General features: G+C 46.2%; 16 protein-coding genes and 1 long non-coding RNA gene across 26 annotated transcripts in view; 7 read left to right on the plus strand and 10 right to left on the minus strand.

Annotated features, from left to right (window-relative positions):
* Positions 1-481: 481 nt before the first annotated feature.
* On the minus strand, positions 482-8,205 carry palm1a (paralemmin 1a). Its single transcript, XM_018662600.2, is given in 11 exon segments — positions 482-1,203; positions 1,205-1,533; positions 2,206-2,337; positions 2,922-2,996; positions 3,207-3,275; positions 3,346-3,367; positions 3,599-3,662; positions 3,764-3,885; positions 4,680-4,760; positions 5,764-5,809; positions 8,091-8,205. Coding segments are annotated over 11 exon segments (1,218 nt in total). The 5' UTR covers positions 8,096-8,205; the 3' UTR covers positions 482-930.
* A 1,133-nt stretch (positions 8,206-9,338) lies between these two features.
* LOC108874140 (microtubule-associated protein 1B-like) lies at positions 9,339-23,146 on the minus strand. The gene is given in 8 exon segments (XM_018662549.2): positions 9,339-12,469; positions 12,557-12,780; positions 12,889-15,916; positions 15,918-16,142; positions 16,224-16,364; positions 16,729-16,811; positions 19,568-19,669; positions 22,606-23,146. Coding segments are annotated over 8 exon segments (4,104 nt in total). The 5' UTR covers positions 22,751-23,146; the 3' UTR covers positions 9,339-12,313.
* trmt13 (tRNA methyltransferase 13 homolog) lies at positions 20,894-26,581 on the plus strand. The gene is made up of 12 exons (XM_051069525.1): positions 20,894-21,834; positions 23,605-23,770; positions 24,178-24,230; positions 24,313-24,379; positions 24,462-24,518; positions 24,606-24,675; positions 24,794-24,900; positions 25,028-25,213; positions 25,301-25,373; positions 25,488-25,562; positions 25,642-26,065; positions 26,147-26,581. Exons 2-12 carry the CDS (start codon positions 23,660-23,662, stop codon positions 26,334-26,336), a joined length of 1,413 nt encoding a protein of 470 aa, XP_050925482.1. The 5' UTR covers positions 20,894-21,834; positions 23,605-23,659; the 3' UTR covers positions 26,337-26,581.
* A 1,044-nt stretch (positions 26,582-27,625) lies between these two features.
* On the minus strand, positions 27,626-32,795 carry lrrc39 (leucine rich repeat containing 39). The gene is given in 9 exon segments (XM_018662616.2): positions 27,626-27,743; positions 27,745-27,813; positions 27,970-28,122; positions 28,207-28,352; positions 28,547-28,683; positions 28,793-28,949; positions 29,050-29,158; positions 29,748-29,977; positions 30,779-32,795. Coding segments are annotated over 8 exon segments (1,026 nt in total). The 5' UTR covers positions 29,885-29,977; positions 30,779-32,795.
* A 145-nt stretch (positions 32,796-32,940) lies between these two features.
* dbt (dihydrolipoamide branched chain transacylase E2) lies at positions 32,941-37,197 on the minus strand. Its single transcript, XM_018662572.2, is given in 13 exon segments — positions 32,941-33,118; positions 33,120-33,260; positions 33,799-33,870; positions 33,968-34,159; positions 34,259-34,336; positions 34,419-34,585; positions 34,697-34,793; positions 34,795-34,950; positions 35,017-35,144; positions 35,231-35,412; positions 35,966-36,041; positions 36,512-36,644; positions 37,087-37,197. Coding segments are annotated over 13 exon segments (1,494 nt in total). The 5' UTR covers positions 37,132-37,197; the 3' UTR covers positions 32,941-33,091.
* Positions 36,574-40,246, plus strand: LOC127142251 (uncharacterized). Its single transcript, XR_007812735.1, has 2 exons — positions 36,574-36,681; positions 37,692-40,246. It is a non-coding gene; the product is annotated as an uncharacterized LOC127142251 (long non-coding RNA).
* vcam1b (vascular cell adhesion molecule 1b) lies at positions 39,906-49,338 on the minus strand. Of its 2 annotated transcripts, XM_051069523.1 has the most exons (11): positions 49,181-49,322; positions 48,495-48,644; positions 47,920-48,222; positions 47,175-47,480; positions 46,530-46,790; positions 46,165-46,437; positions 45,784-46,068; positions 43,994-44,293; positions 43,190-43,462; positions 41,321-41,581; positions 39,906-41,231 (listed from the first exon to the last, which is right to left on the minus strand). In XM_051069523.1, the coding sequence occupies exons 1-11, from the start codon at positions 49,215-49,217 to the stop codon at positions 41,071-41,073; spliced, it is 2,610 nt and encodes an 869-aa protein (XP_050925480.1). In that variant the 5' UTR covers positions 49,218-49,322; the 3' UTR covers positions 39,906-41,070. The 2 variants fall into 2 exon arrangements, with proteins under 2 accessions (XP_050925480.1, XP_018518077.1); XM_018662561.2 differs by lacking the exon at positions 48,495-48,644 and having other exon boundaries at positions 49,181-49,338.
* A 692-nt stretch (positions 49,339-50,030) lies between these two features.
* On the minus strand, positions 50,031-66,514 carry cdc14ab (cell division cycle 14Ab). 2 transcript variants are annotated; one of them, XM_018662631.2, is made up of 16 exons: positions 66,098-66,514; positions 65,069-65,159; positions 64,434-64,509; positions 63,476-63,568; positions 62,460-62,539; positions 59,346-59,412; positions 58,626-58,688; positions 58,139-58,226; positions 56,567-56,797; positions 55,881-56,019; positions 54,862-55,027; positions 54,652-54,752; positions 54,478-54,525; positions 54,094-54,222; positions 53,559-53,919; positions 50,031-51,965 (listed from the first exon to the last, which is right to left on the minus strand). In XM_018662631.2, the coding sequence occupies exons 1-16, from the start codon at positions 66,192-66,194 to the stop codon at positions 51,936-51,938; spliced, it is 1,860 nt and encodes a 619-aa protein (XP_018518147.1). In that variant the 5' UTR covers positions 66,195-66,514; the 3' UTR covers positions 50,031-51,935. The 2 variants fall into 2 exon arrangements, with proteins under 2 accessions (XP_018518147.1, XP_018518155.1); XM_018662639.2 differs by lacking the exon at positions 53,559-53,919 and having other exon boundaries at positions 66,098-66,512.
* Positions 66,515-68,697: 2,183 nt separating this feature from the next.
* Positions 68,698-72,510, minus strand: rtca (RNA 3'-terminal phosphate cyclase). The gene is made up of 11 exons (XM_018662667.2): positions 72,325-72,510; positions 72,078-72,178; positions 70,915-71,058; positions 70,587-70,710; positions 70,440-70,498; positions 70,226-70,367; positions 69,868-69,989; positions 69,578-69,636; positions 69,235-69,329; positions 69,052-69,156; positions 68,698-68,946 (listed from the first exon to the last, which is right to left on the minus strand). The coding sequence occupies exons 1-11, from the start codon at positions 72,385-72,387 to the stop codon at positions 68,848-68,850; spliced, it is 1,113 nt and encodes a 370-aa protein (XP_018518183.1). The 5' UTR covers positions 72,388-72,510; the 3' UTR covers positions 68,698-68,847.
* Positions 72,511-73,411: 901 nt separating this feature from the next.
* On the plus strand, positions 73,412-79,846 carry slc30a7 (solute carrier family 30 member 7). The gene is made up of 11 exons (XM_018662649.2): positions 73,412-73,604; positions 73,852-73,953; positions 75,733-75,846; positions 75,981-76,068; positions 76,193-76,322; positions 76,793-76,969; positions 77,050-77,100; positions 77,385-77,520; positions 78,692-78,782; positions 78,899-79,048; positions 79,365-79,846. The coding sequence occupies exons 1-11, from the start codon at positions 73,525-73,527 to the stop codon at positions 79,410-79,412; spliced, it is 1,167 nt and encodes a 388-aa protein (XP_018518165.1). The 5' UTR covers positions 73,412-73,524; the 3' UTR covers positions 79,413-79,846.
* On the minus strand, positions 79,839-84,124 carry dph5 (diphthamide biosynthesis 5). The gene is made up of 7 exons (XM_018662685.2): positions 83,834-84,124; positions 83,311-83,435; positions 82,751-82,859; positions 82,013-82,133; positions 80,889-80,928; positions 80,664-80,767; positions 79,839-80,425 (listed from the first exon to the last, which is right to left on the minus strand). The coding sequence occupies exons 1-7, from the start codon at positions 83,966-83,968 to the stop codon at positions 80,193-80,195; spliced, it is 867 nt and encodes a 288-aa protein (XP_018518201.1). The 5' UTR covers positions 83,969-84,124; the 3' UTR covers positions 79,839-80,192.
* A 5,930-nt stretch (positions 84,125-90,054) lies between these two features.
* Positions 90,055-94,269, plus strand: s1pr1 (sphingosine-1-phosphate receptor 1). Its single transcript, XM_018662659.2, has 2 exons — positions 90,055-90,136; positions 90,954-94,269. Exon 2 carries the CDS (start codon positions 91,070-91,072, stop codon positions 92,189-92,191), a length of 1,122 nt encoding a protein of 373 aa, XP_018518175.1. The 5' UTR covers positions 90,055-90,136; positions 90,954-91,069; the 3' UTR covers positions 92,192-94,269.
* Positions 94,270-96,292: 2,023 nt separating this feature from the next.
* Positions 96,293-98,901, plus strand: LOC108874211 (uncharacterized). Its single transcript, XM_018662677.2, has 5 exons — positions 96,293-96,585; positions 96,701-96,733; positions 96,837-97,127; positions 97,319-97,609; positions 98,526-98,901. The coding sequence occupies exons 1-5, from the start codon at positions 96,471-96,473 to the stop codon at positions 98,690-98,692; spliced, it is 897 nt and encodes a 298-aa protein (XP_018518193.1). The 5' UTR covers positions 96,293-96,470; the 3' UTR covers positions 98,693-98,901.
* A 136-nt stretch (positions 98,902-99,037) lies between these two features.
* zbtb37 (zinc finger and BTB domain containing 37) lies at positions 99,038-109,521 on the plus strand. 2 transcript variants are annotated; one of them, XM_018662695.2, is made up of 4 exons: positions 99,038-100,372; positions 101,099-102,082; positions 102,154-102,253; positions 102,532-109,521. In XM_018662695.2, the coding sequence occupies exons 2-4, from the start codon at positions 101,166-101,168 to the stop codon at positions 103,063-103,065; spliced, it is 1,551 nt and encodes a 516-aa protein (XP_018518211.1). In that variant the 5' UTR covers positions 99,038-100,372; positions 101,099-101,165; the 3' UTR covers positions 103,066-109,521. The 2 variants fall into 2 exon arrangements, with proteins under 2 accessions (XP_018518211.1, XP_018518205.1); XM_018662689.2 differs by having other exon boundaries at positions 101,147-102,082.
* Positions 109,244-114,160, minus strand: serpinc1 (serpin peptidase inhibitor, clade C (antithrombin), member 1). The gene is made up of 8 exons (XM_018662705.2): positions 114,013-114,160; positions 112,632-112,992; positions 112,253-112,468; positions 112,044-112,181; positions 111,359-111,577; positions 111,082-111,256; positions 110,806-110,870; positions 109,244-110,437 (listed from the first exon to the last, which is right to left on the minus strand). The coding sequence occupies exons 2-8, from the start codon at positions 112,989-112,991 to the stop codon at positions 110,261-110,263; spliced, it is 1,350 nt and encodes a 449-aa protein (XP_018518221.1). The 5' UTR covers position 112,992; positions 114,013-114,160; the 3' UTR covers positions 109,244-110,260.
* Positions 114,161-114,943: 783 nt separating this feature from the next.
* Positions 114,944-123,616, minus strand: stil (STIL centriolar assembly protein). The gene is given in 17 exon segments (XM_018662312.2): positions 114,944-115,719; positions 115,721-116,015; positions 116,702-116,973; positions 117,079-117,166; positions 117,241-117,460; positions 117,555-117,654; positions 117,747-118,538; positions 118,673-118,781; positions 118,899-119,002; positions 119,098-119,257; positions 119,328-119,414; positions 120,229-120,312; positions 120,389-120,636; positions 121,962-122,146; positions 122,246-122,361; positions 122,531-122,638; positions 123,206-123,616. Coding segments are annotated over 17 exon segments (3,327 nt in total). The 5' UTR covers positions 123,286-123,616; the 3' UTR covers positions 114,944-115,440.
* Positions 123,617-125,422: 1,806 nt separating this feature from the next.
* Positions 125,423-137,279, plus strand: part of LOC108874253 (polypyrimidine tract-binding protein 1) — an 18,488-nt gene continuing 6,631 nt past the window's right edge. For 2 of the 7 annotated variants that reach the window (XM_018662716.1, XM_051069530.1), the window contains exons 1-9: positions 125,423-125,572; positions 132,948-133,008; positions 134,404-134,576; positions 134,662-134,808; positions 134,895-135,023; positions 135,423-135,533; positions 135,636-135,813; positions 136,041-136,118; positions 136,442-136,566. In XM_018662716.1, coding sequence (XP_018518232.1) covers positions 125,438-125,572; positions 132,948-133,008; positions 134,404-134,576; positions 134,662-134,808; positions 134,895-135,023; positions 135,423-135,533; positions 135,636-135,813; positions 136,041-136,118; positions 136,442-136,566 — 1,137 coding nt within the window. In that variant the 5' untranslated portion in view covers positions 125,423-125,437. Of the gene's footprint in view, positions 125,573-129,584; positions 129,619-131,331; positions 132,858-132,947; positions 133,009-134,403; positions 134,577-134,661; positions 134,809-134,894; positions 135,024-135,422; positions 135,534-135,635; positions 135,814-136,040; positions 136,119-136,423; positions 136,567-137,279 lie in introns of those variants that run through there. The other 5 variants (XM_018662725.2, XM_018662726.2, XM_018662727.2 and 2 more) reach the window with 5 other exon arrangements.

A 137,279-nucleotide genomic window follows, 5' to 3' on the forward strand; every position in this document is an offset into this window, starting at 1 on the left:
ACCAGGATGAAGACGTTAAATCAAAAGATACCGAACGGAGAGAAACTGAACTCAGCAGTGACGTGGTCGTATTTCTGCAACAGCGACTGTGAAAGTGTCAGTTAGCATTAGGCTAATGTTAGCCATTCACATGTCGAACAAGATGAAAAAAATGTCAGGGAACGTGAGCGTCGACCGATAGCTCCTCAAAATTATTAATGGGGTCCAGTTATCTTTATTTACTCCTCATTTAGTTTCTCTGGTAATAGATTACATTTTTACATCTCATTGACTTTGGTTTGCCCAAAACAAAAGAATTTCCTCTGAGCCTGGACTGGACTGGACTGGACTAACTGGTGGAGGGAGGTGTCTGACTGTAGATGACATGTTTGCAGCTGAAACAGGTTTTAATCCACAGTATTTTCAACCGATGACGTGATGGAGATGATGGAGATGGAGGTGATGGAGTCTGTGATGTGCGTCTTCAAACAGAAATACAGGATCAGGTTGTTGTCAGTGAGTCAATCTGTTGCTCAGGTGCCTTTATTTTCTCTGTTATAAAAGAGTTTTCACTGAAACTCTAATAAATACAAGTCTACAGTTAATGCACTTGTTTATATGAGGGAGAGAGAGAGAGAGAGAGAGAGAGAGCAGGTTAATCATACACATCTCACCTCTGCTAATGCTAATGCTAATGCTAATGCTAGTCAGGCGCATCATGTGTCACAACATGAAACACAAAGGAGTACAAAAGTAAAAAGGCTTCAAGAAAATAGAAAAAGTAAAGAGAGGTTTTATAAAACAGATGAGAATGAAGCAACAAGAACAGGAAGTGATGTCATGTTGTTAGAGGTGGGGTTTAGGGGAGTGGGTGGAGTTTAGTTCATGTCGTTTTTTGTCCTGGAAAGTCTCCTTATGACTGTATAACATGAAGCAGCGCCCCCCGCAGGATCACATGATGCTGCAGCACTTACACGGCTGCTTCTCCTTCTTTATCTGCACCACTCCTCCCTTCACCTCCCCCGCCGTCTCCCCTGCTGTCGCCCCCGCCGTCTCCCCGTTACTTGCCGGCATTGCCACTGGAGGTTTGGTGGTCGGTGGTGGGTCAACGGAGGCGGGAGGAGGCGGCGCTGCCGTCTGGGCTCTACCGCTGGCCTCCTCTTTCACTCCTCCCTCTGGCGAGGTCTTGCCATTGGCATCGTCGATGTGGACCAGCTCGGCCTGTCACTGTCCCCTGCAGCCCCAGAACCTTCTTGGTCTCCGCCTCGTCCTCCACACTCTGGTATCCCATAAACACCATGGTGACCGGGTTCTCGGCACTGGCCTCGTCCACGCTTGGCTCACCGCGAGGTTTGGCCTCCAGCCCCGTGATCTCAACCAGGGGCCGCGGTGGCTCGGGCCCCATCTCCTCCTGGAACTCTGCCGTCGGGAGCGAGGTGACCGTGGCAACGGTCTGCGACATCATTGAAGCCTCGTCGGCTTTCTGGATGAGCTCCTCGACCTCAGAGGAGCTGAGCAGGTGGACGCCATCCTCACCGTTCATCTCGTGGACCACTGAGAGACAGAAACAGGACCAGGATCAGAGTCCGGATCGGGACACCAGGCTTTTACATCACAGCTGACGGACCAATAGAAACAGATGATTCTCCTGCTTCATTTTCAAACTGAAACTCAGTCTGGCAGCGTGCTGCGTTCCAGTTCCTCTCAGAAATCTGAATTTCTGAGTTCCTAGTCAGATGTTTGAACCTGAACACTCCCCTGAAGTCATAGTAACCCCTCCACCATCCCTGGCATAAGAATTCAAGATGGCTTCTCCTCACATCAAACACTGAAGACTGCTAATGTTACTGTTTATATCAGGCTTAGGGTTAGTTATTAGCTGCTGCTGCTAATGACGACTCGTCTGAGATACATTTAAATCAATTCACGTTCTGGAGGAGACGTCCGACTTTGAGTAAAAGGAACACAGCAGCAGATCTGAGGACTCTGATTGGCTGATGTCAGAGGTGATGTCACAGGGTACTGCAGTCCACTGTGACATCACTGTGGTTACAGGGGGAGGGTTGGTCATGCTGAGTCAGGTTTTACTTTAGGAGAAGTCATTCTGCAAACAACAATAACAACAAACTGTTTTTATGTCACAGCTGTGTTTTACCGACGGGTAACTTCTCGTAAAGCCAGCTCTGCTCCTGTTTGTTTGTTTGTTCGTTTACTTGCTGATGTCACCTTTTCGTTCGTCCTCGTAAACTTTGACACCTTGGTGAGAGAGGTCAACAGGAAGTGTGGTGTTAGTGGACAGGACCCGGGTTTCCCCCGTCAGCCTGTCGCGCTCTACTTTAATCTCCACCGAGTACATCGCTGTCAGAGGAGGGGAGGGTGGGTTAGAGGGGGGGTCACACAGGGTCAACAACAACAACAACAACAAACAAACAGAAACACAAAGAAACACACAGAAACACAGATGCCTCTGACTTAAAAACACAAAGATGGAGACAATAAAACGGAAACACTCAGACACTCAGAGACACAGAGAGACAGACACAGACAGAGAGAGAGAGAGAGAGAGAGAGAGAGAGAGAGAGAGACAGAGAGACAGACACAGACAGACAGAGAGAGAGAGAGAGAGAGAGAGAGAGAGAGAGAGAGACAGAGACAGTTGTTAATGAAAAAAACAGACACTGAACTCTTCACCTCTGACCTCTGACCTCCTGTGTTCTGTCTAAGACCAGGACTCTGGACTCGGCCTGTACTGAAATATAACTGATATATAACCTCTGTCCTGTTACTGTTTCTGCAGCGGACTCATCTGAACCGGGACTCAGAGTTTACTGAGCTTCACTGGATTAAACCAGGTTGGACCAGGATCTGGTTCCTCAGTAGAAGTTAGAACTGAACTGACACCGGGACCTGTTCAGACCTGGACCTGGTCCTCTCTGACTCACCTTTCTTCATCTCCTCCGTTGCGTCTCTCGGTTTGTTCATTCGAGGACTTTTGTGAACTTTGACCTCTGCAAAGGCTCATGGGAAAAAAGGAGGCGGGTACAGAGACAGAGTAAAGCCTGAAGCTCAGAGAGTGAGGTCATCACAACACTACTCAGCACACTGTAATCTGATTACTGTAATCTGACAACAGCTAACAGGACTAATGCAGTCTAATTACTGAACCATGATAACAGTAATCTGATTACAGTTACAGTAGAGTCCAGTAGAGTCCAGTAGAGTCTCACCTTGGACCACCAGACCTGATGGTGCAGCTCTGTCCTGGTGATGGACACTGTGACCTTTGACCTCGACGGCTGATCAGAGAGACATGGTGAAAGAACAAACAACAATGACACAAAAACAAACAGAGAAGAAGAAATGTACCTGTAACTGGTCCTGATGACACCTGGAGGGAGAGACAGAGACAGGAAGTTCAACTTCACAATAAAAGTCACTGCAGATCCACAGGAAAATCAGACTGGTCGTGTAGAGATACAGTAATCTGACTACTGTAATCTGACTACAATAATTTGATCATTGTAATCTGGCTACTGTAATCTGATCATTGCAATCTGATTACTGTAATCTGACTACAATTACACAACAGAGTGCAGTGTGTGTGTGTGTGTGTGCTCACTGTGGTGTGTGTTATGGTCTGGCACACAGCTCCAGTTTCCAGACTGACCAGCTCCTTCTCCAACCTGCAACACACAGATCAGATTAGACCTGTTGGTGGTCTCCTCCAGGTTCCTGGTCTTACATTAGACCAGATTAAATCAGACCAGATTAAATCATATTAGACCTGTTGATAGTCTCCTCCAGGTTCCTGGTCTTGGCCTCATCCTGGTCCAGTTGTCTCTTGACTTCATCCTGGTCTGGTCCAGCAGCTCCATCCAGCAGCCAGCGCTCCCTCAGAGCCTTTGACTGAGGAGACAGGAAACTGTTTCTATAATCAATAATCAATACTGTGACCAGTCATGGAAGCCTGTGGCTGCCAAGATCATTTTCTGTTTTGTAAACAGGATGAAAAATAGATCCTTGGAACAAGAGATGAAAATTAAACTGATGATTTGTTTTCTTCAAAGTCAGAATGATTTTAATTGATCTGAACGATGTCCTGATTCAAGCTCATTAATAAAATATAAGTAAAATGGAGTCTTGTTTGTCATTTTCATTGACTTTAAAGTTGTTTAGTTTCATTAGAAGAGTTTAAACTCAGATGTCTTCAGGTTTGTTACAGCAGATAAAGTTAAAAAAAATTAATTTAGTTCAGCTCTGATATTAAACCTGAAGCCGACATGTTTCTGTCTGAATGCGTCATGTGATCAAACAGCTGTGTTAAAAATACTCTACAGTTAACTATAGTTATTTTGAATCAGCGGCGGTCAGTCTGAGTCTGAGAGGAGTCTCAGCGTTTCTGTCGTTCCTGCGTTCAGAGCAGCTGATCTGAGAACAGCTGCAGATTAAAAATACCTGCAGCAGATCTCAGATCAGCTGCTCAGGGTCAACACACCTCTCGATCTACGCTGTAAAAATAACTAAACGCTGTAAATAATTACCCTTGTTCACTTTGAACAATACACTGAGGAGACACAGGAAAACACTCTGAATGAACTGGTTCATAATTTTATTTCATCATAAACACTTTAGTTTTAGTTTTATTGTTAACCCTGTATTTGGTCTGTCTGTCTGTCTGTCTGTCTGTCTGTCTGTCTGACCTTCAGGTGCTGCAGAGCTCTCCTGTCGTCCTCCAGCTGACGTCTCTTGTTCTCGATCTCCGTCTGCCACTTCCTCTTCTCCTGAGGCATGATGGGAAACGCAGTCAGACACACAGAGACAGTTAATGAAGGTTTCATCACTCTGACACTTTCACCTGTTTCACTTCAAATCATTTTACTCTTCATCTGATATCAGCTGCTTTCACTGCTTCAACTGTAACTGAAGATCAGGCACAGAGTCCTGCAGGACCGATCCTCAAACCAGGAAGTCAGTTAGCATGTTAGCATGTTAGCATCTTCCTGTTGTCAGTGTGTTTCTGGTTAAATGTCTGAAATAAGGTCTGTGGTTTTAACACAAGCTCAAGACATTTTCAGGTTTTATTCTCCAACATAAAATGGGTCAGTAAATCCCCCACTCCTGATGTTTGAAGCTTTTACGTGTCTTAAAAAAGGCGGTTGCTAACGAGTGTCTAAATGAGACTACAGAGGTTGTCGGGGACGTTAACATGAAAACCCATCTACTCACCAGTCCACCTTTACAGCCTCGTTGTGTTTCTACTCACGCTCTTTCAAACTCTCACTAACTTTCTAAGAAGAAAGGCTTTTGTAGAAGAGCTCAGAGCTAAATGAAATGACCAGTTGGAAGCTTAGTGGTGGAGACGTTGACGTCATGTGACCGTGGTGTAGTTGGTTTATAGCCTAACATTAGCTTCTTACTTCAAACATCAGAACAGTGGTGTTCATCTGTGAAGATGATCTGATCAACTAAACCTGAAGGATCAGAAACTTTAGCTGCTCACAGTTGATTTTCTGGAATAATCCAAAACCAGGCTGATGCTAACTTCAGGGCTGGACACAGAAACACAGAGTTTCACTGAGACAGAGCTGAGGTCTGAGAAACAGCAGGACGATCGAGTTACACAGAAAGAGAGAGAGTGTGCGTGTGGATCAATAAGTGCATTAGTGCAGAGCAGTGATACAGACCTCAGATCAGCTCAGAGGAGGAGGTTTAAAATGTCTGCTGCTGTCTGAGGTGTGTGTGTGTTGGTGGTGTGTTCACTGACAGTCTGTAAAGTGGACTCACTGAGATGAGCTGCAGACGATCCTGGTGACAGAGAACCTGACCCACCCTGAGAGAGAAACACAGAGACGTTAGGAGACATTTTACACTGAATGTGAACAACAACCTCAGGATCATGGTCTGAATCTGGATCTGAATCTGGCAGAGAGGCGGTGCTCATGTCTCCAGTTATAGACAGACAGTGTCTTCAGGTCTCTGGTGTTTCATGGACCTGGTCTTTGTTGACGATCACCTGAGGACTCGTTCATTAAACAAAGTGAAGATTTATTTTCTGATCTTTATTCTGAACCAGCAGGACCTGAGGACCCGGTTCTGGTTTAGAGTGGTCTGTGGGGTCCTCTGAGTCCAGGTGGTCTGGGTGTAGTTTGCAAATGACACAGTAATGAAAACTGTCTCTGCCTCTGAACCTGGACTCTATGGTCTGGACTATGTGGATGTGGACTCTGAATGTTTGAGTCACTGCTGTTGATCTGCAGCCTGACTGTCACATGACCGTTAGCCATTAGCCAGTTAGCTCTCTGCCACTGAGACTCCTTTGTTTTGACTGAGAGTCAGTGAACTGTCCCATCAGCAGCTGAACTGATCCAGAGCCAGATCAGAGGAGACTAACTGACTTCCTGTTCACCTGTCCAGGTGTGTTTGATTTTTCCTCTGATTTATTTTTAATTACTTCTGTTCAGGCAGTTTAATTTAAAAACTTTATTGATCTGATAAATCAATAATCAATAAGATCTCAGATATTGAACTGCTCCACTGTTGATGTTGCTGTTGTTGTTGTTATTGTTGTTGTTAAACAGTGAATCAGTGAAAGTGCTGAGCTGCTGCTGTCGTCTCCATGGAAACCACAGAGAACAACAGAGACTCTGAGGGAGAAACTTTACACAACAACTACACAACAGCAGCCTCAGCAGAACCAGGTCTGAAGGATCCTCCTGGACTCACTGAGACCAGTTCAAACTGTCAGAATCTCTATCGGCTGACAGGACGTTCACTGGACTACAAACTCCACCACAGACAAGAACAGACCAGTTTAGTCCAGGTTCCATCAGTGTGTGTCAGATGATCTGATTCTGATTGATCAGTTATTGATAATAAAGTTTAATCTTCATCATCAGGGTTAAACTAAACTTTAATCTGAAAAACTGGATCAGACTCACAGAGGACTGATGTGGACTGATGTGGTTTGATAAAACAGGTTAAAGAAACCAGCAGCCTGATTAGATTGTGGACATGTCATTGATTTAAAGGTGAGCTGATTGATCGGTGAAAGGCTGATCAATAACAGACATGTCTCCTTCACACTGACACCCCCCCACCCAGACTCCACCCTGCTGCCGCAGCTCCGTCAGTCTCACACTGACACACAAAACAAACACACAGGAAGCGAAACACACCGACCTTCAAAATAAAACCACTGGATTTTAGAAGGGAGGAGTCGTTACAGAGACCTGAGACCTGAGAGACCTAAGACCAGAGACACCTGAGACCTGAGAGACCTGAGAGACCTGAGACCAGAGACCAGAGACCAGAGAGAAGAGAGCGGAGACATGAGACCAGAGAAAACAGGTTCAGATCTGTAAATATGAAAACAGCCTGAACCTGATCAATCAACCTGATCAACTTAACCTGACGTAACTAACCAGTGTTAAACTGTCTCTTAAACTGAAATTAATAAAAACTGAAGATTTAGAAATTAAACCTGTAATAAACTGGATTATTGAAATTGGATCTGATCGATTATTGGGATCAATACATTTAAACTGATATGTTTATAAAACTGATCCAGAGTCTGATGCTTTTATTTTGAAGGGGGCGACCGGAAGTAGTGTCACCCTCACAGATCAGCTTGACGGCAGCTATTGATCACAAATCAATCATTGAGGCCAGAAAACTGATCGATATGTAATTATAGAGGCTCGCGTTGCTCAGTGATGCGGGACCAGGTCAGTCCGGTCTACTTCCGCAGAGAAAAGTAGATCCCACAGTGTGTTTATCACTCCGCTCTGATTTAACGGGATTTAACCCTTTGTTTTCCCGCCGCAGTGAAACTCACTGACACCCCCCCCCCCTCCCCCCGCCCCTCCACGGACCCGGTCTGTCTGGTCCGGAATCTGAGGGGGGTCTGAGGGTCTGAGGGTCCGGGATGAGTTTTTTGGCGCAGTTAGAGCGCAGGTTCCCGCCGCTGACTCAGCGGTCTGACGGACTGATGCCGCACAATGACGACACACCGGACACTGGACACAGCTTACGTCACAAACACCGAGAAAAATAAACCAGAGAAGAAGAAAAGAAAGATGTTAAAGAGAACAAGAAATAAAAAGTGTACTCACTCCATGTCTGAGCTGAGATCAGTCCGCTACAGTCCGAATCATCTGATCCACATCCAGGATCCAGGAGGGGACAGAGAGACCCGCCCACCGGGGTGGTGGTGGTGCTGGGGGTGGGGGGGTGGGGGTGAAGGAGAGGAGGGGAGGGGAGAGGAAAGAGGGCAAGACAGGAGAGAAGGAAATAGAAAGACAAGAAGAGAGGAATCAAGAGAGGAGGGAAGGAAACAAGAGAAGGAAGCAAGAGAGGAGAAAACAAGAGAGCAGGGAAGGAAACAAGAGAAGGAAACAAGAGAACAAGGAAGGAAACAAGAGAAGGAAGCAAGAGAGGAGGAAACAGGAAAGGAGGAAACTTGAGGAAACATTAAATTTGACATTTTTTAAATAAAGTTGTGATTTTGTGAGAAACTTTTCAGAAAATGAAAATACATTAAATAAAGTTAAAGTTTGAATATTGATTTCCTACAGATTCATTTTGATTAGACTCTCTATATTTACAATATCAATGTAAAAATGTAGGAAGATATTGACCAGTGATCGGCCTGATCAGAGTTGTGTTTGTACAGAGAGTCCAGCAGAGGGCGACGTTACACTGCAGCTGAATCCACCTGTAACAGAAAACAACCTGCAGACGTAAACAACAACGACAAATAATAAATACCAATAATGAAACCTGAAGCTGAAGAAATAGCAGAACTGATGAAATAAAAGATTTCAGATTCAACTGTTAGAAACATTTACTCTGTTCCTCACTGTCAGTGTCTGCAGCTTCAGACCTGAACTCAGACCTGAACTCACAGGAGAGGAGGTGTGAGGAGAGGAGGAGCTCTCAGAACGAGATGAGTCTTCACAGGTTGTTGAAGACAGAGAGAGACGCTCCTGCTCTGATCAGGGAACCACAGATCAGAACAGTCTGGACTGAGAACAGCTTGTGGTCAGGGACAGGAGACAGGTGAGACCTGAGACCGAGACAGGTGAGACCTGAGACAGGTGAGACGTGGAGTCATTAAACTGATGATTCTCTGTAAAACTTTTGATTCTTTATTTCTTTGGTTGCTGAAGAGTTTTTAGTTCTGTGATGATGAAACATTTCTGATTGTGAAGTTAAATCTTTGTTCAGACTCAAGTTAAAATATCAAAGCTGTGAACCACTGAATCAACTCATTCTGTCATTTTGAATCTTTTAAACAAAGGTACGTCTGAATGTTTGAACAGAAGCAAACACGATTTTCAGAATAAAACACACTGAAGACACACTGTTTAAGGGCTACTTTTATTTTGAAAGAATCATTAAAATTAGTGTTTCAGTACACAAATTTCCTGTGTGTGTGTGTGTGTGTGTGTGTGTGTGTGTGGTGGTGGTGGTGGTGGGGGGGGGATATCAAAATAAATCACATTTCTGAGTTTTATAGTTTTATGGCTTTAATTCGTCTGATTGTAACTGAAGTTTCTGAAATATTAATGATAAACTTAGAACTTCATGAAAATAACATCATAATTTATTTTTTATTTTCATAATTAGATTATTAAGTATTTTAACATGTGACTTTAACTTTACACAAAACTATAAAAAGGTCAAAATATCTAAAGCAATAAAATTAAGTGTAAAAAAATGTTTTTTTAACCAGAAACAGTTATACGTTTTAATTTCAACTTTTCTCATTCATCTTAAAATATGATGATTTAATCTTCTGAATTATGACGTAATTTAAATAAAATTTCAACTTTTATCTCTAAATATTTCAACATTTAATTTATTTTGTGGCTCAAACAGAAACAAACTCAGGACGTGTTGTTAATAAAAACTGTGGTCTGGTCCTTTAACAGTCACTTACAGTACTGTATAATAAAAACGTCCTGATGTTTATTTAACAGAGAAAATAATGAAAGTAAACTAAACTCCCTGAACTCTGATGGTTTTTCTAAAGATTCACTGATTGATGAACCTCAGGTAGATTTTATTTTTATAAAACTGGACGTGAATTAATGTGAAACAACAAGATAAATATTTTTAAAGGTTAAATTTAGCTGATAAATGATGATGAACTCGTACCAAAGTTCAAACCGCAGATGTGAATTTGAGGACAAATTGTAAAAAGTAAAATTGAAAATAAATAAATAAGTTAAATTGAAATGTGTTTTTTGATTTTTCTGACAGGCAGAACAAAAAATAAAAGGACGGTCAAGTTTTATCTTCATGGTTTCAGTCGTTTCTACATTTTAAACAAAAGGAAAAAAAAGGAACGTTCTGAATGGATACTGATCATCAATATATTGATTTCCCCTCAGAGTCGATCTGAACTGTCCAATGAGAGAGCTCCAAACTGTATCGCCGGGCAGGTAACTGCGGGGCGACACTACAGGTTGATCTCTGTAGAACTCTGTAGAAGAGAGTAGAGTTCTAACAGCTGAGGCTCATGGGTAATGTAGTTCAGAGATCAAACTGAGAGGAAACCTGAGTCTGCTGCTGTGTTTCTTAGACTGAGTCAAAATAAAAACTACGTTTCTCAACAAAGAACAAAGTGGAAATGTTTTTCTATCAGTGATTCTCCTTCACTACAAACAGGTGACACTTTAGATCAGGTCTGAAATCTGTGCAGCATGCAGTTGTGTTTCAACCTTCACTCAATAAAACTGATCAATAAGCTAATTATAGGAGGAGACAACATGTGGTTCCGTCTTCATTTAAACAGATTAATGTGAGATTATAATTCTACAGTCGTTTCTGTCTGTTGGATCAGAAAACACCTGAACTCACCTCAACAACATAATATTCACTAACAGAGACATTTCATTAGCCATTATTCATCTCACAATTACAAGAATCTAGTAATTATACGATAAATAGCCTGTGACGATGAAATAAAGGTTGCATAATTACGAGACAAAGACCGAGTCCCAGCAAGGTAAAGACAGAATAATGACAAGATAAAATCACTTCACTACGAAGAAACCTGTGTAATCTCAAAGAAAAGTCTTGTAAATACAAGATAAAGATACTTACCAGCAACAGATTGCATAATTACGGGATAGATCGTATAATCATGAGATAGATCGCATAATCATGACATAAAACTGAATTACAAGATAAATCTCTAAAGTGAGAGAAAGTTTGCGTAAATATGATACAAAGTTAAAATAAATTTGGGATAAAGATCATGTAATCATAGGATAAATCTTGCATAATTACGAAATAACGATACTGTAATTGCGAGATATAGTGTAAATCTGAGATAACGACCACATAATTACGAGATAAATCACAAAATAGAGCTTTTGTAATTATGAGTTTTCCAACTGTGGGATAAAGGGATATTGTTATCGAGACATAAATGTCTTTAAACTATGACATACAAATCTCTTTATTGCAAGGTCTCCTCTTGTTATCATGAAAATCGTAAACTCTAAAATCTAAATTATACTTCCTTATGGACACACGGGTTGTTTCTGGTCCGCGGACTCATACGAGCAGCTCACGTCCTTGTAAAGTAGATTTGGACTAAGCTCAGGCATAAAAACTGAATAAAAACCTAAAATTAAAAATGTTCCCATTGAAAACACCTCCGCTGCCAGTTACAGCCGGGTAAAAACGTATTTTGTATTTTCAGTTGAATGATCCAAAATCAAATTTTAAAAAGATGAATCTTTATCTCTGTGCTTTCTCTCAGTGAATATTTCTGTTTAAATGTTCTGTGCTTGTTTTTTATTTTTAGTTTCCTTTTCGGTTGTTTATTTTGTTCCAGCCTTGCTCTAGTGGTCCAAGATCTCAGGATAAAGACACACTTATAGTAATGAAATACTTGCATTTAACTGATGCAACTAAATATTCAAGGATCAAATCAAATCAGAACATTTTGAACCAAAGTTGAATCAAACTGAGATGAACATTAACATCCAGCCCTCCTGCTAATGTGCTAATGTTTAATAGCTGGTAGGTGAGCTGGAGGTTCTGATCCAGCAGAGAGGAAGTGACAGGTGGTGACAGGTGGGAACCGTACGATGATGTCACACAGGTGAGGAAATTGTTTCTTAGGAAAGAGACTTGAATCTCACTTTAACCGTTTAACCGACTTCACAACTCATCAACCTTCAGACCAACGCTGATGGTGGCTGACAGATTTTTGAGGAAACGTCCTTTCATTGGTCTGGTCGTAACCATGGCAACATTAAATGTCTACTTCTCCTCCACCTGTTCAGAGGTGAGGTGGTTTGATTTGAGTGGGTGGGGCTCAGAACTCGACCTTGCAGGCGGGGAAGGTCTCCTCCTGCATGGCCACGGTGCTGTTGCTGCCCAGCACGGTGATCGTCAGCTCCCTCTGCCTGTCGTGGGTGTCCTGATACCACTCATGCATCGCCAGCGAATCAAACGTCGGGATCAGAGTCACCTGAGAACAGGTCAGAGAATCAGACCAATCAAGGAACAGATCAAGAGTAGGTGAAGCCAACAAACACCACTCAGTGTTGTCACTGACCTGGACGTCTGGCCAACTGCTCTTCCCCTCCAGCAGGGAATCCAAGATGCTCCTCATCGACACTTCCTTCACAGGATCATCTCCGCTGACGATGTAATATGAGGAACGAAGGCGTCTGAAGAACTCCTGGTCCACGGTGGAGGAAGCACTGCTGGATGGCAGGTAGGCCAGGTCCACGTAGACTGCAGTACCCTCAGAACCTGCAGAACCTGTGACTTTGGAGGCTGGAAACAAGTGAGAAGAATGAGACTGTTCCCCACACAGAAACCAATCCCTTCAATGGTCACTACTGTATTTTACAGCACAATAAGTATTTTCAGGACTGTGCTTACCTAAGGATGATGGTTTTGCAGTTCCGATTCTAGATCCACCAAGTGAGTTTCGGGAGGATGGTTTTGTGTCGAGACTGGAGGTCATCTTTAGCGACCCTGTGGAATTGCTGGCCTTGGACTTTCCATTCTGCGCCGTGGTACTTCCAGAGGTTACCTTCAGCATCGTACCTGATGGTTTCTTGGTCTTAGCAGCTGAAGCCTTCAAACTCTTGCTTGATCCATCAGCCTCTGCGTCAGCCATGCAGGCTCCAGGCTGGGGAGGTAACGGGGGCAGATCTTTGACTGGGGCTGGTGGCGGGTCATGGGAGGAAAGCTGCCCGGTCCTGTGGGAGTACTGCAGACTGGGATGATCTTGTGGATGACTGGGTGGAAAGAGGCTACTGGAATCATCATCAGAGTCGATGTCTGCAGTGATGGAAGGACAGTCCTCTGTGCCAGGGGGGACATCAGAGTCTGTGGCCGTCGTGAGAGAGTCACTGACTGATGTGGCTGGAGTTTCCTGGCTGTAGGCTGAAGGGCATTCGCTACTGCTCTGATCCTGGGAGTGGTTGTTGTTGTCTGAAATGTCTGGAGAGATGCCAATGGAGAGTCCAGGACTAACATGCTGCTGATGGTTCTCTGGGGTCTTGGGGTGCTGGAACTCACAAGGTGATACCAGACACAGATCAACATCATGTGGAACATCTGAAGTGAGCTCTGACATCCCATGGATGTGCTCCTCTGATCCATTTCCACAACGTCCATTATGGGATGACCGCAGAGGTAAGGCCATTCCTGTGTTGGAGTCTGAGTCACTAAAGTGGCCATTGGAGTAGACTCTGTCTCCCATGGGTCCTTTGGGTGACATTGCAGTAGGTGGCACCACCTGCTCTAAAGAAACCGACAGGGATTCATCAACCTCTGTGGACTGAGGCGAGCCAACCTCAGCAGGCATGGAGGTCATGGTGGGAGAGGAGTCTGGCATCATGTCCTTAAAAGGACTGAGAGTCAGAAGGCTGGACTGTTTATCGTGAGAGGATGTGGAGTTTTCCAGGCCCTCCCTCAGGGAGCTCAGGTCTGAGGTCCTGCAAGAACCTCCCTGGTTGTAATCCTCAAAGCCCAGACTCGACCCTCTCGCCCCAAGGCTACTGTCCTCTCCCAGACACTGAATGTCCTCTTCAGGGGATTGATGGAAAGGGGTATGTCCTGCACTGTTAGGGGCTGAATCTGCAGGAGAGACCAGCTCCAGAGTTTTCTCCTCTGAGCTTGCTGGTCCGTTTTTCAGGGATCCTGCGAATGGCTGGTACGCAGTTGGAGTAAGATCAAAGTTAACACTGAGATCACTTTTTGGTGTTTTGGCGAGAGGTGAAGAGGCGGCGGCCATTTCCTGGTCCGTCTCCATACAGCGAAACATTTCAGGACTCTCTATGGTCAAGGTCTGGTTCCCATTGGTCTTTACTCCATCAGAATTCATGACTACTGTGGCCTTTGGGCTACTCTTTCCATTGTCATCTTCCATTCGAAGTCTTTCAAATTCAGCCGTCATGTCCTCAGGTGTTGACACCTTGGAGCGATCAGCCTCTTTCTGGTTTTCCTGCTCCTTTGAACCTGGTTTACCCTTTGTCCCTTTGTTCAAAGTGTCTTTCTTTTGAAGAGTCCCATCTTTCTTTAAAGTCCCACTCTTACCCAAAGCTTTTTTTAGTTCTGTGCTTGCAGTTGATGCTGCACTTGAAGCTCCACTTGTTGTTTTCTTCACTTCTTTCACGGCTGGTTTTGTGGTTTTCTTCTCCTCTGTCTTTACATCCCTCTTGCCGTCTTTTTTTGGTTCAGGTTTAATGTCTTTCTTTGGTTTTGTACTCAGAATTTCCTTCTTGGCAGTTTCTTTCTTTTTCTCTGCACTCTCTTCCTTCTTCAAAACAGCAGCAGGAACCTTCTCATCCTTCTTTTTCACTTCCTTTTTCTCTTCTTTTGTCACATCTTTCTTTGGAACAAGTTTTTCAGCAGGTTTCAGAGGCTTTGATTTAACATCTCCATCCTTTGATTTGGGCTTTTCTTCCCCATCTTTCTTGTCTTTAGGTGCAGTGTCACCTGCTGCCTTTGGCTTTGTTTTCACCTCCTGCTTTTTGACATCAACTCGTCCAAGCTTTTCTTTCTGCAAGGCACTACTGGGTCTGAAGTCCTTAGAATTGGACTTAAGGCTTTCCCGACTCTCTGCTCGTTTTGGTTGTTTCTCAGTTTTGGATGTTTCTAGGTCCTTCAAACACACTGACGGATGTTTGAGGAAATCCAGATGTTTGAGTTTTTCAAGTCCATCCAGAATTTTGGTCTGTGGTGTGCACCCTGGGAAAAGTACACGGATGATCTTCTCCTGAGGGCTGGATGGATGCCAGACCAACAAAGCACAAATGGAAACAAGGCATGGTAGTGGAAGATTTGAGCCCTTTACATTTGATCCATTGCTTGGCCAAATTTGCATTAAAGCTTCAAGTTCTTTACTTCCATTGACTGGATTCAGCGTGTACAGCTCCAGACGGCCGACTCCCATCTTTTGAAACAAGATGACTGGTTCTATACTGGGTCCGTTAATCCGGCTGAGAGGTTCAGGTTTGATTGCCAGCCTTTGTAAGTGCTGCAGAGTGAATGCCACCTGGTCAGAGCTCCTCAACTCACTGGGATCTCCCTGAATGGACTTCAGTCTGTCAGGAACATTGAGGAAAACCACCCCAATCTCAGGAGAGATGAGGTTTTTCATCCAGTCCTCTTCAGTCTGAGATCCAGCAGACTCGTCTTCCTGCTCCGCTACTTTCCTCAGCAGCAGACTGTTCAGCCCGGGTAGATTGTCCACACCAATGTGGGTCAGGAGTATTGAGTCGATTCTGTCCAGGTGTCGAACCAGTTTCCAGAAGCAGGAGCGGGGGTCTGAACCACCGTTCACCAGGACATTAAAACCGTTAACAGCAAAGAAGGCAGAGTCCCCCCTCCCACCAGGGAAGATGTAGCAGCAGGGCCGAGAGAGTTTCAGGAACCCCACGGTGCTTGGCGGCTCCAAGGAGATCGAAGGGCGACTCAGGCTCCAGGGACTCAGAGAGGTACTCTGTGAATTCCTGCAGACCCTCCATCTCTGGGAGGATGATGGGAGGGTTGATCTGAATGTTTAGGAAGTCTTGAAGGTTGTGTTTCTGCAACTCAGACTCCTTCCAAAAACCGTAGTTTGGACAGCTGAGGGTGAGGCTGGCTTTCACGGCCAGATCAGCTGAGCTCAACAACTCTCCAACCTATAAAAACACAAAGAAATGATTTGTTTATGAATGATAAAATAACAAGACAGACCGACCGACCAGCTGATGGGTTCTTACCTCCTCATCAGCAAATATGTGGAAGAAGTCATTGAGAGAGAAGCTGCCTTTCTGTAGCACGATATCTCCGGTCTCTTCGACACACTGACCGGCCAGAACCAACAGTTTGTGTCGAGATGGAGCACAGACCAGCCGGCGCACCTGAACCAACAGGAAGCAGTTTTATAAGTTAGTCTCAGTTCTTGAGCAGAGGGTGAACTGCAGCAATGTGATCAGATCAGTTCTACAGATTATTCCAGTTTAAGTTCAGGGGGGAGGATTTAAATATGTGGAACAGGAGGAATAAATGGCGTTACAGATTCAGACACATGATCTGAGCCAGAGGCAAAAATCTCATCTGTTCCACAGATAATAAATCTGACACTCTGACCCTGTTCTCTCTGTTTATTGAGGAACAAAGAAATGTTTTCAGATATATGAGGCCAGTCTGACTTTTACGACAGCTCAGAGGAACATGTGAATCTCTCAAGTTTTATTTCTGCCTTTGTTTTCGATCTGATCTCACCTCTGAACAGACAAAGTCGTGAGCTGGATTCACCACAACCTGAGTGTCCAGGACATCTCCACTGTGCTGCAGAGTCCTCTGACCTGCAGGAACAAAACACAGCAGCTAAGAAACCGGAAACCAGACCAACGACCCACCACAGAGACATGACGGCAGATAAACAGACAACATTAGGTCCTACTGAACTCTATACATAACTGTAATTTTGTACATGTCTATACAGTGGGGCAAAAAAGTATTTAGTCAGCCACCAATTGTGCAAGTTCTCCCACTTAAAAAGATGAGAGAGGCCTGGTAAATTCCTCGGTAAAATAAGTATTTGGTCACCTACAACCAGGCAAGATTTCTGGCTCCTTTAAGAGGCTCCTCTGTCCTCCACTCGTTACCTGTATTAATGGCATCTGTTTGAACTCGTTATCAGTATAAAAGACACCTGTCCACAACCTCAAACAGTCAGACTCCAAACTCCACTATGGCCAAAGCCAAAGAGCTGTCAAAGGACACCAGAAACAAAATTGTAGGTCCTGGAGTGGCCTAGCCAGTCTCCTGATCTCAACCCCATAGAAAATGTTCGGAGGGAGTTGAAAGTCTGTGTTGCCCAGCGACAGCCCCAAAACATCACTGCTCTAGAGGAGATCTGCATGGAGGAATGGGCCAAAATACCAGCAACAGTGTGTGAAAACCTTGTGAAGACTTACAGAAAACGTTTGACCTCTGTCATTGCCAACAAAAGGTATATAATAAAGTATTGAGATGAACTTTTGTTATTGACCAAATACTTATTTTCCACCATAATTTGCAAATAAATTCTTTAAAAATCAGACAATGTTATTTTCTGGATTTTTTTTCTCATTTTGTCTCTCATAGTTGAGGTATACCTATGATGAAATTGGAGACCTCATCTTTTAAGTGGGAGAACTTGCACAATTGGTGGCTGACTAAATACTTTTTTGCCCCACTGTATATGAACAAACACAGTTTCACTCCCGTACGACTGATGTTCATATTGTTGTAGGTTTATTCTCCTGACAGAAGAGAAACTAAAGGAAAGAACACACCATATGATCATGTTTAATGTGTTGTGCATCTAAACTGGCTTCAGAAACTCCACATTACTCTGACAGAAACCAGGACACAATAATTACTTCTTCAATTCACTGTAAAAACTCTATAAAAAGTAAACATCCTCAGATGTCCTGTTTTCTTCAACCAACAGACCAAAACCCAGAGATTCACTCAATCATAATCACTTATCAAAACAGCTGATTTAATTTCTGTCTGTCTGATCGTCTAGTCATTAGATACTGCAGCCTGAAAACACCTGGTCCATAACCAGGTTATTGATCGTTTCCTGAGTATGATTAAAACAGACAGATGGCGTCATCCCTCAGAGTAAATGTGACATGTCACTGGTTTTATCTCAGAACAAATTGAGTTTTCAGACTCTGAGACAAAAAAACATCTCCAACTCTTTTTCTTTCCCACTGTCTGATAATCCGTCCACATCTGGACCCAAATGAGGATTCAGGTTTTTGTCTCCTGACAGTTAAACCTATAACTAATGTTACAGCAGAGAAAACATGTTCAGGGTGTTTGTAAAGGAAGTTAAAAACTTTAAAAACCTTCTAAGGCCTTGAAATCAGAACTCCAGGACCAGACTCTGACAGAAACATCAGGAACATCAGATCTGATCATGAATCAATCAGCTGGTCTGGACTCTGGTGGTCTAACTGGTCTAAACACTGACCGGTCCCTCTGAGTCTGAGTTGACCTTTGTCCTTGAGCCAACAGGAAGTCCTCTGCTTCCTTCCCATCAGCTGGTCATGTGGTTACCATGACGACGGCTGCAATGAACAGAGTGTGTTCTCTGTCTGATCAACAGATGATCACATGACTAGCGAGTCACTGTGAGGACGTCTCTGCACTGTGAGGACATTTAGCCCCCCCCCCAGTCAGAAACAGGAATGTGTTCCATCACTGTGGGTCCTCAGAGGTATAGGAGGACAAATGTGTCTGTCTGCAGGCTGTTCAGCAGATTCTCAGCTGACTGTGTTTATGTGTCTGAATCAGACAACAAACTGTTTACACACACACACACACACTCTTCAGTCTGAACGATGATGTCATCCCTCATAGGGGAGTTGACCTCTGACTTCTGAGATGTTTTAAATCCTTGTTTCATAAGAGTTTTCCATCATCGAAAGAGAATCGTCATCAATCATCAATACTGATCAATAACCATTAATAACCATCAATAATCAGAAGTTGTTCTGGTTGAATTCATCTAAGTAAAATCTGTTTCTATTCTCCTATTCTTACATTTTCACTTCAAACAAAATAAAAAACCAGAGAAGAAGAACTCTGATAACTTCAGATGTTCTGTTGTTGACATGTTCGTACATTAGAGCTGATGACTGATCGTATTAAAATAATGACCTCTGTCTTCATCAACACGAACCTCACAGTTTATCACCAAACATCAACAGGAACCAAACAAACTACAGACGTGTTCACATTAAAAACAGGAGCGACCTTTAACCATTTACTTTATCTTCTTAAAGATATGAACAGCGTAGAGGAAACTGTAAAAGTCTTTATGCTGTTGTTCTGATGCTGACGATAAAACACTGATGAAGAAAATACACAGGAGCTCATCTGGAGTTCACCTGGTGGACTGAGTCCTGACCACAAGAGCACAGGTCTCTCTCCTGGTCCCCCCTCCCCTCCCCAGAACCAGAGTGACAGGACAGAGACCAACAGTCCGAATGAACCACAACTGAAACTAAACTAAGTCAATGAGCAGCTCGTCGTCACACAGGAAGTCAGAGTCTTTTCTCACCTCGGACGTCTTCAGACAGGAAGGCCGAGTGTCTCGACACGAAGAGTTTCAGCTGCTGATCCAGAACAGAAACATCCAGATCCACGGGCCAACACCGCACACCTGAAACACATGATAAAACACACACCTGAAACACACGATAAAACACACACCTGAAACACACGATAAAACACACACCTGAAACACACACCTGAAACACACGATAAAACACACACCTGAAACACACGATAAAACACACACCTGAAACACACAATAAAACACACAATAAAACACACAATAAAACACACACAATAACACACACACGATAAAACACACACTGAAACACACATAAACACACACATAAAACACACACCTGAAACACACAATAAAACACACAAAAAAACACAAAAAACAAACACACATAAAAAAAAAAAAACACACACGATAAAACACACACTGAAACACACAATAAAACACACACACACGATAAAACACACACCTGAAACACACGATAAAACACACACCTGAAACACACAATAAAACACACACACACTGAACATGAAGTCATGGAAACAGGACCAGGTCTCGACCCCCCTCCCGCCCCAAAGACTCTGGTGTCCTCCTATCACACCCTGTCCCCCTGAACTACACCTGAGCTCAGAGCTGGAAACACCTGAACAGGTGATTTACACCTACAACAAATAAATTCACTCTGATGGAATCAACACAACAATCACAGGATCCACACAGGTGAGGTCAGAAACGGGCTGTAAACAGGCTGTAAACAGGCTGTACAGTGATCTGTGAATGTCCTACTCAGTTAAAAAGGCTGAAGTCTCACAGGTGAAATCATCTGTTGACCAATCACAAACCATCCTGAAGGAGCTGAGCTCTGATTGGATGGAGAGCCACAGAATCCAAAATGGAGGAAGGTGTGAGTATAAACAGAGAGATTCTCTCTGACTATAACTGACCTGTTCACCCAGGACTCACCTGACCAGGTACAGGCCACAGACCACAGGGAAAACCAGGAACCTCAGAGCTGAACTTGTTCTGAGTCCAGTTCAGGATTATCCATGTCAGAGTTCCAGAGACTGAGCAGCTCTGATCAATAACTCTAACACAGAGTAATGACTAATGTTAAACTCTGACACCCCAGATATCATCTGTTTTCAGTCAGAGTGAGACATCCTCCTTGTTTCCTACTATCTCTGTCACATGAGCCGTTTCCTCCTCAGCAAACAGGAAGAAGAAGATATTTAGCAACAACACTTCCTCTTTCATCTTTCAGCAACCAGAGCTGCTACTGCACTGAACAGCAGCTGATAAAGCAGAGGCTGAAAAAAAGGCTGATAAACAGGCAGAAAAGAGGAGGCTGATAAACAGACAGAAAAACAGGCTGAAAACAGGCTGGAAAACAGGCTGGACACAGTCTGGAAAACAAGCTGAAAACAGGCTAGAAAACAGGCTGGAAACAGGCTGGAAACCAGACTGAAACCAGAGTGGAAAACAGACTGAAAGACAGTCTGAAAACCAGTCTGGAAAACAGGCTGGACACAGTCTGGAAAACAAGCTGAAAACAGGCTAGAAAACAGGCTGGAAACAGGCTGAAACAGGCTGGAAACAGGCTGAAAACCAGTCTGGAAACAGGCTGGAAACAGACTGAAAACCAGTCTGAAAAACAGACTGGAAACAGACTGAAAACTAGTCTGAAAAACAGACTGGAAACAGACTGAAAACCAGTCTGAAAACAGACTGGAAACAGACTGAAAACTAGTCTGGAAACGGGCTAGAAAACATGCTGGAAAACAGGCTGAAAACAGGCTGGAAACAGGCTGGAAACAGGCTGGAAACCAGTCTGAAAACCAGTCTGGAAACAGGCTGGAAAACAGACTGAAAACCAGTCTGGAAACAGGCTGGAAAACAGACTGAAAACCAGTCTGAAAACCAGTCTGGAAACAGACTGAAAACAGGCTGAAAACCAGTCTGGAAACAGGCTGGAAACGGGCTGAAAACGGGCTGAAAACAGACTGGAAACATATTGATAACTGAGGATAAGTATTGATCAGTGATTTGATAAAGAAAATAACAGCTGCAGCCTTACTTGACTCTACTGTGACTCTGCCATCAGATAAACCTGTTGTACTGTTGGACTCTGCTGGACTCTACTGGACTTTGTTGGACTCTACTCAACTGGACTCTACTGTTGGACTCTGTATGACTCCGTTGGACTCAACTAGACTCTACTGGACTCTGTTGGACACTGGTCCTGTGTTGACTGTTTACAGGTAAATAATGAAATATTAATGAACAGGTCAGATAAAGGTGAAGCTGAAGTTTGTTCATGTTCCTGTTTCCGACAGGTAACCCACCTTCACAGGAACACAATCAAAAACATCCGGTGGGCAGAGGTTTTCAAAATAAAGGCCTCTCCAGAGGGAAACAATGCTGCGAGTTTTGACAATAACAGAAACTCTGTGAAACACATCAGTTATTTGAAGAGATTTCCGTGATTTATCTTTACACAACAACAACATCTGGACCCTCTTCGCCGATTAAACCGGCGCTGGACCGGACTGAATTTAGGCCACATTCTGGCCTGAGCTGGACCGGATGTCCTCTGATGTCCCACACGGCGGAGGACGCGACTAGAACCGATTCCCGTTATAAATACGTGTCTCCGGTGGGTGTGTCGTCATTTTACCGAGACAAACGAATAAGAAGCGGAAAGAGGAAACTGGGTTACCGTGAGGCTACGTCACCCAGCTAACGGTCCTCGTGCTAAATCAGTCTGATTACCCGTGGGAAGCGTTTAAAAGTGAAGTTTTAACGGTTCCGGTGGTATCGTGGTCCCGGGTCATGACGTGTTACAGTCCAGGATCAGACCTGCGGACAAACCGCTTCTTTTTTAAACGGTTTTGGGACTCAACACGAGCAGCGACGTCAGCTCCGCTAGCGGATTTTATTGTGAAAGGCCCCGCGGACTTCCCGCCCTGCGGACCGCAGCTCGGGGTCCGGTCCTGCGGCTCCGGGTGCCGGTTTCCTTCACCACAACTCACCTGAGTCTATCTGCCGCAGCAGCAGCTCCAGCAGACCGGCGGGCCGCAGCGCCCCAACCACCACCAGCACCGAGTAATCCGCCACAGGCCGGGAGGAACCGGGAGAAGAACCGGGACCGCCGCCCCGCTCCGCCGCCGCCATCATGGCATGGACTGTCCACTGATGACGTCACCGCCAAACTTACACGGGCCCCGCCCCGCTGTGGTCAGAGGCGGGAATACAGGACAGCTGGCACACGAGGCGACCAATCAGAGAGGAAAACTGAGAAGCTAGAGAGTCTGGCCAATCAGAAGAGAGAGGGGCGTTCAGGTGATGCTGAGGAGAAATCAGCACCGACACCGTGTTTAAACTTCATAACTGAAAACTAATTAAAAGCCCTAGACTGTATATATGCTAAAAACACCATAATGTCACACACATCAATAAAGCTTTAAAAATAAACGTCTCAAATACTTTCAATGTTTAAGGCAGTTAAAGAATAAAAATGATGAAGTGATTTAAATAAATGGCCATAAACTGCATATTGTGTTGTTTCTTTAAAATACATTTTATGATTTTTGTGACATTTATTTTTACTTAATTTCATTTGCTTTAATTCTACAGATGTATGTTGAATTTGAAATATTTGTTTTATTCTGTCATTATCAATATACACAGACAATGATAGGAGCAAGCATGGGACCTGGTACAGAGATAATTCATCTATATAAGCATATCAGTACAATAAAACCAGCTGTTTATGGCATCTAATATTAGCATGATGTTGATGAAACAGTATGTTAACATCTGTGAGGGACTCTTCTATAGATCAAACAGTTGATAGATTAATCGTGAAAGTTCAAAAATAAACACAAGACTTTTTGTTTATAAAAAAAAAAAAGGATTTCATTTTTGTGTCAGATGAAACTGATGTTATGTTCAAAGTGAATTTAAGGACTGATAAAAAGTTTCGTTGCCATATAACAAAACAAACTTATTTTGGACGTTGTTTCCCACAGTGCGGTGAGCACCTGAATGCAGCACGGCTGGTGAGCTGCATCCGTGTCTTCCAACATGGCGGCTCCCCTGCCCGGCAGGTGTGGGTTCTTCGTGGAGAAAAAGAAGCGTTTCTGTAAAATGATCGTCGGGAAAGGAAAAATATTCTGTGGAGAACATGCGACCATGGTGAGTTCAGGGACACAGACAACACTGTAAGAACAGCGTGAAGCATGAAGCGTAAACAGCTGGAGATCTCAGACTCTGAATAAACTCTGAGTCAATGACAACAACAACAACAATAAACAATAACAGGACGCAGCTGATTCACAGTTTCTCTGATAATTACACCTCTAATAATAATACCTGTAGAGTCGGTGGTGAAGTGACTGCAGGTGAGTAACTGAGGGTCTCTGAGACCTGTGCAGTCACCTGAACATGTCTCACATCATCCTGCAGCTGCAGCCATCAGGTTGATAATCAATCAGTCCATCGACAGATAATCAGTCAGAAACTATTCTGATCATCACTGCTGTTCACTCACCTGCTGAGAACAGGTGAGCTGTGATGTCATGATCACTGTTTCCTGTTTGCAGGAGGATGGAAGCAGCAGCAGCAGGAGGATCGTCTGTCCTCTGGACCCCAAACAGTCAGTTATTGATCCATCAGTTACTGATCAGATTATTGATCTGTTGTTGTTTAACTGAGTCTTTACCTGTTTTTACCTGCAGCACTGTGAGCGAAGACAAACTGGACAAACACCTGAAGAAGTGTAACTCCAGACAGAAAGACAAACCTGTGAGACAAACCTCTGAGCTCTGATCAGAACAACCAGGTGTTTGGTCCAGGTGAACTGAGTCTCTGTGTGTTTGTTCTGCAGGTTTATTATGTGGAAAACATAAACTCAGGATCAGCTGACGGAGACGAGACTCAAGAGGTAAAACCTGATTCTACTCTTCTCTATTATTCTGTTCTAAACTCTTCACTTTGAGAAACAGTGATGACCCTGATGATCCTGTTCCAGCTGAGTCTCAGTGAACGCAGTAGGGTGGAGTTACAGTCTCTGCTCGACAAACTGAAGGCAGCTGTCACAGGTGAGCTCCTGGATCTCCTCCTTCTGGATCTGGATTATACTGGATCAGGATCTGGATTATACTGGATCAGGTCTTCACAGCCTGAGGAGTAATGATGAGAATCTAACTGTTGCTGTAGGTCTTCAGTCTGATGTGGAGGACAGAGTTCTGTCTCACCCCGCCCTCCAGGAGGAACTCAGCAACCCAAAGAACGGAGACTCCGCCCACAAACACCTGAAACAGCAGGTACACCTGAACACACCTAAATACACCTGAGCTCACCTGGCTACACCTGGTTTCACCTGCACACACATGCCCCACTTGAGGAGGTGGAGCTTGAGCTGGGGCTGTCTAACCTGTCAGGTGTGTCTAGTCATCTATCTTAGGTCACCTGGAGGAGCTGGGGCTGCTGGGAAGGGGGCGGTGCTTTGTGGAGTTCGGAGCAGGTCGAGGGAAACTGTCTCACTGGATCCACGAGGCCCTGAAGACCCGTGAAGACCTGAAGACCAGCGAAGACCTGCAGCTGCTGCTGGTGGAGCGCTCCAGCACCCGATTCAAGGTGCGGAGAAACCTGATGACCCCAGACCGTCAAATCCAGACCCCCTGACTCAGAATAACTCCGAACCTGTTCTGGTCTCTGTTCCAGGTGGACGGGAAACATCAGGATGATGGAGTCCAGTTTGAGAGGCTGCAGGTCGACATTCAACATCTGGATTTAAGTAAGAGACAAACATCCAGAGACCCTGATGGTTTAGTTCTTATCCCTTCATGTTCATGGTTTTATCTGTGGAGGGTTTAGATCCTGATCCTAGTCTGACTTTGGATGTTTCCAGGTAAAGTTCCTCTGCTCAGACAGAAGAAGTTGCCGTTAGTCGGAGTCGGGAAACACCTGTGTGGAGCAGCAACAGGTGAGTATGAGCAGGTGCCTGACTCCTGGGTTTAACACTGACTGACGTGAGCTGAACCTGAACTGGTCTCTGTCCTCAGATCTGGCTCTGCGCTGTTTGCTGGAGACTCCAGGACTCAGAGAGGAAACTGAACCGCCACCAAAACGCCTCAAAACCTCGAAACCAGCTGCTGATCCTGCCCCTGATCCTGATCCAAGACTGGCCTCTGACCCTAATGATCCAGAGCCAGCCTCTGACCCTGGTCCCGGCTGCAGTCCTGTCCTCGGCCTGGTGGTGGCGCTGTGCTGTCACCATCGCTGTGACTGGCGTCACTACACGGGTCAGCAGTTCTTCCTGCAGCGAGGACTCGGAGCCACAGAGTTCTCCGCTTTCTGCCGAATGTCCAGTTGGGCCACGTGTGGACTCAGACCGACCAATCAAGACCGTCCTCCTCAGGATTTGACCAATCAGAGTGGAGAGGAGGAGGAGCATGAAGCAGCAGAGGAGGCCGATGCTGTGAACGGGTAAGGAGCTGAGGTTTATTGATGATCTGAACTGATCAGGTGATCAGGTGATCAGGTCCTGATCGGTTCCTGTCTCTGCAGGTTTCTGTCGGCAGGTGAACGTGAGCAGGTCGGTCGTCTCTGTAAACAACTCATCGACAGCGGCAGACTCCACTTCCTCAGGACGAAAGGATTTGACAGCAAACTGACTCAATACGTGGACGCTCGGGTCACTCTGGAGAACGTTTTACTGACTGCCGTCCCTCGGTCCAAGTCCTCCACGTCCTCCTGAGGGTCAGACTCAGACTACATCAGTCAGCTTTCTCAGTCTGAATTCCTGTTTTTTGTTTTCTATCACTGAATTTTTTTTACATTTTATTGACGAGTCGATTGATCAACGAACAGAAAATAAAGATCAGCAGCAGCTCTGTGTCTGAAACAAGACAAACAGCTTGTGTTACTATAAAAATCTTTATTGTTTGACTGACTGTGTTAAATGTTTTATGAAGTTTGTATTAAAGTATTTTCAGTTTCTTATTTCTCGTGTTGATCGTCTGGTTTTAAACGTCGTCCAGTGATTCTGATGTTCACAATGTCACAGCTGGAAAACTGTCGTCTAATAAAACCTTTAGTCAGTTTGTTCAGTCTTCGGTCAGGTCGTCTCCAGACACACAGAAACATTTAAACGAGTCTTTATGACACAGACAGCTGCTGTGAAACATCTATAAAACATCTGTTTGATTTAAAAAGCTGCAGCAGAAGAAGAAACAGACGATGGATGGTTTGAAGAGTCATCGCTCAGCTCTGAAACATCCAATACAGAAACATGTCAGAATATCAGTTATTTATCAGATATTAGTTATTTTTGATCAAATATTTCATATTAAAAACAAATAAGAACCGTATTAGTATTATGACTATTAATATTAGGATTTATTACTAATTAGATATAAATTCATTTTAATGCAATCAATTCTTAGGCATAACTTGTTATTATTGATTATTTATTAGTAATAGTTGTATTATGTGTTTGTTATTTTAATATTAATCTGAAGTTTGATTATGTCAACTCAAGGTTTCCTCGCTTTTTTTAGGGCTTTCATCTGTTTCAGCTATTTTGAGTTTTTATAAATTAAAAAATTCTGACGTGTGATCAGGAAATGTCCAAGACATAAAGATGATTTTATAATACTTATAAATAAATAAATCCTCAGACCATGCTGAGTCAGTTCACAGGTAAAATTCACCAGGACATGAACCAGATGTGTCTCAGCAGGTTGTCTGTCAGAAGGTCGGTGGTTCAATTCCCAGCTCCTCCTGATCACCTGCTGAAGTGTCTTTGAGCAAAACGCTGAACTGATGGTCAACCAGCAGCTCTGAGTGTAAAACTCTAGAGAAATCATGAGCTCAGAGTCTGTGACTGAGACTGGACCAAGAGAAACAGAGGCAAGTGCAAATTTCATGGTTTAAGTTCTGGTCACGTCCAAACTTAGAGTCAGGCTCAGACTCAGAGTTAAAGTGTTAAAGTGTTAAACGTCAGTTGTTAAGTCTGAGATGTGGTTGGTGGATCAGGTGTTGGTACTAACGGTTGACACAGTGCATGTTGAGCGCAGCGTACGCTCTCTTTCTGGACTCGTGGATGTACATCTGCATGAACTCCCGTCCAAACATCTCTCTGTCGTCTTCGTCCTCATCAGTCCTCGGCCTTCGGCTCCCTGCATGGCAGCGTCACATCCAGAGTCAGAGGGTTGTCCCTGAAATTCACAAACCTGCACAGAAAGACAAAGGTTGCATTGACTGAAAAGTTCATTATCAAACACTGTTTCACTGTGAAGGACAAGAAACACTGCAGGATGTTTCTACTGACACGTCTCTGCGTGAGGACTGACTGACCTGAGGTTGGACATGAGGGTGGACAGACTGACCTGAGGTTGGACATGTCCTCCATCAGAGGGGGAATGTCTCTCAGTTTGTTGCAGCTGAGGACCAGAGTGTCCAGACTCGCCATCCTGCTGATGCAGTCTGGGAGTTTCTCAAGCTCGTTCCTCTGCAGCCACAGAGTGTGCAGCTTCTCCATCCTGAGGACAGACATATCTCACTGTTCATTGGCTGGTGTCTGAGGGGGCGGGGCTCTGATGATGTCACTGTCCTCCCTCACCCACCTGTCTATGTCCTCAGGTAAGTGCTGCAGTCGGTTTCCTCCCATGTCAAGCCACTCGAGCACCGGCAGTGCAACCACGCAGTCTGGCAGGCAGGTGAAGTCGTTCATGGACAGATCTAGGTGCTGCAGCTTCTTCAGGTTCCTGAACTACAGAGGACAGAACAGACCTCAGATCAGCTGGATCAGAACTCCTCTGTAGATTCAGGTCTACAGTCACTGGTCAGAAGGATGCTTTAGGTTTGGATCCACACTTGGTCTGAAAGTTGCTTTGAGTTCACACCTTTGGAAGGTACCTGTGGTATTCATTCATACCTAAAACTGGTTTAGGTTTTGGTTCATACCTGGTCTGGTAGGTGGTCCAGGTCCCGGTTCATGGCCAGTTCCAGTCTCTCCAGACTCTCGCAGCTGCTCAGCTCCTCAGGAACAAACTGGACTCTGTTGTAGCTCAGCAGCAGCTCTCTGAGCCGGGTCAGTTTACCTGAGACCAGAACCAGGACACCAGAAGACTCAACACTCTGACACCTGAACTGAAAACACCACAGGGTCTACATCCCTCAAATCTGTAGAGGAAGGTTGGGCATACTGACCGATCTGTCTGGGGATCTCTGTGACACCGTTACGGGACAGATCAAGAACCAGAAGGTTTTGGAAGCTGGAGATGAAGTGAGGGATCTTCTGCAGTCCGGTCCGGTGGATCTGCCACTCCTGAACCTGACTGAACTGGACCAGACAGCCCGGCAAAGTCTGGGAATGTTATGACAATCAGAGAATCACATCAGATCCCTGTGGTCCTGGGACCAGAACAGATAAATCCACCATCTCTACAGTCCGCTGAGGACTTTACCTCCCACTCCTCCTGTTCGATTCGGAGGACCAGTCGTCCATCTTCTGTCTGCAGCTTCTGTTTAAGTCGAGCCAGAGTCGCCCGGTCCTCCCAAACACCAAGACTCAGTCTGGACCACAAACATCAAGAGACATCACAGACAAAACTGACCTGGACTCAGTCTGAGGACCAGGACCACCAGAAACACTCAACCAGAAACTGAACCGTGAATTTGTTCTAATGCTGCAATCTGAGTCTTTAAAGACTGTGTCAGACCTCAGGTCCTGGTGTTTGTCTTGTTTACCTGCTCATCTATCAGTTACAGATCAACATGATGATCAATGTGGTGTTTGTCTCCACCTGATCAATCTCTGTTTTCTCTCTGTGTTTGGTCTCCTCCTCCTCATCCTGAGTTAAATCTCTGACTCTTTACCTGTTAAAGTCTCCACCTGCTGCTCTCTGACTGAGTCTGCAGGTGGAGGACAGAGTTTACAGCTGTTTACAGCTGTTTCCCCGAAGAACGATGATGTGAGAGCTGAGAGAGTGAAGCAGTAAACAGATAAACAACAAGCTGAAACTCAGCTGGAGCTCGACTTAATGTTTATCTGTCATTATCTTCACAAGTGAGTGTTTGTTCACAGGTGAGACACACTTCAGAGTTAAAGTCGTCACTTCATGTGCTTTCAATCAATAAAAAAAACATTTCAGATGAGTCTGACCTGCAGGTTGCCCCGCCTCTGGTCCTCCTCCTCCTTTGCTCCTCCTCCTCGCCCTTCTCCTCCTTCCACCTCCTGATCCTCGTCTCCCACAGAGCTTTGATGGAGCTGACCGAGCTGCACACAGCCACGCCCACCATGATGATGTCACAGCACACAGATGGACAGGTGAGATGACCTCTGACCTCTGAACTGCAGCCTTGTCTTCCCTCTGATCATTCTGTTATTATTATCTGTCATTAATCAATTAGTGACGTGTTAACGAGAGAAAAACATTTTTATGATTAAAATTCAGACTTTCATATTTTTTATTTTTATCGATCAAAATCTATTAATGTGACTCAAACTTTAATGAGTAAATAAATCAGTAAATCAATACATAAATCAATAAACGGAAAAAACTAAACTACACATCAACATTTTTTACAAAAAACGAGTTCCGTATTTTTAAAAAATATATAATTTGAGACCTAAATGTTTCCAGCAGTCGAGTAAAAACATTTAATATGTGATTAACATTAATGTTATGGAATTTAGTCAAATGTAAAGAACTTTAACGTTTAATTGTAAATATTTGAATGCTTCTTTTAAATGTTTTTTATTTATTTTTATGCAGCTTCAGTGAATAATATTTTATTCTCAATCAACTTCAATATATTTAATTATTTTGTACAGTGATATTTTTAAAAAATACTCATTTTAGTTTAAATAAAAAACATTAAGAGAATGACGTCAAAGTTTTGAACCTCGGAGGTGAAAAAAGGAAAAAAAAAAAGTATTTAACAGAAAAACATTAAAATAATAAACTGTCAAATATTTTATCATCAACACTGAAAATCCACCGAGTTTCTGTTTGTGACTTAAATCTCTGTTAAGTGCTGATGTTGTACTACTGTAGTCAGTACTTCAGTACTGTACTGTATACTGAAGTACTGACTACAGTAGGACACTGTAGTACTACAGTATAATGGTATTGTAGTACTGTAGTACTGCAGTATTGTAGTGCTGTACTCCTGTAGCGTGTCAGTTCTCACCTTGTAGCAGAGCAGCAGTCGTCCTCCATGCTGCTGAAATCTGACCTCTGATCAGCTGCTGGATAATTTTAGTCTCGAGGTCACATGTCTTCACTGACACAGAGTCACATGACAGAGTCTGTTAGTTCAGAAATTCATGTTCTTCTGACTCTGATCAGTTTATTAGGAACACCTCTCTGACTCTGGGTAGCTCTTCTCTTTGCTCTGATTCATTCATGCTGCCAGTCTCCAGATCTACTGGATCTACCAGCTCAAGATCTACTAGATCCAGATCTGGAGACTGTGAAAGCCACTGAAGTTCACTGAACTCATGATCCTGCTGTAACCAGCTGCTCGCCAGCTGTGGCCATAAAGAGATAGACATGGTCATTAACAACACTCACACAGCTCGATGCTGCCATCCAGTGTCCGTCCAGAGGAAAGACTCACTGCAGCAGACCAGAACCTGGTCCTTGTCAGTGTGGTCTCAGGTCTGGACATCAAACAGTTTATTCGATCAGTTCAGCATTAACAGATTTAAACCTGGAGATGAAAAAGAAACTACTCATCGTCCTCTGGTTAGTGTTTCTAAGGTTTGTGCACTTCAGCTTTATTCAAATGGTTCAGTTCACGGATTCAGACCTGAAGCCTGAAAACTACACGATCCCAAAAATACAAAACCCAACACAGAGCAGGAAAAACACCTTCAACACAGAGACAAACAGTCTTGTAACATACAACCGACACCATGAGACCTTTACCCACCAGCCACCAGGACACAGAGGAAGTCCAGGAGAAACGACTGAAAGCTCCATCTGCTTCAGGAGGAGGAGACGGGAGGTTAGTGACGGAGCAGCTGATCAGGACCAGGACCACATCAGGACCAGACCACCTCAATATCTGGGCACAGAACCAGGCTCAGACCAGAGACAGCAGCTACTAGATGTTTCCTTCAGGAGGAGGTGCAGAGCAACAGGTGCAGAGCAACAGCACCTGGATCAGCAGCTGTTCACAGTTTAGACTCTTTGTGTTTCTCTGCCCTCTGGTGGTCAGACAGGACACAGCTACATTCATCTACGACCGAGGAGCAGAGAAACATCAGGGTCACATCAGTGTCCAGATGCTGAGGTGTTCATCCAATCAGCAGCTGCTCTGGAGTCTTCACACCAACCCTGAACCTGGACCGGATCAACCTAGATCAGGATCAGGACTGACTCTCATTAACTGACTGAAGAATCTGATTCATCAGTTCAGACACAAAATGGAGGCGACGTCTTCAAACAGATTCAGGTTCAGTGACATGGTCAAAAGCTCCAGAACGGCTGCTGCTCACCTGTAATCTCCAGGTACTGAGGTGATTCAGATCTGATCAGAGAAGGGGGTCAACACTGATCTCTGCAGATACTGAGAGAGAGGAGTAACAGGTCATTGTTTGGGGGGGGTGGGGGGGGGGGCAGTCTGTGATAAATACATACAAACATATGTTGGGGGGGGGGGTCAGCAGCAGTTTGTAGGTTTTTGTAGGGGGGGGGGGTTGTAGAGGCCACGTTCAGACTCATTCAATGAACCCAGTAGGGGGGTGGTGGTGGTGGTTGTATATTTGGTCCTGATGTTGGGCTGAGGAGTAAAAACCAGTTTCTGATTTCTAATGATTTTGTTCAAACTCAACTCTGAGACAAACTGATCTAAGGTCAGTCTGATCTGATCACATGACTCCTGGAGTGTGTTTGAAACCCTGACAATGTTAAAGAACCGTTCTGCTCCTTCAGATCTGGACTTTGGCCCAGTTTGGTCAGATTCACAGGCGAAGACCTCTGATCTAGACCCAGGTCAGACAACCAGCGCTCCCACCCCAGTTTGGTCAGATTCATCCAAACATTTTCACATTTCAATCAATTTAATCACTGATCTGAGATAAATATTATGTGATCAGTTTCTGATTGATCATCAGGTCGTTTCACAGTTTCTGTCTAAAAACTCAAACTATCTGATTCATGTTTCTGTTGATTAATGAATTGATCACTGATCGATCGGTGAATCAGATCCAGATCAGACCACAGGACTCTGACCTTTGACCCTGACACAGGAAGTTCACACTGATCAGGTCTGTGAGGGTCCAGGTCCAGACCTGGACCGGACTACCACTGACCTCTGGTCTGCGGGTGACTGGTCGTCGTGGAAACAACATGATTGACAGGCTGAGCCCGCCCCCTAAGGCAACGAGGACACAACAGCGATTGAAGGCCTCCAACAGGAAGACGGGGTTGGGGTGGGAGGGGGTGAGAGTTAGTGTGGCGTCTCCATTCTCCCCGGGGCTGATGGGAAATGTTGAGTCTATTTGAGGTCCAGCACCATGCTGGCCTGGGTTCTCCAGGTACTCCCTCCACAGGTTGGAGAAGCGACACATGGTGGCTCCGTCGATGATGCGATGATCCGCTGACCAGCTGACCTTCATGATGTGAGCCGGGATCACCTGACCGCCGGCGCCAAACCGAGGCAGCACCTGAACACAGACAGGTGTCATCAACACTGACCTCTGACCTCTGACAGAGATTCTGTTTGTCACTTAAACCTCCAGCTGATTGAACTTCAGGTGAAGATGTTTATTTACCTGTTCGTCTCCCACAGCATCACACAGGTGATGTCATCAAGCAAAGAAACACATTTAAGCAAAAACAGATTCAGGTTCTGGTATTTTCTCTGAACCCACAGATCTCAGACCTGGATCAGGACCGGAGCTGGTCCTGAGCTGACCCAGGTGGACGAGGTGTAATAGGTCTGAGTGAGGACCAGTTACTGTTCACATCCTCCCACTGGCCTTGAAGGCAGCGTCACTCAGACAGAGATCTATAATAAAACATCTCCACCTCCTCCATCAGTCCTTCTGTCACTAACTGGACTGATGAAGACCATGACCGACAGAAAGCTCCAGAGGAGACACTAAAGATAGATCTGAATGATTCTCTGAGAAACTGCATCAACACGTTCACAGAGATCTTCATGTTCCGACTCTGATCATCCTGGAAAAGTTTGGAACTCACCTGGATTTTTCCCAGCGCTCCGATGGCGACCTCAGGGGGGAGAATCACCGGTTTGGCGTACGTCCCCCCGATCTGGTTTAAACCACAGAGAACATGTTTGTGTTAGACCAGGTCTGGATCAGGTTCAGACCTCAGTCCTGTTGTGTGTCTGTTGTGTGTCTGGACTCACTGATCCGATGTTGGACAGGGTGAAGGTTCCTCCAGTCAGGTCTGAGGTTCCCAGCTGACCGGTGGACCCCAGCGCCTGCAGCCGGTTCAGCTCCTGAGCGATCTCGAACACACTGAGCAGCTGCACGTTCTTCACGTTCGGAACCAGCAGACCCTGATTGGTGTCCATGGCTAAGCCGATGTTATGAGACGCCTGAGGCACGAGAGACAAGGCCGTCATCACCATGGCAACAATGGCAGCAACAACAACAGCAGCAGCAGCAGCAGAGCTGAAGGCAGCGTCTGTCTTTACCTTGTAGGTGATGTTCTGGCAGCCTTCGTCCACCGAAGCGTTCAGGATGGGGAAGTGGAGGAGGCCGAGGGAGGCAGCCTGAGCCAATGAGAGCACAGTATTAATGTCACATTTAACCAATCAGCATCAGTGTCTTCACCACCTGTACCTCAGCTCCTACCTTGATGAAGAAGGGCATGTAGCTCAGTTTGACACCGCGACCTTCAGCCACAGACCTGAGTTCAGCTCTCAGAGCCACCAGGCGGCTCAGGTCGACTTCGTCACAGTAACCAAAGTGAGGGATCTTCAGCGCCGCCGACATCGTCTTCACCATCGCTTTATGGAAACCTGCAGACAGGTGATCAGCAGGAGAACACCTGGTTTACACCTGAGCTCAATCTGACAGGATTATGAACATCAACTCGTCTTCCTCTAGAACAGTAATGGTTCTCAGCAAACCTTTCAGCGGCTCGGTGACGTCCTTCCCGGTGAAGACGGGTTTGGGTGTGGTGGGTGGAGGTTTGGTCACTGCCGGAGTGCTCATGGGCCTGGTGGCAGCGGGAGCCTGGGGCCAGAGCCGGACCCGGAGTCTGGATCTCCTGGAACGGGGTTGGAGGCAAGATGGCTCCCGTCTGCTTCGCCAGGAAGTTCAGGATGTCCTCCTTCAGGATCCGTCCATCTTTACCGGTCCCCACCACCTCACTGAGCTTTATCTAAAGAGAAAAACCAGTCAGACTAGTAACTGGTTATACTGGGAACAGACTAGGGAACAGACTTACGTTGTTCTCCATGGCGAGGCGTCTCACGGCGGGCGTGGCCTGGGTCTTGTGACCTTTGATCTCCTGGTGGGTATGTTCTTCTCGAGCCATCGCCGGTGTCTCGACCACGTCCTCCTCCTGGATCACCTCTGAACAATAGCAGTCAGGTTTTAGTCTGGTTCAAACTACAACTACAGGAAACAGAGTAGATCTGGTTCCAGATGTCATGTCTCACCTGAGCCGGACTCGGTTTCAATGTCCACCAGCGGTTTTCCCACCAAGGCGGTGGCGTCCACGTCATAGTAGAGTTTCCTGATGACTCCATCGTAGCGGCTGGTGATGGTGACCGACGCCTTGTCGCTCTGAACCTCACAGATGCTGTCGAACTGAGAAACTTTGTCGCCCTCCTTCACGTACCTGAAACACAACATCGAATTCATGCAGACCAGGACGTGGTCTGGTCTCTGATCAGTTTCTTCTGGACTGCAGCAGTACCAGGTTTTCATGGTTTGATCAAATATCAGTTTTTCAAAGTTCACGTGTCAGTCACAGAGGAAGAATTCACTTGCTTTACTTCAAAAAAGATACTAACACTACTCTGTAGAGTAATCTATTACAAGTTAGAGTCCTGCTTTCTGATTCTGATTTATGTTTTCATTAATCTGCTGATCAGTTTCTTCATTGATCCACTGATCAACAGGAAGTCCTGGAGGAAGGACGATGGATTCACAAGTCAGATTCTCTGTTCGGTTGGTGGATAACCATGAATGTTCACACCATGAGAAAAGGAGAAACCACGATCCTGGTCTGTGGTGGTCTCTGATAACCATTACAGTCCTGCACAGTTCTAGTAGTTTCTATAGATTTTTGTGAGTTTCAGTCGTTTTTTTAAGTCTAAGTGTTGATATAGTCTCAATGTGGTCTCTGTGTTATGTGGTCTCATGTGGTCTTTTGTGGTGTCAGTACGTACCACTCCTTCACCGTCACCTCCATGATCCCCTCTCCGATGTCTGACAGTTTGAACTGGACGATGGGTCCTCGACTCACTGCGGGGCAAAACGCATCAGTGACATCATCAACATCATCTACGACATCACCATCATGTTCTCTGGTGGATCGGGACTGTGGATCAGGACTGTGGCTGATTCTCAGACCTTAAAAACCTTAAAACCTGCTGATCCGGATTCTCTGGATCTGACAAACTGCTGAGTCATCAAACAAAAACCTGAACCAGGAGACGCCTGTGATCCGGCAGGCAGCCTCTTCCTGACTCTCACCTGTCAGGAAGTGGTCAGGTGTTGGATCAGACAAAGAGTCTGTTGTAGAGGATCCAGCACCTGTCAACTTCCTGAATTCCTGAAATTCGTGAATCTAGACCAACCAGATCTGAACTCAGGTGTTTCAGAGTCTGAGTGTTAAACCACTTAAAACACACAAGAAAAAACCTGCAGGATGATTAAAGGTCACCAGGTTTCAGGTCTCTGCAGGACTCAGGTCTCTGCTGGTCTGGACTCACCGGCAGCAGTGTGCAGCGTCCTGCTGCTGAGCATCTGGAGGTTCCTGTCACATGTGAAAGGGGGCGTGTGCAGAGTCCGCTCAGGTCTGAAGTTCTGCAGCCGGAAACATCTGCAGCGGTACTGCTGACTCAGCTGACAGGAAGAGATCAGACACACATCACCTGGACAGGTAAACCACAGACCCTGACCTCATCCTGACCCAAACAGACAACAGCTGCTTCACAGCCAGGTCTACTGCTGATCTGGATCTGGTCTCTACTGAACCTCAGTTAGCCTGTCAGCTGTTAGCTCTCTGCAGCTGCTTCACCGGCAGGAAGCTAACTGAAGCCAACCGAAGCTAACTGCTAGCCGGTGTGTTAGCATGCGGCTACAGTTTGTTTTTAATTCAACCAGTTAGCATTAGCATCAGAGTTAGCACGGCGGCAGCAGCTACCAGGCTAAGCTAAGGAGCTGACCGGGTGACGGAGTGATGACATGACATTAGCATTAGCTCCGTGTTAGCATCAGACTCGTTCCACCACGTAAACATTTAAAGGTTCAGACATGTGAACGTGTCGCCGGGTTATTTCCTCACCAGCCTTCTGAGCGCACTGAACGAGCCTCTGGTCACCGCCGCCATCTTTCCTCTCCGCTACACGTCACAGCCGCACGCCCCTCTCAGCAGCCAATCAGCACTCAGTCTTCTTCTTCTTCTGGATCTCAGCAGAGATGACGTGACGCTGCCGTCCGGCGGTCAGCGGAGGAACTACAGGAAGTTTAACCTCTTCAGTTTTTACATTTATTTCAGTTTATTTTTACTTTGTTTACGTCATACAACAAACATGTCTGATTTTACAGAAAGAAATCATATTAATTTATTTTAAATCAGAGACTAAAAGAGTTTCATCCTGACACTTTACAGCAAAATAAAGAAAAATCTTTATCTGATGTTAAACTTCTACTACTACTACTTACACTACTACTACTACTGCTAATAATAATAATAATACTTCAGTAATATCACACATTGAAATTACTCTATTACTTTTATTTTTATTATTTAAAGTTAGTAGTTAAAGTGAGTAGATATTGTAAATGAGCCTCAGCTGCTTAATGTTCAAATTAAAACGGTTTTATTTTCTGTTTATTTAAAATAAATCTTCATATTTTTACATCTTTAGGTTTCTCTGTGTGTTTCAGACACTGAGCAGCAGGTGGAGCCAGATCTCAGTGAAGCCTCTGTGAACCTCCCTGTGTGGAGCCTCTGGGTTTGTTGACTCTGGGTCAACTCTCAGTGAGGAGGACAAAGTCTGATCTGGATCACACAGTCCTCAGGCTCTCTGGTCTCCAACAAACACAACTAAACTAAAAACATTCAACAGATTCAGAGAAGATGAAACGAGTCGACATGTGGAGAGAAACAAACTCAGAGTAAAGTCCGACTCTGAGTCTCCTCTGATGTTCTGACTCTGTTTGACTGTGACACTGAAGGAAAGTGAGAACAGGAGGATTCTGAATGAAGCTCTGCAGCCTCTGTTTCCTCTGAGCTTTTATTCTGAAAGCATGTCTCTGTCACTGATCAGTTTCCATGGCGACCACAAACGCCAACGCTCTGTCCTCCACGCCGATCATCTTGTGATTAAACACCAGCAGCCACGGATCAGAGCAGAGACTGGAAGTGGAATATGATTGGTCGGTTCAGGGACAGGAAGTGGAAATGACTGGTCAGCCGAGGTCATTTCCACCCGCTGCTGAAGAGAGCTGCAGGTCTGAAGGAGGAGAGGAACATCCTGGACTCGTCTGACCTCTGACCGCCGAGGCTTTTATTTTGAAAATCCTCCATCACACTGACTTTTATTGTTAAGGTTCTGTCAGTGATGAGAATCACAGTCCTCAGCTCTTCTCTCAGACAGGAAATGTCAGCAGCAGATTAAAATGACAAGTCGCAGCAGAACCGTCCGTCCTCTGTTACACAACAGCAGAGGTCAGAGGTCACGGAGGCCCAGCGGGACAGCGAACGCCTCACGACTGAAAAACACCAGATGGAGCAGAAAGAAACACATTCATCAACGTTTTCACTGTTTCAGCTGAAACTGCAGCGACAGTGACACTGAGTGGGGTCTCCTGGGCACAGCAGCAGGGGCCGCAGGGGTCAGGGGTCAGAGGTCGGGGGGTGTGGGGGTCGGTACAGTGTGCTGTAGTTTAATATCTGTACAGTGTCAGTGAAGGTCAACAGGAAGCTTCAGACACGAGTCAGCAAAACATAACACACACACACACACACACACACACACACACCACACAGACACACACACACACACAGACACACACACACACACACAGACACACACATACGCTCAGCTCCCTGTTGTTTTGTTCAGCAGTGGTGGTCACGGTGGTGGGATTGGTCTAATTCCTGGCTCAGTGTCAGTCCGAGCCGAACAGATGAATTAAACGTCCCGGAGCTTTTTTGTCCTGGACAGTCGACACAAAGCTCATTGGCTCGTTCAGCCCGTCGTCATGGAAACGGGAAGGTTGGAGACGAGAGGTGTGAACGTTTCCAGTTTCACAGAGTCTCTGTCTCAGTCTGAATAAATTCAGGTTATTTACTGAGCAGAAACATTAAAAACACAAGGATCAATCATCAGTTTGACTTTTTTAAAACATAAAAACATCATCAGATTAATGTCATTTATTCAGTTTATTTACTGAATCATCAGGATTTATTCTGCTGCAGGTTTAGGACTCTGTACAGTGTATATGTGTTGTATAGATGTTGTATAATCACTTCTTACTTTATTTAATTTAATGTTATAATTGTCACTTTTCTTTAAAAGCCTCTGATAATAGTTTTCATTCTGTTGGTGTGTCACATTCATCTCTGTGTTTGACACAAGTTGAATAAAGTTTTATCTATTTACAATAATATGAGGTTGGAATGGAAATCTGCTTTTCTTCTACTAATTCTGATGATCCCAGGAGTCCCCCACACCGCCCACCCCCCGGGCCTGAGGCCATAGAAACCTGATGAGACCAGAGGAAAACAGCCTCAGTGTTGTAATCTGTAAGTGTGTGTGTGTGTGTGTGTGTGTGTGTGTGTGGATGGTGGATGGGTGGGGGGGGTTCAGTCTTTTATACCGACAGGAAATGAGATGAAAATAAAGTTTCTGTGGATTCACAGAGATTTGATTTAAGGTGGAAGTTTCTGTTGAGAAACAAAGCGTCTGTGCATTCACAGAGTTTTCAGGTTGGATAGTCTGAGCAGTGGCGTGGGCGTCTCCATGGCGACAGCTGAGACGTTTTGAAGACTTCCAGTAAAAACACAGAGAGTGAAAGAAAAAGAGGAACGCTGCTGATTCACAGAAAATTCCCAGAAAATTCCCAGGACATCAGATCATGTTCCAGGCTCAGAGGTGAAGAAATAAATATGTTTAATAAAAGCACAGGGTGATAAACTGTACATATATACACACAGAACAGGAAGCAGTACCACACTGAACCTTCACCTCCTCTGACAGGTCAAAGGTCAAAGGTCAGAGGTCACAGGAAGCTGAAGCAAAGCTTTAACTCAGAGCAATGTCTCAGTTTCAGAGTGAATCTTCAGGTTAAAGGGACAGTTCACAAAGTTACTGATTGTGTTTCCAGCTCCTGACTCTGACCCAAGGTCTTCATCAGGTCTTATCGTTGTCTGTGTGACAGACAGTCACACTCACCAATCACAAGAGGCCTGAGTCAAAGCAACTGTGGAAACGCCCACTAACAAAAACAAAATGGCCGCCACCTCAGAGGAGACGGGTCGACAACTCGCTGCGTTCAGAGACAGAAAAGCTGCTGCAGGCGTCTGTAGGTCTCTGTAACATCACAGATGGACAGACAGAGACCACAGACTGAAAGTCAGAACTAATGATCTGCTGATAGAGACAGAGCTGCTCTTTTCCTCTGTTTACTGCTGTACAGACCACATGTTTTATATGTACAGTGTCTGCTGAAAACATCACAAATCAGATCAATTAGATATTTTCCCAAAATCGTTCAGCCCTGGTGGAGTCTTATTTAGGTGGTGATGGAGAGTTATAAAATTTGTGTCAGGAACAGAGTCCATGTTGGATCTTCCCTGGAATCTAGAGTGCAGGAAGGAACATAGTCGACTCACATCTGTGCAGGTTCATCCAGGTCATGGTTGTCTTCAGTGCTGGACTCGAAGGCAACTGGACTTCTGTCAGGATCTTTGAGGACACCCACATTTTGAGCAGAGAAGACAGATGGAGGGTAAAGGAGGACATCTGTGTCCAACTGAAACTGAGGACCACCTCCACGGTGACACCATAGGTCAAATACCTGAGACCCCCCCCCATCAGATTTTAAACTGATGAAGCCTTTCAGAGGTGAAACGTCTTCAATGAACCTAAAGTCCAGTTTCCTTTGACTCCAGCACTCAGTATCAGTCATATGATGGAAGCAGGAACCACAGACTGCAGAGTCCCAGCTGCACGTTGGCGGCCGTATCTCTTCATGTCAGAGTTGTAGCAAGATGTTGAACTGCAGAAGCCACATGTAGGAGCCTGTTAGCCTGTTAGCTTCAGGCTGAGGACGGAGCAGACTGAGGCAGCTGATAAAAACCTTTCTTCCTGGACCTCCTGAGGTAGTCAAGGAGCACGGCGATAGCTGCCAGCCCAGCGGTGACGCAGACGGCTGGGATGATGATGATGCTGAGACTGGGAGGAAGGCTGCTGCTTCTCTCTGTGAGGAAGAAGAGGAAGATTTAAAATTCAAACACAGAACGAGACCAAACGACTGAGTCTGAATCGGTCTGAACCAGACTGACTGACCTCTGACGCTGATGCTGAAGACCTTGACCTGGTATCCAAGGTCATTGGTCACGTTGACCTGGTACAGCCCGGAGTCTCTGGCCGTGACGTTGACCAAGAGGAAGGTGCCATTGAGGGAGTAAATCTCCGTCCCATTGGTCAGTTTCTTCAGGGTCATGGCGGACGGAGGGAAGCTGATGGTCTGACAGCAGACAGTCACGTTTTGTCCCACTTGGACCACCGTAGACGGCAGGACCAGGACTGTGGTGTTTCTCGGAGGAGCTGGACCAGAAGAGACCAGATCAGATCAGAGTTAGAGTTTGGGTCAGAGGTCACATGATCTGGACTGAAACTATCATTTTAATTATTGATTAATCTGCTGAGTGAAAACAGTTTCTCAGTGACGCCTTCAGAAAAGAAAAGCAGCCGATCATCTGAAACCAGAGAAATTATCTCTGATGAAAATATCTAATTTCCTGTGAATCAGAATGAAGTCTGAGCCTGGTGGATCCTCACAGAGACATGTAGGGAGGTTAATGTGCTGTCTGATTCAAACACTCAGAGGTCAAACGGAAACTAATAAGCCGATAATTCTGACACAACAGATAAGAGCTGATACAGTGTGGAGTTGGCAGAGATCCAGCACTAACCTGTGGTCACTGACTAACAACTGGAGGGAAGTGACTGGTGAAGAGGTTTTCAATCATGATAATGTCAAAGGTTTAAGGAAGTCCTGTTCAGAGTTACTGTGGACGCCACAGTGTTGGTTATTCTAATCCTAAAGGAGGCGACCATCAGGTGAACCTGTTGACCTCCTGTCAGACCTTTAACCAACACATCAGCTCCTGATACTGGACCCACTCTGTCATGTGACTGAGTATTACTGCTTTACTTCTGCTTTGAATAAACTCTGACATCTTCTCAGTTTTTTATTCTAAGGAACATGTCTCTGACATCTCTCCACCTTTAAAATTCTCAATATAAACCATGATTCATTACAAAGCTGCAACCAGGTCTCTTTCATATAAAAACTATGTGACTGTGCAGCTCCTTCCTCTCAGGTGAGGACACACCTGGAGCTGTTGAGCCATCTTCAGACTGAGGTCTGGTTCTGTGGAGGAGGCTGAGAGCTGGAAATGTCCAACACATTACTGAGCAGAGGAGTCAGAGTTTATTTCTGTCCACAGCTGCTCTCAGCATCATGTGAAGGAGTGAGAGGTTGAGTGTTCAGATAACGGCCGTCACAACACAGAGAAACAAATCAAACAAAAAGCAGAAGGAGAAACTGGAGCTGAGGAAGAGAAAGACTGAAAAGATCTGGGAATCCCAGGTTCAGAGTTTCTCATCAGGACCCGACAGTTTGAATCTGGAGACTCAGTCCTGAGTCCACAACAACTGGTTCAGCTGTGTAGAGACAAACACCTGTCTTGTGGTGAAGTTAAACCACCGGTTGACTACATGAGTGTTGGAGTTTCCTCATCAGAAGACGTTCACAGGCAGCGTTAACGACTCAGCATCTTTGACTTTTCAGACTCGTTAACGAGTTTTCTTTTGATTTTTCAAAAAGCACCTAGAAACAAATCTACTGACGTTTTGGACAAATCTCAGCTGCTTTTCATAGATTCCTCTCTTTTCTCTGGATCATGCTTCATAGTTGCAAGTGTAACGAAACTAAAAGTTTTTGTGTTGAGAAAAAAAACAATGAAACTATAAATGTTCCTGAAAATAAGCAGAAATAAAACCTGATGTGACTCGTTTCGTAATAATGTTGTTTTCTGGTTTAAAGAAGTAAAATGACTAAAATTAACATTTTATCATGTGACTTAAAACACGTTGAGCTGCAGGTTTGTTCTGACAGGGTGAGTATAAATAAAGTCTCTGAGTCCTGACCTCTGACCCTGATGGAGCTGGACACCTGCTGGGATCCGTACTGGTTGGAGGCTTCACACTGGTAGTGGGCGGAGTCTTCCAGCAGGGCAGAGGAGAGGTTGAAGGAGAGTGAGGAGGAGGAGGCAGGGTCACTCCGCTGAAGCTCCGCCCCCTCCCTCCTCAGGACCAGTGTGGGGGGCGGAGCTCCCTCTGAGCTGCAGGTAACCGTCACCTGCTGACCCTCCACCACCTCCTCACCTGGACTCAGGGAGATGGAGGTGTTCCTCGGAGCATCTGGAACACAAACAGACGAGGACTGAGACTATAAACAGAAACTGAAGCTGAACTCCGGCTATCACTCCTCATAACCCTGCAGATGTGAGAGGTACATTAAAAACTAAAGAGTTTCCAGTTCTTAGAGTCAAAAAAACATGGATTTAGTTTGTTAACTCAAAACCAGGAGGCAGCTTTGTCCACATCCTCTGTTGTTTAACTCGTAAAGAAGAGTATCGTCTGCATAGAGATGCACTCTGATTTTAGTCTAATGTGTTGGAAGGTCATTACAAACATATACAGAAAGTTGAAGGTCCAGCTCCTCTTCCCTGTGGTCTGCTGTAACATGGGACAAGGCTTCTTCTCTTAAAATGATTCAAACTATTTAATTGTAACAGATTCTTTAAAACTAAACTAAACTAAACTAAACTGCACATTTGAGTTGTTAAATAAAAACTATATCACAGGGTAAGGTCAACACTTCCTGCAGCTGTTTCACAGAAACAGTCTAAAGACTTCAGGACTTCAGCTTTTATTTCCTCAGAGACTCACAGTGGACCTGCAGAGGGACGCTGGTCCTCCTGGACCTCCACACGTCTCCGTCCTCTGTCAACAGCTCCGCTCTGCAGGTCAGGACATGGTCCTCCTCAACCCGGAGCTGAAGGACAGACGAGACGTTCTGTAAAGAACTGGAGAACCCGAAGGACTCCGACATCAGCGTCGTGTTCCCTGACAGCCACTGGATCCTCAGCTGATTGGTTGAAAAGACGTTAACGACATCACAGTGAAGGATCGCCTCCTGACCCAGCAGGATGGGACCAGGATCCCTCAAAACCAGATCAGACGGAAACGCTGGATAGAATAAAAACACAGATTCACAACATCCAGATTATTAAAGGCCAAACCACTGTTTTAATGTTTGATTAGATCCTTCATCAGGTTTTAAATTCAGAGATCTCAGAAGTTAAAGATGGAAAGTTAAGAAACATTCAACAACACAAATAAATCAATCAGCTGGATCTGATTCTCTGACGAAACTGAAGTGCAGAAATTTAAGTTCATGTGAAACTGATTCAGACTCTGAGTCAGTTTGTTCAGAGCTGAGAACACGACTCAGACCTTCAGAGTAAAACTTAAATCATTCTAATTGTTCCTGAGACATGAATAAATTCTTCTGAACAGCTGCAGAACGTCTGTGGAAACTTCTGTGACAGAGTCAGAACAAAACTCTCTGATCATAGTTTCATTTCTGTTGCAGAAGGAACGTCACAGTTGAGCTGCTGGAGAATCTCAGAAACACTGACACTGTGAATTATGTAACTTTCAGTAAGAACAGGAGAAATGTAGGATCAGGACCTTCAGACTGATCCAGGGTCAGAGTGTGGACCTTGTCAGCAGTCTGATGATAAACACTGAGCTTATTACTTATTATCACAGACTCCTTTCCTCCTGTTTCTGTCTCTGAGCCGAGGGAGGATTTACTGCTGCAGTTAAAAGGGTCAGAGGGACGGGGGGGTGAGGGACGGGGGAGTATTTGGCTTCTCTTCCTTTACTCTGTCACTTTGTCGGAGCGCTGGAGTCGGTCCTCCTCAGCTCATAAACACGGGTCTGAGGGAGGAAACGTTCCCGCTCTCTGAAACAACACTGTGATCTTTGACCTCTGTGTCCAAACAAACAGCAGCTGAGTCCAGGACCGAGCAGAGTTTATTTGTCGACAAAGAAACCTGAGAACAGTTCACAGCGCATACATGATACACCTGAAGAGCTCTGAACTGTACTGGCTCATGTGCCTCTTTTTATACAGTTTTGGCTGTGACTCTCCATGCCTCTCTGGTCAGTTTATTGGTCTGTCAAACTTACACCATTAAAACATTGGTTCGTTTAACTGTCCATCCTTGGACACCTTATTAAAATACACTATTAACTTATCACCAAGGCCACTGTCTTCTGGAAAGCCCCTGTGCTTTTCTCCAGCTTACAGGGTCATGCCAGAGCAGGCTCTGTCCTCCTCTGGCCTTTTCTCTCTCTGCTTCACCACCACCATCATGTTCTGGCCTGTTCTGATTGTATTTTTTTTAAAACTAAGTCACCTTTTATTTTTACAACATTATTTCTTAACTCTTCCTTGTTTCTTTTTTTAAAAAATTGTGTCTTTTTCACACGCTGATCGATGATTAAAGGAATTTTAAACCTTAAAAAACATTTTCAATGACAGTTAAAGGCAAAGTTACAAACTCCTTAAAATTGTTTTAAGGAGTTGATTCAGGGTTTTTTCAAATTAAAAGACCAAAAACTAAATGATTGGTCTCAGGTGTGTCAGGTCTCAGGTGTGTCAGACTCACAGTAGATGTGGACCTGGATGGTCCTGGTCCTGATGACGGAGTCGCACTCGGCCTCACAGCTGTACCCTCCCTGATCCTGGAGGTCCAGGTCCTGCAGGTGGAGCAGGTTCAGTCCGTCCTGCTGCCGGGTCCTCTGGAGGACAGTCTGGCTCTGGTTCTGGTCTGTCCTCCACCAGGTGAGGGTGGGGGGGTGGAGACATCCGGTGGCTCTGCAGGTCAGGACCAGGCCTGAACCCCGCTCTGCTGCGGAGACCTGAGGACTCACCTCCACCTGCAGAGGGTGAGCTGAGGGAGAAAACAACCGCCGACCTGAATCAGTCTGATCAATACTCTGATCAATGTTATTGATCAGGATTTTAAATAAAGTCTCTGAGTCCTGACCTCTGACCCTGACGGAGCTGGACACCTGCTGGGATCCGTACTGGTTGGAGGCTTCACACTGGTAGTGGGCGGAGTCTTCCAGCAGGGCAGAGGAGAGGTTGAAGGAGAGCGAGGAGGAGGAGGTGGGGTCACTCCTCTGAAGCTCCACCCCCTCCCTCCTCAGGACCAGTGTGGGGGGCGGAGCTCCCTCTGAGCTGCAGGTAACCGTCACCTGCTGACCCTCCACCACCTCCTCACCTGGACTCAGGGAGATGGAGGTGTTGGTGGGTGGAGCTGTGGGACAGGTGGGACAGGTGATAGAGACAGACAGGTGAGACAGGTGAGACAAACAGAGATTGTGAATGAAACAGGAGCTTCACTCTGACCGTGAACCGTGACGTCCACCGTCGCCGTCATGTTTCCTTCGCTGTTTCTGGCCTCGCACTCGTAGTGTCCAGACTCAGACAGACTCACCGCTGTGAAGACCAGCTCATGGCCTTGCCCCCATGGCAGAGACCGACCGTCCCCCATCCTGAAGATCCAGGTGACGGTCGGCTCAGGGTTTCCCTCCACAGAACAGGTGAGGGTGAGTGGAGAGCCGGCCATCACCAGGACCGGGTCTGAGATCCACGTCACAACAGGAGCATCTGCAGAGGAGACCAGATCCTCAGAGTCTGAACCAGATCCACAGAGTCTGAACCAGACACCTTGTAACAGTTTAAATCAGTTCACTTTTAGACCCTTGATCAGTTTGAGATTAATTCAGTAACCAGGGCAACTGACTGACGTTGTCTCCATGGAAACTGCATCCTGTTTTGATCTTAAACCAGATAAAGCTGGAAAACAAACAGAATCAGGTTCAGTCTGACCTCAGTTAGCCTGGACCCAGACCTAGACTAGAGGACTCAGATTGAAGGACCCAGACTCAGACTAGAGGACTTAGACCCAGACTAGAGGATTTAGACTAGAGGACTCAGACTAGAGGACTCAGACCCAGACTAGAGGACTTAGACTTGAGGACTCAGACTTACAGAACACGTTCAGGGAGCTGGTGGTCTCTCTGGTCCGGTTCTCAGCTGGCAGGTTCGGCAGGTCTAGCGCGGCCCTGCAGGTGATGTTGGCTCCTGAGTCCTGGATCTGAGGCGTGAACCTGTACTCAGACCGGACGGAGCTGGATCCAGGATCTCCGACAGTGCTCTCCAGGACTCGGTCTCCTCTGAACCAGGTGAGGTTGAGCAGCTCAGTGGGGTAAAGATCAGACACCTGACAGGTGAGGGTGGACTCCGCCCCTGGTCTCAGGTGGTCCTGGCCTCGGATCACAGGGGCTGATGGGAAGGCTGGACCCAGAGGACAGACAGAGACCAGTCAGTTTACAATGACATCATCGGCTCTGTCTCCACAGGAAGTTTAAATAAAGTTTTGTCATTAAAAATAAAATTTATAAAAACATAACAACGTCAAGTAACTACTGACGACTGAACAGACGTTTTCCTGCTTGTTGTTGTTGTTAGCTTAGCTTAGCTTAGCTTACTTTTGGTTAGCTTAGCTTATCTTAGCTTAGTTTACTTTGTTTTGTTAGCTTAGCTTAGCTTCATTCATTCATTTTCCCCTGATAGAAATGTTATTTTTCTCTCAGCGTCAGTTAATCCTGTGCAGTTGAACCTGTATGAGCTCTGTTGTTCATGTTTCAGTCAGAGTCTCGTTAATCAGCTGATGAGTATCGTCCAATCAGGTTCTTGCAGATGTGACCACCTGACCGTGCTGCAGTGAACTCACAGTAAACGTGGACGTTGATCCTGGTCTGTTTCCTGTCTCCTCCACAGATAACTTTACACAGCAGAGCTCCTTCATGCGCCATCATCACAGGGTCAAAGGTCACGGTGGAGCGGGTCTCGGCGGTGCTGACGGAGGCCGTCAGAGGCCGGTCCCCCAGCAGAGACCAGGAGAAGCTCGGGGTCAGGGGACAGTCCTGAACAGAGCAGACCAGCTGCTGACGCTCCCCCAGTCTGAACAGGGGCTGTCTGGGAACCACATTGACACGCAGACCCTGAACACACCACAGTGACATCAGCAGCACAGCTGAGGAGACAAACAACAACAACTGAGAGTCTGATAAACAAACTGTGACATTCACTCTGTTCAGCTCTGGTCCAGTTTCTTGTCTCAGACTCTCAGCAGGAATCACAAGTTTTATTTTGAAAGGATCAATCAGAATGATCAGGTTATTGATCTCTGATCCACGATGTTGATCAGGACTTTACAGTTGATGACCTGACTGTAGCAGCAGGTCTGACCTGGACCTGGTCTTTTATTTTCTGATTCAGTTTCAGTTTAACTAAGTGTTCTCTTACTGACTCTGGAGCTTTCAGTCACTTCAGACTGTCTCATGTCCTCAGTCCAGAGTCCAGAGGAGTCACTGAGACCTGATCCTGGTCTGAACCAGCCCCAGATAGAATGAAGGAGTCCTGCTGACCTCAGATCAACTCTGTATAAATGTGAATCTGATGAATAAGATAAGATAAGATAATCCTTTATTAGTCCCACAGTGGGGAAATTTACAGCCTCTCCAGACTCCAGAATCTGGACTCTGGTCTGATCTGGGTTGTTTGGAGTCCAGGTGTAAGACCAGTGTGTGACTGGGTGAATGTGATGAATGTGTGAAGCTGTGATTGGTCAGTGTGAGCAGAGGAAGATTCACCATTTATCACAAAAAACAAACTGAAAAACAAAGTTTCTCAACCTCTGGGTCGTGACCCTTCTCCAGGTCACCTGATGTTTAACAACTGATCAATTTATAATCAATACATGGACATGAGAAAGATCAGAAAATAAAAACCCTCAGTTTAATGAAAGATTTCAAATGTGGATCGGAATTCTCCTCCGTCTGTTTACTCCCTGCATCATCATCATCATCATCATCAATTATTGTTTATTAGTTGTTTACCTCAAACTGAGACATGACGACATGAATTCAACATTCATGTCTCCAGAGTAAAACAGGAGAAAACAGAAACAGTGACTGATGAACTGATCTTACCTGTGAAGAGCAGAGTGAAGCTCCTGTAGACAGACATACTGGGTGAACGAGTGAATGGATGAACAGATGAATGGATGAGTGAGGAGCAGCGTCTCCTTTGTGTCGATGTTTCAGTCGACACACTGAAGCCGTCTGTAAATCCTCCAGAGAAACAAACGCCCCCTGAAGCTCCCCCTCGTCCCCCTCCTCCCCCTGCCTGTCTTTGTCTGTGGTGGTGCGTTCACAGACCACAGCGCCCTCTGCAGGACACACACCACACTACAACCCTGTAAAACACTAAAACACTTCCTTTATTTTAAACCTGTTTGTTTTCAGCCACATTCAGAAGAAAAACCTGATCATTAAACAACAACCAGATTATTTCAGATCATAAATCCTCAGACTTTCTTTCTCTGCAGTAAATGAAACATCAGTTACTTTAGTTTTGTTTTCAGGATTAAAAAAAACTTTGTTTCTTTGTATTTTAAATGTTTTTTTTGTTCAATGAATTCATGAATTATTCAGTTTGAAAATGAGATGAAATCAAACGTCTGAGTCTGTGATTCTCTCCTGTCTCCATCTTTACTCTGAACTTTATTTAAACGTTAATATAAAGTTTAAATCTGAACACTTCCAGTGAGGTGAGTCCAGGTGTCTGACTGATTGATGAACTGATCGATTGATGTTCAGAGTCATGTGATAACAGACTGAGTGACTCTGTGACCTTATTGATCAGTGATGACTCAGTCAGATGACGTGGAGTCATGTGACCAGACTTTCACTCTGAGCTCAGAGTGTTTGTGTTTGTCACCTGCGCAGGTGAAGAGTTCAGACTCTAACTGGACTGAAACTCACAGACATGAGAACAGAGTCAGAATCAGAAGAATCATTATTTTATTTCTGTTAAAAGAAAAAAACCTAAACATTTATTTTCTAATGTTTCCCTTCATAAAAGACGTTAAACAGGATCAGGACATTCAGTTAAAATACTTCAATCAATTCCAAAATAAAAGCCCTTCGGACGAGGAGTCGCAACATGTTTAAGGCACTTCAGTTTCATTCAGTAATCAATCATCAATCCTGTGATCAATCGACAGAGAGATGACAGCTTTTCATTTCTCTGTTTTGGTCCCTGGAGCTTTTATTTTGAAAGTGTCCTCAGGGACGTCACTAAGGCGTTCGAGTCTGTGACACGTGTGTTACAGGTCACATGTTTACAACAACAGTCGTTAGAGGAGGTAGAGCAATCTATAACATTCTGATCAATCAGTCTGATCGACGTCAAATATCCTTACATCAACTTTCAACCAATCAGAGCTCAGTGCTTTAAACAGTCAGCAGGTGAGTCACCTGGATGTGAAGAGGATCAGCTGATCTCCAGACAGCCAATCAGCTGACAGATCATCAGTTTCAGAAACAGCCTAGCTTAGCACAAAGACTGGAAGCAGAGAGAAACTGTTAGCCTAGCTTAGCACAATGACTGGAAGCAGAGGGAAACTGTTAGCCTAGCTTAGCACAAAGAGATAAACTCCTTCCAACTAGTCTGTGATTTCCACGTTGGACCTCGTCTCTTATTGATCTTCACATCGGACACGGACCGAATATGCCAGCTGCTCATGCGTGAACACGTCAGTCTGGAACAGAACTGGGTCTGTGTCTGCAGGACATCAGGACCTTTAGTTCCCAGACAGACTCAGACCTAGACCTGGTTCTGGTTCTGTGGAGGATCAGGTGGTGAACATCATGAGCCGATGTGTCACTGACTTTTTAACAGATGTCTCAGGTAGAGTTCTACCTTTTCCTACGTTCCCCCAGTGGTCAGTAAACACATCATCTTGATCTTTGAATCTGGTTAAATTCAATTAAACTTTATTGAGAGTCTGGGACAGATGATGTTCTGTTGAATCAGGTTCAGGTCAGAGGTCAGTTACAGCTCAGACAAGGCTGCTTGTGAGAGGTCAAAGGTCAAAGGTCACTGTTCTGGTCTCAGGTCAGGTTTCCCTTTACTCATCCAAACTGATTCAACCTTCATCTGCTTTATCAATACATCTGATTCTCCTCCATCAATCAATCAATCGTTCAGTCTATTGATCAGGGAATCAGTGAATCGTTTTAACTAAAGGTTTAACTCTGGATTAACGCAGGTTAATCTACTGCTGATCGACTTATTGATTAATCAGTTTGTCTGTATTGATCTGTCAGAGACACAAGTCTGATCAACGAGACGATGACTGACGCACACATGCGTGCGCGCGCACACACACACACACACACACAGACACACACACACATTAATCCCCTGAGTTTGTTGCTGACATTCTGTTTTTGGTCCCTTCTTCTTCTTCTTCTTCTTCTATAATTGTTGTTATTAATATAATTCTTATTGCTGTTGGACTCAGTGAGACAGTCGGACTGAATCCATCACAGACTCTGATCAGAAACAGAAAGTAAATACTGTAACCATGACGACGCAGCGACTCGTCGTCACCTGATCCTTCAGTTTATCAAAAAAACAACTCAAAATGATCTTTGTTAAAACAAAAATATGTTTTCTTCTGTCACAAATAAGAAATATAAAATCTGTCTTTATCTAAATATATTTTCTTCTTCTTCCAAACACACACGTGTAGATTTCATCATATTTACAGACAGAGTGTCCTCAGTCCTCAGAGACAAACTCCTGCTGCTTTCACTTCCCTTTGAGCATCCGACAGGAGGGATCGTGGGTAATCAGGAAGGATTGTGGGTAATGTGTCCTCAGGTCTGAGCTGTAGTTTTAGTACTGGATGTACTCAGACTGAAGAGACTGAAAGACACAACATGAAACCATCTGTTAAAGGAGCAGTTCACAGATTTCACAGGTTAAAGCTTCCGGTTTGTCATCTTCGACTGCTGGAAACAGGAAATCAATAATCAGCAATCAATAACAAATCAATAACCACGCAACACACAGGCTTCAGTACATGTCTCTTCCACTCTGTCCCTGAGCACTGGAGCTCCCCCTCCCCTCTCACACCATTGTTAAATGAACAGACGACACCACAGAGCTCGGCCTCAGACTGCACACAAGAGAGCTGGTCATCACAGCTAGCAGCACGGCGTGACGACCACAACCACGAGCACAACCTGATTGTGGACTTCTGCAGGTCAGGTTATCTCCACACACACACACACACACACACACACACACGGCGAGGCAGTGGAGAGAGTGACCTGAGCTGGGCAGCCAACACCGAGGCTCTGCTCAGGAACACCTCTACTTCCTGAGGGAACTCAGGAGAGACAACTTCCCCCAGAAACTCCTGGTTAGCTTCTAGAGAGTGTGCTGACCGACAGCCTGTCACACATCACCTCCATCTACTCCTCCCGCTGTCTCCGTCGATCCCTCAGGATCATCAACGATCCATCACATCCAGCATGCCACCTCTGTGACCTGCTCCCCTCAGGAAGGAGATCCAGTACCACCAGGATGGACAGCTTCTTCCCACAGGCAGTCAGACTTTTTATTTCTCTTATTCATTTAAACGCTGCCTTGGAGCTGCCTTGCTGTCTCGTCCTGCGCAGTGTCCCATTGTTCTTTGCACAATGACAATAAAGTTCTTGACTTGGAAAAAATACATAAATAAATAAATAAATCTACAGCCTTGTTTTCTATGTAAATGACTGATTGGGAGGAACATCAGTGCAGTGTTCAACAACAACAGAGAACCTGACAATCACCAGACTCCACTGACAAAAACAGTGACTTTACTGGGAGCTGCTGGAATACCACTGCAGTGTTAGAACCAGAGAGGAATGTTGCTGCTGGTGGAGCAGCTGTAGCCAGGTGTCAGCGAGGCTCCTCACGTCTTTAATGACGACACATCACGTGGTCTGACAGGTGAGCTGAGGAACAGGAAGTCAGGAGGGTCTGAGTTCAACCTGTTTAACTCGGAGCTGGTTCCTTTAACTCAGCAGCAGCTTCATGTTAGTGATGATGATGATGATGAAGCTTCAGAAACAGATTCCCAGGAAACAACCACCAGAGACAGAGAATCACCAGAACAGAACCAGAACCCAGTTCATCCTCCTGATGAACACATGATGCAGAGCAGCAGCTGGTCATGTGACCGCTGTTACTGATGAACAGTTTAAACTCAGAGACAGACTCATCACAGGTGAGGTCTGACGTCAGGACTCACCTGAGTTCACTGACAGGTTTGAGGTTAGAGAGAATCAATCAATAATCAATATCATTCGGAGCAGCTGATGAACAGTGTGAGGAGTGTACCTGTTGTTACACCTGAGCAGTGACCCACACAGGTGTAACCACAGGTGTCTGTGTTAGCGATGTCAGAGCAGAGAGAGCCAATCAGCAGAGAGGGGCGGGGCTGAGCTGCTGCTGTGTCAGAGGACTTACAGGTATGGAGCGGCTCAGGTAGCGTCCTGACGGGCCCTTCATGGCGCCATAGGGCCCGGGGCCCCTGTAGGGGGCGCCGAGGTCCTGAGGCCCCAGCCGGACGAAGGGTTTCACTGCGGGGGACACTGAGGAGCCGGGGTACGGACCACTGTTGTTGTTGACCTCGTGCTGCATGCTGCGAGAGCCGTTACCGTAGCGACAGAGAGAGGGCGGGACCAGAGAGGAGGGGGAGGGGCTGAGAGACACAGAGGAGGAGGAGGGGGGCGGAGGAGGAGAGGAGTAGAGAGTCTTCCTGTCCTCCTCCACGTCTGCAGCGTACAGATCACTGAGAGAGCTGGCCAATCGGGAGCTGAGGGCCGAGCTGGGGGGGGGGGGCAACAAATATAAACAACATGATACAAACAAACAACAACACAAAACCAGGATCAAGTCAGGTTTAACAGAGACTCAAACCAGGATCAAGTCAGGTTTAAACCTGGATAAAGACCTCAGTGTCTGGATCAGTGTCAGACAGGAAGCTGATGATGTCACTGACCTCCTGATGTTTGACGCCGACGATGACGGACTTCTCCCGATCCTCTTGGCTGCAGCAGAAGCAGAGGGTGCTGGGAACTTGGAGGACTTGAGGGGGGACGAGGGGCCCTGACCCACACCCACTGACAACCTGAACAAACACACACACAAACCACTATCAATACATGTACTGATCACTGTCATTGATGACAGGTTGATTATATAATAACTTGTCTGATTCGTTGTTTCTGTTTCCAAATGTTAATATCAGAATCCAGATCCAGATCAGACCTCAGGGACCTGATGCTGGACCCTGAACCACAACAATTTGGGACTGGATCCTGTCTGTGACGAGCTACATGTGTCTGTGTGATGTCAGAGGTCAGAGGTCAGAGGTGAGGTGCACCTGAGCGGCTGAGAGGCTGATCTGCTGTGAATCTTCATCTCCTCCACTCTGAAAGAAAACAGTGACAGATTCACTGACTTTAACTCTGAGGTTTATAAACGTGTTGATGAGTCTGAAAACATCAGAGCTGCAGCTGCTGTCAGAGGTTCAGACCCTCCTCTCTGGTTCTGGTACCTCAGAGTCCCGGTGGTGGCGGGGCGGGGGGGGCGTCGGCTCTTTAAGGCTCTCAGTTTGTCTCCCTGAGTCAGACCTAGACCGCTGTCAGTCCCCTCTCCCTGGAGGATAAAACAAACGCACCCTGAGACTCAGACAGGATACCGAGAATGTGTGTGTGTGTGTGTGTGTGTGTGTGTGTGTGTGTGTGTGTGTGTGTGTGTGTCGGACCTCGTGCGGGCGGTCGGAGCTCGGCGTCCTGTTGACGTTGCTGTTATGGGCGGGGTTTAATCCGAGGTTGTCCATGCTGGTGATGAGGTGAGACACCGCCCTCTCCTCCTGCTTGGCCTTCTGGGAACGTTCGCTGTCGCCTAGCAACCACAGCGCCGCCTGCTTCCTGTTAACACAGTGTCAGGGTTAGGTGACCTCACCTGGAGACGAGTTTATAAAACATCAGAGTCGCTGCTCATCATCAGGTTGTCCTCTGAACTTTGACCTTCTCTAAGGTCAAAGGTCAGAGGACACAGATGATGAAACTTTCTCACTTGTTTCTATAAAACCAACGTCTTCACCAGAGTTCTGACGTCACAGCATCTGTGGTCAATGAACTGTTTCCTGTCCCTCCATGTCATCTACACCTGCAGCTGGAGCTACAGGCTGTATCTCTGTATGTTTTATAGTTTGAACAGCAGGAGCTCTGGTAAAAACCTAATGGGCCTTGTAATGTCCGGCTGGTGGTCTGAGGTGGAGACGTCCTGAGCAGCAGGTTCCTGTTTGACCCCCGACCCACCCAGACCATTTACTGTGCCTCATTTCCTGTTTCACTTCACTGCTTCTATCAAACACATAAACACAAATCCCCAATAAATAAACATATTAAAACAGAATGAGCCTCCTGCAGGTTTGTCTATGTGCAGCTCTCAGTCCTGGTCTCAGTCCTGGAGGCCAACACAAACACCAGAAGCTGCAACAGCACAGAAACTGTTCACAGAGATAACACACACACACACACACACACACTCTGGTCCTGTCAGCAGACTGAAGTGGTCTGTGATAATCTGACCTCTGTGACCTCTGCTCAGGGTCAAAGGTCACATTCAGCTTTAACATTAAACCTGATTGAGTGTGAAGTCTGTCTCTGTTTAAATAAAGATTGTGTCGGGGGGGGCAGATAGAGTTTATCCCGCCCCTGTCAGGAGCCTCTTCCTCCTCCTTCACACTAAGCAGAGCTGAAGGTAAAATAAACTCACTCTTCCAGGAAGTTCTGCTGAGGTCCGATCACAGAACCTGGTCTGCAGATCCTGATCCAAGCGATGGCCTCTCCGGCCGTGAAGCGGTAATGTTTCATCAGGTAACAGCCAATCAGAGTGCCCGTCCTGCCCAGACCAGCTGACAGACACAGAGGGTTCACAGTGAGTCAGCAGCAGCAGACAGCACAACACATTATTTTCAGAAGAATCTGTTTTATTAAACATTCATCTGTTCCAGCTCCTCAGTTTTCCTGTTTCTCTGTCACAGACGAGGCGTTTGAGGACCACGTCGTGTGGGACGCCAGTAAACTGAGTTCAGCAGGTTGTGTGTGTGTCTGTGTCAGACTGATGGATATACACTCCCTGCCCTCTTTATTAGGAACACCTGTTCACCTGCTCATATCTAATCAATCACATGGCAGCAGCTCAGAGCGTTTAGTCCTGTAGACGTGGTTCTGGTTCTGGTAACGTGATCAGTGGTCTGAGCAGGACCTGGTTACTGAGGTGTTCTCTGAATCAGAGACAGACTGCCCCCTGCTGGACACACTGACACCTGACAGGACATCAGCAGGAGCAGCAGGAGCTCAGTGACTTTCCTGTCTGAGAGAATGTGACTGAGAACCTGAGGACGTCAGGTCTCTGACTGAACCAATAACAGACTGACAGTAAGAAGACGACGTCCTGACCTTTGCAGTGGACGGCCACCGCTCCGTCCGTGCTCTCACAGATGTGCAGGAAACGGCGTGTGATGATGTCACTGGGCGTGCTGCCGTCCAGGAAGAAGAGGTCGTAGTGGTCAAAGCCGGCGTCGGTGAAACGTTTGGAGTCATAGATCTTCTTGTTGAGACGGACGACAGTGGTCACGTTGTGTTTCCTGAAGTAGGGGAAGTACGCCTCAGGGGCGTGGAGGGGGTAACCTGCAGGGGGCGGAGCCAGAACAGGTGTTACAGGTGAGTTCAGACAACACAAAGAAAACACAGGAGGACTGAGGTGTGATCAGCTGCAGTTAAAGTTAAGTTAAAGTTACAGGATCTGATGGAAACATGATGATTTATGACTCTGAGAAAAGCTGTGGTGGAACAGGAAGGTTCAGCCTGAAGTCTCAGAGTGTCAGACCTGATCAGACCTGATCAGACCTGGTCCATGTCTCCTTCACTGCTCATCTTATCTCCTTCAGTAGAAGAAACACTGGAGCTTCTTTACCAAAGGAAAGAATGACATCCCATGATTCCTTGCAGCAACAGATCCACAAACATGTAGAATCAAGAGAGCTCCTGTTTTCTGTTTGAGACTCAGATGAAATGATCATTTTTATCTTTCTTTTAATGGCTCAACTTTAACTTGTTTTTTCCTTCATGTTCTTATTATTAGCGTTGGGCAGGAAACCTTAGTGACAGTTTGTCTCTGTGCATATTGTGTTATAAATAGAGTCCTCATCAGTCCTCCTTCACCTCAGGACGTTTTCCATCGAGGTCGAGAAGAGGAGATTAGATCATTTTTTACTGTTCGACTGTAGTTAATATTTTTCTGTCCCAGTGAGGATCCTGTACAACAGCTGGTTCCAGCCCAGAAAACAAAGTAAAAAACTGATGTTGATTGTTTTTGAAGCTGTCATCACAGAGAGCTGCACTCATGATCTGAAGCTTCAGTCTGTGTCCAGAGTCACACTCTCACACTGTGTTCACAGTCCTGTTTATATCGTTTACACCTCTTTTCTATTTCTTACCTGTCTGTTGATTTTTCTGTTTGCTGCTGTAACACGGTGAATTTCTCCACTGTGAGAACAATAAAAGATTATTTTATCTTAAATAAAGTCTCTGAATCAGACGCTCTGATTGGCTGAGAGAGGAACACACTGTCAGATTTAGAACACAGATGAAGTGCAGTAAAGAGCTGGACCATGAGTCTGTTTATCAGCAGAGGAAACAGACACAGACCTGGGCTTTGATGGAAAGCACTGATTCTCTACCTGAAACCATCACAGAGAAATGATGCTGTAAAGACAACATGATACCGGTTTACTCTCCAGAGGATTCAATTATCCAGGTTTAACTGAGCCTTTAAATTCTGAGCGGACGAGGACCTTGAATCTATCACAGGGAAATGAAAGCAGCTGTTTTTCTCTCACTGTGTTTAAAAAGCTGAGAGAGTCTCATCGTCTAACTGAGGAGAGACTGAGACACGACGATTCATTTGACCTTTGACCTGTGAGTCTGAGTCTGACCCTGGATCAGCAGCTCGTCTCTCTGTGAACTCACCGTTCTCTATCTTGGTTTTAGGATGAGGTCCACTGAAGGCCAGGAACTTCCCCGGGACGATCCAGTTCAGGTCTCCGTTCTCCACCCGCTGCGAACACAAAGAGACACAGGTTCAAACCCCAGTCTACAGCTGAGTCACAGAGACCAGGTGGAGCTCTGAGACTCTCCTCCATCACAGAGTCTGATTCATTAAACTTCCTGTCCTGAGGAGGGCGCTACAGCTTCAAGTCCTCAACTAACAGCAGTGAACGCCTCATCTGTTCAACACGTTTTTTCTCTAAAATAGAATCTACAATCTATATTTGCTGCAGTCTTTTGATCTGATCAGGGATCAATCACTTCCTGTTTGATTCTCCTCCATCTTGTTTCTCAGTCAGAGTTCAGAGTCTGAACAACTAAGTCATCTGAATAATCTGCAACAGCTCAGGAGGACTGAGTCTGAACAGGTGTTAGAGCAGCTGCTCCTGGTCCTGGTTCTGGTCTTTACCTCATAGTGTTCGTACTCGTCCACATCGAAGGTCTCAAAGTCAAAGAAGCCGTGCTGCAGAGCCTGAAACACACAACACACTGAGGAGGAGGGAACATCACTGACCCTGAACACAACACGCTGAGGTGAATCTGAACACATCATTGTCAGGTGAACCTGAACACATCATTGTCAGGCGCTGCTTCAGACCATGAGGTCACTTCCTTTCTTTATTCTCTGGTTTTAGTTTCTGAACTAAAATAACACAAACACATCAGGTCTCAGTTCAGACTGAATCCAGATCTGAGACTCTGTAGAGTCTCTGTCAGCGTCACCACCTGCAGCTGATTATCAGCTGGTGATCATCAGGGCTGCAGAGTCCTCAGTGTGAGTTGTATATAAAGTTACTTGTTAAATGAGCCTTTATTTATTTCTGTTTTGATTTAACCTGACAAACTGTAGCTCTGTATTCCCACACTGTCAGAAACACCTAAACACACCAGGACCATAAACAGGTTGTTAATGAGTGTTAATGATTCTCTGCCTGTTTTATTGTTCTCATCAGTGAACTCAGCGTCTGATTGGACGATTCAAAGCGTCATGTGACCATCTTCATCTAATCGTCGTATCTTTACAGTGAGTTCACTCTGACTGAACACAACAGGTGTCAGGTGAGAGATCAGTGTGGTGAGTGATGATGTCAGTGTTCATGCAGCCAATCAGAGCAGAGACTGAACTCACCTTCCTGATCCCCTGCAGACAGTCCAGCAGCGTGAGGTTGTAGCTGCAGTTTCCAAAGGATGCATCTCTGCAGAGATACAAAGAGACAAAGAGACAGAGACACCGAGTGAAAACCACCTCATAACCACAGGCTGAACTTCCTCTGATCACATGTATTGATCTCCAGCTGAACAAACTGTGAAGTCACACTGAGCAGCTGCAGAGTGAATATTGATCAGTGATCAGTTTAGTGATGTCACCTGACTTAAGTTCTAATGTGTTTGATTTTGTTGTTTCCTGTTTATTGATCTGTGTTTTTGTCTGTGACTCTGTTTAAATAAAGTTTCTCTCTGCAGGTTGACCTGCTGCTCTCTGAGGAGGAGCTGCAGCTGACAGTTAGAGCTCTGACTGTCAGCTGCAGCAGGTCCAGGACCAGCAGCAGGTCCAGGACCAGCAGCAGGTCTGATCTGTGGACCAGGATCAGGACTCTGATCATCAGAGTCTCAGTCAGCTGTTTTAGTTCCACTTCCTGTTACATCATCACACTGATAGTTTCACTTCCTCTGACATCATCAGTGACTCTCTCTGATGAAGACCATGGATCCTGACTGAAAGCTCTGACTGAGGATCAGCTGATCTGCTGCTGTAAACTGATCGTCTTCTGGTCTGAGAGCAGGAGGTCGACCAGTTTACACCTGAGACCTGATGACATCAGCAGCTCACCTGGATACACCTGTTCTCTGACTTCACAGGTCAAAGTCAAAGGTCGACTGACTGATTCCTGCAGAGCTTTCAGCAGGAGGAGGAAGAAGAGGAGGAAGAGGAGGACTGTCTCTGTTCTGAGTCTCTGCTGTGTGTGTGTGTGTCAGAGTTGTGTGTGTCAGAGTGTGTGTGTGTCAGAGTTGTGTGTGTGTCAGAGTGTGTGTGTGTGTGTCAGAGTGTGTGTGTGTGTGTGTCAGAGTGTGTGTGTGTGTGTCAGAGTGTGTGTGTGTGTGTGTGTCAGAGTGTGTGTGTGTGTGTGTCAGAGTGTGTGTGTGTGTGTGTGTCAGAGTGTGTGTGTGTGTGTGTGTGTGTGTGTGTGTGTGTCAGAGTTGTGTGTGTGTGTGTCAGAGTGTGTGTGTGTGTGTGTGTGTGTGTCAGAGTGTGTGTGTGTGTCAGAGTGTGTGTGTGTGTGTCAGAGTGTGTGTGTGTGTGTCAGAGTGTGTGTGTGTGTGTCAGTGTGTGTGTGTGTGTCAGAGTTGTGTAGTTTGTCTTCAGTGTGTGAATCTTCTGTTTCATTATTGCAGCAGTGTTGAACTCTCACTGAGCTGAGATCAGCCGACTCATCACTGACAGATTCCACTGCATCGTGGGGGGTGGGGGGGGGTGTCTTCACAGAGATCATTAGAGAACCTGTGACTGTCCTTTCAAAATAAAAGCCCTCTGCAGAGTCCTGTAGTTGTGACTTGCAGCTGCTACAGACGGTTCACAGGTTCACGGGTTAGAAATCCTCCATGTCTCTGACTCTGCTTGAACTCTGTAACTCCGCTGGTTTCTGCTTCACCTGTGCAGCTCTCAGCAGGTAGAACTCACCTGACACCTGAGCTGAGCTCAGAGAGGACGACAGGAGCGAGTTTCTCTGTTTTCATCAGGTCTCTGCTCCATCACTGTTAGTCTGAGATCAGATCTGCTGTAAGTAACGAGTCGTCGACCGACCGAAGCATCGAACAGTCGACATTTAGGACAAGACTCTTGTGTCTGCACATTAACCCATTCATTTCCATCTGTGGATTAAACTGACTGTTCCGTGCAGGGTGTCAGTGAACACACCACAGCTGCTTCTCAGGCTCCATCCACACATTTACTGTTAAACCTCATCCCCGTTGCCATGGTTACACCTGTCGTCCACACTGCTCAGACTTTTAGAAACGACGACCCAGACGTACACGTTCACTTCAGTCATCATGTATCCTTCACCTGATTGGTCACGCTCTGATCACATGACCTGGTTCAGCCTCGACTCTCAGGAGTTTCAGTCTGAAACTAAACAACAAACTGCAGAGTAAACAATCTACTTCCTGTTTACAGCAACATGAGCCGTGACAGCATGTGTCTGTGGAATCAGACGGTCAATGAACGCCTCACTGTAGGGGGTGTGTCCCCCTCATGTTTAATCCATCAGCAGCTCAGAGCTCCTCATCCCTGACAGAGGAGCAGAGTCTCCTCCTCCTCCTCCTGCTGTTATATAACCACAGAGACTGAGTGTTTGAGGCGACAACAAAAAGCCCTTTATCCTCCACACACACACACACACACACACACACAGCCTCAGTAACGACTGAAACATGACGTGTGTGTGTGTGTGTGTCTGACTGGGTGGAGGTGGAGGAGGAAACATGTCTCCCTCCCTGTGATGTTGAAGCTGTTGACCTGAAGGATCAGTGTGAAGTCCCTGATTCAACTCAACAGGTCGTTTCACTGTGTTTCAGCTGCAGGATCAACAGGCTGTGAACTGTACAGCAGATCTGATCTCAGACTAACAGTGATGGAGCAGAGACCTGATGAAAACAGAGAGACTCGCTCCTGTCGTCCTCTCTGAGCTCAGCTCAGGTGTCAGGTGAGTTCTACCTGCTGAGAGCTGCACAGGTGAAGCAGAAACCAGCGGAGTTACAGAGTTCAAACAGTCAGCAGCATTAAAATAAACGGTGACAGATGAGACACAAACAGAATGTAAACACAGAGCAGAGCTGCACACTGAGGCTGACACCAGCAGCAAACACTCCCACTGTTTCGAACATGAACACATCTCAGTCTGAGCTGAAACCATCTCTGAGCTCGGAGTCAGGCCTGAAGGAAAACTTCTGTTCACACACACTGAGATAAATGGAGTTTTATTGTGTTTTGTTATTGATGTTGTTTTTATCTTTTCTCCTCTATTTGAGGAAAGAGTTCAGCCTCAGTTAGAAGTTAGAAACATCAGCTGCACTGTTTTACATTTTCTGACTGATCCTCACTCTGCTGAGACAAACCCACAGATCCTGGGACGTTATTGTCTGGTTCTACCCACAGCCCAACACTGCAGCAACACTGTAGTAACACTGTAGTAGTACTGTAGTAGTACTGCAGCAAACATGTAGTACTCCTGGACAGACTGACCTGAAGGGCAGGTAGGAGGCGTTGGAGCCAGAGATCAGAGCTCTGTAAGCTTCTTCTGGAGTTTTCTTCAGGTAGATCACCTGACACACACACACACATAATGATGATGAAGAGTTACACCTGGAGAGACGACCTCCACAGGTAAACCTGAGGCCTATACTACGAAGGGAGTTGAACCTCCTGTGGTTTAACTCAGGTTCTCAGGTAAAGTCGGGGTTGACAAACCCTGACTGCCTCGATCTGTGTTAAACGCTACGACAGTGGTTCAGATGTGGGTCAGTTGAGTCGGTGTTAACTTAATCAGAGTTAGTGCGTGTTGATTAAAGGGGCGTGCACCGTATCTCTCAGATGAAGAGCGCACGTTAATTCTGTGGGTTTAGAGGAATTTAAAGAGACTCTAACGACACAATGTAAAACCCCGGGGCTGACGGTCTTTAGACAACCCCCGTCCTGCAGAGTCAGCCTCTCTCAGTCGTTGTGCCAGTATTGATTGGTTGTTCCACCTGTGGGGCGGAGCTTAGGTAGAAGTAACACCGAGTTAACCACCAACATAAACTGCTCAGGGCAGTTTAGAGATGCAGTGTAAATTACCATGGCAACAGACCTCAGGTAAAACCTATCCATCTTTCATAGTACAGGTTAACTGGGAAGTTACACCTGACGTCACCAAGGTACACCTGAAGTTACTCTGATAAGACAGTAACCTCGCTTCATAGTACAGGCCTCTGCTCACTGCACATTAACACAACAGCACGTCTGTTTATCAACTTTAAAAAGACTCTTTCAAAATAAAACAAACCAGGACAGAATGTGTGTCAGTAACTTATCTGTTCTCACACAGGTAAACGTCACACTCAGTGATCCTGTGTGTGTGTGTGTGTGTGTGTGTGTGTGTGTGTTACTGATGAAGGTAACACACTCATCATGTTTGCCCCCCCCACCACAGCCTGAACACCTGTGATTCAGATGTCTTATCACCAACAGGAACAGGAAGTGATGTAACAGGATGTACTCACGGCGTAGCCTCCAATCAGCACGGCGGCGTTGGATCTCTTCCTCTGGTCGAAGCTGGTGTAGTGAACGATTCGTTTCCTGGTCAGAGTGAACGACTGCAGAGGAGGAGAAGAAGGTGATCAGCTGATCAATAACTCTGAACAGTTTGCCGCCTCCTCCTCCTGAGTCTGAGTCGGAGGAAACACACCTCGGTCTGTGAACCTGCAGACGTCAGTCTGGACTCCGGTGCAGGTTTTCTGTGAAACCAGGACCAGGTGTCCCAGCATGCACCTGTGTGTCACCTGTTCTCCACCCGTCATCATCACCAAGTCCACGTGTCTGAGTCTGATCAGAGTCTGAGGATCCGGACCGTCCGGTCAGCCTGTCGTCATGACGATTGACAACGGGCCGCCAGAGGAATGTCGTCACCACGGCAACAAGAACACAACACACAACAACACACAGACGGTTTCATCGTCTGAAGGAGCTGACGCAACACACACACTGGACTGTGTACACTATATACACTACACACTACACACACTGTATACACACTGTATACATACTACACACACTGTACACTCCATACAGACACACACAGTCCGACAGTCAGAGCTTCAGTGACTGAAGCTTCAGATGTTTTAAACTGAGTGAAAAGTGTCAGTTCATTAAATTCCTGTAGCCCCTGAAGGCAACACATGCTGATAAATCTGCAGCAGTGACATCACATGGTTTACCTGTTCACCGAATCACCTGGTAATGACACCTGACGGCTACAGAATAAACTCCTCCACTCTGCTCCTTCACCCTGTCACCGTATATGACTGGGTGAGTGTGTGTCAGAGTGTGTGTTACAGAGTGTGTAGTTGTGTATAGTTGTGTATAGTTGTGTGTAGGTGTGTGTAGGTGTGTGTAGGTGTGTGTAGCCGTGTGACATTGCGTTCATTCCTGCAGAGGGAGGAGTCGTCAGCAGAAACTCACCTTCAGCTTCTTGTTGAGTTTGCAGCAGTATCTGTACAACATGGCCAAGTTCAGAGGACCGAAGTCAGCGTAGAAACTGGAGACAGACGGACGACAGTTAAACTGTGACGCTAATTCAACACACTCTGTCACTAATCAGTATCATTGATTAATCTGTGAGTTAACTGTTAAAATCGTCAATAAAACATCAGATCATCAGTCTCAGTGTCGACGCTTCAAACATCTTGTTAAACTCTGAAACTGCTGCTGATCAATAAATCTGTTCATCAATCATCTAAACTGATCAACTCATAAATTCAGCTCTAAAATTCACCAAATTAAAAGCTCAGAGGAAGAAGAGGGTTGAGCTGAACACCCACTGTCTGACTTTTATTCTGAAAATATCAATAATCAGCTGATTGATCGATGACAGAGTAGCAGGTTTGAATCTTCAGTTCAATGATTTTTACTGCAAATAAACTCAGACCAGCTCCGAGACTGAAGAAAAGCTGATCCTGGACCAGGTCAGGGTTTAGTCCTGGACCAGGTCAGGGTTTAAACTCTGTACGGTGTAGAGAGTCAGGACACTGAGTATAAACTGAGTCCTGATTACCCAGCATGCACTGCAGCAGACTGACGTCCTGTGATGAACTTACTTTTCGTAGACGAACTCGTCGTCGGTGCAGAAGTAGTGAGTGTTGGCGGTGCTTTTAGGTTTACTGCGTAAGGTGGCGAAGTACAGACGCTCTGACGGAGAGAGATGAAGGAGAGTTTAACACTGATCTCAGGTCAGAAGATGTGACGTTAACAGACTGTAAAACCTGATCAGAGACCAGCTACAGGTCTGAGTTAAGCTGAAACAACAGCAGGATGAAAACACACCAGAGGATCAAACTTATTGATCAGTTTTTATCTGAGTCAATGATTTTATTTAACGAGTGAATCTGTTCTAACATCGTCCAGCATTAATCATTACTGATGTTACTGATCAGCTGTGACGTTTTGGCTGAAGCGTTCATCAGTGATCCACCAATAATCACCTGTGATTGATCAGTTCTCTGAGAATCAGTCAATCAGCTGGAATCACCTGCTGTTTACATCCAGCTGCAGTAACCGTGGTGATGTGTTCGATCAACCAAACTACTTCTCACGCTCTACAACTCCTGACTTGGGGGGAGGAGCAGATAGGGTACAGAGGACAGAAGGGAAGGAGTGGTAGCCACTTAATGTGCCATATACAGTTCTCCATATTTATCTTATTTCACTCTTACTTTATTCTATTTATATCTTGTATATTTAGCTAAGAGTTTACTGTGCATTTTTTTTTATCATATTAAGAGTCTACTGTTTATTTTTTTTTTATCCTTCTATTCTGTCTTTATAAGTTGCTGGAAACTTAATTTCCATGAGGGAGTCATCCCAAAGGAATCAATACAGTCTAGTTTAAGTCTCTAGTCTAAGTGTCGAAGTCTACCCGATCAATAACTAATAATCTGCTGATCAGCTGATCAGGTACAGGAGCTTTATGAATATAAATAAAACTGTTGTAGTGATCTCTGACAGTGAACTGAATAAAGTTCATATTTAAACCAGATGAACTCTGTGTTGAATCTTTACTGTTAATAAAGATTCTTTTGAATAAACTCTGTGTCTGTTTTGATGAAACTCGGTGATAAAGTTTGTACCTTTGATAAACTCCGCGGCTCCCAGCAGCTCCGGGTCCTCGCTCATCCTGAACAGGGCAGAGAGGATGGGGGAGTGCCGGACTCCCTCCCCAGTCATGGACGCTCCCTCCTCCTCCCCCCTCCACAGCCTCACAAACTTTTCTAACTGCTAACAGCTCGGTTAGCCGTTAGCAGGCTAGCGGCTGCGCTGGCAGACAGCCGAAACGCAGACTGTTTTAAAGTGTTAAAAACTTTCTCCTCAGTTTCCCATCAGTCCCTGCGGCTGATCTTCACTCACACAGGAACCGTTTAAACCGTTTCCGTTCTTTGTTTTCCGTTTATTAACCGGTGAATTTTCCCGGGTTAGCATGTTAGCATGTTAGCACGGCAGCGACTTGACGACGCTCACAGAGTCTGAAACTCTGATTGACCGAATCCCTCTTTAAGACACGTTGCCACAGCAACGGAAGCCGCTCCCATAGCAACCACAGCCAATCAGCGACCAGAACGCTCTGTGTTGCCTTCATGGTCAGCAGGGAAACACGAGAAAGCGACGCTTTCAGGTACCGACAGGAATAAAAGGTGTTTACAGACATTTACTGAATTTTTATAGAAAAGTTCCAGATTTTATTCAGCGTGAGACGCATCCTCGTGTTTTTTCTTCTCTTTTCATCCAGTTATCTGGTTTTATTTGCTGTCTTTCAGTCTGATGGAGCCTTTTAAATGGTGGCATGGATTTGTTTTTAAAGCACATTGTGACATTGTTCTGAGAACTGCTAAATAAATAATGCTCGTAAAGCTAATAAAGCTTCTTTCGTTTTCTTTCCTCCACCTGTTCTCAGGTCAGTTTTCCTCTGATCAGACTCAACAACCTGAAACAATAAAAAGTCTTTCATTGTGTTTTGACCTCGAGCTGAACCAAACAGACCTGCTGGACCTGGACTCTGGAGAACTGATGAAACCAGGTGATTTGTTTTAGAAACAGGTGAAATAATCTCACCTGATTTTAAGATGTGAGACTGCAGGTTCTGGTCTGATCAGGTCTGCTGAGCCTCTATTTACGTCAAACTCACCTGCGATCAGAGAGATCCACACACGGTTTGGTCCTGGTCCTGGTCCTGGTCCCGGTCCTGGCCCTAATCCTTGTCCTGGCCCTAATCCTGGTCCTGGTCCTGGCCCTGGTCCCAGTCCCTGTTGGAGGACCTGGGGACTGTCCTGGTGCGTCCTCCAGGCCCCGGCATCTGCCATGCTGCAGGGCGGTGAGCAGACTGTGAGGACAAGTCCGGGCTGAGCCCAGGAGGTGTCAGGTGACCCGGATCGGGTTACTCCTGGTTCCAGAGGGGACAGAGGTGTGAGTTTACAGCCTCCTCAGGTTTCAACACACATTCAGGTCCCAGCAGGACTTCCTGCTGTACGCACTGTACATCAGCTCACCTGCCCAGGTGAGTTAAAGAGGTTAGAGGGACAACAACATGACACCGCGTGGGTGACATCATGGAAACAAAACGGGGACCAGAGGAAGTCCAGGTCCAGGTCACCTGTTTCATTGAAACCAGGAGAAACAGCTCCTAAAATTCAACAGTAACCTCATCATCTGTCCTGAGAAACTCCTGGAAAACAAAACCAGTCCTGGTGTTAGACCAGGACCTCACTGTTCCAGAGACACCTGGTCTCACCTGGCCTCACCTGGTCTTTACAGCTGCAGCAGCATCTGGATCTCAGATCTCAGATTGAACTCAGCTCTGGTTTTGATCCTGATTTAACCTGGACCTGTCTGATCTGGATTTAAAGTCAGGACCCTGACCCGGTCTCTGACAGTCTAGCCTGAAACATCAGGTCCAGGTGTTTCCCTGATGTGATCATGTGACCAGGAGGTCTCACCTGTCAGGTGTTTGGTCCTGGTCAGGCTGTAACCTGCAGGTGGCCGGCCACTGTCAGCGCCCCCTACAGGATGCAGAGATCATTACACACAGACACTATCTGGGTCCTGGTCCACAGTCTGTCCTCAGGTGGATTTAAGCAGTTCACAGGTTTGGACTCATTATGAACTTTATGTGGAATTAATGAAGCTTCATCAGCCTGAAGAAATAAAACTCCATCAGAGACGTGTCGTTAACATCCAGGTCACCTGGTTCACCTGAACCTGATTCACCTGAACCTGATTCACATTCACAGGAGAAACAGGTTCAATCATCTCCTGTAGTTTCTAAAATCACTTCACTCTGTATAATTCACTGGAAATATTCTGTAGACGTTGTCTATTACGTTATATTTTAAAGATGAGACGTTACATTTATTGTTTATCTAATTATATCCTGATGTGTGAAACAGAGAACTGTGAGGGATTAATGAAGTTTATTTAAATCTTGAAACTCAGCTTCAGACTGAGGTTAAAACAGGATTCAGCCTCATTTACACTTTAACATGAATCTGAGATTCATTGTTTCACTTCCTGTTCCCTGATGGAACTCAACATGTCAGGAAGTTATTTTCTGTTTGTCCTGTTTGACTGAGTCAGTCTGACCTCCTCCTCCTCATCACCATCATCATCCTCCTTCCCTGTCAGAGCGGCGTCACGACGACGTCGACTGAAGAGTCTGAAGTTCAAACAGAGACTCAGGAACGTTGGAAAGACTTTTATTTATTTCTTACAGTATTTACGGAAACACCCTGAGAGACAGAAGCTAAGAGGGTCGGCCATGATGGGAGCAGCTACCGAGTCCAGTACAGAGACAGTGGGTGTGTGTTCAGTGTGTGTTCAGTGTGTGTGGCTACAGGTGGAGGTTGGCGGCTCCTGATCCTTGACATTCGATGATGTAGGTGACGTTACTGCTCAGCTCGTCCTCACACTTTGTTATTGTGAACTTCGCCTGGAAACAGGAAATAAACACAGGTTTGATCAAGATAAGAGAGTGAATGAATGATAGTGAGTGAGTGAGTGAATGAATGAGTGACTGAGTGAGGGCCTCTCTGACCTGAGTGAGCTGCTCTGCGATGTGAATGGCCGTCTGTGTGTGCAGCGTCACAGCACCGGTTCGAATCCGAGACGTTCCCTTCGCCAATGCCATGAAGATGATGAGCTGAGGAGGAAGAGGAGGTCACATGTCACAGTGATGTCTCAGTGATGTCATATTGAGGTCAGCAGGTGTGTGTCTCACCTGGTCCTGCAGGAACTCGTCCACGCAGCCATTGTGTCTGATGTTTCTCAACAACATCTCAGCAGCTTCAATACCGATTTTATCTGCATACACACCTGAAACACACACACACACACACACAGGTGAGTATACAGCTGATTACCTGGTAACAGACAGGTGTGTTGTCTCAGACCACACTTCATGTAAAAATCACTTCACTCAGTAACTGAAACACTGAGGTGATTATTAACGTGACTCGTCGACTCGTGCTTGGTTAAATGTGTGAACGAGTTGATGGGTTCGATCAGCGAGTCTCTGGGTGTTGGCGTGTTGCTGCCACCTGCTGGTTCAGGTGAACTCTCACCTTTCTTTCCCAGAGCTGAACCTGCGAACAGACAACCTGTCGACGACTCAGCGATGATTCTGAAACACAGAGGAAATGGACCAATCAGAGCGCTGCGGCTGACGACGCGTCCAAGTGCTGGGCCAACCAAAAAAAACACAGTGATGCTGCATTCACTGCACATGGGAAAAACAGTCTTTGACAGCTACATCTAGTAACCCCTCTGCATTGTGAACTGCTGTTTCCTCTCTGTCTCCCAGACAGTGAACGCAGCATGGCCGCTGTGATGTCATCAGGTGGGCGGGGCTTACATGATGCCGTTGCCGTTGCCACAGGCCTTGTCTTTCTCCTGCAGCGGCTGGATGTTGATGTACAGCTCTTTGATTTCCTTCCTGATGGTTCGAACAGCAGCAGCCGACATGTCTTTAGCCAACTGACACACACACACACACACACACACACACACACACACACACACACACACACACACACAGAGTTAGCATCAGTAACAATCATCCATCAGGTTGTTCTGAACATTTAAAATCATTTTTATAAAAACAGAAATGAGACCAACATGTCTGACAGTGTCTAAGGAACAGGAAGTCCTGTCACTTCCTGTCTGTGCCCCTGTGCTGTAAAAGCTGAGTGTTGTGTTGGTGGTAACTTTACTTTGAAGGGCAGGACTCCGGCGACGAAGGCTCGGCCGTGGATCTTGGTGATGTTTCCTCTCTCTGTCATGGTGACGGGCTGCAGCTCTTTGACCGGGTTCACCGTCACAAACACCTCACCTCCACCTTTAGGGTAGTAACCTCTGAAACACACACACAGGTCAGACACACTCACATTTCTACTGTTTCTACTGAGCAGTCGACAGGAAACTGACCTCATTCTGATGTCACAGTCAAAATGGACGCCAAACTTCTCCACGATGGGTTTAAACACCTGAGGAAGAAAAACAGAGTTCAACTGATCAATAACACACACACTGATTGAGCTGTGTGTGTTCAGTGTGTGTGTGTGTGCGTCAGACCTTGACGGTGTAGTCGATCTGAGGAGCCATCTCAGCGTTGGTTCCTCCCTTCAGACAGAGCTGTGAGGAAGCGTCAGCGAACACAGCGCAGGGCAGAGCGACCTGCAGCAGCAGACACACACTCCTGACACACAACACAACACAACACAACACAACACAACACAGAGAAAACACTGTTACAATGATAAAGTGGTGGTTAATGAAGAGACGAGAGGTTTATACAGAGTCTCCATGTTGGACTGAAGCTCTTCACATTCCCCTGACTCTACAGTTCTTCATCTTTCAGGTCCTTTAAACCTCCTCTGAGCCTCAGGACTCTGGGTCTCACCCTGCTGTCTGTGTGTCGGCCGTGTGGTTTCCAGACTGAATCTTTCCTGGAGTCAGGCTGATGTCGGTGGAGCCGATGGAGGCTCCCTGCAGACTGCCAGAGCACAGATCTGAGACCAGCTGCAGGCCACTCAGGTGCTGCGGTCTGAACACAACAGAGGAGGAGGTCAGGACTAAAAACACTGAAGGTCTAAGTCTCTGTAGATTCATCAGGTTAAATCAGTTAAAGACATTTTAACATCACGTTAAAGAACAAGTTCATTTAACATCTGTTTCACAGACGTCAGTGAAACCAACAGGAATGAGTTTATTAACGTCTATCATCTGAGTCTGACTCAGCTGTTTTAACAACAAATCCTCATAAGATCTTTAAACACAAAAAGCAGCAAAAAATGGACGATTGTATTAAATAACACAGAAAGTCTGGTGTTTGTGAAATGAAGAGCTGCTTATTTTATTTTTCCTTTGTTCTTACTAAAACTCTCTGAGCTTCGTCTGTTGTTGCTGACTCATGAACCCCTTAAAAAAGAAAACCTCAGAACTCCGTTCAGAAACCACAGTAATTTAGGGAATGTACACTTTAAGGTAAAGCAACAAATTAGATCAAATAAGATGAAGTGTGTTTTTTGATGTTTAGATTCTGGTAGTAAATTCGGCTCATGTATGATCCATCCAGCAGCAACATTTATCAATAAATCCACTTTGCTGATTCCTAGCAGCTCTATGACTGTGCTCTCGGACTGTTCTGGAAGAAAGACTGCGGCAGAGAATCAGAGAGATGACCTGTGGTTTCTGAGAAAGTTTCATGGATTTAAAGCCGCTGTGTGAAGCCGAAGTAACCAGCAGCTCATCCTGATTCTCTCAGTGTCTCTGGACATGCTGCAGGAGTTGTGTGTGTCCGTTGACAATCCGCCGCTCTTATTCTACATGTTTAGTAAATGGAGTCTGGTGTGTGTTTGTGTTTGCTGCAGGTTCCCATTAGCAGGGTGAGGCGGGAGACGTCTAATCAACATGGAAACGAGGCTGAGTTCATGTGGGAATAAAGACGAAATAACACGAGTAACTGGAGCGGTTATTGTTCTCTGTGAACAGCTGCTAACTAAGTTAGCCGGCGACTCAACTTTAATGAATAGGCTAACATTAGCCTGCTAGCCGCTGCCTCACCTGAGCCCCGGTGTGCTCCTCCCGGCTCGGATTTTGCTGATTTTGATGGCGGTGCCAGTGATGCAGCTGAGCGCCGCGGAGACTCTCAGGATCTGTCCGCCCTGCAGAGAACCGACACCGGGAAACAGAGCAGACATCAGTGAGCTCAGCGCCGGCTGCTCTCGGGCTGCTGCCCGCCGCCGTTAGCCTTCTGTTAGCGCGTTAGCAGCGCGAACAGTTCCCCGGTAAATAAAGTGCGACTACTCACTCCCTCCATCACGCTGCCGTCGATCTCCGTCGCCGCTGTCGTCGCCACCGTCACCGGCTCCATCTTCACTAACAACACCAAACTTTCACTTTTTACCAGATACGTGAGGCTAACACCGAGCCGCTTTCTGCCGCTGCTGCTTCTTCTTCTACGGCTGAAACTTAACCCTAACCCACTTCCGGCGGCCTTCAAAATAAATGAAAACAAAACCCAGGTGTTGTTTCGATTATATAAAGTGACTTGATAAAGAAACTTATAACGGTGTCCAATTAATTATTCACGAAGCCAAAGTCACTGAAGTCACAGCTGACTGAGTCGAAACAGTGAGACTGAAACGGATCAGAACCAATTTTAAAATAAAAGATATTGCGTGACTTTTATTTTGAAAGGCATTACAGGAAGTATGACAGTGTGAGGAGGATGATGATGATGATGATGATGATGCAGTTCAGAGGAGGATGAAGATCACAGAACAGCTGCAGCAGAAAACAGTTTTACTTTAGTTTTTCTTCTGGAAACGAAAAACAACACCTGTTTCATTTAATTATTTATTTACTTATCGATTTATTTAGTCTTTAATTTAAGGTCAGTAAGTGAGTAAATTAACCTTTGAGTTGATTTAATAAAATGATAAAGACAGAAACTCACTTACAAGACAAATAAAATCAGTGAAAATCAACATTAAAAAAATCCAAATATAATCAGAAGAGTTCAGGCAAAAAGAAAAAAAGTAAATAAATAAATTAATTAAATGTACACAATCAATTAGTGATTAGATATGAAATCAAATAAAATCAGAGAATTTCAGAGAGTTTCTGATTTTATCCAGAATCAGAGACGATAAAGAATCAATATCTGACAGATGATTGAATGAAATCAGAATCTTTCATGGTCACAGCTGCTTTTCCCTTTTAGAAGAAACTCTGGTTATGGATGAATATCTGTAGAAGTAGTAGTAGCAGTGTTAGTAGTAGTAGTAGTATTATCAGTAGTAGTAGTAGTAGTATCAGTAGTAGTAGTAGTAGTATTATCAGTAGTAGTAGTATCAGTGTTAGTAGCCGCAGGTAATAACGGTCAGTGTTTCGCTTGTAAACGCCTTTATTGTGAAATCTGATCGAGCCGGAAGTTGACAGTTAGCATACCGTAGCTAAGTCTACGTAGTAAGTGTGTGTGTGTGCGTGTGTGTGTCCAGGTGTGAAGATGTTACCTTTATCTATTAAAGACGACGAGTACAAACCCGCCAAGTTTAACCTGCTGGTGAAGCTCTCAGGATGGTTCAGGTAAACTCACCGCTGCTAACGGAGCTAACGGCGGCTAACGCTCCGCTGTTAGCCTGATGCTAACCGGCTAGCCTCAATCTGTCTCTCTGTCGGTATCAGACCGAGTTTAATCAGCCGTCGGTCGGTGACGCAAGGTACCGACGGAGTGCTGTGTGACTGTGTGACCGTCAGGTGTGAGTGAGCCGGGCTTTCCCGGTCTGTGGCTCCGGGTCAGACTGTGATGGAGGTCTCTGGCTGTTGTTTTCAGGTCCATCCTGGCGGATAAAACCTCCCGGAACCTGTTCTCCTTCCTCTGCCTCAACCTGTCCTTCGCCTTCGTGGAGCTCATGTACGGCATCTGGAGCAACAGGTAGGCCGAGAAACAGGCTCCGACACCCGGCTGCTGGTCCGGCGTCAGGCCGGTGCAGGTTTCAGGATGTGCCACGTATGTGTTAGTGTGTGTGTGTGTGTGTGTGTGTGTGTGTGTGTTTGTGTGTGTAGTCACAGTCCTCTCCGGTTCAGTAACAGAGCAGAATAATCGATGGGGTTGGGGGGTCAGACTGAGATCTGTTAGAGTGTGTATCAGTGTGTATTAGTGTGCAGACTGTGTGTGTGTGTGGGGGGGGGGGGGGTCAGACTGTAATGAACCTCAGCTGGGATCATCAGATCCATCAGATCCAGTGATCTGTTAATCTGTTTATTATTTTCTCGATCGATCAGTTGATCAATCAGCTCCCTCAGTGACGTCCTCTTCTTCTCTTGTTGAACCCTCAGACTCAGGGTCATGTGACAGGAAGCTGTAGACGTCATCAAAGGATATAACATGTTTATTAAAACAGCTGGTGATTACTTTCCTATCGATCAGCTGATTGATTAACTGATTGGTTTAATGACAGGATCACTGTCAGAGGTCAGACTCACAGTGAACAACATATTTCTGAGGACACAGCAGCTGTATTGTAATGTGGAGAATCTGATCAGTATTGATTAGTATTGCTCAGTCTCCCGTTCCTCAGTGTTGGCGGTTCTGAAGTTAAAGGTTTGAACAGAACCAGTTAAACCAGTGAGAAACCTGAGAACCAGCTCCACCCCGAGATCCTGAGACCTGCCCCTCCACCTGCAGTCAGACTCCAGATCACCTGCTTCTCTGAGAAACTGTCAGTCGTTATTGATCAGCTGATTAACTGATAATGAAAATGATCAGATGCAGCTTCTAAAGATTTAAAATCTGTTTAACTGATCCAAGGTCAGTTGTTAAACTCAGCCCCTTCCTGTGTTGATGTTTGTGTGTTAACGTGTTGTTGTGTGTTAACGTGTTGTTGTGTGTTAACGTGTTGTTTTTGTTGTGTGTTAACGTGTTGTTGTTGTTGTGTGTTAACGTGTTGTTGTTGTTGTTGTGTGTTAACGTGTTGTTGTTGTTGTGTGTTAACGTGTTGTTGTTGTTGTTGTTGTGTGTTAACGTGTTGTTGTTGTTGTTGTGTGTTAACGTGTTGTTGTTGTTGTTGTTGTGTGTTAACGTGTTGTTGTTGTTGTGTGTTAACGTGTTGTTGTTGTTTTTGTGTGTTAACGTGTTGTTGTGTGTTAACGTGTTGTTGTTGTTGTGTGTTAACGTGTTGTTGTTGTGTGTTAACGTGTTGTTGTTGTTGTGTGTTAACGTGTTGTTGTTGTTGTTGTGTGTTAACGTGTTGTTGTTGTTGTTGTGTGTTAACGTGTTGTTGTTGTGTCTTAACGTGTTGTTGTTGTTGTTGTGTGTTAACGTGTTGTTGTTGTTGTTGTGTGTTAACGTGTTGTTGTTGTTGTTGTGTGTTAACGTGTTGTTGTTGTTGTGTGTTAACGTGTTGTTGTTGTTGTTGTGTGTTAACGTGTTGTTGTTGTTGTGTGTTAACGTGTTGTTGTTGTTGTGTGTTAACGTGTTGTTGTTGTTGTTGTTGTGTGTTAACGTGTTGTTGTTGTTGTTGTGTGTTAACGTGTTGTTGTTGTTGTTGTGTGTTAACGTGTTGTTGTTGTTGTGTGTTGTTGTTGTTGTGTGTTAACGTGTTGTTGTTGTTGTTGTTGTTGTTGTGTTAACGTGTTGTTGTTGTTGTTGTTGTGTGTTAACGTGTTGTTGTTGTTGTTGTTGTGTGTTAACGTGTTGTTGTTGTGTCTCCAGTTTAGGTCTGATCTCAGACTCCTTCCACATGTTCTTTGACTGCACCGCTCTGCTGGCAGGTCTGGCAGCCTCCGTCATCTCCAGGTGGAGATCCAACGACAGCTTCTCCTACGGGTGAGATCATCCTGATCCTGATCCTGATCCTGATCTCAGATTCTGTTTGTTGTTTCTTTGAACATGACAGTGATTGACAGAGTTGAATGAATGGATGAATGGATGAAGCTCAGTTTGTGTCCTGTGTGTTTCAGTTATGTCAGAGCTGAGGTGTTGGCGGGCTTCGTCAACGGACTCTTCCTCATCTTCACAGCTTTCTTCATCTTCTCTGAAGGAGTCGAGGTAACACACACACACACACACACACACACACACACACACACACACACACACAGACACACTGGTCTCTCTCTCTCTGTATTAACCTGTCTCTCTGTGTTAACCTGTCTCTCTCTCTCTCTGTCAGAGAGCTCTAGAGCCTCCTGACGTTCATCATGAGCGGCTGCTTCCTGTCTCTGTGGCCGGTCTGCTGGTGAACCTGGTCGGGATCTTTGTGTTCCAGCACGGAGGACACGGACACTCACATGGAGACGAAGGTACCAGAACCCAGCTGAGCAGAACCCAGCAGAAGATCAGAACTTCTCTGAGTCTCTCCTGTTTTCCAGATGCTGCTGAGTCCGTGTTGTTGTTCAGAGTCATTTTACTGCTTCACTGTGGCGATGAAGAGAAGAGGGAACGACTGCAGCTTTGATGCAGGTGTACCTGCAGCTTTGATGCAGGTGTACCTGCTGATAGAAGCAGGTGCTAATGTTAGCAGGTGTTTCTTTCTATGACTCAGCTGAGCAGCAGAGAAAAGAAGTGACGACTGAAACGTGGGGATGTGGCTCAGAGCAGGAAACACCTGTAAAAACCAAAGCTGATATCAGACGGACCTGCTACCAACATGCTAACGTTAGCTAGATTTGTGTTGGTCTCCAGTTAAGAAGTGGATCACTGCAAATCATCAGAACCTCAGTGGAGTTCAGTAGAACCTGGGTTCTCTAACCTCTCTCTTTCTCTCTCTCAGGTCACGGTCACAGTCACTCTCTCTTTAACGGCAGTCTGAATCACGGCCACAGTCACGGACACGACCACCACAGCAAACACGGACATGGACACGGACACGGACACGGACACAGCCATGACGATCATGGACACAGTCATGGAGGACACGGACACAGCCACGAGGAGCCACACTGTCACGGTGAGTGTGTGTGACACCTGGACAGGTGAGACTCAGAGAGGAAGCAGCAGTTTGTCCTGACTCTGCTGTTGTTGTTTCAGATGAGCTGCTGCACACGCCGGGGAAAGGCTCCAGTAAACAGATCCTACAGGGTGAGGACAGTCACATGACCAACACGTTTATACACACAGGAATAATCCAGATCAATAAATCATGTTGATATGTGAGCTCAGTGATTAGTCATGTGTCATGTGATCAGATAAACTTTATTTAAACACCACACAGAGACAGCAGCTCATTAAACTCAACCTGCACCAGCAGAGGGCGCTCACACTCCACACACTGTGGACTAAGGTCTGTCTGTGTGTGTGTGTGTGTGTGTGTGTGTGTGTGTGTGTGGTGTGTGTGTGTGTGTGTGTGTGTGTGTGTGTTGCAGGTGTCCTCCTCCACATCATCGCTGACACTCTGGGCAGCATTGGTGTGATCATCTCTGCTCTGCTGATGCAGAAATATGACCTGATGATCGCCGACCCCATCTGCTCCATGCTGATCGCCATCCTCATCGGAGTCAGGTGACCCTCACACACACACGCATGCACCACACACAACTACAGCTGTGGAGGGGGCGGGGCCAGCTGCCTCTTTGTTGTGGGCGTCTGTCGCCTCAACAGTCGACCAATCAGTTCATCTCTCTGGATAATGACCGACTGTGGGACACAGTGGACGAACCACAGACAGAACCACTGACTGACCTTTAAAACACTTTAAAGAACCCGAAGAACCCACTGAACCCTGACAGTGGAGACTAGAACATCTCAAAGGAACCTCCCAGAACCTCCTCAGTGACCAGGAGAACCTCTTTAAGAACTCTCTAGAACTCTCAGACAGTCAAACAGAAATCTGAATGTTTGTGTGACTTTTTGTGCAGCTTTAAAATGCAGTAGTGTCCCTGAACTCACCATCAGAGGAACATTCCAGTCCTCTGATGATGATGATGATGATGAAGCTAACTGAACAGTGATGGATGCTGTGTCAGGTTTCAGAGCAGCGGCAGATCGATCTGAACCTGATGGAAAATGTTTCCTCTGATGTAAAGAATGTGGAGTCGGTCTTTAACGGGCTCTGATGAGCCAAACCACTGGGACCGTCCTGGAAATGGTCCTGGAGTCCGGACTGGTCGTCTGGTCCCGGGGATGTAAATGCGGCGGTCAGATTTCCCAGAAGCCCCGGTGATAAATGCGCTGATGTGGTTTGATAGGCTGGAAGTGAACGCAGCTGTAGATTCAAGCGTCAGCAGAGCGAGGAGCAGAGCGGAGCTGTGGTCAGCTGAGAGGCCTCCACTCGACCACAGGCATCAGGTTACTGCAGCTGGAAACTGCTGCAGCCTCAGTCCACACACAACCTCACTGACACTCACCAAACTGAACATCTACTGATTCTGAGCTGCAGAGAAACTCAGACCAAACTCCAGCTGAAAATCAGTCGATTCTGGAGGAACAGCTCAGGTTGTCAGATACTGTACCAGAATTTGTACTTCATCATCCTGTAGAGACAGAATGGACAGAGCAGTGCTTGTACTTACAGCACTTATAGTAGTAGTAGTAGTACTGTATATCTTGTAGTTGTACTTGTTGGGTAAAACTCAGACCAAAGTCCAGCTGAAAATCAGTCGATTCTGAGGAACAGCTCAGGTCTGATCAGTCGCTGACATGTTCACTCTGACCTCTGACCTCTGACCCTCAGTGTGGTGCCTTTACTGAAGGAGTCCATCGGGATCCTGATGCAGCGGACCCCTCCCTCTCTGGACCATGCCCTGCCTGAGTGTTACCAGAGGGTGAGTACTGACCCCACCCCCAGGAACACCTGGAACACCCCTGGCCAGGTGTCTGTAGCCTACAGCGTTCTGTATGGCGGACCGGTCTAATTCCTGGTCTGTTGTGTTGCGTTCAGGTGCAGCAGCTGCAGGGAGTGTACAACCTGCAGGAGCCTCACTTCTGGACTCTGTGTACGGATGTTTACATCGGGACGTTAAAGCTGCTCGTCGCCCCCGACGCCGACACCCGCTGGATCCTCAGCCAGACTCACCACATCTTCACACAGGTACCTGAACGCACCACCAGGTTTATACTGATGGTGTACTAGTATAACAGTAGTATCAGTAGTAACACTGAGGAATACTTCCAGTAGTAATTATCTGTCCTGCTTGCAGTAGTAGTAGTAGTTGTATTTACAGTAGTATCTACCTGTTGTCTGCAGTAGTGTTTGCAGTATCTGTAATCGTATCCGCTGTAGTAGTAGTAGTACTATCAGTAGCAATAGTAGTAGTAGTAATATTTACAGTAGTATTTGTAGCATCAGTAGCAGTAGTAGTGCTTGCAGTATTTGCAGTAGTACTCACCCTGTGGTGCGTTCACAGGCCGGGGTTCGACAGCTCTATGTTCAGATCGACGTAGCAGCCATGTAGAAGCTCCGCCTCCTTGATGACAACTGGGACCAATCAGATTCAGTCTAACCCCCCCCCCCCGCAGAGAGACTGAGACCAGGGCCGTGGGGGGGGGCACTGAGAACTGTGATCTGATGAACTCAAACAGCCCCTCCCCCTCCTGTTTTTTTTTTTTAATTTTTTATTTTACCTGTCCGTGACAGCGGACAGCCTGACCCCTGACCCCTGACCCCCCTCCACCGGAGCAAAGTGCCTTCATCATCAATCAGAGACAATCTGAGCCCCTCCCCCCTCCTCTGTGACATCACCAGACTGCTGCCAGCTGATTGGTCTGTGGTGAGTGAGTGTGATGTCACAGCGTGTTTTTAACGTGCCAAACCATGTGACCAAACATGTGACCACTCACAGGTCTCAGTCTTTTTTTTTCAACTGTAATAAATCATCTGATTATTGATTATTGATCTCCATCTTTATTGATTGACAGTTTGAATCAGACCTCATCTCCACCTGGAGCTCACCTGGATCTGATCACCTGGGGGGGGCTTTAACTGGACTCTGGATGTGGGTCAGACCAGGTCCAGGTCCAGATGTGGTTTGATCCAGATCACAGATTAGACCAGGTGGAGTCAATGTAACAACCTGAAACTAAGTCAGACTGCTCATATTCCATTAAATCAAAACCAGTGAGGTCATTAAAGGTCAGATCAGAGCTGATCTCAGATCAGGGTCTGTGTAAACAGGTCCAGGTTGGTCCCTGTGTCCCTGAGGGTCCTCTCAGGTGCAGTAGGTCAGGTGTGTGTGTTATGAGGAGAATGTGGAGCTGTCGATCTGGATCAGGTTCTCCAGGGCTCCTGGTTCAGCATTCAGTCTCAGCAGATCCACCTCCAGTGGGTGGAGTCTCCCTGTGACGACCAGCGAGTGCAGCGGAGCGCCTAGGTCACATGATGCCAACTGACGTAACGTCCCCACGCGGATCGACTGGTCATCGGCACCGAGCCGGGCCACGCCCACACACACTGAGTCCTCCGTCACACCTGGAGGAGAGGAGGGGGTTAGCATGCTAACAAACAGGCTAATAATCAAGCTAACAAACAGGCCACCTCAGGTCATGTGACTGAGGTGGGCGGAGCTTAACTAGATATCAGACGATGTATCGCTGTCCTTCATCAGACCTGGTTCAGTGTGTGTGTGTGTGTGTGTGTGTGTGTGTGTGTGTGTGTGTGGTGATGAACAATCAGCAGACAGGTGATCAGCTGATCAGGTGTGACTCACCCAGCTCCTCCCCCTCCTCCCTCCTCCTCTGGATGATCTGGATCAGCTGATCGGCGGCCTGGCTCACCGTCATGAAGCGAGGAGGCTCGAAGATCTTCCTCCCTCTGAGACGACAATGACGACATGTTAGCACACACACAACACTGACCCAGGATCAGCCTCAGAGTCCAGGATCTAATCTGATCCAGTCCAGGTGCAGGTCCTGGTCCTGGTTCTGGTTCTTACCTCATCATGTTCTCGATGCTCTGCTCTTTGACTTTAATATCTGTCAACAAAAACACATCAGAGTCAGATCAGAGGAAACGTCATGATCAGGTGGAGGAAAGAACCAGTCCTGGTTCTGGTCCTGGTTCTGGTCCTGGTTCTGGTTTCCTGAAGCAGCAGACCTAGGGATGAGGCGTTCAAGGACCTGCAGTGTCCTGAAGCAGCTTCTAAAACTCAGCCATGATGCCTCGAGGTTCTGACAAACTAGACTCCGGAGGGAGAACAGGACCTGGACCGGACTATGTTCAGTCAGGAGGAGACCTGCTGGCCTGGACTGGGGAACTGAACCTGACCCACGGTCTGAGGAGGAGGCCTCACCCAGACCCTGACAGAGGTCACAGAGGTGGTTCAGAGGATCCAGGTGAGGATGAGATTCACCCTGAGATCCTGAAGGATCTGGATTCTGTCACAGCTGACAGGCCTCTTCAGGGTCAGGTGGAGGACCTGAGCAGTCCCAGACCAGAAAGGGGGTTCACATTTACAGAAAGGGGGACAGGAGGATGAGGTCCAGACTGGTCCTTAGATCCAGGAGCAGACTGACCCCAGACCCTGTCTCTGTTCAGACCTGTATCAGGCCTCATGTGGACCTGGTCTCAGCAGCTCCACAGAGGAAACAAAGAGCAGACGGTGAGTTCAGGTGTCAGCTGATAAATGAGCGTCTGAGTTTTAAATGTTGATGAAGACGAACACACACACACACACACACTGAGGTCGTTACACAAACAGTCACCAGCAGGTTTATTCTCCTGGGGGGGGGGGTTGGTTCCCTGGGGAGGCTGTGTGTCTGTGTTTTGGGGGGGTGGGGGGGTGATTGATGTTCTGGATGAACAGATATCTGGTGGTGCTCCAGGCAAAAACTGCTGGACCCTGAATGCACCGTCATCACATCAGAGTGTGTGTGTGTGTCTCACCCAGCAGACACAGTGTGTGTGTGTGTGTGTGTGTCTCAAGACAGTGGTGTGTGGTGTGTGTCTCACCCAGCAGACACAGTGTGTGTGTGTGTGTGTGTGTGTGTGTGTGTCTCACCCAGCAGACACAGTGTGTGTGTGTGTGTGTGTGTGTGTGTGTGTGTGTGTGTGTCTCACCCAGCAGACACAGTGTGTGTAGTCCAGCTTTCCTGTTCTTACAGATCTTGTCGTAGTAACTCTCAGGTCTCCACGTCTCCGTCCAGAAAACCAACGACACCGTCTCCCCAAAGTTATACAGCTGAGACACACACACACACACACACACACACACACACACACACACACACACACACAGGTCTGTGTGTTAAACTGGTTCAATCTGAAGGAAACAAACGTTCACATCAAACTGTTTTTACCTGAATTAACCATAACCCATTCACTGACTGCTTTAATTACACTGCTTTTATTCTGAAAGTTAATATCAGTGTGTTTCATACACAGGCTCAGTTTGTGTGTGTGTGTGTGTGTGAGCAGCAGCTGTGTGTCTGCTCATTTACATGCCCCGCCCCCACATTAACATATTAACGACATCCCAGAGGAGAGCTGTTAGCATTAATGCTAATCTGACTCTGTGTGTGTGTGTGTGTGTGTGTGTGGACAGCTGGGTCCTGCTCTCTGATTGGCTGCTGTGACAGGTCTGTTATTGATGAGGTCACTTTAACATGATGCATTCACTGACGACAACAACATCAGTTTAATGAGTTTCATCAGGAGCAGATGGGACCGGGGGGGGGGGGGTCTGGGTGTCAGGCCTCTGAGCTCAGACTGACAGGAAAACACCACAGATGAACCTGAACCTGAACCTGGACCTGGACCTGGACCTGCGTCAGGTGTGTGTTCAGGTGTGTGTCGTACCTGCAGACCGCAGCAGCCCACTGCGTTCATGATGGAGGCGTTGTGAATGACTCTGTACGGTATCCCAGCATTCACTGCTCTGAGGACCAGGTCACTGTGGGTGGTGGCTCTGCAGGAAGGTAAAACACAAACAATAAACAAACAATAAACAAACAATAAACAGCTGACACCATGTGCGGAGATAACACAGAGGCGTGTCCTGGTGGATTGTGGGTAAAACTCTCAGACTGACTTCACTGATGTTTAAATGTGTCCAAACAACAGGAAGTCAGACACACTGACTGTCAAAATAAAAGTCTGGTGTAAACTCAGCTGGTTCAGATTCACTGTAAAAACATCAGAGGAACAGTAAAGTTTAGATGTTTGTCGTCAGTGCTGAGGTCAGAGGTCAGAGGTCAGAGGAGCTGCAGCAGCTCGTCTCTTCATGTAAACTGTTTGGTGGAGCGGAGGTGGAGCGGCATCGGGCCGAGCTGCACTCTGTCATTAACTGCTCCGACTCAGAACCACAACAATCCAGACCTCAGATCTGTGGCATCGATGGTGGCTCGGTCCTGACTCACCCAAACGGGTCGCCCACCACCAGGAACGCCACGTCCACCACGTCAGCGTCCTTCAGGATCTCCTCCGCCCCCTGTTCCACCAGGTCTCTGTCTGCCAGGATCAGCTGCTTCCCATAGTACTCCTCCTGAGGACGACACAGGGAGAGTTCAGGTCAGACCTGGACCTTGACGAAGAAAACTTAATCAATAATCTCTGATCAAAGATCAATAATCAAACATCAGCAAAGAGAGAAACGACTCTGGACAGGGGGACAGGTCTGGTCCGGGTGTGTGTGTGTGTGTGCGTGTGGGAGGGGTCATCAAACTGTAACCACAGGTGTGATCTCTGGATCAGGATTGGACCAGAACAGTCACATGACACACACAGGTCCTGATCAAGGTCCTGATGTTCAGACTCAGACCTGTAGATTCACAGGACCAGGAACTGGTCTGTCCTGTGTTAAACTGTCCACCTTATTCTAATCAGTGGGCGGGGGGCTAAACAGCAGGCACACGCCCCCGCAGTAAACCCCCCCGGACTCACCAGAGCCTCCTTGCCCACCGTCAGGACGGAGGTGTAGGCCTCCAGGTAAACCCTGCTGCACCTCCTCACTGCCTCCAGACCCTTCACCGTGATGTCCGCGGCGTCTCCGAGCCCCAGGCCGATCAGATACAGCATCCTGTCGGCTTCACTCTCCGCTCAGAGCCGCTGATGAACCGGAGCCGCTGAAACCTGAAGAAAACCGCGGAAAAGCCCTTTAACTTATTGAGTTTCTACATTCACGTGGCGCCTCGGTATACTGACTGGAATACGACCTGCCGGAAAATGTTCACGACAGTTACGACCGTGTTACGTTCCGCTCTGACGTCGACGTGTTCCGCCGGTTTCCGTTGAAAAATCTGTGTATTGAATAAAAGGTCGCTCGTGGTGGATTCCGTGCTGGATGAAATATGATATAAATGATATTTCCTGAAACCACAGGACAGACTCTTTAGTTCGGCATATACATAGTAAACGGATTATTTATATTTTACAGAAACCTTTAACTTGAAATGTGTTTGTCTCCACTACCGCCCTGTACGCTGAGTGTCCTTGTCAGTTAATGTCAGTGAGAATCAAAGCTTCTATTGGATTTGATCTGTGCCGAACTGTAGAGACTGTCCTCGTGTTTCAGGAAGGAAAAGAATCGTTTAAAGAGACTTTTTAAAAGTGATTTAAAAGATAAACAAAAAAATAATGAATGGACGCTGGTTGTTAGTTATTCTGATAAAACCAGTGTCTCTGTTCCTGATAATCTGATCACTCAGTGTAGATGCACTGAAGGTTTATTTCCTCAGTAACCCTCCCTCTGCCCCCCCTTCCTGGTTGTTTCCATGGTAACGGCAACTCGGCGTGTGAGAACAGTTCAGTTGTGAATGAGTCGGTGGGAAAAACCTCTCTCTCTCTCTCTCTCTCTCTCTCTCTCTCTCTTCACAGTCTATTTCTCCCTCGTTCAACCCTTGTTGTGGTAAACAAGCCTCTGTGGACCACGTGACACCCCCCCCCCCAGAATCCCCTTCACTCTTTTAAACTGGGAACCAGTTAATGACTGGGATAGGTTGGTGGGTTACATAATGAGCTCCTCTCCTCTGTGTGTGTGTGTGTGTGTGTGTGTGTGTGTGTGTGTGGGAGGGGGGGGGGGGGGTCTTTTGTTGCTGTGGTTCAGGGTTTGTTCGGCTCCAGTCATCCAGAGAACTTCATCTCTGTTAACTGTTTCTCTGCAGCCTCAGATCCTGGTCCTGGTCCTGATCAGACCCAGACTCATCGAGAAACAAGCAGCTGATCCTGCAGTCTGATCAATAATGAATAACACAACATAATCAATAACACTGGAGCTGTGTGTCAGACAGACAGACTTTTATTCTGAAGTTTGTGCATAAAAGTGAAGGTTTTATTTTGAAAGTCCTGACAGGAGGCTGAGAAAGGTTGATGAAGGTGTGTCCAGGTGTGTGAGGTCACATGACCTGTGACAGAAACAGGTTTAAAGCTTTAACCTGACCTCAGATCAGACTGAACCAAACACTACATTACCCATGAGCCTCAGCTGCTGTTGCCATGGAGACAGGCAGAGGCCTCAGACCGTCAGGGACCTGGTTTCATTACTCAGATCCTCCATGTTCTGGTCCTGGTCTCAACAGATCTGGATCAGGATCCGGTTTCAGACTACAGCCCCTCAGGAGGAGAATGTCAGGGAGGTGTTCATGTAACAACAGGAGGTCACATGATACACAGATCAGGTGCGTTCAGGTTCCTCCGGTCCTCTGAGCACTGACAGACAGAGAGAGAGACAGAGAGAGAGAGAGAGAGACAGACAGACAGAGAGACAGAGAGAGAGAGAGAGAGAGAGAGAGAGACAGAGAGAGAGACAGAGAGAGAGAGAGAGACAGAGAGAGAGAGAGAGAGAGAGAGAGAGAGACAGAGAGAGAGACAGAGAGAGAGAGAGACAGAGAGAGAGAGAGAGAGAGACAGAGAGAGAGACAGAGAGAGAGAGAGACAGAGAGAGAGAGAGAGAGAGAGAGAGACAGAGAGAGAGAGAGAGAGAGACAGAGAGAGAGACAGAGAGAGAGAGAGACAGAGACAAACAGTCAGTTGTCTTTGTTTTGTTTATATTTAGTTTTGTTTGTTGTTGTTTTAAAGTTGAAAGTTTAAAGTGATGAGCAGGTGATCTGTACCTGCAGGTGAAGGTCATGTGACCAGGTGAAACAGGTGAAAGTCAGTGACGTCCTGTTTCTGCAGATCATTTCCTGGAAACTGCAACAAGTTACACGGGGGGGGGGTCAGAGAGGAGGAGGGGTGAGGAGGGGGTGGGGGGTGAGGGGGCCCCGCTCCCTTTGTGGCTCCCACAGAACCATCTCCAATTACAGGACAAAGGCGGCTCATTGAGGCTGCAGCTCCAGCTCTGCAGCTCTGCATGTCTAATGAGTTCAGCTGAATACTGACCCCCACCACCACCAACAGCTCCTGGTCCCCTCAGACCCTCAGACCCTCTGCACTGAGACATCCAGTCAGGCCAGGTAACAGGTCCTCCATCCACCTTCAAAGGTGATGAGACTGAGACAAGACCTGAGACAGCCAGAGACATTTTGTGTTGAATTCTTCTTCCTGTTTATTCTGCTTCATCATCACAGTAAAAACACTCTGCATCAGTCCACCTTAAATCCACCTTAAATCCTCCTCACACCAGGATGTGGGTGCAGTCCATCATTAACTCTGTTATTGATTATTACCAATAAACCTGCTGATGTCTCAGAGGAACCATCAGTCAGCCAATCAGAGCTCAGAGAGGACGCCGCCTTTTATCTGATCAGCTGATCAGCTGTTATCTGAGTTTTCAGAATAAAAGCTGGAAGGAGCCACTGATGGAGGATCGGTCAGTGACGCTCACTTCCTGTGGATGTTTGTTTGTTCAGAGGGAGGATCATCAGTGAACTTCCTAAATCTTTCATTCTCTCTCTCTAGATTCATCAGAGACTCAGAGTCCAGGACCCTGACTCAAGACTCTGGACTCTGAGTCCTCTCCTCTGTTAATGTCTTTGTACCTGGAGCCTGAACTGAACTACATTCACCTGCAGAGACACCAGTGTTTATGATGTGTCTCTGTAGTCCAGACCCTGAACTCAGCATCATCCTGGTTCCTCCACAAAAAGCCAGTGAGATTTTCTTCTTCTCCACCACTAAGCTTCCAACTGGTCATTTCATTTAGCTCTGAGCTCTTCTACAAAAGCCTTTCTTCTTAGAAAGTTAGTGAGAGTTTGAAAGAGCGTGAGTAGAAACACAACGAGGCTGTAAAGGTGGACTGGTGAGTAGATGGGTTTTCATGTTAACGTCCCCGACAACCTCTGTAGTCTCATTTAGACACTCGTTAGCAACCGCCTTTTTTAAGACACGTAAAAGCTTCAAACATCAGGAGTGGGGGATTTACTGACCCATTTTATGTCGGAGAATAAAACCTGAAAATGTCTTGAGTGTTAAAACCACAGACCTTATTTCAGACATTTAACCAGAAACACACTGACAACAGGAAGTGCTAACATGCTAACATGCTAACTGACTTCCTGGTTCTAGGTTCAGTCCTGCAGGACTCTGTGTGTGACACAGAGGAGACGTTGGTGTTTACAGTTGTGTCTGAGCTGCAGATCTTCCTCTGTGGTGTTTGTTGTCATCACTGAAGCTGCAGACACAACACACAGATTAACACACAGACACACACCTGAGCTCTGTACCTGACTGAGGTCAATCAGAGTCTGAACTCACTGAGCGTCTACAGAGAACTGAACTAAACTTCCTCAGCAGCTCAACATGTTTTCAACCTCACAGAACAACAGCCCCCACCACCCCCACCCCCCTGTGAGGGAAACGATGGCGAGCCTCGACATTCCTTAAAACCAGGGAAACAACGACATCACAGGAAATCAGAGAGGAAGAAGCTGGCTAATGCTTTCCTGTTACACACACACACACACACACACACACACACACACACACACACACACACACACACACTCACTCTGAGTCCAAACCATAATTACAGGCTGCAGATGTTCAGCAGTTAAAGTTTCACTGCAACAGAATGTTAGAGACCCAGCAAGACCAGGACCAGGACTGAGACCAGGACCAGGATTGAGACAAAGATGAAGATGCAGACAAAGACTAGGACCAGAAAATGGCCCAGGACCAAACTAAGACTAGGATCATGCAAAGACAAAACCCAGGATGAGGACTCAGAAAAACCTGGAACAACTGTTGACAAGATAAAGACCAGGACCAAGATCACAACCACAATACAATTAAACAAATGACACAGGGACCTGGTTCAGGACCTGGAAAAGGGGTCAGAGTTGGGGTCAAAATCCAGGAGAGTGGCAAGAAAAAAGACCAGAAGCAAGACTAAGACCAGGACCAGTATGAAACCAAAACTAAGAGAGGACCAAAATGGGAGAAGAATAATAACTGGAATACAGCAGTACTAGTCCTGGTTCAGAACTAAGTCTAGTACCAAGACCAGGGCCAGGACAAAGTCAAAGACCTGGTCCAAGACAAGGACAAATATCAAAGATCAAGACAGGACTAAAACAGGACCAAGGCCATGATCAGGACCAGGACTAGGAGCAGATCCAAGACTAAGATCAGGACCAGGGCAAAGACCAGGACCAAGACCAAGTTTGTATCTGGGGTTAAAGTCTGTAGTTTCTCTCTGGGGTTTTTCGGTTCCTCGGTTCCCTGTTTCCCTCCAGCCGTCGTCATGGTGACGCTCAGCTATGCAGAGTCTGAATACAGTCAGCAGCTCAGAGGAAAGAGGCCTTTGTTACCCACAACCCCCATCACCTCCTCCTCCCTCCTCCCCTGCTCTATACTCCCCCCTCCTCCACCTCCAACACTTTCTGTTCATCTCAGCTCTGTTTTCTCTGAGCAGCAAACAGGAAAGAAACCGAGCTCTGGTCACATGTGTGTTCATATACTGGTTACACAACATCCTGAGAAAATACTGGGAACATACTGAGAACATACTGGGAATATCCTGAGAAAATACTGGGAACATACTGGGAATATCCTGAGAAAATACTGGGAACATCCATTGAATATACTGGGGAACATCCTGGAACATCCTGGGAATATACTGGAAACATCCTGAGAAAATACTGGGAACATAGTGGGAACATACTGGGAACATACTGGGAACATCCTGAGAAAATACTGGGAACATATTGGGAACATAGTGGGAACATCCTGGGAACGTACTGGGAATATACTGGGAACATACTGGGAATATACTGAAATCAAAGCAGAGTCAAACTGGGAACACTGGAGAGAGGAAATGATCCCAGAATATCTCAGTGTGTGTTTTTCGAGTCTGACTGGGTCCCAGTCTGCTCCCAGTCTGAATCCTCCTCCAGTAAAGTTCCAGTTCTGGTCCCAGTATGTTCCTGACATGTTCCCAGTTTGTTCTGAGGTCATTGTATCCAGGTCAGAGGTCAGAGGTCACCTGGACTCCCCTGTTACCATGGTAACAAACTACAGCCCAGTATGACCTGCAGGTCTGTGGAGCCGCCTGGACAGGAAGTGAGGTCACAGCACAGACATCCAGAGGCTCATCCCAGAATGCACCTCTGTGTGCCGTCATTCATGATGTCATCACATCCTGCTGTGATCTCAACTCAAGAATGAATCTGACCTGAAACCAGGACAGGGTTAGACCAGATCCACCACAGACCAGGGTGACACAGGGAGGGTGGAGGAGGTGGAGGGGCTTTTTGAGGTGCCCCCCCCCCCCCCCCCCCCTTCTGACATCACAGATATGATGGAGGTCAGAGGTCAGAGGTCAGAGAGCTGGAGTCAATATGGAGGAGGGTGGAGGAGGTTCAGCTGCAGGTTTCCCACAGGAAACAAAAGAACTGATATTTATTATATTATATTCATTTATCAATACATTTTATTATTTCTTTTATTTCTTCTTCCTGTTTTTTATAATTATGAGTCATTTATCATTTATATTTTTATTGTCCTGGATCTGCGGTGAATTCAACACAAAGCTTCACTGAAGCTCAGAGATATTTAACAATAAAAACCTGAAACATTCATCTGTTTCTGATTCACTTCTGTTTGTCGATCAAATATTCATGAGTTTCATTATTGATCAGTTTTCATGAGGAAAAAAAAGGAGCGAAAACACCGAGAGGAGGAGGGGGGGCATCTTCATCATCATCATCCTCAGTGTGTGTGTGTGTGTGTGTGTGTGTGTGTGTGTGTGTTCTCTCTCCTCGGTCTCGCGCTGCCGTCGGACCGTTTTTCTCCGGTCTCCGCCTGAAGGTAAAAATTCGTCTTTAATCCACATTTCATCGTTAAAGCGTCTTTAACAGATTAAAGTTAAAGAGTCAGTAAAACTCGTTCAAACTGTTTCAGGTTGAATTAAATCAAGTTTCAGTCTCTTTGTTCAGATTGAATCTGGAGCCGCGTTCAGTACAAACTCCGTTTAATTCACCGGAGAACAGAAACATCAGAGTCTGACCGTTTGATTTGACTTCATTTGATTTGTTTCTATTTTATTCTATTGTTTCAAAGACACGCGAGACGTCACGGAGTCTGTTTTTAGTGAAAAACACCAGAAAAGACGTTTTTTTAAACCAGAGAAATAAAAACTGAAATCAACGAGAATCAGTTCAGTTCAAACAGTTTGAAATAAAAACACGGAGCAGGTTAAAACGTCTGATGTCAGTTTATTCAGAGAATAAACTGATTCAATATAAAACTCAGGTTTAAGTTTTAGATTAAAACATGTCTGAGAAGTTTTGCCTGTAAAGAGCTGATCAGAGACCAGTTCACAGTTTTACTGAATCCGTTTGATCCTCTATCTTTCAGCTTCTTAAGTTTTCAGATTTAAAGGATCTGAGAAGCTGGATCAGTTTTTGACTTTGTGAACCAAAGATTTAATGTTGCATCAGTTTTCTGTCGTTTCTTGAATACTTCAGTTTCTTAAACTGAGTTTTAGTGAAAGTAACTTTGATGAATTCAAAAATTCACAGTCAAACTGTTAAAACGCTCTGAGTTTGTTTCGTCCTCTAACATCTGATCTTAGATCAGTTTTCTTGGTTTGGTTTGAGTCTTTGACAGTTTGTGGTCTCTGCAGGATCATGTCCAGCAGTAGGACTCTCCCCGCTCCTCTTCAGGGTTATTACCTGACATGAAGGACTGAAGTTTGAGGTCTCAGCGCCCCCTGCTGGACTCCTGTTGCAGCTGCAGGCCATGGCTGAGCCCAGCTACTCCGACCTGATCGCCAAACACTACAACTACACTGGCAAGTTCCGCAAGACGGAGCAGGACTCAGGTCTGAAAGCCGACTCGGTGGTCTTCATCATCGTGTGCTGCTTCATCATCCTGGAGAACATCCTGGTCCTGACCACCATCTGGAGGACCAAGAAGTTCCACAAGCCCATGTACTACTTCATTGGGAACCTGGCGCTGTCTGACCTGCTGGCAGGTGTCGTCTACACTGCCAACATCCTGCTGTCGGGCGCCAACACCTACAAGCTGACGCCCACGCAGTGGTTCTTCAGGGAGGGCAGCATGTTCGTGGCACTGGCGGCGTCCGTTTTCAGCCTGCTCGCCATCGCCATCGAGCGCCACCTCACCATGCTGAAGATGAAGCTGCACAACAACGGCAACACCTGCCGCGTCTTCCTGCTCATCAGCACCGTGTGGATGATCGCGGCGGTGCTGGGAGGCCTCCCGGTGATGGGCTGGAACTGCATCGAGAGCATGATGCAGTGCTCCACCGTGCTGCCGCTCTACCACAAAACCTACATCCTGTTCTGCACCACCGTCTTCAGCATCATCCTCATGGCCATCGTGGTGCTGTACGCTCGGATCTATGTGCTGGTGCGCACTCGCAGCCGCAAACTCGTCTTCCGCAAAGTGTCCAACGGACGCGGCAACACTGGCGCCAACAGCAAGAGCTCGGAGAAGTCCTTGGCACTGCTGAAGACCGTCATCATCGTCCTGAGCTGCTTCATTGCCTGCTGGGCGCCGCTCTTCATCCTCCTGCTGTTGGACGTGGCCTGCGAGACGCTGAGTTGCCCCATCCTCTACAAGGCCGAGTGGTTCCTGGCACTCGCCGTCCTCAACTCTGCCATGAACCCGCTCATCTATACGCTGACCAGCAATGAGATGCGCCGCGCCTTCCTGAAGACGCTGCTGTGCTGCACCGCCTGCATTCGGCCCAACGCCAAGTTCACCGGGCCCATCGTGGGCGCCGAGTTCAGCCGCAGCAAGTCAGATAACTCCTCCCACCCCAACAAGGAGGAGGTGGAGTACTCACCGAGGGAGACGACGGTGGCGTCCTCGGGGAACGTCACCTCGTCGTCCTAAACGTTAGAACGCTTGGCCGTTAACAAGTCGTAGAGAGAGGATGTGTGAGGTCAGACGGAGAGTTTATGTTTGTACAGGAAACCGGTGTGAACGGCGCCAGATGGCGTCACCACAAACTGATCTGAACCTTCAGATGATCAGGACTCACAGCACTTATGGAGACTTTCAGACTGGTTAAACTGGGACCAGTGAACCCTCAGACAGAGGAGGTCATCAGAACGCATCAGCACACCTGCAGGAGGATCAGCTGGTTTAACTGGAGGATCTCTGCTCTAACATGCAGCTTGGAGCTTCAGGTTCAACGTGGATCACAGGTGGTCCAGGTTCATTCAGGACCTGAAGCAGGAGCGCCCATGAAAACTAAACGGACAGTTGAAGAATTGTAAAGGTTGTGGATCATTAACGTCCTGATCTGAGCTTCATAGAACGAGTTACTGATCCTCATAGAAGAAGAACCAGACTTTGTACTGACCCTCTAAGAACAACTAGAACCTGTAGTCTTAAATACACAGCTGTCAAATATTTAAGAAATACAAATTAATTCATGGAAATGTTTTGTTTCCTCCACCTCCTTTAAAAAAACACTTCACAGGTGAATTCAGAGCTCAGGTGATTTTCATAGATGCTGTTTTTCCTGTTAATGATTAAAATCCTCCAACATCTGGATGTTTTCAAACGAGAAGCAGCTTCTTCTCTGAGTTCAGGACCTTGTTAGAGATATCACAGCTCTGTATACGACCCTCCGTCCACATGTAAAGCTTCTCCCTGTCTTTGATGCTGGTTAATCTGCTCTCAAAAAGTATCTGAGTCGCAGCTGTGATCAGACCTGGTCCAGGTCGCTGAGCAAAGGAGCTTCAGTGGTTCCTTTCTTATCTCCTTTAGCAGAGGAGACACTGGAGCTTCCTCTAGGAAAGAAAATGAGATAAACCATCCCAGCAGCAGCTGTCAGTAACATTAATTACAAAGCCTAGCGTCAGCGCAATTTTCTTTTTTCCTGATGAATTCTTCCAGTGAAGACTTGGTGACTCGGTGTTAAGATGTAAAGACTGAACGTGTCTGAGGAACAACAGAACATGAAGCTGGAAACAGAAACCTTTTTTTAATGTTTATTTGAAGTTAAAATGTGAAAACTGCTTCACTCATGTTCTGAACTAAACTAAAAAACTGATCATTAATTGTCTGATGAGAAGCTCCTGGACTCTGAATTCACATGTTCCTCGTGATGTTTTTGTAAAAAGTTAACTGTGTAAAAGTAGAAACTGTTGGTCAGAATGTATTCTTTACTTCCTGTCTGTCATTGTCTGTAGTGACATCTGTGTAGTCGAATTCATTTATATCTGAAACCAGGAGGAAAAAACTTCATTTTGTTTGTCAGAGAAACGAAAAGATGTTTTTTCTCTTTGGGTTCGTTCAGTTGCGTCTCAGAGCTATGGAGGTTCACTGCTGCCAAAAATAAACCAATAAATGTGGAATAATAGATTAAATCCTCATTAATAACTCAGATACTTAATATTTCAAACTTATTAAATTAATATCCACATTGATTCTCAAAATTAAGGTTCAGAGTTCAGTCTTGGAAATTGTCTCATGTCGAGGTCCATTCAGTGACTGATCACATGGTCTTCATCAGAATATTTTAAAGTCATAAATGAAAGTTGAATCTCAGTTTTGAAGCTGATTAAAAGATCAGAAATCTTTAAACTGCTCAGAAAATATAAACATCTGCAGTTTCATGAAAACAGGTTCAACTCAGTCTGCTGAGGAAGGTCATGTGATACGACTGAAAGCTCCAGATTCACAAAACTGTCAAATACAACTGGACTGATGAGTTTTATCTCCCATTCAGAACTTCATAGAGAAATTTCATGTTTTAAGAATCCAATCATCAGCTTGTTGAATTTTGGCAGGAGTGAGCTTCCGTACAGATCAGATGCTGTTACCATGGAGACCACTCCCCGTCAATGATCTGATCGATTAATCCATTAATTTTCTGTGTTTGTTGTGGAAGCTCTGTGGGTCTGTCTGCACTGTTTAACTCCTGAATGTTTGTTAGACCTTAATAAAGAGACAAATAGAAACACGAGGTCTGTGTTTGAGAACAAACTGACGGCGTGAAGGTAAAACTGAAAATACAGAGGTTTCCTGGAAGAAACAGTGAAGTGGTCGATGGCTTTAGAGCTGCTGAAAAATACCTGGAAAACTCTGAATTAAATGGAAGAGGGAGCTGAAAGCTGTTCAAGTTTCAGTGAAGTCTACAGAGATAAAGCAGCAATAATACTACATGAAATTACTTTCTGAACACAGGACCTTCATACTTCCTCAGCCTCCTGGTCCTGGTCCTGGTCCTGGTCCTGACCTCTCTACCTGTAAAGACATGATGACAGGAAAAAGGAGAGAAACTGGACAAAGAGTGAAACACAAACTACAAAATAAAACAGAAACACAAGAAGATGAATAAACAGAAAACAGGAGAAAATAATGAATCTTAAAACTAAAGTGACTGAGGAGGAGGATCATCAACAGACAGTAAATATCTCTGTATTCAAATAATAAATAAGAGTATAAAACAATAATAATATAAAACACACTGAACATTAATCATCTGATTATAAACTCCATTACAGTCTGTTAAAGTCAGTTATTACAGGTTTGCTGAGCTCAGGAAATTAAAGAGAGCAAACCTGAGCAGGTGAGATCAGAGAACACCTGAGTGAGTTCAGACCTCTGATTCTATAGCAACACCTCATGTGAACCTGAAGTAGTGGAGTAAAAGTACTCTGCTGACGGCAGTGAACGCACCATGAACCATGAACCTCTGTCTGCTCTCATTACTGAGATACACTGATGCTGACCTCTGACCTCTGAGGGGGGGGGGGGTCTACAGGGACACATAAATATAAATAAAGGCTCTTCCTCTGATTGGATTCACAGCTGAAGGTCAGCTGACGACCTCAGGATCCAGACTGAGCTGGACTCTGTTTAAAGGAGCTACATGTCGCTACATCACTACCGTTAGCATTAGCAGCTGCCGTCGTTGTGTTTAACAGACTAGAGGTTAGAAAACGTCAGAGCAGCTACTTCCTGTCACGTTGGACTGAGACAGAGTGCTGACACACTATCAGAAAGTGATGGGACGGAGCTAGCTGGTTAGCATGCTAACTTCAAAGACAGAAGGAAAACACGGGTGCTGATTTCTACCTGTGGAGAAGCTGTTGGTGAGTAAATGAAAAAAGTTTGATGCTGAACTAAAAGTTTCTTCAGGCTGGTCAGTAAACAGCTGCTAATGCTGATGTTAGCGATGTAGCAAAAACGTACATATAGCTCCTTTAAATTCAGTGAGGAACGTTACAGATCATTCTCAAGATGAGTGTGATGTTTGACAGTTAAAATGCCGGAGGAGGTGAAGTCCTGGTCCTGGTCCCAGTTCTGGTCCTAGTTCTGGTGGATGGATTTTATAATGAGGCCTCAGTCTGACCTTTTTAATCCAGGATCCATCCATCAAAGTCGGGGTCACAGCAGAGGTCTGAGGCTCCTGGGAGTCCTGCTGATGAAAGAATAAAAGAGGAGTGAATGACAACATGAGGAGGAGGAGGAGGAGGGAGAGTAAAAGGAAAGATGAAGAGGAGGTGAAGAAGAGAAGGTGAAGGAGGAAAACAGAGGAAGAGAAGAAAAGAGAGAGGTTATGATAAGTAGAGGAATGAGAGGAAAGAAGGAAAAGATGAGGTGGTGAAGGAGGCAGAGGAGGAAAGGAAGGAAGTGGAAGGAAGGAGTGTGTGTTCTGAGTCGTGTGTGTGTGTGTGTGTGTGTGTGTGTGTGTGTGTGTGTGCTGCCCCCCTGTGGCCACATCAGGACGAGCAGACACAACATTTATTTCTTATTCTGAACAGATGATGAAATAAAGATGAGTTTAATCTCCTCCTCTCCTCTCCTCCTCCTCTCCTCTCCTCTCCTCTCCTCCTCCTCTCCTCTGCTCCACAGACTCTTATCACATGTAAACTAGTCTGATGTCCCTGTTTCACCCTCAGATCTGGTCTGTCCTGGTTCTGGTTCTGGTCCTGGTCCATGATCTGAGGGTCTGACGGAGTGGAGTTAGCTTCCTCCACGTTAACATCATTCAGCAAGTCGAATCCATTTTATTTGATATTGTTTTAGAGCAGAGAAACAGCAGACGAGTGTTTGGAGGCAGAGCTTCAGTTACAGTGATGAAATGAACAGAGAGGTGGGTGATGACTCGTCCTTTCAGCAGGTTAAACAGAGAGAGTAAACAGTGCTGGAGTTAATGTGTAAACCTGCAGGAGGTCAGGATCTGACCCGTTCTTCAGTCTGTCAGAGATCGTCTGGACCTCAGGAGGATCTGATGGATCTGGTTCAGCTCTTCACTCTGTCTGTGTGCTGTGAGTTCACTCTGATCGAACAGAGTTCAGTTTTCATTTGGTTCTGGTTCTTCAGATTCAGGAACCTCATCATGAGTTTCTGTTGACTTCCTGTTTGTCTCTGATTGGTTGACAGGCTGGACGGCAGCAGCCAGGTCGTACTGGTCAAGTGAGTGAATCTACAGCAGGTTGATGATCTGAGGTTCAGGCTGTGGACAGTGAAGGTCGCAGTTTGACCTCTGACCTCTGACCTGTGTCTTCTCTCTCTGCAGATAAACCCAGGATCATCATCGGCAGCCCAGAGATCATGGATGGGGAGTCGGTGGAGGTCTCCTGCACTGTGCCCATCGACTACACCGGAGGAGACTGTCGTCTGTTCAGAGGAGACTCTGACGTCCCGTTCAGAGTAATGACAGCTTTCAGCTACGTCTGCGTCTTCAACCTGTCCTCCCAGGTGCTGCTGGGAAACAAGCCGGTCGGCAGTAAGATCTTACTCAGGTGTGACTACGCGCTACAGAGCTACGTCTCCGTGTCCAGTGACGAGTGTGGAGTCATCGTCTCAGGTGGGAGAACCAGGACCTCTTTAGCCTAGCTTAGCACAAAGACTCAAACTCCACCCACTTCCTCACCTCCACACAACTGACCAATCACAGAGAGGCGTGGGTGGGGCTTTAAGACTGGATCAGTAGAACCCCTGATTTTCTGGAGGACTCGGTCTGAGGACCCTGTTTCTGTGTCGGTGGTCTCTCTTCAGGCAGCAGTCCCAGTCCCAGACTGTCAGTCAGCCGTCACTTCCTCTCACCTGACGACAGCGTGGAGGTCACCTGTTTCCCCCCGACCGCCTCCGTCTCCAGCTGTCACTTCTACAGAGATGAGGTCCACGTGGCACAGGGGTCCTGCAGCAGAAACCTGACAGGCCGGCAGCTCGCTGTCTGGGAACAACCGGTCCTGCTGCTCCGGGTCAACCTCACCTGCAGATACGACCCACACAGAGAGCTCTACATCCACTCTGAGCCCAGCAACCTCCACCTGCTGTTTGTAGTCGGTAAGGAACCAATCAGGTTTCAGCTGAGGCACAGCCAATCACAGTGAGTCTGTGTCGTACCTGGAGCCAATCACAGTGAGTCTGTGTCGTACCTGGAGCCAATCACAGTGAGTCTGTGTCGTACCTGGAGCCAATCACAGCCTAAAGTTTTATCAATAAAATCTCAGCTGATACACAATGATGTTTTCCTATAAGTTAATAACAAAATGATTCATTACTTTATTCTGTGCAATGAGTATTTGAAGTAAAACTGGTTCAGGCCTAAGTCCAGGTCCAGGTTCGGGTTCAGGTCCAGTTCAAACATGAACACAGACAAATCTAAAGACAGTTTCTGATTAATCAATAACAGACTGAGAAGATTAATTGATAATGAAAAGTGTAATTTACAGCCTGTGAAACACTTCCTGTACAGATGTTTCACAATAAAAGCCTCCCATGCAGCTAAAGGACAGAATTCCTCCTCTTTCTGGTGGACTTTCAATGTGACGTTGTGTGATGTTGTGTGACGTTGTGTGATGTTGTGTGTGACGTTGTGTGATGTTGTGTGATGTTGTGTGACGTTGTGTGACGCTGTGTGATGTTGTGTGATGTTGTGTGATGTTGTGTGATGTTATGTGACGCTGTGTGATGTTGTGTGATGTTATGTGACGCTGTGTGATGTTGTGTGATGTTGTGTGATGTTGTGTGATGTTATGTGACGCTGTGTGATGTTGTGTATGTTATGTGACGCTGTGTGATGTTGTGTGATGTTGTGTGTGTTGTGTGTGTTTGTGTGATGTTGTGTGATGTTGTTGTTGTGTGTGTTGTGTTGTGTGATGTTGTGTGATGTTGTGTGACTGTGTGATGTTGTGTGATGTTGTGTGATGTTGTGTGATGTTATGTGACGCTGTGTGACGCTGTGTGATGTTGTTTGCAGATGTGAGTGGAGTCACGTCGTCTGTCGACTGTAAAGTGTCGGTGAGTGACGATCAGCTGGAGACTCTGAGCAGCAGCTGGACGTCTGGAGGAGACGAACCCAGGGTCAAAGTTCAACTGACAAACAGCAGCCTGACGCTCAACCAGACCTGTAACTACACACAGTAATGTAACTACAGTAATGTAGTAACACAGACACACTAACAGATGGAGGCAGTGGTATTCCAGCAGCTCCTGGTTAAATCCCTGTTTTTGTCAGTGGAGTCTGGTAGAGATATATAGAGATGTTTTAAAAGGCCCAGGTTCAAAAATACTGGAGTAATGTTTTAACTACAGAAAGTCTGAAGTTCACTTAAATAAATGATCAGTAAAACATCTGAACAGTGTTTGTGTCTGATGAACAGGACGTCTGTGTGTTTCTGATATGAAGTAGAAGCACAGTACAAATACTACAGTGCAGTACTTCAGTACCGTCAGAGGAGTAATCTACTCCTGCAGCTGCAGTGACCGATTTACCTGAGTCTGAGTCCTCAGCTGAGACACAGGTAAGACAGAAAACACCTGGACAGGAAGTAAAGACACAAACAACACACCAGGAATACTTACCAAAATAAAACAGGAAGTGAAACACAACACTGAGGAAGGAGGGTCATATGGTCCAGAACGTCAAACATCCAAAACGCTCTGAGGAGCTGGAGGAGGAGAGAGCTGAGACTTTAAACTTTATTTATAACAGCAGGCAGACAAACTCAGTGGAACCATGTCTCTGCGCTCAGCTGTGATCATCAGTATAAATGAACTGGTCTTCATGGTGATCCTGACTGGATCTGGAGCTCAGCCAATCAGGAAGGATTTCATCAGTTTCTGAGTCTCAAACATCAAACAGGAGCTCTGTTGTTTCTGCTGCTGCTGCAAGGCATCATGGGACGTCATCCTCTCCTTTCCTTCGGTAAAGGAAGCTCCAGTGTCTCCTCTGCTGAAGGAGATCTGAAGGAGACCTGGACCAGATCAGGTCTGATCAGGTCTGAATCAGCTTCTTCTGTTCAAACACATGGAAATGAAGAGTAACAGGATGTGTTCAGGCGTCAGTGTCAGAGGAGGAAAAACAGGAGGCAGCGGTTCCATTAGTAATTACATATATATATCAATAATCAATAATAATAATCAACAATAATCATCATAATCATCATACTTTTATTTTAAATACAGACTTTCACATGTAACTGAGTATTTTTAGTGTGGTATTAGTTACTTTTACTAACGTACCTCCTCCTGTGTGTGTGTGTGTGTGTGTGTGTGTGTGTGTGTGTGAACTCCACTTTGCTAAACTCCAAGTGCCATCATGACCCCTCTCCTCCCAGGTGCATGCTGGGAGCTGGAGTGTTTAGAGCGGCCGTTGATCTGGCTCTCCTGCGGGAGCTGGACTACATTTCCCAGCATGCCCCGCGCGTTTTCTTCCTTCCCTCTCTCCTTCCTGCAGCCTCGGCCCTTCTGCCGTGAAAAAGGAAGATGAGAGTCAGCAGCAGTCCGCCGCCTCTGAACCAGTCCTGAACCCAGTCTGACTTCCAGCGGAATGGCGGCACAGTGGCTGCAGACGGACCGGAGCCCGAGCTCAGCTGCTGTTCTCCGGCCTTGAACTTGACGCGACCGCCGCTGGAGCCGCGGAGCTCCGGAGCCTGGAGGAGCAGCGGGTGGAGCTGCAGCCTGCCGGGCCGGGCCGAGCCGAGCCGAGCCGCCCTCTTCTCCCTCTCCTGCTAACGATGCTCAGCGAGCTGCAGGACTGAAGCCTCGACAGCACCGCACCCTGAAACCAGACCCGATCTCTCCCTGCCCCCCGCCCCTCTTCAGGTGAGAGTCATGCCGCACACCTGGAGGCTCACCTGGTCCCCTGGGTCAGACTGGCACGGATCTGGATCCGGTTTGTTTAAGCACCCAGCTGTCAGACTGCTGTGGTCTGGGTCTGATCTGGATCCGGGTCCTGCTGTCAGCCTGGAGCAGGTGACCTGGTTCTGTGATGCCTTCACTTTCACATGTTGACCGGTCTGAACCAGTTGAACCAGATTACAGAGTTTTAATGAGTCCCGGCGCAGACAGGTGAGCCCGACAGGTACAGCAGGTGTCACCACAACATCACTGAATCTGACAGGATCCAGGTGTGTCCTGTTGGTCCTGATCTGCCCCCCCCTCCAGTGTTCACCTGCTGGATCAGGACTCTGAACTGAGTGAGAATCAGGACTCTGAACGTTTTAAAGAAACTCAACAGAGAAACAGTCAGTGAACAAAATAACCAGCGAGAGTTTGTTAATTAATTAACAACCTGAAAAATATAAATTCAACGAGACCTTAAAGAGACAGAACAGATAGTAACAGGAGAGACTTCTTAATGTAAAATAATTTCTGTTGTCTGTGATAGAACTCGCCTCCTCTGATCTACAGCGCCCCCTGTGGGTCGACTCTGTCCACAGGCCACGCCCCTAATCTGTGATGTCACTGTCACCTTTAATAATCAGTGGCTGAGACACCTTTTTAACAGAAACTCCATCACAGATCCTGATAGAGTCTGATCCTGTACAGGTCTTGGTTTGACCCTGGTCTGGTCCTGATCCTGTCCTGTGGTTACAGTGTCCCTGCAGGCTGCAGCATGGAGCGCTCCGGCAGCATCCAGCTGGACATCCCGGACTTCAGTAACTCGGTTCTGACTCACCTGAACCAGCTGCGTGTTCAGGGCCGTCTCTGCGACATCGTGGTCAACGTTCAGGGCCAGAGCTTCCGTGCGCACAAGGTGGTCCTGGCCGCCAGCTCGCCGTACTTCCGGGACCACATGTCTCTGAGCCAGATGAGCACCGTGTCGCTGACGGTGATCCGAAACCCGTCGGTGTTCGAGCAGCTGCTGTCCTTCTGCTACACGGGTCGCCTCTGCCTGCAGCTTGCTGACATCATCAGCTACCTGACGGCCGCCAGCTTCCTGCAGATGCAGCACATCATTGACCGCTGCACCCAGATCCTGGAGGGCATCCACCTCAAGATCAGCCTGGCCGACCTGGACGAGGAGTCCAGGGAGGAGGAGGTGCGGGGCCCCAGGGGCATCAGGACCCTGGAGGCGGTGGTCCGAGGAGGGGGTCATCACGGTCTGCGGCTCCTCGGCCCACGAGGAGGTGCGGAGGCGTGTGAGGCGGTCAGCCCCACCGAGGAGCCGATCAGCCCACCGCCAACGGTGGAGCACAGTGGGCTGGAGGGGGCCACTGCTGCCAGCAGAGCCGGCAAAGAACCGATCCTTCGCATCAACCGGGCCGGTCAGTGGTACGTGGAGACGAGCAGTGACCCGGAGCGGACCGGCAGCGCAGAGGAGGGCGGCGGCGTAGATGGAGTCAGGATCAAGACGGAGAGGATGGAGGAGTGGATCGGAGCAGGTGAGCATCAGGAGGAGGGGGGCCCGGTGGAGGAGGGGACCACGGTGATGATTGACACGTCAGGACGCAGCACACTGGTGACGGGGCCAGTCGGGGCGTTGGGGACCCGGAGCGTCCAACCGTCCTCCAGCTTCAGCGAGACAGACAGGTGAGTGTCGTTCTGACAGAATTAACCGGATGCTTGATGACAGTGTGTGTTAATGAGTGTTTGTCCGTCAGGTTCAGTCCCACCGGCAGCGTGGTCGTCCTGGCAGAGCGTCAGAGAGCAAAGAGTGAATCTCCCAACAGGGCGGACGAACTGCGTCAGGCGAGCTCCCAGGTACCAGAGTCGTTTTATTCATACAGTCCAGTATTACTAATAACACATCTGTATCAGGGACTTGTCTGTGCAGTTGAGCCCTCCCAGAACAGTTCCCAGTCCCTCATTGGTGCAGATATTCAGAGACCCCTAGAGCCTCCTCAGGGACCTCTAGAAACTAGAGGACACATTTCTGTCAGAGTTTGAAAAATAGTGTTTCTAAACTCAGTCCTGGAAGAAATCCAGTTTGATTCAGTGTCCTGGTCCTGGGGTGTACTAACATTTGTTCTGCCTGTCAGGGGGAGGAGCATGCAGCATTTGATATGGGCGGCTACGAGGATTACCTGAGGGAGCAGGTAGGAGACCGCTGGTTCCGCTACAACCCCCGGCTCACCTGCATCTACTGCTGCAAGTCCTTCAACCAGAAAGGCAGCCTGGACCGCCACATGCGCCTGCACATGGGTATCACGCCGTTCGTCTGCCGAATCTGTGGGAAGAAGTACACCCGCAAAGACCAGCTTGAGTACCACATCCGCAAGCACACCGGCAACAAGCCCTTCCACTGCCACGTCTGTGGCAAGAGTTTCCCCTTCCAGGCCATCCTCAATCAGCACTTCCGCAAGAACCACCCGGGCTGCGCCCCCCAAGAGGCTCACAGCGCTTCCCCCGAGACCACCACCACCTCTGTCACGTCCAGGGGGGGTCCGAGTGATGAGGCCTCCCCCAGCCAGGAGGAGCCCGAGGGCGGAGGCAGCGGCGGGGGGAGCAGCAGCGGCGGGGGCCAGTACGGCGAAGGTCCCCAGGCCTCGGTCTCCACCACGGGGCCCGACTGACCCAGAGAGCCAGAGGTGGGTGGGGTCAAGGTCGGGGTGGGGGGAGACAGACGTGGATGGCCGGTCTGATCCCGGTGTACCTGAAGCCAACAGGATGCTGAACCCGCTGACATCAAAGCAGCGACAGAAAGGACACCTCAGAGTCCGAACTGAGATTTTTCCGCTTTAAACCGCATCTACCTTCACTAACCAAACCGAACAGATTAAGCTAAAATGAAGAAATGCCACACACTCCAACAACCTCATACACCACACAATGCAGTGGTTCTCGTTTGCCTCCGTCTAGTTTGTTATGTTACAGATTTCTAATTTTATATTTACAAGTATTACAGGTTCACAACGCAGCATCACAACAGTCTGTCTGGTGGAGACTTTGCCAAACTACTCAGTGCCAGTTTAACAGTTCAAATCCTACATATTTGCCTTGAGACAATCCAGAGCAGTCGGGTTAATAATAATAATCCTGCGCTCTTTAAGTGCCACAACGGCGTAAAAAGATTTAGTTGCACAAAAAGGTTCAATGAGGAAACTTGTTGAGTTCCAGTGTGATCAGAGTTTATAATCGTTCCCTGTGTTTTTTTTTTGTTTGGTCGAAACCCAAGGTAACATCTTCTAAAGATAAAGAATCAGCAAATCTTCAGTTGAGAAGTTAGAACCAGATGTTTGGTCTTTTTGCTTGAAAAGGACTTAAAACTACTGATGAGCAAAATAGTTCCCAAGTTCTGTCACTCCATAAACCGATTAATGTACCTGGTTACATTCAGTTACATAAATCTAATTGTTCTGAGCGTCTAAATCATTAAGTAGATCCCTGTTTTGTCACGTTATGAACTGGTGACGATGGGACATGTTCAGGAAGTGAAAAAAATTCATTCAAATATTTTCGTATAAATTGTCAGAATGTTACATTCTTATCAGTCAGTAAGAGAGTTTTAAATCAGGCTTTAATAACTTTTAGTTTACAGTCTGAGGGAAAGTCATCTTCAATCTGAAAAAGACATTTTATTGAAAAACATTTTAAATAATCTGTATGAAATGATCTAAACACAGAGCTTTCGTCTGTATCTCACTGTCTTCTTTAGTGAAAGGGACTTTCTCAGGTGTCAGTGTGTGACCTCAGTACAGGTCACATGATAATTAGTGGTTGCACCTGGAGGGACATCACAGCCATGTCCTTGTTCTTGGACGGTTTGCAGTGTCGAATCACGGCTGTTCAACAAACCCCAGAGGAAGGACATGAGATGCATTTGAAAGCTCCGAGTGCAGAGGAGAATAAATCTGTTCTCATGCAGTAAAAACTCTGATCACACTGGATTAATTGGTTAATTTGGCTGTAAAATGAGTTTAAATTCTAGATTAGTGTTTGAGTATCGTGGCAGTTGAACTCAGTTTTTAAGGATCTGGTAGATTAGAACGGACCATCTGGCAGCCTGTTACCTGAACAGACTCACAGCAGGAAAAACCTGGACGGCGTCCAGCCTCAGATAAGCTACACAGCTCAGTTACCTCTCATCACTACGCAATACAGCTGCTGCACTGCACAGCACAGCACCACCGGGGGGCGCTCTGATCCACTCACACAGAGATCTCCGTCAGTCTTCTCAGATATTTTTATAAACAAGCATGTCTTTATTGTTTTTTGTTTTTTTTTCTTGGACACTTTTTGCTCTGACAATGTGTGTGACGGAAGACAGAAGCTTCATGTCGGAGGAGGAAACAGAGTCGAGATCTGATCACTCCTGTCGCAGTTAATGTCGCATTAAACCTGCTGCACTCCACACCTGTCTCAGTTACAGAGAAAAACAGCTACAGATTAGAGCTGCACCAACGATTATTTTCATTTTCAATTAATCTGCAGATGATTTTTCAATTCATTGATCAGGGTATGAAATGATAGTAAACCATTAAATGACCGTCACAATGTCCTGTTTTGCCTGAAACTCAAATAGATTCAATTTGACACAGAAAAGCATCAAATCCTCGTGTTAGAGACGCTGCAAACAGCAAAATGAACATGACTAAACGAATATTAGATTATCAGAATAGTTGTGATTACATATTTGATTAATCGACTAACAATTGTTACATCTCTACTTTCAGACCAGTGGTAAAAACAGGAAAAGATAGTTATGCTAACGTTAGCTTGCAAGCTAACAGATGTTTCGCTGACTCATCACATACTAAACTGTTTTCAGTGGTTCAAAGATAACTACTGTTAGCATTGGGACCTTTTTTAAGCTGATGTGGACTCTTTAATATTAGCATTATTTTTCCTTTGATCACCCTATCGATTAATTGAACCATTGTCACTTCTAGTCCAGTCAGTCCAGTCAAACACACAGGAAAAGATAGCTATGCTAACATTAGTTTGCAAGCAAACAGATATTTTGCTAACTCATCATCTACTAAATTGTATTCAGTGGTTCACAGCTGAATATGTGGACTGAACATTAACATTCAATCATTACTAATGGATTAATGGACTAATCGTTTCAGCTCTAATAGTTTTATTAATATTGTCACTGTGACCTGCTACAGTTAAACACGCAGGACAGTTAATGCATCATTGACGACAGACTTGTGATCGGGTAGTGACAGAACGAGGAGCCAGACCCAGTCAGACCAGATGGATGTAGTAGCCAGGCCACGGAACTGGACTTTTAAAAAACCCTCCAGAGGTCAAAGTTCACCTGCTGGAGGGCGGGAGCATGTCAGACCACCTGGCAACCAAAGGAAAGATGGCGTGTCCACGTGGGCCCTCCGAAACGCCAAAACAACTAAAGCACTTATCAGACAGAGAGACGGGGTCCGAGACAGAAACTTTTTATAAAAACAGAACAATCTACACATATTATCAGACAAACATATTTAAACTACTAAGATGTTTTTTTTTGCATATGAATAATGTAAACAAAGCTAGAAGTTGAATTCAGATATGGTAGGTAGGCAGGTAGCACGCGGATCGGCTGTTACTGTTTTTCTACAGAGCTGTGAATCAGATTCTCAGTGGACGGTAAATTTTTTATGCAAGTGAAGCCAGCGGCTCTGTCCTCACGGCTGGCTGGACTAGAGTTTTCCTCCAGATCACACCGCCGCCGCCGCGCTCACTCTTCAGGCTAAACCAGGAACTATCAGGTATACAGACTCTTTTTTTCAGTGAATTGGACATTTACCTTTCCCTACGTAGCAGAACGCTAACGGCTAAACCTCAGTGCGAGAAGTAGAACTCACCTGTAAATAAACAACGGCAGCAGGTAAGAGACACCTGCGAGTCAGAGGACGACAAAACACACCAACCAGGGCTGGGCAATATGGAACAAATCAGTTTCATTATAAACACTCGACCTCTTTTTAACGTACCACGGTCTCAGAAAATACTTTCTTTGTGATTGGCTGGTCACTTTATCTCACCTGTCTGTTTCTGCTCACAAATCAGTGACAAACTAAATCATGAATCATTTTCTTCAGGCATTTAACAAGTAACACACAACATATTCAGTGACATCGCTGAGTTAAGTTGAACACAAATCTTCAGTTGAGCTGCAGCTATTGATTATTTCCATTATTGATCCATCAGTCAAACATGAGGAAACAGTCACTGTGATGTCATGTTGTTGCTTGTTTTGTCCAACAGTTCAAACCTCAGATATTTACTGTGACATAAAGCAAATCTGAAGCCAGACAACAGATTATGATAAAATAACATTAACTACAATTATTAAAACAGATTTTCTTGATCCACACAAAATCTGATATAATATTGGCATTATTTATGCTCCATATGAGGCAGCTGAAGAGTTTTCACACTAGGACTAAAATGTTATTTAATATTTAAAGTTGAGGTGTTCATTCATTAAAAACGTTAATACTTTCAGTTTTATAAAAACAGGTTTTATTGTCAGACTTAAATAAACTGATCTAATAAATTAGGAAACTGGACTTTAACTTTGGCAGCCATTGATCTCTGAAGGGTTTCATTATTTTGTCATGTATGGATTAAACTCCTCTTTTTAAACCGGTCTGAACCGGTCCAGACTCCACACCTGTTTTACAGACAGTAAATCGTATAACTGCAGATGAGAATGAATTTAACTGATGTTATTGGCTTAATGTTCTGTATAGAAGAAAAGTTTAAATCATTATTACATCTGACAGATGGTTGACTATTTCACATCTCGTTATTAGTGAGCTAACGTGAGCTAACTTAAGCTAACGTGAGCTAACTTAAGCTAACGTGCCCTAACTTAACTAACGTGACCTAACTTAAGCTAACGTGAGCTAACTTAAGCTAACGTAACCTAACTTAAGCTAACGTCAGTAATAACATTAGCACAGTCGTTAGTAAGCTAATATTAGTAGCTCATCTCTACCAGTTGTTTGTTGGGCAGCTTGTGAACTTCCAGATTGTTGAGATTTTTAATATATCAAGGCTGAGTTTAAACTGAAGATCCTGTTTGAACCAGGTCCTGGTTTCAGACCAGGTCAGACTGGTTCAGACGGTGGCGGGTCAGTTTACAGTTTTCTTTAATTTATCAGAGAAAGAATTCAGAGTCAGTAACACCAGGAATCAGGAGTCCGACATTGAAAGCTCGAAATGTTGATGCACATTAAATAATGTTCTCTGTAAATCAGAGCGTTGAGATATTTCAGCTGCCTTATGTGTCAGTTCAAACACCTGTAAACTACACTGACAAACAAGAAGAGTGAACATGTTTATGTCTTTACATATATTATAAGAGATGCTGGTAAAATCTGGCTCAGTCTTTGTTTTGTCATTTTGCAAAGAGGAACATGATGAAGGTTTGGACATGTTGCCCAGCTCCAACACAAACAGCTCGTCCAGCAGAAACTCCAGGAATTAACAGACTAAACTGTCAGCAGATAATTACTCAGTTATAACTCTAATTATCTGTAATTAGTCAGTTATGAAGATAGAAACAGTTGCCTGTTACACGTTTGAATCTCCTTTCATATTGCTATAAAGGTTTTTTTTGAGTGCTGATCAAATGAAGTAAGAAACTAAATTGACCTCAGCTGTTGTCGACGTCTGTCTTCATTTTCATAAACATTTTCTAGACAAAACAAGTTCACATCAGGAGAATGATAAACTATACCGGTCTGAACTGGTCCTCATCCTCTCTGCACTGAGGTGTAGTGATCATCAAGGACTCGTTACTTTCAGTGAACACATCATTTCAAGCCAGTTAAAGTCAGGAAAAAGCTGCTTCCAGAACAGCTGGTCCGGTCTGGTCCGGTCCGAGGAATCTGTAAAAAAGGAAAAGTTGGATCAGAGTTGATCTGACTCTGGTTGATCCATCATGTTGAACCAGAGTTATTTTTTACTGTGAACCCAAGTGTCATTTTTTATATCGTCAGATTTTCAGTTGTCACTTTTTATTTGTAATAATTCAGAATAATGTTTGAACAGGAGCAGAAATTCTTCAGTCTGTGGTGCTCGTTCTATATTTACAGTGTAAATCTGCTCCACTTTGAAAAGTGATAAGTCTGTTTTTTGGTAGAAAAACACAATAACAAATCATGTATGGAAGTGTCCAGAGCATCAACAGGTGAACCAGATAAATGATAGAAGCACCTTGGATGATACATTCAATGCTTTTAATTAAGAAAGTGATGATGAAAATCCAGTCAGAGTCAAGAGGCTTTTAGCCAGTTAATATATAACCAGATAAATGTTTGGTATTTGGGAATATTCAGATCACCATGAAAATATAAAATGATGGTTTGAACAACCAGAGTTAGTAAAGACAGAAACTCACTGCTCAGGATCCGACTTCTCCTCTTCAATGTTTCCTCAGTTCAGTTTAGATCCAGTTTAACCTTCAGTCAAACTGTGAAAACAGCCCAACCTCATCATCTTCATCCTCCGGTCTTCATCGTGTCTTTGAGTCAGTCGAGGCTCCACTTCCTCTGATCGACTCAGTTTGCTTTACAACAAACGCCAAACGTGGGTTTCATGTTTCTTGAGTCTTTTTATTTTTTACTTTTTACTGTGTGAATCAAATGTTTAGTATATGAATATCCAGTAACCTTGACCACAACATGCCTAATTATAAATCAAATCATTTAGATATATTCACTTAATGAGATTACTCTTTACTGTTGATTCCTCAAAGTATATCCTAATATATCGAAGCAGAAAATGAGTCAAAGAAAAAAATGGAATTTAGTAAATTAACTTTTAATACTGTACATTTTTTTTAAAGAGGAGGTACTTAACATGTTCTGTAGTAGACGAATCTGAAAGGTTTTATGTGAAGATCTTTTATGTTGCATGTCTTTGTTGCTAAAAGATGTTGGTGGAGGGGGGTGGAGGGGTGTGAGGCCAAAGGTTGATTATAGTTTAGAAAAATGTGAAGAAGCTTCTTTCACTATGACCACTAGATCACTCACAGGTCGCATCTCCTTCAAAGGAAATAAAGCACTTTAAGTGTCAAACTGCAGCCACTCGCCTCTTTCTTTACCAACAGCAAACACCGGGGTACTCGTACCCAGAGAGTATGTCAAAAGAAGAGCAAACAAAAATCAAGATCAAACAAAGATAGCTACACTGATTCAGCTTTAACACCTGAACACTACACAATATCACTGAAGACCAGAGCAATCAGTTAGCTAAAAGAAATAGAGATAAATGGTCAAAATTGTTGGCTCTAAGTAGTGGAGATAAACAGCTGAAATCGTTAGCTAAAAGTGGCACAGATCGCTAGTTAAAAGTATTGTAGGTAAACAGTTAGCTAAATCGTTAGCTAATGGTATCTGAGATAAAAGGTTGAAATTATTGGCTGAAAGTAACGTAGATAAGCTCTGGACACGGTTAGCTGTAAGTAGTGGAGATAATCTTTCACTCCAAGATAACAGCGACACTTCAGTTGTATTTAAAAATGTGTAATTTTTCTGCTATAGAAATGAAATGTATTTACTCATTATTTATCTGAATTAGTCTTTAGTGTCCAGTAACCACATGTCCAAATCCACCAGAACTGAAATCTGACAGGATAATAACTTCATGCAGTTTATCTGTGCAGTTCATCTTAAAGCAGTGTTGACATTTTTATGTTGTCATACAACATCACAATATTTGCTGAGTTGTTACAAAGGAAAATGTTGATTTAGTTTTTCGGATTTTTATATTTTGAGCTTGTTTTAAAGCAACAGCTCAGCGCCTGTTGGACAGTTTTTATTGGACGCAGGGATCGGCCACTCGGCCAAAGAACAGCAGCGTGTTGATGGTCGACTCTCTGATGAGCAGCAGGAACGGTCGGGAGGCGTCGAAAACCTCACGGTTCAAGTTGATGGAGCGTCCGATTGCCACCACGGCCGTAGATGCCGCCGCCTCGCTGCCCACCTCGTTCACCTGGAAACCAGAACACAGGTTCAACTGGATCCTGTTCTGCAGTCTGGGCTGATTCTGGATCAGGGCTATAGAGATGTTCTTGGTGGTTTTCTGTGAACTTGGTAGTTGTAGTACCTGATTATTCTGGGGATGGGAGGGAACCGACTACTTTTAGGACAACATATTTCTGTGGATTATGGGTAATCTTTTCCGCCTCTTGTGGACCTGATGAACTGTGGATTTGGAAAGCCCTCAGACTTCCCAGGAACGCACCATGCGACGAGGTCTAGATGTTTGGATTCAGCCTCAACTCTCCTGATCTCGATCCACACAGGTGACCATTCACCTGACTATGTAAACCAATTGGTGAGCAGCACTATCTGACTTACCTCCAGGAAAGCTTTATGGTAGGCATCTGAGATGTGGAGACCATCATTGTCATCCTCCAACAACCCTGAAACAAACACAAAGATCAGACAGGTGACTGACAGGTGAAGCTCACCTGTCTCTCCAAATTGCAGCAGGAATTTCTCTTCTTCTCCTGAGATGTTTTAGTTAGTGTTTCAGTTCATCAAACCCACTTTCACATGTAGATTAAAGGTAAACATCTACCCATCTACTGCATTACTCAGATGTAATGCAGTCTGATCTGGATCTGGACTCACCTGGCAGGCTGGCCCTCTCAGAGCTGAACAGGTCGGTCAGTCCCATGGCCTGCAGCTTCTCCTTCAGACTGAAACTGTCCTCCACCCTAAACCGGGGGATGTGGACAGAGACCGTGGTTTCCTTCAACTCGTTCAACCAGCCGTTCAGTCTCGTCAGGTCCAGACTCTCCTCCACCTCGACGCACACAAACAAAAATGTTAAAGTCAAAAGACGAAAGGTCGAGAGGTCTAACCCAAGACCATCGCTCAGGTGATGGTCACAGATGATCAGGATTACCTGGCTGAGCGGGGTGCCTCTGCTCGGCAGGATGATCACCATGGTGATGTCGTCTCCGCGGTACGGCATTTCCAGCAGCTGGACATGGTCGTTGAGGAAGTGCTTGTACCTGAACTTGTTCTCCTGGTACATCATGGCGACCGGGCAGCGGCGACTGTCGCTGATGTCGAAGTACGAGGCCTGGATGTTATCTTCATCGAACTTGTTCTTCCACTGACCCTGAAACGCAGAAACAACAGAACTGTACGTCAACACTCAGAGGAACAGACGACCTCCAGATTTATATTTATATTTATTTATATGGAGGGAAATATTTCCCTCCATCAGGTTTCTAAGACCATTTAGCAGAAGTTTCATTTTCATTTTCATAAAAGAGATTCTCTTTCCTGTCAAACCTCTGGGACCAGAATCAGGCTGAACCTCAGATTTTACTTTTAATACTCGTATTCTAATACTCAGAGTAACTTTAGGTGATATTACCTCAGTACTTTTACTGACTGGTTCAGAAGACAAACCATTAGAGTATTAACATATCACACACTATATGATTATCTCCGACTGAACCAGACTGGAACAGACCTGGTCCGACCCGGTCCAGTCCAGTCGTATTCATCATCAGTCTCTAGAGCCACAAAGAACAGGTCCTAATAGGATCCAGTTCTGGAGGTGTGGTATGTGGTGGTACCTTGAAGTAGATGGTATTGACGAGGACCAGGATGGTATTGGAGTCCAGTGCCCCTGCTGGCAGCGTGTGCTGGATCCGGTTCTCAGTCTTGTTGGATATCCAGTTGTTGATGGTGACCCGGGCGCTCTCTGGGTTCTCCTGCAGAACAGAACCAGGATTATCGGGGTGACTGGGCTGAGAGTGTACAGACGTGTTGGAGGAGCCGTTACCTTGAAGTTGAGCGGCTGCAGTTTGGCTCCGTAAACCATCTCACTGATGTTCTGATACGTCTCGTTAAAGATCAAAGACTTGTCTCCAAACAGCCGGTTGGCGGACATCAGCACTGTGGTCTTGTCCTTCTTCCGGTACAGACGACAGTTCAGTTTGGCGAAGAAGAAGTGGACCTGATCGGACGTCTTCTCTTTAATGGTGTCGAACTCAAACACCTGCAGGGCGACGAGGACAGAAAGACAACGACACCGGGTTCAGGTTCAGGTAGAAGATTCAGTTAAACTGCCTGTCTGTACCTGGTCTCTCTCGAGTCCTGATCTGGGACCTTCCTGACCTCTGATAAAACCTGTCTTGTTACTTCTGTGTTTCCTCTCTGACCTTCATGATCTGCTGCAGCGTCTGGCCACAGGCTCCCAGTTTGGTCATGGCGAAGGCGGTGGAGACGCTGATGGGGGACATGAAGATGTTGGACTCGGGGGTCTTGTTGAGGGCCAGCTGTTTGTACAGCGACAGGGCGAAGCGGCTGTTGGCCTTCGACAGCTCCCACACTCTGGGGTTGGTGGCCTCAGGAACCGGCTCAGGCTCCGGGGTCGGGCCTTCCTCTGGGTCAGGACTCCGGTAGATGCAGCGCGGCTCCAGGGGGAGGTCTTTGGGTTTAGCAGTGCAGATGTCCGGATGGTCGGACAGAGAGACAAACGGCAGGAATGCCAGAACTAACAGCCAATCAGCAGCCCTCATCCTGGAGAGACAGATTCATGAGTAATCAGACTGAGATCAGGAAGCCTTTATCAATAAAATCAAACGCTAAATTGTCAAGTAGGTTCTCAGTCATCCAGCTCATGGTTGTCCTTTTAGGTCCCTTGAAGACATATTATACAAGTAGTTCCAACCAAGCAATCTGATTGGTCAACAAGACATTTAGAATGTGCTCAAATCAGCATGACAGCACGCCTCACTCATCACTAAAATATCACTGCCCCATATACATTTTACTGTTTTTAGTAATAGTTGTATAATCGCAGTGTTACACTCGAGGGTGTGCTTTAACGTCATTTGAGCACGACAGTGATGTGGTCAGGACCGAGGCGCTAACCCTAACCCTCTCAGTTAATATTGCTTAAATGACACACACGCACCTACACAACAACAAACACTGACACTCTGCCGTCATCAGCTGTTACACCCCCTGATCAATATTTTAACTTTTCTGACATTATCACATATTTTCAGATCGTTTCTATATTTTAAGATCATTTTGATATTTTCAAATTGTTCTTCTGTGTGAATGAAGTCGAACATGTTCCTGCAGGTCACAGAAATACTGTCAGATATTATTTATATATCTACATATTCCACTGTTAATCTGACTTTTTACTTACTTTACATATTTGATCCAAACATCAATAAAGATAATTACATTGAAAATGTACTTATTTGTTGTTTTTGCCTCAGACTGATCCTTAATGAACAATGAGATTAAACTCAGAATCAATAAATGATTCCTGACAAAAGAAACAGAAGTAAAAATAAAAACTTGTTTTTACTCGGAGGTTAAACTCAGATTTTTCTGTGCAGCTGTAATTACTGTTTCTTACAGATTTAAACCTGCCGACAGATGACTCTTTAAAATACTTTTATATTTTCACCATGAGACAGAAAAAGGAGAAAAACAAAGTTTTTCCTTCAGCTTCAAACAGGAAACAACTGAAACCAGCTGTTCCCTGAAATAAAGACAGGTTATTAAAGTATGAGACGTTACCTGAGCAGGTGGACACAGACGAGTGTTCAGACAGAGTTAGAGCTGAACTGAGGTCAGTGTCCTGCAGAGCGCAGACGCTGCAACTCGACCTTTGAGACATCGATCGTCTGTTCGTCAACAGTCAGAGTTCATACCAGGAAACATCTGGACACAAACACTGTGAACTCACCCTCACCGATCACTGATCAATAACTGACACAGCTGCAGGAGCCACATCTGACCAGCAGGGGGCACCAACAACTTGATGCCAGTCCAGGCTGATCCTGGACTCAGGGTCTGAAGGGGTTCCTAATATTTTGTTCTCTGTTTATATTGATCGATGATTGATGATCAATAAGCACAGGCTCAGTATCAGAATCAGCTGAGTGAAGCCAACGCAGGAATTTAACTGCAAGAAAAAGGTTTGGCTCATGACCCCTAGACCAGATCACTGTCCCAGACCTCAGACCCTCAGACCTGCAGACCCTCAGACCTCCAGTCTCTCTGTCTGGTCTCTGGTTTTGTTTATCAAATTGAAAATGTTCTCTCAGTAAACTCTCAGGCTCAGAGTCAAAGCCTCGAGGTTTTAGTTCCTGAGGAGGGTTTTGGGGTTTTGGTCTCTTTGTGGATCAGTTTCGCTGATCAGCTGATGGAGTGAAGGTGGAGGTTCAGGATCATCAGCAGTTCAGTAGTTGAGTAAATGTAGGAAAGGAGGAGGATCAGGTCCTGATCTTCAGCTGGACTCCTGAGGACCTGAACAGAGTCGGAGGCTCAGTCTGTAAACTGAACACCGCTCAGTAATGAAGACCAGGAGAGGAGGCTGAAAGCTGAGTGATCCGACTGTTTCCTGCTCAGGATCCTGGTTAGAGACTCAGACCTGATCAGCTGATCACTGATCAATAAAACACTGAACTGAAACGTTAACGTTCTGATAGAATCATGATTCAGCTGCTAAAAGATTCAAGAGTTTATTAATAGAATAATTAAAAATAAAAATCTGTTTGGACATAAAAATAAAAAGAGACAGAAACACTGAAGCAGATAAAACCAGTCCCTCTACACTGAACACTTCACACACACCAGACTCCATTTAAAAATGTACAGTTTTTACAGTGTTCCAGCGTTGGCAGTCGTCGGAGCAGCATCTGGATCAGACAGATGTTTCACCTCGAACGCTCCAGCTGCCTCAAGATGGAAGACTCCCAGTAAAACCGGACCTGGACCAGAAAAACCAGGACCAGATCAGACCAGCAGAGTGATTCGACACCGAGCACCACAGACACACCAGACTCCATTTAAAATATGAGTTTTTAAAAGTTCCAGAAGCTCTTTCATCGTCACAGCTGGTTTTCAGTTTTCCAGACTGGACCATGAAAACCAGGACTGGAGTCAGACCAGGCTCCATTTAAGATCTGACAGTTTTTACAGTCTGTAGCAGGAGTTTTGTTGTCAGAAGAGTTTGGGCAGCTGCCTCAGGCGGCTCAGGTCCAGGATGTTTCCCACCGACCCCTCTGTCTGCCGGCTGCTCGCCCTCAGTAAAGATGGCCGCCCACTGGAGCAGTTCTCCTTGTCGGCGGCGCTCAGTTTGGTGTTTTCGGCCAACACCTGCATCTTCGGCCGCAGGTCTCTGATCAGCTGACTCTGTGGGAGGAGCTTCACGTTCAGAGCTTCGGTCAGCGGCTGACGAATCGACGGCTCCTGATCTCCGACCTCCTCGTCTCCGTCCTCGCCTGTCCTCCTCCTCGATCAGGCCGTACCTCCTCATGTACTTCTTGGTGGCCAGGGACATGTTGCTAGGCGACAGCAGGGAGGTGGCGGAGGAGGGTGTGGGGCCCGGGTGGGGGGCGTGGCCTCCCAGAGACAACCTGCTGAGCTGAGAGTCGCTCAGGTAACGCAGGGCGATGGCGTTGGCCTCCAGGCTCAGGTCCACGCTGGCCCCCGGGAACAGAGAGCTGACGGTCTGGTCAGAGTCGGACACGCTCAGTCTGGACACGACGGCTGCCGGGTTGATGCTCGCCAGAGTGCTGAACACACACACACACACACACACTTTGAGTTTAGATTTGTGACAGAGAATCTGAAGGTTTTCACTGAGGGAGGTGTTTACAGTTCAACCCACACACACCAGACTCCATTTAGAAAACAACAGATTTCAGGATCCAGCAGCTCTAAACAGCTGCTGGTTTCCTGGTGTCACAGGTGGAGGTGTAACGATCAGAGAACAAACGCTTCATGATGCTTCGTGATGTGACTGATGAAGTGTCAGACTCTGTTCTGCTGTAAAGACACCATGAGTTTATTTCAGCAGCTTCAGACTAGTTACTCTGCTACCTGCTCCATTCATGGAAATTAAACTGTGTTTAATGGCAACAAGAGACTCAAGATAAGAGATTTAATGTTTGTAGTTTACACTAAGAAGGAGTAAAGAAGAACATTTTCATTCTTTCTTCATTAATAAATCCTTCAATGTGTCATCATGAGTGTATTGACCTGTGAGTTGACTGAATCGTTACACCCTGAGTCAGAGGAGTTTGGACACCTGAACCACCTGGACCACCTGGACCAGGTCCAGGATTCCTGATGACTGCAGTTTGAATTAATTCATACAAAGTTCATTTACAGCTACAGATCATTCAGTGTCTTTGTTGGTAACAACTGAGCTTTACTAAAATATTAACATTTGTTCAGTGAGCTCAGGTGAGGTGTTTACCTGACGCTCTCCACAGTTCTGACCCGGTCTCTGTCAGACTCCGTCAGATCCTTTTTGTCCACGTTGACTCCGAGCTGCTGCAGGTGCCTCAGGGTGGCGCTGATCACCGGGTCTCCTCCTGGACTCTGCTGCTGCTGCTTCCTCCTGGAAGAAGAGGAGGAGGAGGAGGAGTGGGAGCGGTCAGAAACCACAGACAAACTCCTCCTCCTGAACTCCTCCTCCTCCACTTCCTGCCCACTGTCTGACTCCTGGAGACGACTGGTCAGCTGAGTCTGAGGAGAGGGAGAGAGAGAGGAGTCATCAGGTCAGATAATATAAATATGAACCCCCCCCCCTCCCCCCTCTGTGTGCAGGAGGTGCAGGAGGTGACGTGTTACCATGAGGTTGTGGTAGAAGCTCTGCTGGTCGTCGTCTGCAGCTCTGTACATGCTCACACTCTCCCCCAGGACTGGACTCTGCAGACCACTGAACCACAAACAGGATCAGACTCAGGTTCAGGTCTCAACAGTTTCCTCACTGATCTCTGAGGTAACACTTACCTGTGCTGAGCCACCTGATGCGTGATGTCACCGTCTTCGGCCCCGCCCACTGGCCTGCTGACGGACAGGTCATGAGAGGAGGAGCGTCTGCAGGAGGAGGAGGAGGAGGAGGAGGGGCTGGAGCAGGACGAGGCGGGAGGTTTAGGGGAAGAAGGGGGAGGGACCTGTGCCTCCTGATGAGGGAGGAGCTCGACAGGATTCCCCCAGAACAGACTGGCACCTGAACACACCAGAGACACGTGGTGTTACAGCAGCATACCTGAGAGACCACACACCTGAACACCCCTGTCTCACACCTGTCCTGACAGTCTCACCTGTCCCCACGGCGACACTGGTCGTGCTCCTGGGCGTCTGAGTGTCGACCGGCTGAGCGGAGGACTGAAGCTTCACCTGAGCCTCCAGCAGCATCTGCACCTGCAGGTAGAGAGGATTCCTGTAACCATGGAAACCCCACACACCTCAGACCAATCAGCAGCCTCCTCCTCAGCCGAGCAGGTGGTTCTTACCTGAGCCTGCAGGAGGCGCAGCTGTCGGTCTTGATGGAGGAGGAGCTGGTAGGTGTCAGACGGTGCAACTCCTCCTCCTCCCCCCACCTCCTGATCACAGCACTGACTCCCACAGGAAGGACGGGGGAGCCAGGGGGGAGACACAGGGAAGGAGGGGTGAGGAGAGGGGGAGTCACCACACCTGAGGAGGGGAGGAGGATGGCTGCAGGGACAATGAGGAGCAGGGGGGAGATGGGTGGAGGGAGGAGGAGGAGCAGAGACATGAGTAGAGGGAGGTGGAGTGTGGTGGTGGGAGGAAGGAGGAGAGGAGGGGTGAAGGGAAGGTGGAGGAGCAGGGGGGCTGAAAGATGGCTGTTGGGGGGAGGGAGGAGGAGGAGAGTGATGGGAGGATGGAGGAGTACCTCGACTGGAGGAAGGAGGAACAATAGGAGTGGGTGTATGGTTTCTGGAAGGGTGAGGAGTGTGGTGATGTGAGGAAGGTGGAAGAGGAGCAGGGAGGAGTCCAGGGGAGGAGAATATGGAGGTGCAGCTGTAGGTGTGGGTGGAGCAGCAGGAGCAGGGCTGCTGCAGGTTGGAGTTGGGGGTGCTGTGTTGGTGAGGAGGAGGAGCAGGTCTGGGAGCTGAGGAGGTGGAAGAAGTGTTTCCTGTTAGAGGAGCAGACTTCCTGTCAGCAGCAGGAGGTGGAGGAGGTCTGTGGGCGGGGCCAGGGTCCTGCCGAGAGCTGTGATTGGAGGAGAAGCTGCTGTCGATGAGCAGAGAGAGTTCAGGGACGGACGGCTGAACTCTGCGAGTCTGAAACAACAAACAGCAGCATTCGGTTCAGACACAAGGTCCTCGGACGGGACTCCCCGACCCCCCGGCCCCCACCTGACCGATCCCCTAGGTAAACTGAATCCAGCAGGTCCGACCTCAGACCTGGTACTGACCTGCTGAGCTGGGAGGTGAGGACTTGGTGACGGTCGTGGAGACAGGTCTTCATCCTCGACTCCAGAGTCCTGATCACTGACGGACAGACCGGCAGCTGGAGGGGGGGCTCTGAGGACAGAGAGGACAAGTTCAGACAGGACCAGGCCCAAGACCAGGACCAGGTCTGATCTGCAGCAGCTGAAAGTAAAGATTCACTCAGTGAATGAGGGACTGTAAACCTGGTACCTGTTGAAGGATCTCTGAGCGTCTCTGAAGACCTCCACCTGTCTGCTGTGACCCTCTGAACCCAGCTCACACTGCAGAGTCTGACCGTCCACTGACGCCACCTGCTGGTCATCATCAGGAAAACACTGATCAGTAATCAGTGCAATCTGGATCAGATGTGAAGCTGCCGGTGTTCCTGTGAGGTCAGGTGTGTTATTACCTGGTAGAGTGTCACAGACTGGAAGGCAGTCAGCAGCTCACAGTTCAACTGTAGTCCCGGTCCTGGTCCCGGTCTGGGTCCTCGACACTGGTAGAACTGAGGAGCTCTGTGAGTGGAGGCGAACAGGACGAGGAGGAAGCAGCCGCTCTCTGACAGAACTCTGAAACAGAGACTCAGAGTCAGCGCTCTGCTGCGGAGAGGATAAACTCACCTGGGCAGGTGTCACTCACCTGTCCTGGAGGGCAGAGCTGAACAGGAACCTCAGACACCATGCCAGCACCTGGGGGTTGTAGATGTGTGTGAGTCCACTCAGCCAGCTGAAGGAGAGAAACAACACAACAACACAGGTGAGGTTTTCACCTGAAGAACCAGACCCAGGTTTCTGGAGAAGGTTCAGACTCCCTGTAGAGGAGCAGATATTCCTTCTCTGATACTCTTTATTCCAGAAACTGTACTCCACTCTAGGATGGGCATAAGTAATCGATGATCGATTATTGATCCCTAAAAATTTTGTTGATCATGTAGAATTTATTAGGGCCCCAGCAACGAGTTGCAGGACCCTCTTGTTCAATTTGTTGTCGTGTGTCTTGAAGCAATATAATGATTTTCATTTCATGGCGGTGACCAGCAGGAGGCGCTGTTAAAGTCTAGCACGTTAAACTGAGCTGTTGAAGGTAAACATGAAGAGAGCAGGAGAAGTTGGAGAAACTGAACTAAACAGCCTGATATCTGTACTGTTTATTACCGTATTTTAATACCTGATCTGACTGATCACTGTGTTGTGTTTGTGTGTTTGGTTTGTTCATGACCCTTTATGAAGCCACAGATCTTTGTTGTTTTACTTCCTGTTTGTTGTTGGATCATTTCTTCACTGAGGAGAAACTGACTTCCTGTAGCAGCCTGTTTCCTCTCAGAGACATTTTCAGAATAAACAATAATGATGAATCGATGAATGTCTATCCCTAACCTGCACGTGTCTGAGGAGATTCTTCAGCTGTCAAATGAGACTTCTCTCTTGTAGATGATTCATATGTTGGTATTAGTTTGTGCAGCAGTGTTATAAAGCAACAACACAAACAGACTCATCACATCTTGGATCTTTATCTGATCAAGCGTCAGAGTGTGACTCACAGTCCGACCAGCGGCAGGTTGGAGGCTTTAGGATCAGACTCCAGCAGCAGCAGCAGTTTCCTGGTCTGGTCCATGGTCAGAAACCTGGAGACACAAACAGCAGCTGTGAGGTTTAGGAACAGAGGGGTGACCGGCCGTGCTGAGAGTCACATGATCTCACCCTCTCTGCCGGTTGGCTGCATGCAGTGGCGGTCGGTTGACGCCGGTCAGACTCCTCAGCAGAGCGGTGGGGATAATGGGAACGGCTCGGACCGGCTGGACGTCCACGGTGACGGACGGACAGACAGCCGACCAGCTGAGAGCGAAGGCGGCGGCGTCGGACTGCTGAGAGCAGACCACACGACCTCTGACCTTTAACAGCTGGGACAGATCCAGAGTCTGTCTGCCGCTCACAAACTGCTGCAGCACCTGAAACACAGAGTTTCATGGGTCAGCCGCTGGTCTCAGGTCAGTTTATTCATGAGAACAAAGAGCTGAAAACCAGAGAGAAATAAAACTCACGCACACATGGAGGAGAGAATGTTTATCAGGATGATAACAGCTGAGAAAAATCAGCTGTGTGTGACATAAACGAGACGTTGCCATGACAACAGAGAGGGCTGGACGTCAGGAGGCGTTAACGAGGAGTTAATGTCATTATTCCTCCACAGCTTCTGTTCATTTGGTTTTAAAGGGTTGTTTCCCTCAAAAATCCACAGGTTTAATCTCCAGCACCCACAGAGGAAACACACCAACCAATCACAGAGCTCCTGTCGTCTCCATGACAACGAGTCGTCATGTTTTCTGAGCAGCTTAGAGACGTTCATGTGGAACGATCAAAAACCACCTCTCACGTCATTATCTAAAAGCAGATGATTCAATTTAACATTTAAATTCTCTATTTAACTTAATTTAACAGGTTGGAATAATGTGTGAAAGCTGTTGTTCCCATCCTGCCAACGTCACATGAACGCAGTGTACGCTGTAACCCTGTAAGAAATAAAACTATAAATCCAGCTTAAGGAGCTAAACCTTCCAAAAATGTTAATATGGTTCTTTAAGGTTCAGCTGGTTGGACTGAGCTGAGCTGATGGAGACTGAGAACCAGGAACAAGACGACGACAGACGTCAAGTCCAGCAGGTTCACTCAGTCTGAAGAGATGAGACAGAATCATCCTCAGAAACACAGAAACTCAGAACTGTAAAACCAACTCCTTTCAGGTTCAGAGGGTCCAGAATCACTGAGACCTGATCTGCTGCAGTGACTCCAGGGAGTGAGGGGGTTGAGGACATTTCTAAATGCTACTGATAACGTAATGTTGAAGGCAGAACTCTGAAGTTTGGCGGGTGGACAGTCTATAGTGTGCACAGAACTGTGAGTGAAGAATCTGAGCGGACTCTGCAATAAGGAGCAAACAGCTTAGGAACAAACTGAAACTATGTTTTACACAACTGTAAACGTCTGACTCTGAATCGTTCAATATTTTCTTCAGACCCTGATTTAAAGTTGTGCAGCAGTTTGTGAAGTTCACATTAAAAAAATTAACTCAGTTACTGACTGAAGCTGATGGTTATGGAGCGATTACAGAGTAAAGTTTGTCCTGTGTGTTCACTGATCTGATTAAAGGATGAAGATCTGTTCTCGTCTCAGTGTCTCTGTGAAAGATCTCAGCTGGATTATTTACTGCTGCCTTTAAAACGAGACTCTGGGTGAAGACAGAACCAACACTCTGAGCTGCAGGTGTCGGACTCACCTTGAAGCAGTGATGGAGCTCTGCCTCTGATTGGACGACAGCGTCAGGTGTGTCGGGCTGAGTGGAGAACAAACAGGGAACCAGGACGTCTCCGGGCAGCAGAGCAGAGGGAACCCTGCCCGAGGACCCGGCCTGGTCCCGACCCGGATCGAACCGGTCCAGAGTCACCGTGACTCCGTCCTCATCTGGACCAGAACAGCACATAGACAGGGAACAGGAGTTAGTACCAGTGAAGGCAGCACCTGGGCCAATCAGAGGTGAGGAAGATGCAGGTGAACTCTGACCTGAGTCCACAGACACTGATCCCAAGAAGAAACAGAGGAGGCGGGGCTTATTACTCTGACGGACATGACGCTGAGCCAGACGCAGAGCTTTCTCCAACAACACCAGCCGAGGCTTCCTGCAGAGAGAGACACACACACACACACACACAGAGGTCAGGACAAACACACATCAGCAGGTGAGTATGAAGGGAGGGAGGATCAGGTACAAACCCTCTCAGATGGCCTCAGCTGTATGAACCAGTGTAACCCTTCCCCAGCGGTCGGCAGGTGTGTGTGTGTGTTTACCTGTGCGAGCAGAGCTGGAGGCGGAGCTTCTCTCCTGCAGGGCTGCTGTCCCACAGAGCTGACCTGGATTTAGGGAAACTCAGCGGAGTCAGAGAGTTTGACGATGTTCTGAACAGAAAAGATGACGGAGTTAATCATTTAACGTCTCTGTAAACTTTATTTATTCATATCTGACAGATTAGAAAACAAACACCTGAATCCTGAATATATCTGTATCTCAGTTTTGAAGAAGCTAAACATCCAGAACTCCATGACTTCTTCTGTTTCAGATAAATAAAAACTGCAGCTGCTGAGTGAAACCTGAGAGAGATGTTTTCTGAACTTTCTGAACCTGTAAAACTAAATGTTAGCTAATTAAATCATTATTATCTACATTAATGTCGATTTATACTGACATTTAAACTACAGCCTCCAACATCACACAGGTGAGTCTTTAACAGTTCAACACAGACTGAACATAAAACCCTTCCTGAGGAGAGATCTAACACAGAGACAGTTTGTTTCTAATAAGCTGACAGTGGCTGTATATGTGTGTGTTCAGATTCCTGTTGTGTAACTGTCATTTAAATCTAGTGAATGATTAACAAGAGAACAAAGAAACTGACAGATGAAGTTTTTTAAGTTTCAGCGGTTTAACGTGGACATATTCCGTCTCTGACCGGGACCAGAACTCACCTCCCTCTCACATTCTCCGGGGTTAACACCTCTTCAAACACCCCGGATGGCAGAGCCTGGAGATTCACCGGGCAGCTCATCCCCGCTGTGCTCGACAGAGAGCAGCCGTGGTCGTTGACTCTACCTGAAAACACCCGCTGACGTTAGTTAGCCACGTTAGCTACCGGCTCGCGCCGCATCAGCTGTGTCTGTTAGCTTCGTTAGCTTCACAAACGGGACGAAACTCGAGTCCCGCGGCCACGAACTGAACGTTTCGTAAAGTCACAATCTCTCCGACGCTTCACTGTACTTTCACTTATCGGATTTAATTTTTTAATTTGGCAAATTTCTCCTGAATCGACCCGCAGTTTAATTATGGCGCTGTTTCCACACTCCACTGGCGGGGCAACTCAACCAGCCAATAGGAAGCTCGGTCTCAGACCCTCTGACCAATAGTGTGCCTCTTCCGTTACCGCTCTCTCTTCTTCTCGTTAATGGCGGCAAATGAAATGGACCAAAATTCGACAGCACCCCCACAGGACAGAGAGGGAACAGATCTAATGAAGAGTCATGTTATAATATTTTTCTTTATTGAACCAGCACATTTACAAAAATCTAAATAAACACGCGATATAAATAAAAGCAGACAGAATTACACCGTATACTGTGATTATATTGACTGAGTGACTGATGGCTCTTCCTGTTTGTGCAGAATATTTAAAGCAGCTCAGTGTCTGCCCTTAAAGACTGTTATAGTCTCACGTGTGAGATTAAAACTCAAAGAAGTCTGTGTGTTGTCATTAAATCTGAAATATTTGATCTCATCAGAGGGTAATTCATGGGATCATTGAAGAAGAAGATCTGCTAAAAAATGCATTTTTAAACTGGGAGAATTTTAATGTGAAAATCAAACAATAGAAGCTTAAGAAAATGTAAAAGTAGACATTTTATTTGTGTGTGTGCGTGCGTTGAATTATTCATGTGTGAGCAGCTGGATCATCTTCCAACACACAAAGTAATTTCCTGAAAAGCAGCACATGGAGGAATTATTTATCAGTGTGTTACATGACACTGAGTCCAGCAGAGACACAACCAGCAACAGGCAACTGACAACAGGCAATAATGAGCCTGATGCTAACACTGAGTTCTGTCCTTGTCCTCTCCTGTACCTGGTGTTTCCTCCTCTGAGTCGACAGGAAACACGTTCAAAGAAAAGAATAAACAGTTTGTACAGTACAGGACCTTATGATTATTGGTAGATTTACTCTTTTTATGTTCATGATAAGGAACAGATTATAGATCTAGATTTTTAAAAGTTGAAATACATTGCATGACTGTTTTTCATCTTAAAACACATGTGCATCTTGCTTGAACAGTTCTCAGTGAATAATAAAATATTTTTATCAGGAGGTTTTGAAATGCCTGAAGGGGGAAATATTCACTGTCAGCATGGGATCAGCTCTGTTAGAAATATTGATTACTGAACCATGACACAGAAAAATGTTTTTTTCTAACCCTTTTTTTATAAAACACACGGCCTGTTTTATCAGGACCAGATGAATGTGACTGTGACTCTAGAGTCTGTCAAACCGTTGGTGAAATGTGCAGCTGAAATAATCAAATGTCTTTAATTCGTTTGTTAGATGCTGGATCCACACGCTGCTGCAGGTTCAGGTCTTTTCAGGAGGCTCAGACATGCAGAGACAGATTCACTTCCTCTAGGGCCTCGGGCTAAAACATCTGATCCAGACTCAGATCTTTTATTTCCCCCAGAAACCAGCCAGGATCAGAACTGAGATCAGCTGAGTAATCAATCAACCTGATCATTAGAGAAGATACCTGTCAGATGTATTGATGATGGAGATAACTGTTGGTTGTTTTCCTGTGATAGAATAATATGACCTCACTGAAAAAAGAAGTTTAGTTAAAAACTGTACAATAAAAGAGCTCCGTCTAGAACAATAAAACTAGAGTTTTCCTTCTACGTGACTAGGACCGAGGTGGAGGATGGAAACAACATGGTGTAGACCTGGGTCTCTGGGGGACGGGGGGGTCTGGGTCTGTAGTCCCGCCATCATGTTTTGTCGGGACAACGCCCACTAACGCGGAGTGAACGGTGTTTCCTGTTTTCTCTGCCGAAACGTGGATCTTGTCCATAGACAATCTTTGATCTCTGGAATCTCGGGCCTTTGTTGTTGCGCTCGCTATCTAAGCAGCCAATCAGCGCTCACCTCAGGTCTGTAACGCCTACAAATGTTGCCAACCGTCCAATCAGAGAGCTCCTCCAGCCGGACGCCATTTTGTGGGTTTATAACGGCGGTGGCTGGTGTCCTGCTGGCCGCTGGCTGGAACCTGTTGCTCCGCAGTTCCGTGTTGTGCAATGGACGGGTGAGTTATCCCACCGACTTGCGTTCACACCCCAGTTAAATGTAGTTTATGGTTGATTTAGTCTGATCTGAGAGCAGTGAGATAAATGTGTGGTCGGATAATGTTGTAGTCAGAGAGCAGCGGGGGATCCTGTTATTCACTCCGCTGTCGGTAAAGTTGTGTTTGTCACAGGAGCAGGAAGCTAGCTAGCCGAGTTAGCTTCAGAGCTAGCCTCAGGACGGGCCATTCTCTGCAGAGAAAACTCCACACCAAACTCCATTAACACAACCTGGCAGCTAACTGTGGCCTCGTTTACTTGACAAACACGTTTCCTCAACGTATAAGACGATTTTAAAGTATTGTACTAGAAATGCGACTGGTAAATAAGTTGTAGGAAGAATCACTCAGCAGCGCTCATAACTTCCAGTAGAGGTTTACCATGTTCTCACGCCCACTGCGGAGGTTTTAATGGACACCGTCTCACACGAAAAGTTCAGATTTTGCCCAGAATGTTGTACCTTCGAGTTTTAAATCAGTGACGAATTGAAGAGTGGTCCCGATGAACTGGTTTAAAGTCGAAGTGTTGTGTTACAGTGTGTTTCTAATTTTGAGAAATGCAATTGGGTCTTGAAATGATGGTTATTCATATGGAATTTGGTGTAAAAAGCTCTCTTTAATTTGTAAAACAGCAGCAGTCGCTCTGGAGCCCGTAATTCAAGCTAAATATTACTGAAGTTGGTTTTTGCACCAGTCACTTGTAAAACTGTATATTATATTAAAGTTAATGCAGCTTCGTGTGTTACATGTGTGCCGAGTTGAAGAGTAATCCTAACTGAAGGATGCTAAGTTCAATACACATGTACTAATATGTTCAGTTTTGTTGAATTAGTAGAGATCTGTAAAACTGCGCCTTTTCATATGGAGTTCGTTATGAAGCTGTTGTAAACGGTGAATTTCAGACTGGAATCTGTTTTGTGTGGGATCAAAGCAAGCCTCTTATAAAACGGTAGATTTTATACTAAATAATTGATGTCCGTGTGTGCCGAATTAAACAGTGGATCCAGATGAGTTATTAACTGTAAGAATTGTTTTACAATAAGTTTGTGTTGTTGTGAATTTAAAGCAAAAGGTTTAAAAATGACAGTTTTCTTATGGAGTTCAGTTCTTACTGAGCGAACAGAAGTAACCGGTGCTCAGATGTTGCAGAATGGGGCAGTTTAGCTCAGAGACGCTGGATAAAGCTGTAGTTTTAAAGGTTAAATAGACATTGATGGTTGTGTGTAGACCTGATGATGGTGCAGGTCAGTTACTGATGGACTCAGACTCAGACTGAACTCAGAGCTGTTGGCAAAGGGAGGAAACCTGAGCGAACCAAACCAGTTTGTCCTGCAGCTGTTTAAACTTCACGTTGATCAAAGTTAAAACTGTTGAGGTGTTTATTTTCCATTGATTATTGATGAACAGACCTCCTGCCTGTAAACATGTCCACTCCTCTGAGCTTATTAACTGTATGCACTCAGTGAGTTGGATATAAATGTTGTAGCTGGAGACTTGGAGGCGTCCTGAGTTCCTGATGTGAATATCTGTGCTCCGTCAGGACTCATTCGTGCCCTGAGGGTCCTCTTCCTGCTGGTTTACAGTCTGTACTGTCAGCGTCAGCCCGACCGGCCGGTTTTTCATTTGTTTTACCATCATGACTCAGACATTTTGTCCGACTCAGATTAATTTTCAGCTCCTTCCTGTTTCACACTTTACCTGCTGTGAAATGTGAGTGTTTTATTTTCAGGTGTTTTCTGGTTTCCTGTCATTAGGTGTGTGATTATGTCTGTGTGATGTGACAGGACATTTATCTCTGTGTTCTCTGATAATACTGATGTGTGTTGTAATTACATATAAACAATATACTGAAGTTATGTCAGTGATTTAACATCTTGTATCAGGTGTGTCAGGTGTTCAGAGGCACAAGCAGCTGTGGTGTGTAGTTCAGGTGCAGAGGGACAGGTGAGGAGATGACACTGGAAACCAACAGGAAGTGGATGTGAACTGTGAGCAGAGCCGATCAGTTTGATCAGTGATCAGGTTTAATGTTACTGACGCAGTTTGATCAGATATTGATCCATGATCAGATCAGAAAACAACTGATACAGGATCACTGATCTGTTAGATCAGTTTCCTGACATTTACTGAGCTGCACTTTTTACAGTGTAAAGATCAAACTAACAGATGAATTCAGTTTAATATGAACACAGATGTGAGGGTTTGTTCTCACTGCATCACAATGAATGTGTTGTAGTTATTCCTTTGTAACTCACATTTATCCTCTTTGTTTCCTGTTGACTGGTCTGCTCATTATTTTCTCTGTTAATCATTTTGTCTTTGAGACGTTAAAAACTTCACAGCTGAGTTCACTTTCCAGTTATATACATGTTGATATGAGCAGAAACAGCAGGAGGTCAGAGGCCCCTGGTGGTCTGAGCTCTGCCTGGTGATGGGTGTGTTAGTATTTAATCTCTAAATTAAAGAGGTAACATCAGGATTTATTATTTTATTGACTGAATCAGATGCTTTTCTGTGCTCAGAGAGGAAGATGTTCAGGGACCTGGTCTCTGGTCTGGTGCAGGTTTGTGGTAGTGCATCGTGGGAAACACTGAGTTCAGTTTAGTCACTGTCAGAGGTATTGATCAGAACTGATCAGAGCTGATCAGAGCAGAATGTGAATACTGATGGAGGAGAGATGGAACTGCAGCTCTTTGTTTCCCTTCTCCACCCTCTCTGTCACACCTGGAGAACAGGACACGCCCACTGATGATGTCACAGTCACACCTGAACACCTGATGTTCTCTGACTGTACAGGATCAGAGCTGGTTTCTTTCTGGTCCAGATGGGTCTGTGTGATTCTCAGTGTTCACTGGGCAGTGAGGAGACTCTCCTGCCTTCACAGCTTCGTCTTGTTGCAGTTTGTGGTGATGTTTCAGGAGACAGTGTAGATTTGTGGAGTCTCTCGTTGCTGCTCTCTCTGTCTCTGGGTTTATTTCTGAATCTCCTGGTGTTCTGGTGTTGAATGTTTGTTTTGATGCAGCTGGAGTCTCAGAGGAAAACTCAGCAGAGTCATTTAGAAATGAGATCGCAGCCTTCGGTCCAGATGATCTCAGTGGTTCAGATTTAGGCGCAAGAACTGGAACAGAACCAGATCCATGTTGGTGGAGGCGAATGCATGAATCATTGGGAGGACGGTTTCATTTATTGTTAAAGCGACAGTTGTTAATATTCATCCTGGACACGAGCAGATGTGTTGATGTAGAAACATTATGTTGACGACTGAGAGGATAACTCTGGTATGTTTGAACCTGGACCTTATTTTCCATGTAACTGATCAATCTGTGCAGTACTGAACAGTAAACCTGTCAGTAAGACCATGACAAACAGGAGTTTTACTGGGAGCTGCTGGAATACCACTGCCTCCATGTGTTAGTGTGTTTGTGTTAGTAGTGATATATAGAGATGTTTCTGGTTAAACGAAAAGGATTTGACTCTTTAATAAAAAGCTCTGTCTCTGTAGGAATCCTTCAGTTCAGTCGTGCTTTAAAGTTGGATCATAATGTAGTTGTGTGTGGCTGTTTAAGGCATGTCCAGGAGCTGTTCTCTAATAGCTGAATATTAACACATTAACAGGTAAAATGTCTTTAACCTCTGTCTGTGGAGACGAGTCTCCTTGTTCCACAGTAAACGGAGAATCATGGAGTCTGATGTTTTATAGACCAGACACTGAAAACTGATCATAAATCAAACCAGCTCCAGCTGTAGCTCAATACACTGTAGCTTATCAGTGGATGATCTGCAGCTCAAGGTGTCTGTGGGTCCAGCTCCTGGTTGTGGTCTCTGTGTGTTAGTAGATGAATCAGTTGATGTGCTCCTCTGCTCCTCTCTGCTGGTTTCTCTCCTCCACCTCCTCTTTAACCTCATTTTACTTTTTATTTTGCTGTTTTTGAGTTTTTCTCTCTGCTGCTTCTAACACGCTGTCTTTTCTTCACAGCAGTGTCCACCACGATATAACAGTTGGTACTAAGGTAGGCACCTCTGCTTCCTCCTCCTCCCTGCTCCTCCTCCCTGCTCCTCCTCCCTGCTCCTCCCCCCTCTGTCTCTGGCTTGTTGGTTTGTTTTCTGCTGTGAACATCACTGAGTGTGTGTTAGGACGGAGACGCTGCCATCTGGGAACCATTCAGACTTCTCGGTGTAATTAACGAGGAGGTCTGTGAACGATCCCGACTGCAGCAGTGACTCGCTCACATTCCTCCACAGTCAACAACAACAACAACAACAACACAACAACAACACAACAGCAGCAGTTGAGCTGAACTGTTCAGTTGAGTGATTGATTAGTCAGCTGATTAACTGTCAGAGTTATCTCTGTGGTTGCAGCTCCTCAGGTGTGATCACCTGGTTTTTTGATTCTTAATGGTTACTGATGAATCAGGTGTGCAGTAGAAACAGGGTAGGAGGAGGCGTCAGGTGTGCAGGAGGAAACGCAGCAGGAATGTCAGGTGTTCCAGAGCCAGTCTGTCTGCTGATTGATGGACTGTTGATTGATCATTGAAGAGTCTGTTCTCTGGGGGGCTTTTATTTTGAAAGAACTCCTACATGGAGGTGTGTGATTACGTGCAGTGTCAGAGTGAAACTGAAACACAGAGTTAGTTTTATTCTCAAACATTTCACAGCTGCAGCTTCATGTTTAAAGGACAAATGTTTCTTCCACCTGAACCTGAGGTGGTTCTGGCTCAAACAGCAGAGAACAGGATCTCTGATGTCATCTTCATGCTCCCTTGTGATAGGTCGTTGAAGTTGTTCACCTGTGAGAAACGACCTGTGTGTCCATGGCAACAGGTGACTGAGGCTCATGGGTAGTGTAGGACAGAACCTGGTCAGAGGTGAAGTGAATAATTCAGAGTGAAACATGAAGCAGCAGAGTCACATTCAGAACACAGAACCAGGACCAGGACAGACCAGGATCACAGCTCTGCCCTGAGTACTGACTGTCAGGCTGCTGGTTTCAGGTCCAGGTTCTGGGTCTGGGTCTGTGGACCTGGTCTGAGATGTGGTGGTCTCTGTAGAGTCCTCAGCTCTGTCCTCGTGGTCGGTGTTTGTCCAGCAGCAGAGCAGAGACCAAAGACCAGAATCTGAGCCAAAACCACATGAAGGCCCAGAGAGGCTGTGACCTGAGCAGGAAGTGACCGGGGGGAGGAGGGAGGAGGAGAAAGGGGAGGAGGAGGAGGGGGAGTGAGTGCTCTGATGAGCCGCTCTCCTGTTTCCTCCTCTGGCCTCAGGCGAGTCATCTGAAACCACAACTGAAGCTCTGAGACTGGCTCCTGTTAAAGGGACAGTTCACAGTTTGATTCAAACACAGAGGAATCAGCAGCCTGGAAATGATTCATTATTATGGTGACAAATAAGAACATTTATTTTGATGAACTCACTGATTTAATTTGGTTCTAATGAAGGAAATGAGACTTCCTGCTCTGTGAGCTACAGAGGTCACATCAGGTCAACTCAACATCAGCTAATATAACGAACCACAGACACAGCTCAACGTGTTACAGAAGATTTACTGACTGTGTTTTAGTTTCTGTTCAGGAAACATCTTTGTAAAGTTCAACCTGTAAACTGAAGAATAACCCAGTGCCGTCTTGATTTACTGCAGTCTTCATTTTGTCCAGAACACATTGATTAGTATGAATGAATAGTGAGAGCTGATGGTCACAGTCCCTCAGAGTGACAGCAGACCATCTCTGCAGCTCTGATTAAACCCTCCACAGCCTGTGGTCAGAATATCCACAGGTGGAGCTCCTCTCTAACACCTGCTGACAGGTGAGGACGATTCAGGTCCTGACAGACGGTCTGCAGACCTGGTCTTTGTGTGGTGGTCAGCCTGAGGGCGGCGGCGCTCAGCAGCTGGTCTCTCTGCAGACACAGATACTCTACAGCTCAGGTTCCTCTCCATTATTCATCATGTAAGAAGATCTGAGCTCTGTTCACTGCACAACAACACCTGTGTGCTCAGGTTCCTCCGACAGGAGCACACCACCACCATCATCAGTATGTAGTGATGATGAAGATCAGCAGATACTCACCTGTGAGGAGCAGCCAGGTGAAACCATGAATCAGCTGTTAACTCGCCTGCAGAGAGGACCAGGTCTTTACTCCACATCAGACCAGACCAGGTTTAATGTCTGTAAATAAAGACCATCAGGAGGCTTTTATTGTGAAGCAGCTACAGGAAACTGTGACTTACTGAGTGAGTGTGTGGTTCAGGATCTGTGTAGACCAGGACCAGGACCAAGACTCTGTGATGTGGTGTGTCTGCTGAATGAGGCTCAGCCTGTTTGTCTGCATCTGGTTTTCATTGAGCTCCACAGCACAGGAATTCACCCCCGCCTGCTGCCTGCTGGGGGGTGGGGTGGGGGGTTAGTCTAATGAGGGCGGGTCAGACTGAAGCTGGTGTGGGACCTGTCAGGATTTAGTTTCAGTTCAGGATCACCTCCTCCACGTCGTCCTGTCTCCCCCTGTACACTGGGACTCTGTGCTGCCCTCTGGTGGCTGCAACAGGAGCACACCTGTTGGTGAAGCTCTCACAGGTTCTTGGACCGTGGTTCTGTCCAGCGACCCCGTCCAGGTCTCCTCCAGTGCAGATCAGAACCAGTGACAGCAGACCACTGCAGCTCTTCTCTGTCACACCCGAGGACCGGGACACACCCACTGATGATGTCACAGTCACACCTGATGTTCTCTGACTCTGCAGGATCAGAACCAGTTCTGGTCCAGATGATCTGAATGGTTCAGATTTTAGTTCAGTCTGGACAGAATCGAGTCTTCAGACATCTCAGATCCTGAAACATATTTCACCACTGAACAGCTCTTAAAGCTTCTGCTGCGTTCAAGTTCTTCTCTGAAGTCGGAATTTCAGAGTTCCCAGTCTGAAGTTTGAACTGAAGTCGGATTTCCAGCTCAGAAAGTGAAGTTAGTTTCAAAGATCTCCCCTGCTCCTCTGAGCTTCAGGTGCAGCAGATCAAACACAGTAATTCCTGTGAGCGTCCATGTTTCTCTGACTCAGAGGAGACGTCAAATCAGTTCAGAAACGAAACATTAGGAACAAATCTGCGCCTCATGACTTTAAAACCTGAAAGATAAATGATGGAGTTTTGTGGATCTGAGCAGGTAGACAGGTTGTGTCTGAGGTCGACCTGCTGATGACGTGTATCTCATCTCTCAATCTGATAGTCTTAGACTGAGACCAGGACTCTGTCAGACTCAGGTCAGTCAGTGTGTGTGTGTGTGTGTGTGTGTGTGTGTGTGTGTGTGTGTGTGTTCTGATGTTGTTTGTTTGTTTGTTTGTTTGTTGCAGAGAGGATCTGACGAGCTTTTCTCCAGCGTCTCCAACGGCCCGTATATCATGAGCACCACAGGTCAGATCACTGAGCCGCTGTCTGTTGTTTCACTGTCACAGGTTAAAGCTCAGAGGACGAGTCGTCTGCTGAACACCAGGAGGCTGCTTTCATAATCATTGTTTCTCTGTACGATGTGTTTTTACCTTAGCTGCTTCTCAACCTCTGATCCTAAATAAACTCAACCTCCTGAGAACGTCCTCGTACAGGTTTCAGGTTCTCTGCTCCTTGTACCTGTCGTCCACTTAATCGACAGAGTAAAAACAGAGTAAAAACAAGATGGCATCAGACTCTGTCGAAACGTTTTCTCAGAGGAACAAAAACCTGATCAGAGTTTCTGGTTGAAACTTTCTGCTCAGTAACATCAGTTTGATGTGACGACAGGAACCGAACCTGATGTTTTATCACGTCAATGAGAGACCGACTGAGAGCTGCTGTTAGCAGCCTGTTAGCATCCTGTTAGTAAATGTTAGCATCCTGTTAGCATCCTGTTAGTAAATGTTAGCATCCTGTTAGTAAATGTTAGCATCCTGTTAGTAAATGTTAGCAGCCTGTTAGCATCCTGTTAGTAAATGTTAGCAGCCTGTTAGCATCCTGTTAGTAAATGTTAGCTGTTAGCATCCTGTTAGTAAATGTTAGCATCCTGTTAGCATCCTGTTAGTAAATGTTAGCAGCCTGTTAGTAAATGTTAGCATCCTGTTAGTAAATGTTAGCAGCCTGTTAGCATCCTGTTAGTAAATGTTAGCAGCCTGTTAGTAAATGTTAGCAGCCTGTTAGCATCCTGTTAGTAAATGTTAGCAGCCTGTTAGCATCCTGTTAGTAATGTTAGCATCTGTTAGTAATGTTAGCAGCTGTTAGTAATGTTAGCGCTGTTAGTAAATGTTAGCATCTGTTAGTAAATGTTAGCAGCCTGTTAGCATCCTGTTAGCATGTTAGCAGCCTGTTAGCATCCTGCTAGCAGAGATTCACAGACTGACAGCTGAGACTCTGTTCCTACAGACTGAACAGATGTTAAAACAGAAAATGTTCAGTTACACAACGTTCAACAATCAGAGGGAGTTTAGATGAAATAAACTGTTTCACACACTGATGACTTTAAAACTACTTCCTGTTCAGGGTTTTTATACTGATCCCAAACAGCAGCAGAAATAAACCTGCAGACAAAACCAACACTCAGCTCTCAGGAGGTTAATACATTTTATTGATGAGGTGTTGAAGACAAACTGAGTCTTCATCAGAGTCAAATAGTTGAGGCACTTTTACTCAGATTTTTACTCCACTGAGCAGTGGTTTATTGTCATGAAACTCCATTTGAATTGAGTAATGAAATGAAGGAGGCAGCTCTGACGGCTCTGATCAGTAACACCTGAGCTCTGAACATCAGGACCGTCTGACTCTGACTCCTCTCCTCTGCAGCCAATGGCAACGACAGTAAGAAGTTCAAGGGTGACATAAGAGGTCCCGGGGTGCCGTCCAGGGTCATCCACATCCGTAAGCTTCCCAACGACATCACAGAGACCGAGGTGATCAGCCTGGGTCTGCCCTTCGGAGACGTCACCAACCTGCTGATGCTCAAAGCCAAAAACCAGGTCCAGGACCCTGAGCTGTATCAGAGGGTTTTTACAGAGTCACACCAGGACTCTGCACTGACCTGAGTCTCCTCTGTGTCCTCAGGCCTTCTTAGAGATGAGCTCAGAGGAAGCAGCTCAGAACATGGTGGGTTATTACTCCACGGTGATGCCCGTCATCAGACACCACCCGGTCTACGTCCAGTTCTCCAACCACAAGGAGCTGAAGACGGACAACTCCCCGAACCAGGAGGTACGCTCCTCTCTGTTACCATCTGTTAGCATGTTTCCTGCTGTCTGTCTGCCTCTGTTCACCTCCGTCCTTCTGTCCTGTCTCAGAGGGCTCAGGCGGCTCTCAGGGCTCTCAGTACGTCTCACGTGGACCCGGCGGTGGCTGCTCCCAGCGCGGTGCTGAGGGTGGTGGTGGAGAACCTGGTCTACCCTGTCACCCTGGACGCCCTCTGCCAGGTAACACCAACACAACATGGAGACACGTTGAGCTTTAATAAACATCAGCAGGTCAGTGAAATGACTCTGCAGCACAGTGTCTGCTCAGGATGTGTTCAGGTACAGAAGTGAGTGTGGGAGTTTTGGTGTAAAATTGGCAACAGCCTATGAAGCTGTGTACCAGTCTTCATGCTAAGCTAAGCTAAGCTAAGCGGCTGCTCTGACAGTCCTTTTGACTCAGGAAGGTTCAGACTGGTGAATGACCTGAGGTATCTGAGTGTCAGACCCGATCAGGTCCAGGTCTCCTTCGGTGCAGTCAGAGCCCTCATCAGTTCTGCTTCACCTCGCGGTGTTTTCCATCGAGGTGGAGAAGTGTTGAGGAGATGTTTTCAGATTGACTCTCTCTGGTCTGCTCCTCAGATCTTCTCTAAGTTCGGCACCGTGTTGAGGATCATCGTCTTCACCAAGAACAGTCAGTTCCAGGCTCTGCTGCAGTACGCTGACGGAGCGTCCGCCCAGGCAGCTAAACTGGTGAGCCCCCCCCCAGCAGGAAAACACTAACACCTTCAGTCCACAGTAAGAGCAGCTGTTGATGAGTGTGTGTGTGTGTGTGTGTGTGTGTGTGTGTGTCAGTCTCTGGACGGACAGAACATCTATAACGGCTGCTGCACTCTGAGGATCAGCTTCTCCAAACTCACCAGCCTCAACGTCAAATACAACAACGAGAAGAGCCGAGACTTCACCAGACCAGACCTGCCCACCGGAGACAGCCAGCCCACCATGGAGCACCCAGCCATGGCCACGGCCTTCAGTAAGACCCCCCCCCCACCACCACCACCACCAGACCACACATGTACAACCACAACCTCAGAGACAGGATGTTTTCACCTGCTGGAGTCAAAGACTGAAACAGCAGCTGGAAGTGAAGATGAAGACGATTTCTCCAGATGTTTGTTCTGACCTGATGAAAACTGTTTGACCAGTTGCTGTCAGCTGCAGGTGTGACTGTGACTCAGGTGTGTTCTGTGTGTTCTGCAGCTCCAGGTATCATCTCAGCTGCACCGTACGCTGGAGCCACTCACGCTTTCCCACCGGCCTTCACCATCCAGCCCGCAGGTGAGCCTCACCTGTCCAGATGTTTACACTGACGTCATCACAGATTTAACTTCACACCTGGCCGTATAATCAGCCTGGTTTTCTCAGGTGTAACTGGTCTGTTTCCATGGTTATGGTGTCAACAGGAAGTGATGCATGCTGGGAACTGTAGTGCCAAAGCTCAGAACATGTTTGACAGTTTGAAATGAGAGAAAGTGTAAATCATTCTTATTTATTGATGTGATGTTTTGCCTGGTGTCGTTGGTGTCAGTCAGGGGTTTCCTACAGTTCTTGGTTTTGTTGTTTACTCGTCTCACCTCTCTCAGTCTCCTCCCCCTATCCAGGCCTGACGGTCCCCGCTCTGCCCGGAGCCCTGGCCTCTCTGTCCCTCCCCGGGGCCACCAGGCTGGGATTCCCCTCCATGTCTGCTGGACACTGTGTCCTGCTGGTCAGCAACCTGAACCCAGAGGTGAGTCCTGCACTCTGTGTCTGTACAGGGACTCGAACCTCCACCTCCTCCTCACTCTCATCATCAGCAGGTTAACGTCTGCAGCTCATCACACAAACAGTGTTGGTACAGTTAAAGACTGGAGCTCTGTTATCTACATCTTTAAAGCCATTCCAGACATTTTATCCTCCTGTCAGACTTTACTGCTCAGAGACATCAACAGGAAACAGCTGCTCGTCAGCAGAGTGACGCAGAGGAAAGTTTGACACATCATCATCTGATCTGTGATCAGACAGAGTTCATCTTCATCTACGACTGAGCCATCGCTGACATCAGTTACACTGCTCTCCTTACATCATGTGCAGCTTAGCTCTGAGTCCAGTCTGAGTCCAGTCTCAGTCCAGTTTAACCTCCAGTCTCAGTCCAGTCTGAGTCCAGTCTCAGTCCAGTCTGAGTCCAGTCTCAGTCCAGTCTGAGTCCAGTCTGAGTCCAGTCTGAGTCCAGTCTGAGTCCAGTCTGAGTCCAGTCTGAGTCCAGTCTGAGTCCAGTTTAACCTCCAGTCTCAGTCCAGTTTAACCTCCAGTCTGAGTCCAGTCTCAGTCCAGTTTAACCTCCAGTCTGAGTCCAGTCTCAGTCCAGTTTAACCTCCAGTCTCAGTCCAGTCTGAGTCCAGTCTGAGTCCAGTCCTCCAGTCTCAGTCCAGTCTCAGTCTCAGTCCAGTCTCAGTCCAGTCC

This window comes from Lates calcarifer, unplaced genomic scaffold, assembly GCF_001640805.2.
Source record: "Lates calcarifer isolate ASB-BC8 unplaced genomic scaffold, TLL_Latcal_v3 scaffold_36_77, whole genome shotgun sequence".
NCBI classification, from domain to species: domain Eukaryota; kingdom Metazoa; phylum Chordata; class Actinopteri; family Centropomidae; genus Lates; species Lates calcarifer.

Excerpts from the sequence above, each read along its gene's own strand:
- dph5 (XM_018662685.2), bottom strand. The coding sequence starts at position 83,968 with ATGCTGTATCTGATCGGCCTGGGGCTCGGAGACGCCGCGGACATCACG. Across the intron at positions 82,860-83,310 it reads GTGGTGGGCGACCCGTTTGG|AGCCACCACCCACAGTGACC; the intron begins GTGAGTCAGGAC and ends ACCTTCCTGCAG. Across the intron at positions 82,134-82,750 it reads TGGGCTGCTGCGGTCTGCAG|CTGTATAACTTTGGGGAGAC; the intron begins GTACGACACACA and ends TGTGTGTCTCAG.
- slc30a7 (XM_018662649.2), top strand. The coding sequence starts at position 73,525 with ATGTTACCTTTATCTATTAAAGACGACGAGTACAAACCCGCCAAGTTT. Across the intron at positions 76,323-76,792 it reads ACACTCACATGGAGACGAAG|GTCACGGTCACAGTCACTCT; the intron begins GTACCAGAACCC and ends TCTCTCTCTCAG. Across the intron at positions 77,101-77,384 it reads CAGTAAACAGATCCTACAGG|GTGTCCTCCTCCACATCATC; the intron begins GTGAGGACAGTC and ends TGTGTGTTGCAG.
- cdc14ab (XM_018662631.2), bottom strand. The coding sequence starts at position 66,194 with ATGACTGGGGAGGGAGTCCGGCACTCCCCCATCCTCTCTGCCCTGTTC. Across the intron at positions 65,160-66,097 it reads AGCCGCGGAGTTTATCAAAG|AGCGTCTGTACTTCGCCACC; the intron begins GTACAAACTTTA and ends TCTCTCCGTCAG. Across the intron at positions 53,920-54,093 it reads TCGGCGTCAAACATCAGGAG|CTCGGCCCTCAGCTCCCGAT; the intron begins GTCAGTGACATC and ends CCCCCCCCCCAG.
- zbtb37 (XM_018662695.2), top strand. The coding sequence starts at position 101,166 with ATGGAGCGCTCCGGCAGCATCCAGCTGGACATCCCGGACTTCAGTAAC. Across the intron at positions 102,083-102,153 it reads AGCTTCAGCGAGACAGACAG|GTTCAGTCCCACCGGCAGCG; the intron begins GTGAGTGTCGTT and ends TTTGTCCGTCAG. Across the intron at positions 102,254-102,531 it reads TGCGTCAGGCGAGCTCCCAG|GGGGAGGAGCATGCAGCATT; the intron begins GTACCAGAGTCG and ends TCTGCCTGTCAG.
- trmt13 (XM_051069525.1), top strand. The coding sequence starts at position 23,660 with ATGGCGGCTCCCCTGCCCGGCAGGTGTGGGTTCTTCGTGGAGAAAAAG. Across the intron at positions 23,771-24,177 it reads GTGGAGAACATGCGACCATG|GAGGATGGAAGCAGCAGCAG; the intron begins GTGAGTTCAGGG and ends TCCTGTTTGCAG. Across the intron at positions 25,374-25,487 it reads CATTCAACATCTGGATTTAA|GTAAAGTTCCTCTGCTCAGA; the intron begins GTAAGAGACAAA and ends GGATGTTTCCAG.
- s1pr1 (XM_018662659.2), top strand. The coding sequence starts at position 91,070 with ATGGCTGAGCCCAGCTACTCCGACCTGATCGCCAAACACTACAACTAC.
- rtca (XM_018662667.2), bottom strand. The coding sequence starts at position 72,387 with ATGGAGCCGGTGACGGTGGCGACGACAGCGGCGACGGAGATCGACGGC. Across the intron at positions 71,059-72,077 it reads AGGAGCACACCGGGGCTCAG|ACCGCAGCACCTGAGTGGCC; the intron begins GTGAGGCAGCGG and ends TGTTGTGTTCAG. Across the intron at positions 70,499-70,586 it reads AGATCGACTACACCGTCAAG|GTGTTTAAACCCATCGTGGA; the intron begins GTCTGACGCACA and ends TTTCTTCCTCAG.
- vcam1b (XM_051069523.1), bottom strand. The coding sequence starts at position 49,217 with ATGTCTGTCTACAGGAGCTTCACTCTGCTCTTCACAG. Across the intron at positions 47,481-47,919 it reads GATCAACGTCCACGTTTACT|CCTTCCCATCAGCCCCTGTG; the intron begins GTGAGTTCACTG and ends CTCTGGGTCCAG. Across the intron at positions 46,069-46,164 it reads CAGCTCCGTCAGGGTCAGAG|CTCACCCTCTGCAGGTGGAG; the intron begins GTCAGGACTCAG and ends TTTCTCCCTCAG.
- serpinc1 (XM_018662705.2), bottom strand. The coding sequence starts at position 112,991 with ATGAGGGCTGCTGATTGGCTGTTAGTTCTGGCATTCCTGCCGTTTGTC. Across the intron at positions 112,182-112,252 it reads TGCAGCCGCTCAACTTCAAG|GAGAACCCAGAGAGCGCCCG; the intron begins GTAACGGCTCCT and ends TCTGTTCTGCAG. Across the intron at positions 111,578-112,043 it reads TCAATACCATCTACTTCAAG|GGTCAGTGGAAGAACAAGTT; the intron begins GTACCACCACAT and ends TCTGCGTTTCAG.
- LOC108874211 (XM_018662677.2), top strand. The coding sequence starts at position 96,471 with ATGTGTAAACCTGCAGGAGGTCAGGATCTGACCCGTTCTTCAGTCTGT. Across the intron at positions 96,734-96,836 it reads AGCCAGGTCGTACTGGTCAA|ATAAACCCAGGATCATCATC; the intron begins GTGAGTGAATCT and ends CTCTCTCTGCAG. Across the intron at positions 97,128-97,318 it reads GTGTGGAGTCATCGTCTCAG|GCAGCAGTCCCAGTCCCAGA; the intron begins GTGGGAGAACCA and ends GTCTCTCTTCAG.